The sequence below is a fragment of the Vanessa tameamea genome, chromosome 5 (genome assembly GCF_037043105.1).
Source record: "Vanessa tameamea isolate UH-Manoa-2023 chromosome 5, ilVanTame1 primary haplotype, whole genome shotgun sequence".
NCBI classification, from domain to species: domain Eukaryota; kingdom Metazoa; phylum Arthropoda; class Insecta; order Lepidoptera; family Nymphalidae; genus Vanessa; species Vanessa tameamea.
Genome location: NC_087313.1, coordinates 9,503,780 through 9,608,845, shown reverse-complemented (window position 1 = coordinate 9,608,845; position 105,066 = coordinate 9,503,780). Strand labels below are relative to the sequence as shown.

The 105,066-nt window shown below is 32.2% G+C and overlaps 8 protein-coding genes across 10 annotated transcripts; 5 read left to right on the top strand and 3 right to left on the bottom strand.

The window, feature by feature from the left end:
• The first annotated feature begins 922 nt into the window (after positions 1-922).
• Positions 923-9,019, top strand: LOC113392280 (protein obstructor-E-like). Its single transcript, XM_064220940.1, has 6 exons — positions 923-1,197; positions 2,959-3,359; positions 3,777-3,897; positions 5,100-5,294; positions 6,528-6,603; positions 8,529-9,019. Exons 1-6 carry the CDS (start codon positions 1,158-1,160, stop codon positions 8,860-8,862), a joined length of 1,167 nt encoding a protein of 388 aa, XP_064077010.1. The 5' UTR covers positions 923-1,157; the 3' UTR covers positions 8,863-9,019.
• An 827-nt stretch (positions 9,020-9,846) lies between these two features.
• On the top strand, positions 9,847-11,211 carry LOC113392290 (protein obstructor-E-like). Its single transcript, XM_064220978.1, has 4 exons — positions 9,847-10,122; positions 10,489-10,689; positions 10,763-10,832; positions 11,035-11,211. The coding sequence occupies exons 1-4, from the start codon at positions 10,020-10,022 to the stop codon at positions 11,189-11,191; spliced, it is 531 nt and encodes a 176-aa protein (XP_064077048.1). The 5' UTR covers positions 9,847-10,019; the 3' UTR covers positions 11,192-11,211.
• Positions 11,212-28,743: 17,532 nt separating this feature from the next.
• On the top strand, positions 28,744-31,586 carry LOC113392271 (zinc finger protein 845-like). The gene is made up of 2 exons (XM_026628619.2): positions 28,744-29,381; positions 29,464-31,586. Exons 1-2 carry the CDS (start codon positions 29,229-29,231, stop codon positions 31,039-31,041), a joined length of 1,731 nt encoding a protein of 576 aa, XP_026484404.1. The 5' UTR covers positions 28,744-29,228; the 3' UTR covers positions 31,042-31,586.
• LOC113392293 (peptidyl-prolyl cis-trans isomerase-like 3) lies at positions 31,584-32,850 on the bottom strand. Its single transcript, XM_026628645.2, has 4 exons — positions 32,634-32,850; positions 32,426-32,524; positions 32,191-32,309; positions 31,584-31,736 (listed from the first exon to the last, which is right to left on the bottom strand). The coding sequence occupies exons 1-4, from the start codon at positions 32,772-32,774 to the stop codon at positions 31,610-31,612; spliced, it is 486 nt and encodes a 161-aa protein (XP_026484430.2). The 5' UTR covers positions 32,775-32,850; the 3' UTR covers positions 31,584-31,609.
• An 818-nt stretch (positions 32,851-33,668) lies between these two features.
• Positions 33,669-43,991, bottom strand: LOC113392262 (sarcosine dehydrogenase, mitochondrial). Its single transcript, XM_026628604.2, has 16 exons — positions 43,796-43,991; positions 41,481-41,591; positions 41,112-41,254; positions 40,245-40,457; positions 40,042-40,165; positions 39,658-39,866; positions 39,055-39,238; positions 38,775-38,865; positions 37,370-37,622; positions 37,138-37,257; positions 36,523-36,665; positions 36,137-36,242; positions 35,521-35,669; positions 35,026-35,300; positions 34,456-34,622; positions 33,669-34,028 (listed from the first exon to the last, which is right to left on the bottom strand). The coding sequence occupies exons 1-16, from the start codon at positions 43,920-43,922 to the stop codon at positions 33,702-33,704; spliced, it is 2,742 nt and encodes a 913-aa protein (XP_026484389.2). The 5' UTR covers positions 43,923-43,991; the 3' UTR covers positions 33,669-33,701.
• Positions 43,992-45,957: 1,966 nt separating this feature from the next.
• Positions 45,958-54,643, bottom strand: LOC113392268 (myotubularin-related protein 2). Its single transcript, XM_026628611.2, has 13 exons — positions 54,365-54,643; positions 53,830-54,018; positions 53,041-53,115; positions 52,779-52,964; positions 52,406-52,621; positions 51,353-51,489; positions 50,436-50,561; positions 49,568-49,649; positions 48,570-48,740; positions 47,948-48,155; positions 47,287-47,504; positions 46,695-46,866; positions 45,958-46,231 (listed from the first exon to the last, which is right to left on the bottom strand). The coding sequence occupies exons 1-12, from the start codon at positions 54,488-54,490 to the stop codon at positions 46,720-46,722; spliced, it is 1,881 nt and encodes a 626-aa protein (XP_026484396.1). The 5' UTR covers positions 54,491-54,643; the 3' UTR covers positions 45,958-46,231; positions 46,695-46,719.
• A 2,150-nt stretch (positions 54,644-56,793) lies between these two features.
• LOC113392576 (dynein regulatory complex subunit 5) lies at positions 56,794-59,336 on the top strand. The gene is made up of 7 exons (XM_026629076.2): positions 56,794-56,974; positions 57,094-57,241; positions 57,329-57,506; positions 57,599-57,812; positions 58,765-58,898; positions 58,971-59,060; positions 59,189-59,336. Exons 1-7 carry the CDS (start codon positions 56,803-56,805, stop codon positions 59,309-59,311), a joined length of 1,059 nt encoding a protein of 352 aa, XP_026484861.2. The 5' UTR covers positions 56,794-56,802; the 3' UTR covers positions 59,312-59,336.
• Positions 59,337-59,909: 573 nt separating this feature from the next.
• Positions 59,910-102,378, top strand: LOC113392270 (formin-binding protein 1-like). 3 transcript variants are annotated; one of them, XM_026628617.2, is made up of 15 exons: positions 59,910-60,157; positions 87,358-87,473; positions 88,343-88,393; positions 88,933-89,077; positions 90,253-90,404; positions 92,183-92,339; positions 93,463-93,600; positions 93,976-94,179; positions 95,751-95,777; positions 97,803-97,901; positions 98,606-98,699; positions 99,127-99,280; positions 99,578-99,897; positions 100,270-100,445; positions 101,618-102,378. In XM_026628617.2, exons 1-14 carry the CDS (start codon positions 60,134-60,136, stop codon positions 100,440-100,442), a joined length of 1,854 nt encoding a protein of 617 aa, XP_026484402.2. In that variant the 5' UTR covers positions 59,910-60,133; the 3' UTR covers positions 100,443-100,445; positions 101,618-102,378. The 3 variants fall into 3 exon arrangements, with proteins under 3 accessions (XP_026484402.2, XP_026484401.2, XP_026484403.2); XM_026628616.2 differs by having other exon boundaries at positions 95,748-95,777; XM_026628618.2 differs by lacking the exon at positions 95,751-95,777.
• The last annotated feature ends 2,688 nt before the right edge of the window (positions 102,379-105,066 follow it).

Genomic DNA, 105,066 nt, shown 5'->3' with positions numbered 1-105,066 from the left:
ATTCTGTCGTGACGTCTAATGCCTTACTCCACCTAAGGCATGAGGGTACGTCAATAAAATTTCGTCTTCGATCATGATAGATGAAAAACAAAACGAGCTTACTGCAGCCTATCTAATGAATACATTGTGCAAGGACTAGACGATTGCTGTGAAGCGATAAAATGGAACAGAATTAGATATACAAAACAATCGTTAAGCTATTAAAACATGTAACGATACATATATATGAGAACAGTTAAAGGCATCAAACGTCTGACATTGAAAAACAAAACTACAGTGAGAACACAGCCTTACAGGTCGTGGTGTTTGTAAGTTTATAATATGCAACTCAGTAGAGAACAACAAAACTGCTACGACGTTGCATATTAAATATCTTAGTTTAAATATTGGTATCGCCTTAAAACACTTTATTTTTTTGTTTATGTAAACGACCTCCATGGTCGAGTAGTGTGTACACCGGTTTTCATGGGTACGCCACTCCGAGGTCCCGGGTTCGATTCGCGGCCGAGTCGATGTAGAAAAATTTCACTAGTTTTCTATGTTGTCTTGGGTCTGGGTGTTTGTGGTACCGTCATTACTTCTGATTTTCCATAACACAAGGGATCAGAGTAATGTATGTGATGTTGTTCAATATGTATTTATTTATATTTATTATAACCGAAACATAACCACACGAATAAAATAAAAATGTTTATAGCTATTGTGCAAGTGTATGAGATAAATTCTTTCACAATTTATTAGCGACAACGTACCTGCATCATCCTCACATAAATGATTTATAGAGTATCGGATCGGATAAGCTTAAAATCTAAAACGACATGAAGGATCGTTATAAAAAAACAATTTAAAATTATCAGCACTTTAAAATTATTCTATACAAATAAAAACAAAGTATGCGTAAACTATGTCATTGCTTAGATAATATTTACCACATCTTCAGAACAAAAGAAACGCAGCCACATAAAGCATGTGCAACGGTTGCGACATGTACATGTGCGTTACGACTCCTGACCGGGTCGCTAATATGACGAACTGTTCATCTTTGTCACGTAAGGTGGGGCACGAGACAAAGTTTCTCAACGGACTGTCCCCAAGGTCGGCTCATCTCCGGCCATTCAATAGACGTGTTAAGCTCGTGAAGTCGTGTAGTGTTCAAAATGAGGAATCTAATTGTTCTGGCGTGTATTTGCGCCGTCGGTAAGTTTCATGAAAATTTATTACTTTTTTCATTCAAAATAAAACGTTATAAAACAATTTATATTTAGAAATAAATAAGTTCCTTTTAATATCTTGGGGTATATGCTTCAGATTAATAGTGAATATATATATACATATATATTTTTAAAAGAAAGATTATTTTAATTTTATTTTAGTTATATCTTTTTGAGTGCTAGGCTTTGTGTTTTCGTCGTTTAGGAGGTCTTTTTAGCCGTTTTACGTTAATAACGAGTTCAAACCTATCACCATGATTAGATTTACTTAAGTTCATTCAGTTTCCGCATTATACGTGTATATGTTTATGTACGGAAAGACTTGTAAATAATCCTTTAATTTTAATTTTATTTATTGTAGATTTGTATTTTTAATTTCCTAACGACTTTATCTGTGTAATCATTATTTATTTAGTAATGAAAAAAAAAATCTCAAAATATATTTAAAAAAAGAAACCGAAATTTCGAGAAACCTAATTTTTATTTTACATAATATGAGCGTGTAAAATCAATTCATCCTTATTTAAAGAATTCTCCGAGCTTGTCGAATCAGGTATAAGCAAACAGTATTAACATATTTATAGGCAGGCAAGCTAACAGAATTGTGATTTAATGAATATGATATATTACATCATAGTTGTCTGTTACAAATCCTGCTTTATATAAAACTATTTACTAGTAATTAATTAAGTTTAATTCTCTGATACAACAAGGTTTTATTTTGCTAGTTTTCGCGATCCGCTTCGTCTCATATAAACAATAGATTCAAAGAGTATTTCCTAACAGGATAATTATTTAATTGCTTATTGTATTCTCATAAGAAAATACCATTTAAGTAATAAAAATTGTTTGAAAAGCTAAAAAAACATGAAATCAGTAGTAGTTTTAAGATTCTTCATTAGTTAACGTATATGTGCTTTTTATATATAAATATATATTCGAATTTCAAAAATAAAATGATATATATTTTTAATAATTTTATAGGCAAAGACGTTCAACAGTTGCGCAAAATTAAGAATTGATTAATATAATTTAAATTTGAAAAGCCAAAGGTATCTGAATACTTGGATTGCTAGTTAAGCTTTTTTAAAAAAATGACATTGTAATCATAAACAATGAAAAATAAAAAATCAAAGTCTGTTCTATAACAGTCAATGTCAATTAAATTACTAATATTGACCAAATTGTGAGCGTACTAACGCATGAAAAAATATATGAACGTCACCTGACCTTGAATTTAAAGGATAACCAGCCCAAAATCAGCATAAAGATGTCATCTTCATTTTAGCTCACCTCATCAATATTCAAAGTGACCTATCTATCAGCTTAACATCCGTAAAGTTTAATTTACTATGATTATCATAAAAATATTATTTAAATCTATATTAACGATTTGCCAATACCTTCGTTAATTAATTATTCATAATGAGATGAGGACTCGTTTGATTACCAAGACAAAATAAAGTAGCTTAACTTTTTTTTTATAAAAGTTATTAATTTAATTTTTCAATTTACATTTTATTTTATTTTTAATGTAATTTTTTATCGATCTCCTTTTTGTTTGTTTTCTAAACCATTATAAACGTGACTTAATTATTTGCTTATTAACTTTTAAACTTTTCTAATCATTTTTATTATAATTTATTAAGATAATAAAATTAAACAAATATTTTATTATAGCAATATGTTCTGAATAGCTTAATATTCTTGCATTTGATGCGTTTATAAATCAAAAATTACATTCTAGCGTACGGGCGAGCTCAAACCTATGAGAATTTAGATTCTTTGAGTGAAACTCAAGAATCAGCTATAGAAAATTTAGGAAATGAAAATTCTAATTTCGGTTCAAGACTAAGTCAAGATGAAAAGAATCAAGTTAACGTTGAAAGCGGAAGTAACTTAAACGATAACTATGAACAAATCAGCACACCTAGCTCCATATATTACGAAGCTCAAGGCGCTACCAGCGACGGCGAAAACGATTATGAAGCTACCGAGAGAACCTCGGAACGCAAGGGCAGGTATCAATCTCTACCTGATCAGGAAAACGAGGAATCTGCTCCGAGGGTTGTTGGCAGCACGAAATGTATAGAAAAAAACGAAAGATACTCCATACCTGGTAGCTGTGACAAGTACATCGAATGCTTGGTAAGCTGATTTATATACCAAATAGTAAAAAACAATTAATATTATATTAAAAGTAATTTCGATAACGTAAATTTATCTGTACAAGTAAATGTAACCAATTTGAATAGTTATTGATACAAGTTACGCGTATTTAAAAGATAATTTAATTATTTCTACATATCTTCTAGCTGGTAACAATACCAGTAATTTATGATTTAAATTAACTAAAAATACGTCAGAATAATTATATAGTAATATATTTTTATGTTAATAATAAAATTAATGTCTGTGTTTGAGGAATTAATATTCCTATTTACCCCTTAAATTAAGCGAGCTTATCCTAAGAGTGAAGAGTCCAAAAAACTCCAGATCGTACCTAAGACATTTACATCGCAAGGCGGCGTATAGATCTTTGACGCTTTTATTTATAACCTACAGAATGGCACAGCAGAAGAAAAGCAATGCCCGGACGGGCTACGTTACAACCCAAACGTGAAATTCAACGTTTACCCTTGCCAATACCCTATCGACGTCCCATGCCTTGCACGAGCTGCTTTACGTAAGTACAGATGACTCATACTCAGCCTCTAGTATTCCACTTAAAGATTAACACACAAACGTGACATACTGTTCTTGCAAAAAAAATTATATACTATCCTCTTGGATATGTGGCTTTATAAAATACCCGTACTTTAAGGAATTTTACTCTTATTGGAATTGTATAACAAGATTTTACTTAAGTTCGCCTATTTGTATGTGCGCGTCAAATATTATGGCTGGAAAATTGATATAAAATTTTACTCCCTTCTAGCCCTACATAACAGTTAGTATATATAGAACACAGTTTTCTAAAATGTTTTTTTGTTTTTTTAAATCAACTTACACTCTAACGACCAAGGTCCAACTGCAAACAGCACAAATATATTAATCAGTTCGAAAATAATATTTAAATTGTTTAAAATATAGTAAAATATATACCAATAATTATGTTTACTATAAAAATAAGGATAGTATGCATTAAAAATATGTAATAACAGATTTGAAAGAACTTCGCGAATAAATTAATTAATATTCAAATTTTTAATATTACTCTATTTGATAAAGGTCAAAATTTATATTACTCACCTCAGATGTGTCTCGATGGATTCTAAGCAATGATTTGTATACGAGTAAAATTTCCTTGTTTGTTTGGAATTAGATATCAATTTTTGGAAGCGTAAAAATTAACTTTGGATTTTATTTTTATTATTGAGGTAAAGGATCGAGATATCCTGCGAAAAACACGTGGATCTTAATCGATAATCGGCAGATCAAATCTTCATAAGCAACTTTTCATGTGCTTCAATTCTGTTTATAATTCAGCTCGTGCTTGTCGATGAAGGAACGTGACAAAACTGTATGAATCGAAACGAAATTTATGTATAGCAATAGACACGTATAACCGACAACCTGCCGGCAAGCAAACACATGCTTTAAATGTTCTTGACACAAGAAAAATCTGTTTACCAAGCAAAGGAACTTTTAATAGTTCCTAATTCATATTTTATGGTTTTTCCCCTATTAAAAACATTTATGTACATTTTTTATACACAATACTTAGGCAATACTTGGCTCAATATACATAAACGCTGGATAAGGCCGTCCCGTCTGACTAGGTTCCACCCAGTCATCATATAGTCAACCAAACTTATATAACCATTAATATTACTGACCGGTCTAGCACGCTCGGATACACGGAGCTAATATTTATGTTAATTCCAGAACCAGCACAACCTACCGACGATTGTCCTCACCAATTCGGCTACTTCAAGACTGGTGACGCTCGCAACTGCAGTGGTTTCAGGAACTGCGTGAATGGTGTCGGTTACGATTTTACATGCCCTGAAGGACTCGCCTTTAGCGCTGATAATTATCGCTGCGAGTGGCCTGACGAAGTATCCGACTGCGATGCTGAAGGTAAGAACATGTCGTGGAATCGTCATCGTCGTTAAGTTTTGTAATATATTGTCAAATGGGATACAAAGTCGTTTATGTTAATACTTGTTTATGCATAAGTCTGCCAAAATCACAAGCTATTAAAACTTTGCGACACATACAAACAATAGTTATGACTTCGAAATATACTGAGTAATTATTATTATTTATGCATAGAATATGAAAGACAAAATCCATAGCGAGTTTATGTTCCAACTAATCTCAGCATATAGCGAGATCTTTCTTAATTTTGCAATACTTGACAATATACCTAAAATTACAATACTGCCTACGTAGGTACGCGTGTGCATTTGAACGTCTCGCTACTACAGTTCCGATATTACAAACTTTACGTATAGTATTTGTATGTTTAAAATTACAAACAGTTAATGTTCCTACGATTTGTCAAATGTATACTATATGTATGTTTATATATTGTGCGAGAAATAATTTACATTGACCCTAATAAGCTCCACGGATATAACAATTATATTTTCTAATGATCTCATTCGCTTACAATATTAGCAAGATTGCACAATGTGCTTGGTTTATAAAAATGTGCATAACCAAACACAGATAATACCTGTGCAATTTGCTAGATCGATTGAAGCATGATTACAGCTCCAGTTCAGTTTTTGAGATCGCAGCGTAAAATTATATGTCCCATTTCCTTGTTAATTTAAAATTAATGAATACATACATACATAATGAATAGGTACATACATATATGTATATAATCATTTAGTTACACTAAGGTGCATACATTTGTACATGTATATAATAGTTTAGTTTAGTCTTTATTTTATGGAGATTACTTTTGATGTCTTAACGTCTATTTTAGTGGAAACTAAATTTGTATCTGCATACATGTATATTTACTTAACTCCAAAGTCATCTTCTTACGCTGTGTTGCGTCAGTTTGGGGTCGATACTACTAATTTATAATAGGATACGATAAGTTCCCGATCCAACTTCGATTGAACTGCAACTGTATCGTTATGTTATTTGAATCGGAAAACGGTTGAATATGTTTCGATTCGATAAAATCGTCCCCAGGTCACAAATACACGGGGTACAGAGCTGACACACGTTAACCATAAAAATGTCCTTAAAATTAAACCATAATTCTTTACATAACATAGTAAATATATTAAAAGCTTATTAAAAATTTTGGTTACGTCTTAAAAAGGATATGTAAAAACATTAATATTTCAGCTTTCCTCGGCTTCCGTTGTCCTGAAATACCGATTTCAAAAGAACTTGGACCTCCAGCTGGTTTCAGAACGTACAGGTAAAATAACTTACATTCATAAAATATTTTTTATTTATAGTTAAAAATTCTTGTGATAGTTAATTATAACTTTTAGTAATAACGTGATTATAGAACATTTTGCTATTAAGGTTTGATGCCGACTGTATCGCGATGTCGATTATAAATCTCATTGATTTTAAATTACAAAAATCATTTATCATCAGCACATTCAAAATATATACAAAATATCATAGTATTTTAGATAATATCACGTGCGGTCGAAAAAAAATTCTCAAATGACAATATTTAATAAATAACAGAAATTGAAAATAATTACGATGTTGACGTATTATTCTATTAATTCGGGGGTTACTAAATACGAAATGGTTATTGCATTATTTGAAAATAACATTTTCAACATATTGCAACATATTTACGTTAATAGAAACCGGAGAAGTAGAATTTTCATTTTGTAACATGAATGACTATAATAAATTTTGCAACTTATAATCATTCGTGAAATAACAAATAAGTAACCGTTTATACCTACAATTATAGTATTAGTGCTAAGGAGACAGTCGAAAACAGGTTACCTAATGAACGGTCGTCGGTCAGGTGGCAGGTCGTGGCTAAATGTCATCGATGAGTTGCGACCTTCGGATTATGTAATTTCTTGTACAGAAATACCACAGGTTTTGTTTTACAAGTTTATGTATAATTATTCAACTGTAAACATGTAGGTATGGAACGATTAACGAAGCGTTGAATGTGTAACACTATATGTTTCGTTATATATTTAGATAACATCGATAATACAAATTACGCAACTTGAATCGAAGTTTTTGTTTTTGTTATCAATTACGAACTTTATTATTTTAAGAAATATAATTGATTTTTAAAATCTGTCATATCATAAATCTTCTCCATTTCTCGATCTCTTTTTTTCGTTCTTATACGAATTTTTCAAACCTTTAATTTACGAGTATATATAATAATTGAACAATCTAGATTATTGAAAAGACACACAAAAGGCGGGCAAAGGACGGAGATATGATGACGTATATGAAAAAGAAAAAAATAATCACCTGTAACTTTTATCAATTGTACCAATCCGTAAATCGAACTATTGTCAAAGGTCTCGTCTGTTCCTTCGAAGAAGAAAGAGAAAGTTTAATCATCGCTAGTATTATTTGCATTTGTCAAAAATTACAACACGCATTGTATAATTATTTTCGTAAAAATATTGTATAGGAAATTAACAGAAGCGTATTAAAAGAGCAATGTTTTTTTTCTTTTTTTTTAAATAAATATTTTATAAATAATGTTTTTAACACAACTTTAAAGTTTAAAAATCTCAATGCTATTCATCCGGAATTGAATAAGTATATCTTGTTTCAAAAATATACATTTAATCGTATTAAAAATAATAATATATTTAAAGAAATATAAAAATTCTTTTATATTACATTTATTTAATAAATAAAATATATTTCTGATTTACTTGCAGAATTTAAAATACCTGATCAGAAAAATGCTACTAAGTTTTTTTATAGTAGTACAAAAATTATAATATAGTTATTATTAAGAAAATAATTGAGTCTATGTACTAGAATGAATTAAATTTTAACATACTATTTTATGCAAAAAATTAAGCAATAACGTGAACCAATTTTTATATTTTGTGTCACGATTTGAGTAGTTAAATAAAAGTTTATAGGAAGCACAATAGACTGTCCACTGGAACAATACCCGCGATTGTGAAAATGAAATTATACTACACGAAACATAAGCATTCAAGATATCATTTTTATAATATAAAAATCGAGATCATCTACAATACTTCTCGAAGAATACTAACCAAAATATACAGTTTAATTTGCGTCAGCCTGTAGGATTTATACGAGTAAATTGAGACACGCGACTTATGTCTTCAAGAAACACGACTAAATGACTTTTTTTTTCAGATCCCCCAACGATTGTCAAATATACTTTATCTGTATTAATGGCAAACCTCGCCGGTTGTCCTGCGGTGGATTCTCTGCTTATGACGAGCTCACCGAATCCTGCGTCGCGGCAGATGAAGTATCAGCTTGTCCTGCAGAATTGAGAAACGAGGCGAAACGGTCCAGAGACGCTGAAAAACAACGCCTCACAGCTCGAGTTGCTTTCGAAAAACTTAGATACGCTCCACAAGACGTCACTGAGTATCCAACAACCGTCGAACCGTTCTATCAACCGGGACAATTTGATTTGATAGAAAATGAGACCCAAAGGCCGGATCAAGAATCATTTTATTAATAACATTTTCAATTAAATTTGTTTCCGATAATTGTAATTGTATATAATTATGTTTTAATGTAAGGTGATCAACTCGTTGTTTTATATTTCCATTTTTTGTAATGTATAGTCAATTAATGATAGTGCCATTCGTCGAATAAAAGAATTCTTTCAAAAATATTTATATTTATTTTAACGACTTAAGTGATTCGTTGGTGTAAATTAAACAATTCTACTAATTATTAATTAATATTATATTATCAGCAGAAGTATAAAATCGTTGTACATCGACATTTATATCATTCGAAATCGTAACTACCGTGAAAGGCAGATCCTCAAAAATGCGTTTCTTCGTTTGTTTTGCTGTTTTGTTGATTTCTGAAATATGTAAGTGAATTTCATTATTATTTAAAAATATTTTTTTTTAATATTATTTTCGATTGATAACTTAATTTATATTTTGCAATTCTTAGTAGCTTCGTTAAGGCCACATATTGCCGAGTCCCCGTAAAGAATAGTCGAAATTGATCTGATCTAATTAAATGGTTCTTACTCAATACAAAATATGAATAAAAGAAAAAAAAATTATCAGACTGTAAGTGTCGCACTGCGCTAAGGCCTCCTCTTCCTTTGAGGCTAAATCCATCACGCTGCTCCAATGCGGTTTGGTGGATATTCATGTGGCAGAATTTCATTGAAATTAAACATGTAGTTTTATTCGAGAAGTTTTTCTTCAACGCCTGACACAGAATGAGTAATAAACATAAATTCAGCACATGGAAATTCAGTGGTGCTTGCTAGGGTTTGAACCCGACATGCATCTTATAAAACGAGTCTTTTAAGATGTATGTCGTTAAAACTATATATCATTTTAAAACTATTTTATAGTAGGAAATAGAGCTTTATAATACCAAATTAAACTGTTTGTATTTAGTACAAAGGCACATTAATTCATTATTTTTATTTTACAGGCAACGGTCAATCTACAGTCAATGCTGAGAGAAGCCCTCTTTGCAAAGTGCGGAATACATACATAGAAATAGACGGAAAATGTGATTCCTACATCGAATGCCGGGTTAGTTAGGTTATAATAATATTTAATGCTTAATTTCTTGGTTATGATCTATAATACATAAGCTTTATGTTTTCTACTGTATTAGGATTATCGTTCGGCTGAAATGCTATGCCCAGATGGTCTTCATTTCAACCCTAACGCGCAGTTTCCGGCCTATGCTTGCGGTTACCCTCAGGATGTGCCTTGCCTTGGTCGTGGAGTGAGCCGTAAGTATTTAGAACCTTCAAGACAGGATAACCTACTTTGTGTTTAAAAAAATTTAAACTTTATCTATATTTGAAAATATATTTGGTGCATAATTTGTATACGTTGCCTTTGCCTTGCCTCATCAAACCACCACTCTTCAAACTTGGGCAATTGTGCTCCCCATTTCTAAAAGTAGCTTTAAACATGATCTGAGGGGTAAATAAGAATATTAGTAATTCATTATAGGTGGGCATTGCTATTATTCTTTAAAAAAAAGATAGGCTTCTGTATTGAAACTTTTGTTGCCTATTACATCGAACGTTCTCGAACCTCCATAAGAACCTTCAAATTATTTTGAAAATGTCTTAATTTTATTTGTTCATCAGAACCAGCGAATCCTACAGCTGAATGCGCACATCAATACGGATACTTCACGTCTCCCGCGGCTGACCCAAATGACTGTGGTCATTATCGCATTTGCAACGCCGGCAGAGCCATTGAAATGTTTTGCCCAACAGGCTTAGCATTCAACCCGGTTACTGCCCAATGCGACTGGCCTGAACTTGTGCCTACCTGCAATGTCGAAAGTAATACATTAAATTTTCTTATGCTACAATTATATTTTTAGAGGATCGTGTTAATTTGGTTGATTTGTTTCAGCTTACCTTGGTCAACAGTGCCCTCCAGCTGCACTTGACCAAAGTGGAAATCCAATAGTAACCAACTTTAAGTAAGACAACCACTAATTACTTTTATTTAAATGACATGCTTTCCCATTATTAAAATCATAAAATAAAATGACGTAAAGCGTAATCGTCTTATTGAGGATCAAACATGTCAATCAATCGTGTACTACATGAAATATTTATACAAACAATTATAACTTATGTCATGTGTGCTGTCCTTTTTTAAACGTTAATATTTTTATCCAGGTATGAAGGCGACTGCTACGCTTTCTACTCGTGTATGAACGGACACGCTCGAATTCTGTCCTGTGATCGTGGACTAGCATTCGACCCTGTAACCAGTCGTTGCGAAGATGCTGATCGCGTTCAATGCGATGCAAAGTCCGTAGACAAATATATTTAAGAACGTGCTTATATAATAATTTATGAAGATGTTTTATAATTTTCAATCACAGTAATGAATGAATATTTTTTATTTTATATTTTTATATACCGTTTGAATAAATAAAAATATCTAAACAAAGTCATTTATCTTTTATATGGTCAGTATTATTTAAATCAGGGATTCTCAAATTATTTTGGGCAAGACACCCCTTGTCCGAAATGAACCCATAACCAAATTACTTCAGTCATCAAATCAGTAAAGAAATAATGTATTTATGAAAATGTAATACGGATTACCTGTTTAAAGCTCACTCCACTTTATACCATAGTATATAATGATATCGGTACTTACGTATTAACGCCACCGCAGCAAAATAACTGCAAATACGCCAGTATCGGTTATTTTAGGTTTTTTTTTTTTAATAAAATATAAAGCCTACCCTATGTTGGTGCATTTGCAGATATCGTACTGAACATAATGATTCATATTTATTAAGTGTTTAAGCTTATACATTTAAAAGAACAAATACCTTTCTCCAGAGTCTTGTGTAATGCGTACATTTACGTCTCGTGTTTATACAATGATTGTCGCTGATTCAATCAAAATGTAAATATATTATCTATTGTGTTATATATACCCTCATAATATATTTTTAATCATATCGTGACAAAACTGTTAGTATTCCTACTTAGTATCAGTTATTTATATTAAGTAATTAATTAAACAAAGGCTAAAAAAGATTTATAAATCAGAATATTATCCCATTTTAATTTTTGATAATGAATAAATATGATGAACTGCTGTAATTTTATCGGAAGAATTAATTTTGTCTTTTTTACAATCAAGTCCTACCTAAAAAGAGTAGCAAAAGTTGTATTATGTTTTTTTTTTTTTGCTGATGGTAAGTCTTCAAGAAATCATTGACACTGGTCGAAATCACATGGTGTAAAAATACTCGTAATATATATACGTAGGTTCGCCCCTGAGAAAGCCGATGAGCCGATCCGTTGCAGCTCCAGCAGCACTCTAAATGCAATATTGTTCACGCAAGGCACTACAATATTTTTGTGCATTTAATCCACAAGACGAATAGTGCTCTGAAAGGAAAACTCCACTCGAAAGAAACGCAATATTCCGACGAATTGAAAAACGAGTGCTATTGATTTCCACTATCGGTGCATTTATTTCTTCTTATATATTAATGGCGTAACCCGATTTTTGTCCCTGTGATTATGAGGCGTTAGTTGCACGTAGAAGATCGATTATGGTCTTATTTTGAAAAACTTCAGCCGTAGACTTGCGGGAAAATAAAGAGGAGAATTCTTGATTGCAATTTATTAAATGGTTTTGAATTAATTTTAGAGAGCGGAAAAAAGTGACTGGCCACGTTGAGAACGGCGCTATGGCTGTATAAAAAGAACATATGAAATTCGTGCGACAAACATCGTCAGTTTACAATTAAATCAAATTTAAAAATCTGTAAAATCTGTTAAATATACGAGAAGGCGACCCACTAGTATATATTTATAGCGTTAGCCGATTTCTGTCCCAGCGATTATATTATGACGATAGCTGCACATAAAAAATCGGTTATGGTCTCATTTTGAAGAGCTTCAGCCGCAGATGTGCAGAAAATAAATAATAAAGAGGATTCTTCACTGCAATTTACTAAACTGATACGACTTAACAAAAAAATAATTTTAGAGAACAGAAAAAAGTTACTGGCCGTGAAGAGAGCGTCGCTAGGGCGGTTTTAAAAAAAAAAGGAAACGAAACAAATGTAAACAGACGTACAAACATACGTCGTCTGTTTACAATTAAATTAAATCAAAACGAAAACTGTCATAAATTTCGCGTGCAACCCACTAGTAAAGACTGAATAGCTTAGAAGAGAACAACTTTTGCTTCTTTGCACGCACTCCGACCAATTCGGATTCGAACCAATGTTCCCAACCATTGGACATTGAACGGATTTATATCATCTTGATTTTATAATTTATTACTTCCCCAATTATTTAGGCCCTCGTCATAAATATATACACGTATTTTTTACAATTTAATTTCCTCGTTATAATTGACGTCACAGGTACGTTACGCCAAACGCGTATCCTCCACATGAAGTGAACGTACCTACTAAAAAACCAGCGGTACCCGCGTTTTTTTTCAAAGTTCGTCACGGGATCCCTTGCGTATACTATCACGCACAAATATCGCACGTTTATAGTTAAAGATTTTAGGGAAACAGTATTTTATATAAAAAAGTTAATATATACCTTTCTCGAAGGAATGCATTTTTAATTAATAACGACTTTCGTTCTTTAAAGGGGGTTATAAATATTTTTGTACTTTTATTTAAACATTAGTTATACAAAATTTTAAATTATAGTGTCACTTCACTGTTTTGAAATAAATTCCATATTAATTAACGACCTCTGTGGTCGAGTAGTGTGTACACTGGTTTTTATGGGTAAAACACTCCGAGGTCCCGGGTTCGATTCCCGGCAGAGTCGATTTAGAAAAAGTTCATTAGTTTTCTATGTTATCTTGGGTGTAGGTGTTGATGGTACCGTCGTTACTTCTGATTTTCCATAACATAAGTGCTTTAGTTACTTACGTTGGGATCAGAGTAATGTATGTGATGTTGTCCAACATTTATTATATTTATATTTAATTAATTTGTCATTTTATACAAAAATAATAATTCATATTTTTCATCCCTTTTAGGAACAAAGAAACTGATATTAAAATTCTGATTGAAAACTCTTCTGTGAGTATGTTCTTCGCCTGTTTGAACTCCTTCTTCACATTGCTTTTTGAAGCTTGTACGCAAGTCCGCCAAGCTTTTTCCCATATCGACATATACGACATATCCCTGTCTGTTTTCTTAAATAATTACTTTCTTTCGCGTTATGAATTCAATGTGACTTGTACATTGAATGATATCATCCGAAACCTTTCTTTGTTTTCTATTGTGTTTTCTTCTTCAATAATTACTCTTGCCCGTTGTTCAGCAATAGCTTGCAGTGGTATAAGCTGAGGATAAAAGCTACTCATAGGAAAAGTAACATTTTTATGATTTTCATAACTTCATTTTCTTTGTCATCTAGTGCAAGTTCCATTATTATATTCGTAACATAGTAAATAATAAAATATAACTGTTAGAAAATTATTTTAATCTATACCTAATTACACCTTCAGGAGTACTGACACTAATTACCCAGAACCTGTATTTTGTTTGTAACAAAAGTGACATTCATTTAATAAATACAATACGAAATCAAAGTTAATTAATTTTTTTTTTTAATTTGACATAACCCATAACGTCATTAAACACATTGAAACATTCATGAAGATAATTTTATATCACAAAAAGTTTTTAATATATGGAAAAGCGTCATTCACTGCTATGCGGACGACAGCACCGCGGACACCTCATACACCGGCCGTGCTAATATTTCTCGGGAAAACGTCGAAGAAAACAGGAACAAACTTGTGTCTGAAATCGAGTTTTCGTTAAACAAAATCTCGAACTGGGGTCGGCTAAACTTAGTCCATTTCAACCCCAAAAAGACACAAGTTTGCGCGTTAACTGCTAAAAAAACACCATTTGTCGTATCTCCACGATTCAAGAACATACCGTTAGCCGCCACAGTTAGTATCGGAATACTTGGCGTCGATATTTCGAGTCTCGTTCAGTTCCGCGGTCAATTGAAAGGCAAAGTCAAATTGGCATCAAAAACGCTCGGTGTGCTCAGCAAGGCAAGACAGTATTTCACGTCGGCCCATCGCCTAAGACTATACAAGGCGCAAATTCGGCCTCACATGGAATACTGCTCTCACCTCTGGGCGGGTGCTCCCCAGTACCAGCTCCTTCCATTTGACCGTATCCAACGTAGAGCGGCTCGAATTATCGACGACCAAAGTGTCGATTTGTTACTTAAGTCAATCTTAAGATTACCGAAATAAAAGAGTTGAAAGCTGACAGTAAACTAAAAATGACGGTTTAACACTCAAAATAATTGTATTTTATAAGCAACGACACTTCCGATCCGTTTACTGTCGTAGGAATAGACGAAGGAGAGGGGTTCGTTTAGGGTCGATCCGCAACTATTGCCCTCTTGATCAACGGCTACGAATTAAGACATTGGAATCGAAGCAAAATGTAAATTACGCGCTCAGCAAGTAGATGGTGTTAAAATATATATTTTCTTCTCAATTAATACATTTTTATCACAATGTTTTTTTATTTATTTGGTATTTTACCTTATTAAACGTGTTTTGTATCATTTTATAATCGTTATTAAAATACAATTAAAATACACTTTGTAGACACACTAATAATTATTAAATTAAGAATCTATTTGGTTTGGTAAAAATACAAAAAAATAAAATTTATCCTGTTTGAAAAAAACTGATGTAACTTAAAAAATTACATCAGTTTGCGTTAATTTATTGATAAACTTACATCTAATTTACACCAAATTTACTTAAACTTCATAAAATATTTATAAAATTAAAATAGTTTTAGTTCTGTTATAGTTTTTGCAAGAACTTATCATAAAAGTGTTCGGGTCAGTGGTCCAAGATATCATAATTAAAAAAAAACCATAATACAGTTTATTTTACTTTATTTTTGAGATTTAAATATGACGATTTTTTTTTATAACTATAGTTAGTTATCACTGTCCTAGACATATGCTCCGTAAGAAATTTGGAGCATTTCACACATCGCCAACGCGCCACCAATCATGAGAAGCAGGGCCGGATTTAGGGCAACCGGGGCAACTGCCCTGGGGCCTCCACATGAGAGATTCCGACGAGTTAACATATATGTAGATATAGTCAAATTATAATAACGTTACTAATCACTGCTTTAAAAGTTACCGTTGAAGTAAAAAAATATAGCTTATTGATTGAAAATAAAATATTGTAATTAATTCATAATATAATTATTAGGGTCTCCACGCCTCTATTGGTCTAGGGCCTCTAGACCTTTAAATGCGACTCTAATGGGAAGTAAGATGTTATGTCACTTATATATAATATATAAATATATTATGCCATACTACTTAGTAAATTAATCGATGATCATGAGAATTAAAAATGACTTAAACCACATCGATTTAGCATAAGTACTTTAATTGTGTAATTAATTTACTAATGATTTGTTAAATTAAAGAACATTTGCTGCAAAGAAAAAAAATTGACTGATAAGAGGCTATATAAAACGAATATTTTTTAATCAAATTTCATTATACTAAAGATTTTTTTCAAAAGCGGATGTCTATATTGTTGCAACAATGATTATACAAAAGTTATTGCTGTTAGTAGTGCCATTACTATTATTAGGTAAGTGATAAATTTTTTTGAAGAATCTTAACACTTACTCTAAATTAAAAAGTTTATTGTATACATATTAGAACGATGATTTTTTTGAAATATGTTTATTTCGAATGTAATAATAATAAAAATTAATTAATTAATGTATAATTATTGTGAATGTATAATTATTCTTAATCGGATTTATATGTTATAAGAAAGAAAACACCAAAACTATTAATAATGTTAGTGCCGTTGCCGCCTGTGCTTTAGCCATTACATTACATCTAAGCGAGTTTACGAGATAAATCACTTAAGATAATTAATGATTCTTTATGTACCATTTATTTACAGTGGAAGCACAATACAATCAACAACGTGCCTTAACCGACGTAATAGCTTTTCGAAGACCGGTTCGTCCTGGGTTTATGCCAGTGGAGTACATAAGGCCTATAGTTTCAGAATATCTAAAACCTGGAAGTGAATTTTCAGAGGTTGTCACAGGAGAAAATATTCCGATTAAACCTAAAAGCTATGTTGATGTTACAAAATCAGCGATCTCAGAAACTGAAAATCCTGACATAACAATAAATTCAGAATATTCTGCATCTGGTGTCTCTTCGATACCTTCTGAATTTTTAGGAATTGGAGAACCTACTCGAAAACCACTTTGGTCAAACCGAAGAAGTTCTGCTTATTTTAGTCGTCTTTCAACTGATACACCAACTACAACACGAACCCAAAAAACATTCAGAACCCAGTATGTGACCTCCCAACCAACAGTACCGATTGAGCCTTATACTATTAGTCCAGTTCCAAATGAACCATTAACTTTGGAAATAGTTAAGTCTCAACCTAATAAAAATATATTCAATGTGATAACACCACAGAATAAGCCCGATCATATCTTAAATACAAGCAAAGTGCCAAGATCAGTATGGACTGTAGCAACTACTGAACTTCCTGAATCGACTACGTATACGCAATCAGAACTTGATACATCAGAATCGTCTACTCAAGCTGATGTTGTGTCAAATGAAAAAGTCAAAGTCAAATCATCTTATCCTGAAAATCAGTTACATGGTTATACTTGCAGAAATGTAAATGAATATTATTCAGTAGCAAATCAATGTAACGGATATGTTGAATGCGAGGTAAAACGACTTTATTATCTTGAATTGTTCATTTTGCAGGTAATTTTTTGTCAGTATTCATCATAATTTGAATGGCATTTGGTTACAGAACAATATAGCGTCCTGGCACGTATGTCCTGAAGGGCTTCATTTTGATTCAAATAGGAAATGGCCCGCATTTCCCTGCGCGTACCCTTTTGAAGTTCAATGTCAAAGCCAATACATTACATGTAAGTATTCATTATCTAAATATACTATTTATAGGCCTGACAAAATTAAATAAAAATCCATAGCTATTACTAATGATTAACGATTTAATATAATATCTTACCTAAGATAATCCTATAATCACTAAAAAATCTGGAGAGGTTCTTCTTAAGCAAAATATTTGTTTTTCAGCTATAAGTTATGTTGATGTTTTACCCAAGAGATCGGAAATTATAAACGGAACTGTAGCAAAAACTGCAGAACTAGAAACCGTAAAACCGGAACAAACAATATATGACTATTCCGATTACTCTACTCCAGCCCCAGAACAACCTACTCGGAAATCACTTTGGTCTAGACAGACTATTGAAATTTCATCTGATATACCAACTACGACAGTAACTCAAAAATCATACGAACCCCCATCTTCATCATATATGAGAACAACGTATGCCATTTTTAACCCACAAGAAATGATGGAGTCTTATACAAATAATGTAATATATGAATCAGCAATATCGGAATCGGCAACGTCAGCATCTTATGAAAATCTACCTGTTGGCATATCTACAACTTATATGCAACCGGAAACTGAAACTCCGGAACCATCTACTCTACCTAATGAAAGCAAAGATGATGTGTCGAATGAAACTCCAGCGGTAGTATCAGTTACATACATTCCTCCACAACCTATACCTGATATCTCAATACCGAATATAATATTGCCTTCATATACTTCTCGTCCAGAAATAACTGTCACAAATCAAGAGTCTACTTCCGAACCAAATTTGAATGAGCTACCTACACAAGCAACAACACAAAACAACCAACCAATAAATACAATACCTACTTGGAGCTTTCCTAGTAGGCCTTCATATACTGACCTCGCCACAACCTCTACAACGACGACAACGATAACACCAATAACGCATTCTATTATCGATTTCACAACGAGACCAACAGTTTCACAAAAACCTCTCCATTATTATTCTGTAAATCTGTTAAATGATTATACATGCAGAGACGTAAATGGATATTATTCAGTTGAAAATCAATGTGACGAATATATCGAATGCGAGGTAAAATTATATTTTGAATCTGTTTAAGTTACAGCTAAATTATTTGTTAATATATATCATAATTTATACTACATTTTGTTACAGAACAATAAAGCATACCAGAACTTATGTCCTGACGGGCTTTATTTTAATCCAAAAGCGAAATGGCCAGCCTATCCCTGCGCGTACCCCTCTGAAGTAAAATGTCACAGCCAATCCTTTATACGTATGTATTAAATATTTATGTATAAAAAAAATCTAAACAAGGTTTATAAACTATTTTTTTTTTAATTACATTATGATTTGAAATGGGATATTTAACATGTCTTATTCACGAGTCTCGTGTCTCGTGAACAAGACATGGTAAATATCCCATTTCAAATACTTATAATATTAAAAATAACCATGTTAATTTAAAATCGTATATTTGATTTGGAAAATATATAAATAGAGAAGTTTCTTCTAGGTTATTTTCAATGGATCTATTCCCATCAAGAGATAGCTTTGCGATCATGATTTGATTGCAAAGCTGTCTCTTGTAACCCTGTAAAACTTCTTCCAAGAGCCTTCTTATTTTTAAACCTGACTGAAATAAATAATTTATACCTATTTCTACAGATCCAGCACAACCTACTGACCAATGCTATCATCGTTATGGAATTTTCCCAACATCTAACGGCGACTGTGGACATTTTATTATGTGCCAAGAAGGATTAGCTACGTTAATGTCATGTCCGTCTGGTCTTGCCTTTAATCCGATAACGAGTATTTGCGATTGGCCAGTAAATGTACCAGATTGCAACCTTGACGGTAATTATTATAAATATTAATTAATTGGGTATATTTATTATTTCTTTGATATTTAATTTTTTTATTTTTTATTTTGTCAGTTTTTCAAGATTTTACCTGCCCATCTAATGATTATGCTCTGATATCTCATTTCGTTTCCTATTACAAGTAAGTAATTAATTATAAAGGTCATTCTATAGCTTATGTATTTGTTCTATTACGATAACATTAACCGAGTTTCGCTTACCTAATTTACGTTTAACTAGCAAGTGGACTTTTTAAAGTCACCGAAAAAAATCCATTATTTAAAGAATTCACGTGTAATTATGTAGTGAAAATCTTTATTATATATTTTTTTTATCATTTAGCTGTAATAATTTAACTCTAATTAATTTTATATAATCATTTAACAGTATTCAAGTGTAGTAGCGACTTGTCGTAAATTCCATCAAAATATTTGAATTTAACAATAGACTCGTTTAAACGTTTTCACAAGCGTACTAAGCAGATTATATTTTTTGGATTATTTTAAACATATTCCATATAACGTATGTAATGTTTTTAAACAGGTATGAAAACAGCTGCAAGCAGTACATTATATGCCAAGAAGGACGCCCCCGTCTCCTAAGTTGTGATGCAGGTCTCTCCTTTGATGAAAAAACTAACCAATGCGTGAACTCGGAGCTGGTTAAAAATTGCCAAAATGATATAAATGAATAAGAAGATAGTTTAAATAAATGTGACTAATATTAATAATAAAAATTTGTTTATATTAGAAGTTATTAAAATAATTAAAGTAAGTAAAACTAATTGATATTAGTTTTACTAACGTTGATGCTGATGCATGAAAACGACATTTGTATGAAATAAATCTTGGAAACCTTGCCAAATATATTCAAAAAATCAACAATAGATTGATTCTCCTCGTATAACTAAAATTTTTTATTGCGTATACACATATTACGTCTATAGGAACATTCATTCATTTATCAATTCTGACTTATTATTTTTTATATTATTCTACTAAAAACTTGGGTATAAATGACCTCGTTGATCTAGTGGATATAGGGCTGCAGATGGAAAAATTCTCAGTCACAGCCCAGTCACAGAGTCTGATACTGCCCGGAAGTTGGATGTGTTTACTTGCACTCGCCTGGGAAAGCGCGTAAAGTCGAATCCTACGCCTGAACTTTTCCGGTCTGTCGGTCTGCTGTCACATCAAATTATGAGAATGTATATCACATTCTTCATTAGAGTGAGGAAATAAATAATGCGTCCGTTTTTTCGATCTCACTTATGCACTATAATGAAGTGTGGTCTGACATGTTTGTTAAGATAATAATTGAATTAAAATTATGCATGATAGTGTTGCTTAAATAAATAATTATATATTATTAGCTGTTACCCGCGGCTTTGCCCGCGTAGAACATGAATATATTTACAAATTAACTTAAAATGTTACGTTAATGTAATAGCTCTTAGTATACCACATTGGTGTGTATTTCAGCCCTTAGGGTAGAATATCCAGAAACGCTTAAATGCGAATCAACTCATATTTAATCGGTAGCACAAAAATAAAATTTCGACCTTCTAACTTCAAAATGACAGACTTCCAGACTAACCTGAATACGAAATGTTAACACCTATTTTGTCCTCTAGGCCTAAAATATCAAGAAACGCTTAAATACGTATCTACTTATTTTTAATCAGTAGCTCAAAAATAAAGTTTCATGCTTCTAACTTGAAAAATGACGGTCTTCCAAACTATCCTATACACGAAATGTCAAACTCTATTTTTCCCCTTTGGCGTAAAATATCCAGAAACGCTTAAATACGTATCAAATCATTTTTAATCGGTAGCCCAAAAATAAAATTTCATGCTTCTAACTTCAAAATGACGGACTTCCAGACTAACCTGTATACGAAATGTCAACTCTATTTCTCCCCTTAGGCGTAAAATATCCAGAAACGCTTAAATACGAATCAATTCATTTTTAATCAGTGGCACAAAAATAAAGTTTCATGTTTCTAACTTCAAAAATTACAGATTTCCAGACTAACCTGTATTCGGAATGTTAACCCTATTTCTGGCCTTAGGCGTAAAATATCCAGAAACGCTTAAATACGTATCTACTCATTTTTAATCAGTAGCCCATAAATAAAGTTTCATGCTTCTAACTTAAAAAATGACGGATTTCCAGACTAACCTATATAAAAAATGTCCTACCCCTATTAAACCCCTTAATGGTAGATTATCTAGAAACGCTAAAATACGTATCTACTCATTTTTAATCAGTATTCCAAAAATAAAGTTTCATGTTTCTAATTTAAAAAATTCCATACGAACGTTCAACCCCTATTTCACCCATTTAGGGGTAGAATATCCAAAATTCCCTCCCAAGTGGGTGTCATGATATGTTATTTTATAAGTGTACAGCCTAAAATATAAGTTTTATGCTTCTAGTTCTAAAAATTCTAACCATGACAATACTTTCAACAACTTACAACCTTTCATCCCCCTTTTCAACCCTTTACAGCACTTTTTTCCAATTAAAGAGTCCTTTGTCAGGCTCTAGACTATTTGAGTACCAAATTTCATTTAAATCGGTCCAGTAGTTTTGGCGTGAAAGCGAGACAGACAGACAAAGTTACTTTCGCATTTATAATATTAAGTAAGTAAGTATGGAAGTATGGATTGTTATTTCCCTCGCTAGAGAACTCCGATATTAACCACGTCCGATCGCTGCTAAATTCAAAGTGCTACAGGGAGAACCGCGGCCTCCGACGCGCCTATAGCACGCTCACACTGCCCGACCGGCCGGTACCACCGCAAACGCTACGTTCCGTAATTTTTAAATCTGTAATTTCTTCGAAAATATTCATTTAAATCATATGCTGTAAAGGGCCATATTGATCTATATTGAATGCACAATTTATTTAAGGTACCTAATTGGACAAGGATTAATGCTATATTGCTTAAAATCGCTTCGAAAATTAGCCAATATTTATGGTAAAAATTAAACGATAAAAAAATGTTTATTGTGGGTTATCTTTAAGAGATAGACATATACCATTGCTGACTTTTATGTAGACATTTTTGAGGTGTACAATTCTGTAGTACATTATTTTGATCTATCTAGTAGGGTTCAGCCAGCGTTTACAATGTAAGCGCAAAAAAATGTATAAATTTACGACATCACATTAGAAACTTTTAAAATTATCAGTGTTACTTAACTATATTGTCTATGTATTATATACAAAAACCTTCCTCTCGAATCACGCTATCTATTTAAAAAAACCGCTTCAAATTCCGTTGCGTAGTTTTAGAGATTTAAGCGTACAAAGGGACATAGGGACAGAGAAAGCGACTTTATTTTATACTATGTAAAGATATTGTGTTTCCTACATTTGATTTTACATATTTAGTTAAGTTCACACTTAAGGACAATACCTAATACAATACAAAAACAATAACAAACTCCTTTAATTTTTTTTTAGGTTTTGCAAATATAACAGAAACAAAAATTTCACATTTTTGTAATTGTAGCTATTCAAAATCCGATCTTTTTTATAGTTTAAGCAGCGTAGAATAATAAAAATTCTAGTAATATCATTAAACAAATGATTATGTTGTATTTTTTTATAATTAAATAATCACTTATTGTTTTAAATATATTGCGATAATTATATTTGTTAATTGCAATTCGCAGTTTGTAATTTTACTTCAGTCAACTCTACGATAAATTAATGACATATATAAAGAATATTTACGATATTAATATTTATATTTTATAGGAATTTGTATAATAAAAGGAGAATATTTTACAGATTAAAAAACAATTAATGTTCTGTATAAATGTTAATGATTTAAGCCACTAATTTATATCATGTTTTTGTGATAAAATTAAAATTCAGAAATAATGACACAGACTATTTCAAAACTGTTTTAAAATGTATGCCTCAATGTAAATAGAAAAATAGAATGAGAATACACCGGAGTTTTAATAAACGCTACTTTCGTTATTTTGTATGTACGGAAGAACACAATAAGCTATTCTGGTTTAGAAAAGGGATGCAATTGAAAGGTGAGCGAGTGTTAAAAAGGCTCAAAAATATTGTCATATATATTTTATGCAGACCCTACAGCTGAAAAATATGAGCCGCGGAAGTTTTCGAACTTATAAATTTACAAAATATTTTTTTATGATACAAGTGGCATAAAGCTCACCAGGTGAAAAGTGACTACTATCGCCCATGGACACCTGCAACACCAGGAGTCTTGCAGGTGCGTTGCTGGCCTTTAAGAATCTTTTTCAGGTACTTATAGTTTTTCTTGTAATTTTTTTTTTCGTTATAGCTAAAAAAATCTACGTCGGGTTGGGATAGTTATATAGATACTGGGTCGTATTGGTGACACACCGAAAGACACCAGGATAATAATAATCCGAAATTTTTGAAATCCGTTAAAAGCTCTGTTCTCCAAGTTTACAAAAATCCTACAGATATTCATAGAAATTTTACTAATTTTATAGACGTTATTCGAACTGAACTTCATTTGGAGGCCTTCATTAGATTATTCCTTGTATCCATAATAATTATTTTAATTAACTTTAATATGGTTCTCGTTACCTAATTATGTCTGCGGTATTTTGTAACTAGTTTTTGTTATAATTATTTGAGTAGACTAAACTGCCTCGATGTGGCAATTAAATTGTCGATAAGTATGTCTTCAAGCTATAGTAAAACCATTGATTCATCATAGTAATTTCTAGCCTCGTGTGAACATCCCATAGTCAGCTAGTTATCGGCCAAAAATAAAGCAGAGCGAATCTCACACATTTAACAATTATTCTAGCATAATTTAATAAGCCAATTATGCTTATTTCGATATAACATTTTTTTTTATGGATTCCACTTATTTTTGTTACGTTGTATTTAAGGTAATGTTCATTATTTTTCTTTTTTTCAAAAACATACGGTTTGCTTAAGTTTAACAAGCTTTAATGTAGATACATTGTTTTCATTATTTAACATTTTGGCAAATCAACACAATTTTTTTTTGTAAGTGTCCTTTCGTTTTCGTCTTTCGTGATCGTGACGCAAACAATATTAATTTATTAATTTACTAGTCTGACTCATCGAGAACATTTAATGACATTTGTCTTTCGAAGTTTGATAAGAAGTTAAGTATAAAATGAATACATATTTTCTGTTATATCAGTGTACAAAAGGTTTCTCATCAGTGGATATTTGTATTATTATAATAATGATAATACCTAAGCTATTACTGCTATTGGTGCCGTTTATATTTTTAGGTAAGTCGTTAGCGATTACACTAATTCTCCTCTCATTTTCACGTTGAATGATTTTTATTTATTAACGTGTTATTCTTTAACATTTATTTTCAGTGGCACCACACAATGTACCACAACGTGGCTTGCTGTTGACAAAAGTACCTATTCAAGGATCTGCTATTGATGACAAAATAAGACTCGTCTCAAATGAGAATGCTACAATAACTAGTAGTAATAATGTTTCAAATTCTATCGTACCAGAAAACAAACTAACCTCGTCTGTTAGTTATTTGAAATTTACCGAAAGACCACAAGTTGTTGACGTAACTTTAAGGAAAAAAGCAGAAATTGTAACAAAAAAATATGACATAACTATAGTATATCCCGAAAACTATGTAAAAAGTTCTTCTTCAGTGATATTAGAGCTGCCCGATATTACCACTTCAACTCCAATGGACTTTCACTTAAATAAATTTGATGAATCCACTGAAAGAAGAGAGGCTCTATCGGCGACAAATAATCCCACCACAGATAAAAATTCACCACCTTCTGATTTATCTGCTTCTTCTTTATATGAGCAACCCCAAAATGAATCATTCAGAATCATTCCTCAATCAGAATCACTTACAAGCCAACCTGATAAAATTAAAGTTGGCGTATCAAATAAAACGTTGCCCGAGGACTCAATACCAACGTATCCTGATAATAACTTGAAACCAAGTGTAAAACATCCTTTCGTCTTTCGTCTAAATTTAAAACGTTATTTAATAAGAAATCAAGCATCTGATTACAATCTAAACCAAAATGAGCAAACCAAACCAACAATCCCAATAGAACAGTATGTTACCCAAAGACCTGACGCTGTTCTCACCACAACCTCTTCACCTACGACGGTATATAAACAAATAAAGCGTCCTGACGTGCAAAGAAAACTGAGACAATTTTATAATGTTCATCAGTTACATAATTATACTTGTAAAACAGTTAATGGATATTATTCATATTCAAATGGAGACAACGAGTACGTTGAATGCAAGGTATAATTATGTTTATATAATTCATTTTTTTAACTCTCAAAGTTAAGCTACAAGGAAAACATAGTGCGCTTGTGTCGATGAAACTTTAACATAAGTATCAATATGCAGTATAGAGAAATAAACTTCAATCTTCTAACAGAAAAATAGTTTCCAAAAAAGGAATATTGACGAGCCATAAGTACCACAGTATTCATAAATATTCAAGCAAAATAATAAATATTATATAATTTCGTTACAGAACAATAAAGCGTACCAAAACACATGTCCAGATGGACTTCATTTTGATCTGGCAGTGATATGGCCCGCATTCCCCTGCACTCTCTCACGTATGTACTATGCTTATAAAGAAATCTTAATTCAATCAAATTTAATATATGTATAGGTATATTTAGTTCTACAGAACAAAAACAGTACAGCGATGAGTGCCCTCGTAGTTATGGGTTCTTCCCAGCACCTAAAGACGACTGCGGACATTTCATAATTTGCCAGGAAGGTTCAGCTATTAAGATGTCCTGTCCGCCTGGCCTCGTTTTTAACTCGATAAGAAGCACCTGCGATTGGCCAGTAAATGTACCAGGTTGCAATCCTACTAGTATGTATTCCAATTATTACTGCACGTTATATTTTAAATAATATTGAATGTTTTTATTACTGATTCATTAAAAAATCATTTGCAGTATTCCAAGATTTCATATGCCCTGAGATGCCACTGGATACAATCGAAGATTCTTCCCATCTCATTTACAATTACAGGTAACCTACCTAAGTTTTAAATTTCATTTTAGAATATGGACAAGACTACAATACTAGGGGTTTCTGTCGATTATTTAATGTTGATTCACTTGCAATTATCGAAACAAAAATGTACAATTTAATAAAAAAAACGTATTTTTGGTCGTTATGTTGAATATAAAACATATATTTATATTATTTCGTAGTGTTTGTCACGAGTTAGTCATATGAAATAATTTGCTATAAATAAAATAGTATTACCGAATTATTATACGTATATTAAAATACCTTATATTAAAATTAAATATTTATAAACTGACTTTTAAGCTCGTCTCATTACTCAACTAGGTTTGGTTATCTGCGCCACAATTATAAAACTATTATTACTATTTTATTAAAAAATACTTATTTATTTACTTTCATCATTTCGTTTATCGTTATGTTTTTTGTTCATTCTTTTTTTTAGCTCAGTACGGATACAAACATAATAAAAAATATTTTGTGTATATATTTATGCCCTACCTATTATTTGACACTATTTTTAACATTTACTAAAACCTCGACTAACAACTTTATTTATTTATTCTTTTTTTTATACCACATATTTTTCTTTTCTATTTTTGCTTTTTTTTTCATTTGATTTATATTTTGCGTCTCGTTTAGCACGTCTATATTTTAATATGTTCGTACCAATATTTGAAACGGATACAGAGATTATCATTGCATACTCACCAATAAACAAATTGATTCATGAGGAGGCTTAAGTACTTTTAATATTTGATGCAACGGATTTGCAATATGATAATAATATTAATTGATTATGTATAAAACTCATACTACGAAAACGATAGTTATATGATCACTATCAATGTCCAAAATAATCTGTGGTAAGATTCATTGCTGATTCGTGAAAAAATTGCAAATCGCATGGAATATATAAAACTATAGTTGGTTTATCATTACTCCTTCTGCCATTGGAATCTAGCATATATACTTAGCTCTGCCTCTGCAAAACTGGACTAAAGTTGAATATGTGTAAAAAGTATGCGCATCTATAATAAATACTTACGTTAATTTGAAGAAAGAAACTATTAAGTTTTTTTTTTAACAGATACAAAAATAGCTGTAAGAAGTACATTGCATGCCAAGAAGGAAGTCCTCGTCTTCTCAGTTGTGATGCCGGTCTTTCCTTTGATGAAAATACACAGAAATGTGTAAACTCAAATCTCATTACTAATTGTATCTAATAATTAAAATAAATGGATTAATGTAACTTAGTTAATTTGATTATTTATTAATTTGCTATGTAAAAAATATATAAACAATGTGTGATTATATGATAGTAACCCTGACCATATTATTTATGTTTAATAACGATTGATGAAATCACTTATTGTTTTTATTAGCAACCTGTTGATCTGAGAATATGCATTATCCTGTTCCAGATCGGTATAAAAAACTTAACGTATTAAATTCTCGAGTATTCACTTTGAGTCTTTCACTTATTTTACTTCATTAAAACTTATAAATATTTTTGATATATTATAAATTATCAATATTTATATTAATGAGACATTACCATAACAATTTAATGACACATTGATTTTATTTGCTAAATTGTAATGCATTAATAAATACCAAATAAAAATAACAATTTTTTGTTTAAAAAAAAATGTATTTTATTTCAAAATTATTGTGGACCCATTTTAAATAAATTGCTAACATTTGTAAAATAAAACAACACAACGAGTTTATCTTATCCTTATTTAAAAAAATAATTATGTTACTTTAATTCATACTTTGACTATTAAAATATCAGCTCATTCGTACAGCAGGGAATTAATTGTGTACAATTGAACTAGTTCTGGCAACACATTGAAATGCGTTCTTGCTTTACCGTATGGTAGTTATTACGCCAAGATAGTCTCTGATTGGACAAAATCGTATCGAAATCACATTGACGAATCCATGTGCACTTTTATGAATTTTAGATATTGCTTAAATTTTTTTAACCAATAATACAAAAGTAAACTAAATTTAGTCCTGTAGAAGAGAAATAATCATTTTTTCTGCGAAAGTAGCGCGGTTTTATAATACATAAATTCAAATTTGAAATTTTATATATTCCTAAAGATCAAAGTTGATATAAATTCAAATTTAAGAAACTTATAAATGAGCTAAGAATGAGAAATGTTATCCAAGTCGAATATACTTTAGTGAATATCGAGTCAGGCAGGGTGAGCAGGACGTTCCTCTAGCGCAGCCCTGCCGAACATCGGCTCAGTTGACTCGGATCGAACGATTGCGTAGTCGCTACAAAAGGCCGTAGCCTCCAAGGCTTTTGTTTTGTATTTTGTCACAAAACTGACATAATGTTCCAATTAATATTTTAAAGGAAGTAAACAATAGAATAACTGTTATTTATATAGTCAATAAATGCAATAAGACGTTTCAAAACTTTAATTTAATGTCATATTGTGTTTAAAATGGATGATTCTTTCATTATCACAAATTTTCATGCGCTTTGTCGCTTGTGTTTAAGTAAAAGTGGCCTTACAGTATCAATTTTCGGGACAGCTCCTGATGATGATGCCAATATGTCCCTAACCTCGAAAATCGCTGAATGTTTCGAACTACAGGTCTGTATTTCATACTTATAGTTCTAGTTGTGATATGTTCTTGCAGCAGTATACCTTCATTGATTTCTTAAATCTTTTTCAGATGGAACCTAATGACGGACTTCCTGCCAGGATTTGTTACAAATGTTTATTTAAATTAAATAAATGTTCTAAATTCAGATCACAGTGTATTCAAAGTGAAGCTAGATTGAGACAGATAACAAACCGTGTCAATGAGTTGGACAACTCAAATTCATCTGAACTGAGTAATTTTAATTACAACAATATTCAAGAAAACCAAAAACCTAAGCCTGAAGATTATATTGTAGAGGACAGTGTTGTAATGGTTGTGGATCCGAGCCTTGATTATGATTCATCTGAAGAATCAGAAAATGTTGATCAAGCCGAAATTGAAACAGGTGACAGGGATAATACTCCTGATGGAGAGACAGCTTCCGAATCGTATTATAAGAATGTTTTTATGTGTCAGTACTGTGATCAAGCATTTGTTTCTCAAGAAAAGTGTAAAGAACATGAACAAGGTTTTCACGATCCAAACCTTCCATATAAATGTGTGGAATGCAGCCTAGTATTTGCTGAACGGAGTCAATATGTTGCACACACAAAACAAGTGCACGGTAGTGACAAACCATATCACTGCCCCGAATGTGATAAATGCTTCGGTCGGAGATCAGATTTGAGAAAGCATTCCATTGTTCACACTGGTATAAGACCTTTTCAATGTCAGTACTGTTTGAAAAGTTTTTCTCGAAATACAAATTTAAGTAAACACTTAAGAATTCATGCAGGTCATAAGCCCCATGTTTGTCCCTTATGCCCACGAAGCTTTGTAGCGAAAGGTGATCTGCAAAGACATGTTCTAGTTCATTCAGGAATGAAACCTTATGCATGTCGTAAATGCCCTCTTACATTTGGACGAAGAGATAAGCTACTTAAACATGAAGTAAGACATGGGCCAGTTAGTCCAGAACATAAAGAATTTGATAATGAACAGGACTCTCAAGATATGGTTGTTAATGTTAATCCCTTTAGTAATCTAATGACTTCTCCCACACTTAATTCAAATAATATAAATCCTAATGACTATGATTTACCACGAGTGCCAGACCATATTGCTGGTGAAGGCAGCTTTATAAACCAAATACAAAAGAATCCATCCACTTCTGGAAAACTTCAGACTTCACCAACCAAACCAAAAATGTCCATATCAAATAAAAATAAGCCTAAAAATATAAAATGCCATCAATGTCCTAAGAGATTTTCATCTTTAGATGCCTACAAGACTCATGTTTCCATAGCCCATATTGGCTCAAGGGTTTTCCAATGCAAAATTTGTTTTAAGAAGTTCCCTCGGAAGAGAGAATTAGACCGACATGTTTCAATACACTCTGGTATGAAACCATTTAGTTGTAGTCAATGTGATAAAAAATTTAACAGAAAAGATAAACTTAACAAACATGAAGAGACTCATGAATGCTTGGTTGTGAATATGCCCTGTATAGAATGTGGTGCAACCTTTGAAAGAAAACCAGACTTGGTCGCTCACATTAAATCTCACTTCACAGATAATTTTGATGACAAAATTCCTGAAACAGAAATCAAAAAAGAAAATGAACCAAATTTTTCCTTAGATGATAATTTTTATGATTTAGAAACATGAGATTTAAGACTTTCCACAAGCACTGTCATAGACATCGATATCACATTTTAAATTTCCATTTATTTAAAATACCTTAACACCTTTAATAATATGTTATACTTAAATCAGTATTTTAATAAAAAACATTGTTGAATAGTTATACCTTACTATATCTCTTTAAAATTACGTACTTACTACTTTAAATAATTTAACATTAATATAGAAAATTATGAGTAGTAATTAAATATAGGCTTACAGAAAAGCAATTCTTGATAGACTGTAAATATACTTTAATTGTTACTATTAGAATAATCTGAATTCTTAGATTTATTTATTAATTATAGTCACAGATTCTAAAAAACACTATGCACAATTTACATTCATACAAATTATGGATATACTGTTGCATAAATAGATTAAATTTAACTAATTATGTAGTATTCATTGTTACCAATTGTCTTTATAATAAACTCTAAATAGCTTAATATCTCTGAAACATTGTTCATGAGCAATAATTACAGTCCTGTGATGTAAATTTTCTGAATAATAAAGAAAACCAAAAATGTTGTATATAATTACTTTATTCAAATTAACCAGCTAATGGATTGGCATGTATAGTTACAGAAGTTATTCTAGCCTCTGTCACGAGTCGATATGTTTTTGGATTGACCACCATTTTTTCCAAATCATCGAGAGCTTCAAAACCGTCTATGACCCTGAAATAGAAAATAACCTTTAAATAATATGAATGATTGCAAGTTGATTTTAGAGAATTATTCACCTACTATATAGCAACTATTCAGTTCACAGTCACAAGTTATATTTAAGGTGGTAAGTACAAATGGTTGAATATTTATTTATTAATGTGCCAATAGTGGAGGATAGGAAGGATTGTTGATTTTTTCCCCAGATAATCTCTGATACCATAGGTAATTACTGCTAGCACTTTTGCTGAAATTCTAGTCTTTATTTATGGAGCACCTATTTTAATTCTTATTTATATAAGTCTTCATGTAAAGACAATTTTTTAAATCAAATATTACTTGCAATAACATAAGTTTAAAGTAATAAAATACAATTTTAATATCTACACATCTTTAAATATTAAACCAAGTCATAACTTAGTAGATTTAAATAATTTATTGATAGAATTCTAGTGGTTTTCCATACCTTCCAAATAATGTATATTTGAGATCCAAATGTGGTTGTTCCCCATATGTGAAGAAAAACTGACTACCATTGGTGTTAGGACCATTATTAGCCATGCTGACCATACCTCTGGCATTATGCTGCAACATTAAAATTTAAATAACCATGTGCTATTAGTAAATAAAATTATGTAAATATAAATTAAACAACAATATTTTAACATTGACTTCTAAGTTTGATAAGCATTTGCTTTTACCTTTAATTCTTCTTTGAACTCATCATCAAATTTTTTGCCCCAAATAGACGTGCCTCCTTTTCCAGTTCCAGTTGGATCCCCTGTCTGTACTATAAAACCCTAAAAAGTATGTTTACTATGAAATGTCTATCTGAAAATATATTATACACAATTTGAGTATGTAAACTTCGAATATTTAGTGTTAATTGTTTAGACATTGTTTACGTACCTTAATGTTTCTGTGAAACAAACAACCATTGTAATAATCACTAGCACAGAGTGCTAAGAAATTTTCGCAAGCCTTTGGACATTGTTCGCAGAATAGCTCAATTTTAATGTCTCCTACATCAGTATGCAAAGAAACAGACATTTCTATAAAATAGTATTGTAATCAAACTCTTAAAGAATAGTCTTATTATTTGAGTTTGTTTAATGAACTTAAAAATGATAAAAGTCCAATTGTTTAGAAATGAAACTGATAAGCATATTGTCAATGTCAAATCGTCAATGTCAATTGTTCTTTTTCTTTTAGAAATGGTTAAATACCATACAGCCTTCTGGCAGTTTTATTATTGTTTTGTACCATAATATTTTTACACGATAAATTAATTTGACGATACTCTTTAACTAAAAAAAATAAGATAACACTGTTTATTTAAATTTTATATTTATTCTGAATTGAATATAAAAGTTTCTACAGATTTTTAAACAATCGTCTTAAATCATTTTAAAGCTTTGAATGATTGCTATAGTACACTTATATCTATAAAAAAACATAGTATACTGCCATTACCGAATTATTACCATAATATTACAATTAATTCTGAGAACATCGTTTTTTTAAATATGTTTGAATAGTAATAGTGAAAGTAGTAATCAAATTGCACCATCTAAATAGTGACTATTAACAAAATATTCCTGAATATAATCCATCAGTCTCTCAGTACACAAAAGGAAATCAGTTTTTCAATTTGTTTTTAGGGGTTTTCTTTATAACTGATATACTGATCAAAGTTTTTTTTTGTATTTGTTTTTATTGTGAAGCATTAGTAGTATAATAATTTTAGGAGAGTAAAAATTAGTAAAAAAGTTATAAACGTTTCTAAATCTCATCTGTATGTCTTTGATTGGTTTTATTTTGTAGGTATCTATTATATTTGACAGTACATTAAAAGGCGATATAGGGCGGAAAACTCTGTAATATTTAAACAAGACAATAACTTAACAGGTTTAGTATAATAACAAAACAATAAAACAGAAACAGTTATAAGCTAAATATTTATTTAAACTGAGATCACTATTCACTACCACCTGCTCTCTCATTTTGGCCAGCGTGCGGTTCGTGCGTATTTTCATCCATGCCTAATTCTCCATAATTACCGAGAAGCCTTTGACCGGTTGGATCAAAAGGCGATCTTAAATGAAGATTTGCTTTATACTTCTTCCCCATAACTTCAATTTCGTAATTGCCTTCTTTTAAGTACTCTTTCGTGACCACTGCGCCTTTGTTGGTTATGTAACCAATTCCAATGGATTTATCAATGAAGAACCCATAATCTCCCCTCCGCACGTAACCGACGGATTCACCGTTTCTAAATATAGCTTCTTGACCGAATAATGCCACCTGAAATATGTTTAATATTTGTTCAATAAATATTAATATACTATTAATAAAAATATACCTAAACCAAACAATAAAACTTCATAATATGACTGGTCAGCTTGTTGTGGTTAGAATTACTGTCAAAAATGGTTTAAGGACGACTACGTGGAAATAAAAATATATCTGAATTTGAACACTGAAAACTATTAAAAATAATCTGAGGTAAAGAATTGACAGGGAAAAATTGTCAGTGGATCGCATGTCTGCAGATGAGACGAAATGCTTTTCAAAGTTATTAACTGACGGCACTTAAATAAATCTAAATTATTTATTGCAATGTTTATAACACTTATTAAATATATGGCTATAAGAGTTAATAAAACAAATAAAAATACTTGGAGGACCATAAACAATGGTTTATCATCTTAATTATTAAAACATACTTTACCTTATCATCGAGGGTTAAGAAAGCGTATTTCTTGGTCACTCCATTCTTTTTAGCTTTAGTGACAAATTCGTTGCCAATGTACTCGCCATCTTTACGACAGGTGAACCCCATATTTGATTCTATTGGATTGTCATCAGTTCTCAAATCAACGTTCCATAAATGAAAACCTAAATGAAAAATTAATAAATAATTATGTAAAGATAACAGAAAATGCGCTTACAATGAAGAATATAAGTTTATATTTTGAGAAATATATCCTACACAAAATTGTCAGAGCTTTCGAAGATTTCGAATAATCATACATATATTAATAATATACACGTCAAACATATAACTCAATAATTGTGAAGTTGCTTAAAGATAAAAGTAATATTGATTTTAAGAATATTCGACAATTTTCAAATATCTATTTTAAGTCCTTATTTTGTTTTATTTAATTTCAACTGCTAAGCCGTGTGGCAGGTACAGGATTAGCTTACGTACTTACTTTTCTATCTTTAATATACTTTATATATTATTTACTTATATGCCGTCTGTTTTTTTAAAGACTTCAATATTATTGATCTTTACCTTTTTCCGCGCTAAGAGATGTCAACGCCCTCCACCCAGCGTTCTTCAGACCCTTCGCCTTCCTCAAAGCCTTATAAACTTGCACGGCGTGGGAGGACGGAATGTGAAGTTCCCAGCCTAGCTCACCGGCCCAAGACACACGCAGAGCTCGACAAGTATAAGCCTTATTGTCTGGAGAATTAGGCGCATTCGACACTTTAATACTTCGGTGCGTATGTAAGGGGAAAGCGTCGTTTGAAAGACCAGCGTCAGTGTATCGTTGCAGAATGCGCTGGCTGTAATTTAAATGTTTATTAAAATATGAAGTTTATATTTCATATTTGAATTAATATCACGTTACTATCTGTATATAAACAATAGAACATAGTTCAGTATATTTTTCTCTTTTTTGAGAAAATACAAAGACAAGCCCGTTCAGAAGGATTTGTTCAAAAAAGGCGAAAAAGGTACACAACTGTTTTGTCTTTGTCTATTTATTTATAGACACTCAATTACCTGTCCGGGCCTTGTATACCTAAAATACAAATCTGTTTGCTGACGTCTGTCAAATTTGCTCTAAGTTTGTTTTTATGTATGATTCGGCGAAGAATTGATGCGGTGTGGTTTGCGCTGAAACCACTCGTCACAACGTAGTATCCGCGACCCTGAGAATATATCAACCATATTCAGTATATCTAAGAATATGTACGTACATAAATTCTTGAATAAAATTAAAAGTAAACGTATGCATTTTGAATTTAACTTACAGTTAATGTTGTCTCGTCTCTCTCAAAGGATTAAATTCATAACATAGGACTTTCTTATAAAGTATATAATTATCTACGTATTAAATATTAGCATATATTGTCACAGCCCGTCATAAATACATAGGGTACCATTGAAAATCAGCGTCGGGTTTTTGGAAACCAACTTGGAAGCTGAATGGTACACCTATTTAGGACACAATTACTATCATTGCTTACCCAAATTCGTTTTTTATATCTTCATTCCTATTTTGTTGTGTTTTTTAGTAGATTAAGTTACTACTTAGGTAATGAACAGTTTTTTTTTATATACTTTATAATTGTGCCGTGTCCTAAATAAACATTTCTTTCTTTCCATGTAAACTTACTTTAAATATAGGCTCATGTAATGCACCGCTGCCTCCGTCAAGAATGCTAACTGTTAAGTCCGCCTCTACGCCGCCTTTTTCATTCAGGAGTAGGGTGTAGACTAATCTAAAACATGAAAAAGAATGGATATAGGAATGTTTTCAAACTGCTCGTAGAAGCAATATGAATTAGACATAAACCTTTTTTATGATATGTACGGGAACGAGTTTATGGGCCTGATGTTAAGTGTTCATCAGTGCCCATAGACATGTAAACTGTAAGAAATATTAACCATTCCTTACATCGGCAATGCGCCAACAACCCTAGGATATAAGATGTTATAGCCCTTGTGCATTACTAAATGTAACTTCGTTATGGAGAGAGGAAATCGTTGGATAATAATTACCTTTCGGCTTTTCTTGATAGATCAGCTGTGAAGGCAAGTTCAGCGGTTCTTTGGGCGTCGGGTCCCGTCAAATAAAATTTCCCATAATATGACATGTTGAATAATGCAGCTGCATTTCTACAAGCCAAGGCCTCTGAACCTATCTAAAAAAACAATAGTAAATATTTATATATAATGTTATCCTTCTGCCCGATTTCTATCACGGCGTATATTCTAAATTCTTACAAATGTGCTTTTTAAGTAACTGCTAATAAAATTTCTAAACTTCGGGCTTGATTTGAATTTGTATATAGAAAAACATTTTTTTATTGTACAGCTTGCAACTTGAACCAAGGGCTTAGGGATCTGCAGCCTTATCAACTAGCTAGCTAGACCAACGAGACAAATATAATTAAATTTAGATAAAAAAAATATTGCAATTTCCTTTTTTATGTGATGTCGTTGTTCTTAAAATTTCGCCTTTATTCAACCTGATTACTGTTTCAATTCTAAATATATAATGACATCCACCATCTTATTTTATTTTGCCATGAATATTGGTGTGTATTACACCAATACAATAAACATACAATAAACAGTAGGCACTTTTATAAAATGAACAAAAATCATATTTACTATGTCATGATGTTTCGAAAAGCCAAACGTATAATCTCCTTTAAGAATGTCTTCGTATCGCTGATCCAAATTCCTAGGATATTCGTTGACACCGCCCCAATCGTATTGTTGAACTCGGATCTGAAATAAGTCCAAATAAACCAATACAATGACGCCAAATTTTAAGAAATATTTAATTTATCTAATATAAAATAAGCTTACGTCAGCTTACAAAATTCGTTGAATTTCATACCTTTTCGCCTGGCATAAAGAAACCAGGTCGTTCCCAGCCAGCACGCGCTTGCATCACCGCTCCGTCATCTATCAGTTCTTGGTGCAAAGCATCATGGCTGGCGTCTCGGCCGGCGAGGGGTTCATCGTTAGGGAACACTATACTATAGTTGCGGACATATGACTCATGACTGCTCTCCCGCACCCAATGAGCACGAGATAATTGGCCGGGCGTAAAACGGCATACGTCGAAGGAAAACATGTTGTAGTGTGGCCTGCAGCGTAAACAAATTTATAATTATAAAAAATAAATACATTAACATGCTCTTCGTTTTTATGAAATATAACACAAACTGGAGTATTATTATCTATAATTGCAGTAACAAATTAATTTCAAATAAGCAACAAGGTTTTTATAAGCGGTGTAAAAATATGAAACTTAAGATTTTACTTGAAATTGACGGACAGACCAATTTTCGTGAATTGGACAAAAACCTTATTAATTATTGCTTGGTTTTGTCCATCAAATGCTGAGCACAAAAGATTATTATTTTGACTATTTGTTCTTTTTTATAATTAGCCGTACTATGCGTATATGGGTTATGACGTTATAACCACTTCGAAACCCCGCCTGTTCAGTAGGCAACGATTTATTTTGTTTACGTGCGAAATCAATGATTCGTAAGGACTCATAAGAACAGCTTATAAACATGTATGACTGCAATTTTTGTTAAATACATTGACTATTCAAACATAAGAAAGTTCTTCTAAATAATTTTAACTAAAACATATGGGCTTCTGATTAATTTTTAAGAGCATATTTTGCGATAGTATGCTATCCTCTATTGTTGACATATTGGGTACTATACTTATTTGACTTTCTAATTATTAAGTTCACTGTGCAAAGTTTTGTTTGAAATATCATTATCCGCGTTGTACGCTTATGCATATTATTTTTTTTTTTATGAAAAAATCAGTGGGCTCGAGACCTGAAACATTACGTTTCGTTCTGTTTAAAATTCACTTCCGCACTGACTTTCTACTTATGTTTAATAACAACACGATAATATCATGTTTATAATTAATTTTATTTATCTAAGTATTTACAATATTACAAACAAATTAGCAATCTTAGAACGTCATCAACTAGGCCGTAAACATATGTTATAAAAGAAGAATACTGCGATAACCTTAAGGGTGAACCATACGTCCAAATCTACTAAATTTTCGCAGATAAGACAACACGATATTATTAATAGGTATCTAATTAATAGAATGTTGTAAGTATTCCTGTTATTCATACAAGAAAGTGTCGGTTTATAAGTTCATTAGATTTTTTGCAAGTAAATAATATCTTAAAAATTCTACAGCTGTTCCCATTTTACGGAGATTTTCAATAGAAGTAGAGCTGGACTTTACAAATTTACCTTCCACTGATGATCCATTCTGCTAGCTGTATGGCTGTACCGGCAGAAAACATCATTCCAGCCGAGTTATACCCGCAGTTGTGGTACAGTCCTAATAAATAAGGTATTTTTGTGTAATTAATAAATATTATATTTAGTATAAACTACTGACTTTATTGAAAATTCAACGTTTTATTATTTTCAAGAAAATTTATTAGAGACCAGAAACTACTTGAAAGTTATTTCTTGTTAATACAATTTTGAAAGTTAATAATATATAACACAGCAAAATGAAACTTACCAAAGACATTAGAATCTTCCCCGAGCAATGGTTTATGGTCTGGTGTGAATGATTCCGGGCCACATACTGTACTTTTAATACCAATTTTTCCTAACTTGGGACATAGTGAAGTAGCACTATTCATGTGTACACTAAACACATCCCAATCTAATTCATAAAGATGGAAATGTTGATGTTCTGGAACCTGATACATTTAATATAAGTAAATGGAAAGATGTGTAAAAACAGTACTATAAATAAATAATAATAAATAAATATTGGACAACATCACATACATTACTCTGATCCCAATGTAAGTAGCTAAAGCACTTGTGTTATGGAAAATCAGAAGTAACGACGATACCACAAACACCCAGATCCAAGACAACATAGAAAACGAATGAACTTTTTGTACATCGACTCGGCGGGGAGTCGAACCTCGGAGTGGCGTACCCATAAAAACCGGTGTACCGTAACCAGTATGAAAGCTCAAACGACAGAATATCAGCTATTCAATGTCAAAATGAATGTCTAAATTAATTGTGACGTGGCTATTTTCTAGCGATGTAAATCTGTAAATGCTTATGAAATAAAATGTAAGTATTTTTTAGAAAACAAACTAACCTGATCAAGCAAAATAGGATTTTTTTCGTATCCCCCAATGTTACAACTTTCGCCCTGTATCTTGAAATAAAGGTTAACATCATGGTCTCTAACATTTGGACAGCCACGGATTTCGGGTATGCCATCGGAAACAACGTAAGCATGTTTAAATGGTACTATTGGTAAAGAAGGTACACCAGCAAATCTTGCTATACGCGGGCCCCATACACCTGAAAATAAATGCTTTGAACTAATTACATGAGCCGAGGATGTTTTTAAATATATTATCTTACATAGGTCCTCAGTTAATGATGTCTTTATAATACGCAATAAAGGTATATAGCTACAGGCTAGGGGTATGTTTAACTTTTTTTATTGGAATTATTAAAAATCTCTAATGATCACCTCCGCAATTCACCACACATTTTGTTTTAATAAAACCTTTTTCAGTATGAACGCCAGTCACTTCTTTACTTCCAAGCAAATTATGGGCATAATGGACATCGATAACGGGACAATCTTCGTATATCTGTAAATATATAATTTATGAATAACTTAAAAGCATTAAAAAACAGCAAAAAAACATCGCTTTTTATTCAAACATGTACCTTCCCTCCGTTCTTGGATGCAACTTTAACAAGAGCATTGCAAACCATTGCTGGATCAATGGTTCCGTCTAGGGGTGAGTATAAAGCCATTTTGAAAACAGATGGGTCTAACAGTGGAAACAGTTTCTGGGCCTCATTTGGATCTAATATTTCACTTGGTATGCCCATTGATTTTCCTAAAGTATGTAACCTTAGATATTCTTCCGTACGCACCTAAAACAAAACATATTGATTATATTCTATTTGCAATCATATATGGAAACTTTATTTTTTATAAATATAGATTTATCAGATTATATTGAATCAAAGTTTTTAAAAATATAATTCAAGATCAAACGGTAATCATTTAACACATTTTGATGAAACTTTATCTCTTACTCTTAGGCCCGGCTTAACCTTAGCCGCTGGTCACAGTAGCTACCCAGAGTTACAGACTCTTCCACCGGAAAAAGTTATAAGATCTCATGAAAAACCAACTCAGTTATTTCATTTAGTATCTATGGAACAACTTTATCCTATTTTTTTCCTAATAGTACATATTAGTAGGCGGACTGGCCATTGCCTGTTCCATTTGCCAGTGGACACAAGTGAACAACATTTTCCTTAGACATTGGTACTTTAAAGGGTATATGAATCATTCCTCATAGCATCAATGCGCCACCAACCTGGGGATGTTGTTTCCCTTGGGCTGTAGTTACACTGAATAATTCACCCTTCAAATTGGAACACATCAATAATAAGTGAGTATATCACGAGTGGGTTAGTACCTACTCAAAAGGGCAAGGGCATACACAAATCTCTTAAACCTAGTTCTCTACTGTAAAACCAAGTTGCTTAAAATCAAATAAAGAATAATAATATGTTTACCCGACTCCGAGATATAAACATTCCACCATTGTTTATCCATCCCGCGTAATCTCCGGTCTCTTTTTCTAATGAATTGTATACTTCTCTAGAATCTTGTAGCAACCTAACCTCCAAGTCGCTTGGTCGAAGCGACCATACTAAACCTAAAATATATATAAATTGTAAATGAAATATTTAAACATACATCAAAATATATATATATATGTATATGAGAGGTACAATTACATTTACGATCTCTATATCTTTTGAATGAACATTTGTTTAGCTTTCATTAAGTTTTAGTTTTTTAAATATTTATATAGTTGTTTGTTGTTTTAGCATGTGTTCTGAATAGCGATTAATTAAATATATTACAAAAAAATAACATACCCGCTGTATGCCATGTCGTTCCACTGGTTAACTTATTCCTTTCCAGTAATACCGCATTTACACCTCTCTTTGTTAGTTGGTATAGTGTATTACACCCAGCAATTCCACCCCCTAAAATGTTATCCGGAATTTAGTATAGTGTTCTTGACTCTAGGACCTCGAGATCCGTAGTCGTATAAGCTATATAGCGATTGAGTCAAAAGAGGCCCGGCTTAACCTTAGCCGCTGCTGTAGTAGCTGTCCAGAGTTACAGACCCTTGCCTCGGAAATCACGTAAAGTCGTTGGTTCTACGCCATGTCTAACTCGTGTCATTTCTAATTGATATCCAATTGGATTACGACACTGAGGGTGTAAAGAGTGCATCTGTGTTTGCAAAAAAACTTGTGCTCTCTCTTGCGTAATAAGCTAGTCCTCGAGTCTGTCCTTAAATTTGGTAAGAAGGATTTTACAGTATAATTCCGCGATATTCCTATTTATACCAGACAGCATAAGATTAGACTTATTCAAAATCCTAACAACGACTAAAGTGAATTAAAAAAAAACAATTCAAAAAGACTGAAATGACCGCTAATTCCTCGTCAAATGGAATGATGACGAAGCTATGAAGAATACTCTGTCTATCCTTCTCCCTAAAATGAGTTTTCTTATTTACTTTATTGCATATGCAGTACATGCATTTACACATCATAAAATAAATAATTAAAATATTTAAAAGACACATAACCAAGTAAGTCTCCACATATTATCATAAAAACAAAGAAGCAGACGCGGTTTAAAATTATAAACGAATGCAATTCGAAGAATTTATCTGAACCAAAAAAACTAATTAAAACAAAAGTATTCTGTTAATAACTACCTCGACTTCACTTTTTTCATTTATCGAATATAAAACTCGACATGTTTTGGGAAGACTACACTACCGTAAACCATTTTGTAGCGGGTGCTTCGCTGCAGTCTATGAGAGGTCACTGACCGTAATAGTTAAGGATAGTAATAATATAAATACCTGCTAGAAAATTTCTATATAAAACATCTCGTTTATAATAATAAATATTTTGAATCTATGACGTGAGATGAGATATTCCCATTAATTTGAATAAAGTTCCCATGTCTAACATGTTCTTTGTTCAATTATAATTATTATTGCAAAATAATGATGTATCCCTGAACTTATTTTGATAACAACTGTCAGGTCGACGTTTACTGTTTACTATTTATTAATTAGTGGTTACGCACGTGTAGTAATAACATTTGAGTTGTGACGAAGATTACAACGGTTGTAAGAATCTACATATACCTGGAAAGTATGTTATAGATACCTATTGACAAAAGCAAAGTCCGTTATAGGTAGCGGTCAGAGTTGATTTTATATGACCTCTGGTCTAGATCGCTTGACCGGTTATTAGCATTAAGTGTTATTTATTTATGTTTAAAGTCTACCATCATATTGGGTAGTTTACGTATCTACCAAGTACTTAATCTTTCTGATATCGTTCAGTTGATAGAATAGGTGATGTGTCAAGGAATAGCAAATTAGATGATACGTCATTTCAGTCATTAGCGAAGCTGATTACGCCAAAATTCTGACCAATCACATATTATGTATGTCTTTCTGTGGAAAAGCATGGAGTTGTTATATAGCATACTGTATTACATTGGTTTTATATTTAGCGGGGCTCTATACACAATACATACAAATCCTTTTATTATTATATATATAATGTAATTTCTTCTACGTCATTAAAAATATCGTAAAACGCAATTGATGTTTTATATACATTTATAAGCGAAATACCACTGACAGACAGATCACGAGATCTCCGAAATCTTCGATTTACTTGAAATTTTGCATAGTTCTCTTTTCGCGATGTAGACTCACTGGTGCGTCAATAGTGTGCGAACCAAATAAAACCAAAACAGCTTTACTTATTTTCCGAGGCACAAAAATGTCCATCTTCCAAAAGCTTTTATTTTTTGATTAACCTGACCCGAGATTTGAACTTCTAAGATTAGATGGTTGCCCCAATTAAGCTTTTTTCTTAAACGTATACAGGCAGAGTTGATGGTAAGTAGTCACTACCGTCCATACACATTGGCAATGTTAGAAATATTAAGCATTCCTTACATCACCAATGCAGCGCCAACCATGGGTACTATGATGTTATGTCCCTTGCGCCTAGAGTTACACCGATCTGCGGCGACCTCATCATAATAGGTATTTTTGATGAATCGTTTTTTAAGTTGATAAACTTATTGCCTTTGAATAAACATATTTGTTATCAAGCGTATTTCATCACTTCTAAATTGTACTTACCAATAACGACTACGTCAGCTGAAGTGACCAATTCCTTGCTTGTCGAAAATAATCTTTCATTTTTATGTACTTTTAAATAATTTTTGGCTTTGTATCTGATACATTTATCTCTAATGACTTTGAACATATTTAAATAAAAATATTTGTATCACAGTGATGTAAGCTCTTCTGCAGTAAAGCGGCAAATAACAGCAAGATGAAATAAACAGAGATAAACGTCGTCAAAATATTATCATATACAAGCTAAAGTTCAATCACCATATATTTATTATCAAATAATTTATTACACAGAGAAAAGAATCAGTTGGCAGATTATAGCGACCTTTGAAATTTATATTAATTATTTTGAACATTACGTATTTTTAGAATTGTAAACACAAGTTCACAGTTCAAGCCTTCCAAACACCAAGTTGCTGAGAATTTCAATATAGATTTCAAATAGATAAATAAAAAAAATTCAATGTTTTTTATTGGATAGACCCAATATTAAATCCAGGAGCTTGGAATCTGTAGCCGTATAATATAGCCATTAGTAGGGCCCATGGGGGTTGGGGCGGCTTAAGTGGGATTCCTACCCACTAAAACCATTGCCGTGGCCGTTCTCAGCACGGAGCGAAAAACCCAGACCCCAACTCGCTAGTGCGTACAGCAGCAAGGGGCCATCCCGGCTGCCGTCCTCCTCAGGATCGTCTGAAATAGGAAACGTGAGGCCCCCACCTCACGCGTCCACGGTCCCAGAGTCAAGTCCTATCTTTTAAGCTCCGGAGGTCGGTGCTGTGGGCGAGCCAAGACGCCGAGTTGCTCTCTTCCCTGCGGAGCATCATCGACACGATTGCTCGCTTTGATCTGCCTCTCCGTGTTCCACGCGAGGCACGCCTCCAGCGTGTGACTCTGTGGTCACACCGTCGTCGCTTCATTTTTCACTAACGTAGAGTAACCACGTTCATTTATAAGAAATAAAAACAATTAAGTTATAGTACCAAAATTCATATCGATTTGTCACACAGTATTTATAGATAGATATCCAAAAAATATATATTTCTTTCCTTTGGTGTATCAACATATTAAACATACGATGGTAGGCTAACCTGTGTTAAGAGGCTCACTGCTGTTAAGAGGCCTGTTAAAGATCTATGGATACACATGTGGCTGAATGTTATCCGACAGACTGAGGTTTCTTCACGATATTTTTATTTAAATTATAAATTCACTAAGCACACGAGTACTCAGTGGTGCTTTGTCTGAATCAGGTGTGTTATAAATCACGTGTAACTCGGTCTAGCCTCATACACATTTTTTTATTTATTACGATTTTAAGCGGAAATAATTTTGTACTGATTTTTTTTTATAGTTTATAAGCGTTGAAGATAAAATTATAAACCTAGCTACAAAACGGTCGTGTGGCAATAATAATTTCTTACATTGACCTATTTACCTACAGCAAGAGGCTTAAACATTTTAGATACATATTATGTAAATTTGAACATATTGCGAAGTAGTAAATCAACAGTATTTGTATTGGATATATTATGTAATTCTACTTATTAGTGAAATTAGTGTTTCTATGTCCCTATCGACTTTATACCCATGTATTAATGCTCATACAACAACTAAACAATTACAAACTGAAGTGTCTCGTTACCACAATATGATTAAAATCTACCTATTAGGTAGTTTATTTTTGAATTTATCATTAAATAGTTTTAGGAATTAGTAAAAAGTAATAAAATATTCTATATGCAAATGTCATTGTATTTAAGACTATGTATGAATAGAGTTAAGAGTGTTTATGATGGATTAGCCGTTTTCACGAAACATATTAAAGGGATTGTGAGCCAAATATTTATCAGCTACTTAAAAAAAATACTGTACAAAAGATAACTCTCAATTTAATAGAATCTATTGAAAAAACAAATCATACATAAACATTACGGATATTTGAAAAAAAATAATTAAAAATGCATGTTATCAAAAATTTCTAGTAAAAATTTGGACTACAAGTTTTGACGATAAAATTAATCAAGAAATCGTAAGCACCGTTAATGTTTACGGTGACAATCGATTTTAATATTTAACTCGATATACTATAAAACTTGATTTTTGATATTTTAGCTGTGTGTATATACCATTTACATTTTAATACAAAAATAAAAATTCAACACATTATTAAAAGCTATAATATTTATTTATAATTGAAGAACAATCTTAATCATTTTATGCACTTAGAAACATTAATTTTACATTGATTTCAAAAATAACATATAAAATAAACAAGTCTTTAAAATAATAATATTAATAATTTGTTGTTATTTAATACTAGCTCGGCTATTTAAATGGTCTTATCAGATAAATTTAATACTAATTTAATATGTTTTATTATAAGAATGTATTCTAGAGGCAGCTTTCTGGATTTCAGAAAATGTGAAAAGGTTAAATCTGTAACAAAAATATTTATATATATAAACACAGGATTGTATGTATAATAAATGCATATTATAAGGTAAGATTTTAAACTTTCCTAGCCCAAAAAAGAAAAACAATGACGAAACATTTTTGTGATTTTTTTTCCTAAAGTATGAAGCCGGGATGGATTTATATAAAAAAATATGTTGGTGTAATTGATTGAGGATACTAGGGTTGTCCAACACCATTGGACCGAACATCATGAAAATTAGCTAATCAGTAGATCTCCCATATAAAATATATTAATTTTTACAGCGTTGATAAAAAAGCTATTGGATTTTTCTGACAAGAAATTCTCAGTGGCATTCCAAAGTCTGGTAGCACATAAGCCTTTGGTGATGTACATACCTAAACTTTTCCAGTCGTAATTTGCTGTATATATTATACGCGGGAGAAGAGTACGAGAATAGGAAATGCACACGATGCGCTAACTAACTGTATACTCAGTCGGGAGTCGGGCGCTAGGCGTGGTGCGGGCTGGCGACGCGCGGCGGCGTGAGGCCGCGCCGCAGCTGGCGCGCCGCGTGGTCGCCCGCCGCCGCGCCCGCCGCCGCCTCCAGCTGCGCGCGCAGCGCCACCAGCTCGCGCGTGCGCTGGTAGATGGGGTCCTGGCGATTGCACGGCCACATCGAAACGATTCACAACAACTATATAGGGTTCGTGATTATATTATTTCACCATAAATCTCTTATATCGATATAAATGATTTGGCAATAATTATATCAGCCGTAAATTTTGTCGTGACGACAAATGATAATACCGAATACCATGCACGTGATTAAGTTAAATATTTTTTATTGTATTAAGACAAAATCCGGCCAAATAGGCTACCTCGGTGAAATGGTCACCTATAGTTGACAACGAAAAATAAAATTATGCCTCGCACTGGCAACTTAAAAATATAATATCACTGCATATTACTGTTTTACTGTAGAATATTAGATCATAGTTTGGTACCATCCCACATAAACTTGCACAAAGCCGTACTATGTAGTACACATATATGTCCTACTTATACAAAGATATACCTGTTGCCGCATGGTTGGATTCCATCTACAGTACAGCGCTTTCCAAAGTTTGATGATTCTCAGTGACGCAACCGGAACTAACACCATCTGTGGCCTCGAGTACTGTGACGGAGGTGTATTTGGACTGAACGATGAGGGACCCCAGTACAATGGATTCAGGTATAGATTTTGACGACTGTTGATGTAAGACCATAGTGATACAGTCTTTGTTTTCACTTCTAAAAAGATAAGAAATTTATACATTAGTATGAGTTTATAAATAAATAATATTTATATAGTTTGACGTTAATATTACCATCTGAACAAAAGAATGAAACGTACATGTACACAGCATAAAACTGAACTCAATGAGTCTCGAAAATTATTAATTTGTGAAAATAAGTGCATACACTTAAAATGTTTATCAGGGGAGGAAAATGACAAACCTTACTTGGACTCGCACTAATACGCAATAAATGAAGTAAGAAAACGAATCTATACAAACATTATAAATGCGGAAGTAACTCTGTCTGTCTGTTACTCTCTCACGGCCAAACTACTAAATCAAATTTGATGAAATTTGATATGAAGCAAGGAAGGAGACATCAAATTTGATTGTGCCTTACACCTGACGACCAAAACCTGAAACGACAACTTGTAACATATAAATAAAAACACTCACCTTCCCTATACCTCTCTCGCTCGGTGTTGAAGAGGAAAGTCCCGAAGCGACACGAGTAGAGATGATCGACGATGGTGATGAGCAGGCGCTCGGTGAACTCGAAGGCGGTCGGGAACTGCTGCTGCAGCTGCCACACGCAGTCCACCCACTGCACGAACACGGGCGAGCGGTCCGCGTCCGAGTGCCGCTCGTCGCCGTGCCCGATGCGCTGCAACATCACATCCTCGTCTGATGTATCTCAGGTTAGGGCGGTGTGTGAGTTACATGGGAGTGATCTGACTGGATTGCTGGTGTTGCTGGATTGGGAACTAATCCATTATAGCTAACATATTATAGTAGAGGAGCATTATTTTTGCTCGGTTGCTTTGCTTGACAATAATAATCGACGTCAGTGCTTGAGAGGAGACGGCTCTTCTCTACTCTGATAATATTATAATAATATTTTGTTAAAGTCCAGGCATTTGCGTACAAACACAAATGCATTCTCTAGTCCTTCAATCTTATAACCCAATTTTCGTCGCGACCAGAGCGACAAATCAAGAGCAATGACTTTACCAGCTTTGAAACAAGCATGAATCGAATAACTTATAAGGCACTATTCTTAAATAGAAGTTCTACTCACAAGTTGAAATTTATGGCCAAAAGATAGCCATTCCTTTTCAATGAGCACTTGGAAGCCTCTCAGCGTCCGGTAGTAAGGGTCTAACATGAGCATGGCCAGCGCTGTCAGCTGCGCGGTCCGGTCCCAGCCATCTGAACAGTGCACTAGGACTGACGTTTTGTGGTTCTCCACCTAAAATTTAAAAATATAAATATTTCATTATTTATGTTTACTTTTTATAAAAGAAATATATAAATTACATATTACTTTGAAGGGTGAAGTTATCCAGTATAATTGGATCTCATATGTCTGTACTCCGGGGACAAAACATATTAGAACCTAAAGGTAACATTACTTGCCCATCTGATGTATCGCTGATATGAAAAAGTGAGATCTAACATCTCACGCTTATGACTTATTAAACTTTAATAAACAAGGTTTTTTTATGAATAAATATACATATATTATATATGCAAAGGCTATATTTGAAGAAAAACACGATATAGCATTTTCCCATTTGTACTGAACCAATTTACCTAGAGCTAGATGTTAGCTTTGGATAGATTAGATTCAAAGTCTCTCAATTACTTGTACCATCTCCGAATATAAGTTGAATTATTTATTTTGACAACTTTATATAATATTATTTTGATATCAATGATAATATGTATTTTCATTATTCCGTTTATGTCAATTATTTTTAAATGATAAATATATTCTATAACAAAGTTACCACGTTGTTATAATTTTTTTTTATTAGAAACATCCACAAACAGCCGAGCCATAAACAAACAGCCAAAATTCGCCAAAAAACTTTAATAAAATCAAATATTTTGAGGACATGGAAAAAAAAACGAATTGAAAACTAATTGCATTCATTGAGTTTAGAAGTGCAAGAACCTTGATTATTTTTCCAACTAAAAATACCCTGCAACGATGACTAACGCGCAAAAGGTCAGCGCGTAAACAATTATATCACGACAGAGAATAGCAACTGAACAGAATAATATTTCCATTACCTTATCAACAATGCGGACCGCTCCCGCCAATATGCATTTGATATGTTTCAGCCAGCAACTTGCTTCGATACCGCTGAACCACCTAAACAAAATATTATAGAAAAATATTTATATGATAAGATAAATTTATTCTAATATTATCTATATGCGATATAGCGGAAGTAACTCTGTTTGTCTGTCGCCCTTCAACTGAACTGAATTTGATGAAATTTGATAGGAAGCAACCTAGAACCGTAGCGAAGGGCATAGGCTAATTTTTTATGCCTAATATCTCATACCCCTAAAACTCGAACGAAGCCGCTAAACTAGTCTCAACTAGTTACATATAAATAGTACAATGAACAATTTAATCTTTATCATTGTTATTAAAAATTATCACGTATTTATTTATTTATATTGTATACACAGGATATTCATACCCACAATTTATTATTAATTTATGATTTTCAATCGTTTCAAATATATTTCGCAGTAAATAAGGTTAAATTAACATAACAATACTTAGACAGTTTGAGGTAATATCTGTAACATATATATATATATATATATATATATAAAGTTAATAGTTTGACACTATTTGTTTATAGTGACAATAGACTGATTATACAAATGCAAAAGTCACTCTATTGGTTACCTCTTCACGCTTAAAAGGCTGAACCGATTTAGATGAAATTTAGTATGGAGATAGTTTGAGTCACGGGGCTACTTTTTTAATCCACCCTTCGAGGGGGTAAAGAAGGGGTGGTTTGTGTGCTATGGGTAAAGTTTTACAAATTTTGCACAGATAAAACCACAGATACAGCTAATGGGTACTTAATATTTGTTTTAAAGAGGATATGTTTAACTAGACAACTTATTTTATTCTCACCTTGTCTGATCAATTTGTGGAAAGCAAAGTTCTTTAAGCTTCCTCAAGCTCTCCCTCATCACGTGAATGTTGTGTATGTCGAGAAATACAAGTTCTGCATTCTGATACGCGTCCTCTGATTCATATCTGAAATAAATATATCGCCTACATTAATTCAAATAATAATGATCAACGCATCTTTAACTCTATCTCTCTTCTCGTCTATTCATTATCTTCTACTAAACTGCACATGGTTGGTGATTTTCACCATTATTTAGAAAAAAAAAACAAATAGATTTTTACTTTAAAAGACCTTCGTATTTCATGTGCTAATAGTAGATAAAAATATACTCTATTCCAACCATAACAGGAAAAAAGTCAAATAAACAACATTTGACAGCAAATTGACGCGATATCATTGGTTGAGAGCTTGATTAATCCATGATATTCACTATGGATTTGCGAAAAACTGGCGTTTTGAACGTCGACGAAACTGTTATCGGAAGTAAAATTAAAGTAGATATAATTAGTTAAGTGTAATAGTGTTGTATTAAAATTAAAGGTCATATTAATCATAAACTCTTAGTAGCGCACAATATAATTATTAACAAATCGCATGAATTACGTAAATCTAAGGTTTGTTTATCTTTTTGCCTACTTCCATTGGAATAGGGTATAATTATTTGTTGAAATTATTTATAAAGACATTAATTGATATCTCAGGCATGTTCTATTTCTTGTTTTGTTTTTAAAACACCAAGTGCCAAGCCAAACATCATGAGTATTTCTCATTGAATTCCTAAACACATCCACCAACCCATATTGTTGCAGAATGGTGGATTAATCTCTAAATCACTGTCTTTGACAGGAATGATAGGCGTAGTAATGGGACATTTACAGGCTATTAATTTATATATTAGTAAAGAATATATACAAACCCGCCGCCTTTAGCCTTGTTAGCGATTGCATTCGCACTTGGCCTTGCATCCATAATAAATAATTTATGCGCCTGCGCATTGGCGTCCATAATCAATTGGATGTATCTTTCATCTTCTCTACTACGTTTACCGCTCACCTAAAAAAAATAAAGTAAAAGTAAAAGTAAAGTAAAATAAGCGTAAGAAACGTGGGCGCGATCGAGAAAATACAATGCGATGAGAAAATACAATCAAATTAAAAATAGACTAATAAAAAGAAATTACACATAAAATATCATTAATTTTTATTCTACAAAAACTATTTAAAATATTTAATTTAGAGTCCGAACCACTTTCGGCCGATACCGGCTGAAGTTTTGGATGAAGCCGATAGTTTCGAGTAAGCGCTGAAATTGAACGAACTGTAACTATTGCACTATGACGCAATGGGAGACACAATGCGCGGGGTCTGGAGTAACGCTTAATTGCTATCCGGACGCCATCACCGGTAGAAAATAATAATTAATAATAATTAAAAGTACTTGAGAAGGCTAAGTACAAATATTCTGTAGCAAACTGCACTGCACGATCCTATGATATTATGTTAAATGCTTCTAACTCCTTGTTGCTAAAACACTGATTTATAATTATATGGAATCTTATAATTACTTTATTTTTTATTTGCTTGTTCAGTTTCACACTAGGTAAGACAAACTGACACATATGATCCTTAAATTATATTTATGTTAGTAAACATATTTTTTATAAAATATTTTTTTTGTAAAATATAAAATATATTTACATTATGACAAGTTGCAAGGTAGTTTAACCATCTCGTTAAGTTTTATGTATACAGTCACCATAAACTTACAATAAGACAACCTATTCTTAATTACTATTAGCCAATCTTGAACTTAATTTCATAGTGTTTAACTAAAAATGTTAGTTTCGGCCGAAGATTTTGGCAATAACCACTCGGCTTTGGTATCGGCTTCTATCAGAAATCGAACTACATACATTCTAAAACTTAATTCAAACGCTAAACTTAACAATCGAATAGTTAGTTCACCTTACCCCAACAAGAGGCTGACTACATCTAGTGATAGTGGCTTGTGAGCTCGGATGTATCCAAGCTAACACTGGAATACGCCCCCTGGAACGGAACGCCGCTACCGACCGAAGCAAGTCATCGTTAGCAGCGGTTGGTACTGCCCATACTGCTGGATAACTGTCGCATATCTCATACTTGTCATTTATACGAGTTATGCGCCACATATCATTGTTGACGCCCTGAAAATTATACATAATGTAAATAGGTCTTATATCCAATATTGAATTTCAATAAACATATTCGCTAATAATTATACTAAGTCTGTAGCCTTTATGCTAGCCGAATTAAAGAGTCCCACAGATAAAACATAAATCTATACAATGACAATAATCTTACCATTCTTCTCAATTCGGCAATTGGTTCATACACATTCCATCCATCCTCTGGAAAACTCTCTGAATAACTATATGCGAATATCGGTTGTCTGTGCGATAGAGGAAATGCAAGTTGCTGCAATTTCTCAAATATTCCACGACGAGAGTGGTTCTCTTGTTTGTGCGCAAAACGTAAATTACGCATATCCTGTGGAATAGGACATATTCATTCACTATTCTATTGTAAGATTCGTATGAATTATTTTATTTAATTAGATACATACTTTACAAAATACTTCAATACCATATGAATTTTCACCTTTCGATGACGCTCCACCTACTTTTTCAATACGAGAAACCTGCATTGAAACAAATAAATTGTATGTATAGAAAATGTGGGTAAACTTTTTTAATGGTTTTCTTAATTTTATGCATTATTATCATCATTATTATATTGGTATATATATATATATATATATATATACATAGGTATAATTATAATAAATAATGTAAGTACAAAGTGATCTTATTTTTTATGTATCTATTGTACCAATTTTGTAAAATGAATGTAACAAAGTACTTTGTTTATTCAAATAATCTGATATTGTCAATATAACTACTGAAAAGATGGTGTGATCTTTGGATATTGCATGTCTTCTTCTTGTAAATCTCTTTATTGTACACTAATTCTCATAAAAGCAGTCAGGCTTCAGTTCAAATCGAAGATTCAATCAACTTTTGAAATACTGAGAGGAGAATAAATCAATAAAGTAGACAAAAAGAAAAGTACTTAAGTATAAAAAACAAAAATATAACCAGAGATTGGATTGTGTAACTGTACATTAGCTTTCTAAATTTGTTTTTTCTTTTCCAAGAATGAAAGGAAACAAAAGTGTTATGTCAGAAGAAATTTTTCCATGTATATCAACTAACTAACATACAATAGTGCATCATAGTAAAGAGGGTACTATACTTTATAAAAGAGGTTTTGGGGCCGCTGTGGGATTTATTAAATCTGTAATTTAACTTTAATGTAGTTTGTCATGATAAATCATTAATATAAGATTACTTACAACTCCCAGGGGTACACTAAGTGTGGTCTGCAGCGATGTTGGCTCTGTAGGCCTGAAGTGCAGCTGGTAATTTGTAACTTTTAGGACACCCCGGGATGGACCACTGTATGGACACAGGTACGTCACATCTCTTGCCACACCCATCACTTTTTCTCCATCCAACAACTGTATGTCTCCTAAGACATGAGTCTGAAATATCACAATTTATAAAATTCATTTTGTTCATAAACTTTCATATCAAGACATCATTATTGAAAAACATATATGTACAAGCCTTTAAAAGCTCATTTTGCTCTCTGTGGCTAAGTATGCGATTCACAAATAAACAAATATGAATTGCGCGGTTTTTACTCATCGTTAATCGTATTTAAATAGTTTATAGTATAACTACACAATATTCTGAGTAGTTAGTGAACACTTAACAATTGATGATCGGGCATTAAGCCCTACACATATTATTTTAAAGCTTCTGAAAATAGGTGCGCAACAGTTATAAAATTCAATAAGCATAAATTAATCCTTTTAGGAAACTTACGGAATCTTGTCCGTGTTTAGAATTCAATGAACTTGATTTGGAGTCCGAATCCAATGAATCAGAACTAGCATTTTTAGAAAGAGAAAAATCTGAATTTAACAGTTCTGAACTGTTGTGTTTATCCATGACTTTCTTAAGTATTTAGAATATTCATACAACGTGATCGGATGCTGAGAAAATATGTTTACACTGTCATTAGTAATTTATACAAAAATAGTATCAAATATGATAAATATAACGATGACAGCAGACATTAGAAAATTATATATGATAACTATGACATTTACTACAAATTATGAATTGACAACTTATAAAAAGTGCTGCCACATCAAATAAATACATAATATCGTTATATATAAAGTTAGGCTTAGAGTATATAATAAACAAAGTTTCAGTTCAGCTATATGCTTCTTCACATTCAAATAAATGAATATTTAATGAAATATGATTTTATGTTGGATTATTTATAAAAAATGAATTGCATTAAAACGTTATAGATTAAGAATTTGTTACTAAAATTCAGTTAGATTAAATAATTTTCCAACAAATATGAACATGAAGTATCTAACTTAAATCCACGATTATGTGCCCTGCTTTTTGGTCCCAATCGCTACAGTGTAAGTGAGCAATGTAAGCTGATAGACTTTTGCTATGCGCATAATAAATGAGCACACTAACTTAAATAACAGAAAAGAGTCACAGTCAACTGGAAGTATGCTCTACTACATATTCCCGATTCCAAATAATGATGATATTTATTCTATATTATGTACAGTTTAAGTCAACTGCCTTGCTAACTGGCTGAAACGTTTCTAAAATATATGTAATATATACAAAAAAAATTTTTTAACCCTAACTAGGCTAACCAAATCTAGGCACTAGACCAATGAAGCGCGTAAATACATATTTAGGAAAAATTGTAACTCTAATATAATTAAAACGAATGTAATCTCAATGCCTATGATTAATTTATATCATGACTGTATTATTAACTTAAACATAGTATTTTTTGTGTTAATTATTATATTTAAACTGTATTATGCATCAGAGAAAGTAAGTTATTGATCTGATAAATTTACGATTTAACGATTTAACAGTTCGTACATGCTACCATAGTAACGATGCTGAGTATATTACATGATAAGAAACACCATAACTTAGTTTATAGTTTGGGATCAACATGATTCCAGTAGGTGTAAGTCAAAGTACTTATTTCGCTTATAACAGTACAAAAAGCATAGAAAAAGAAAGAAAGCTAAAGGCGGAAAATTTTGAATGGAATTTAAATCATCCACAAACACTCGCACAAATATGTATTCAAAAATTAAGTGCAAATTGGATAGGTAACTTACAATATTTACTTATTTCGTTTTTGCATTTTTATAAACTAATGTTTGAAATTTCTCAAGGTTCGCCAAAACGGAAAGATTTCATAGCAAAAGACAGAGAATTCTTTTTACAAGTTCTGAAAACTGATATTCCATTACAAATATTAGTAGATAATGTAAAAAACGATACGTTTTGGAGAAGATGTTATTACTCAAAATGGTCGGAATATCCTGTAGATGAAAATAAAAAACCTTGGATAAATATTTACATGGAACGTCATTACGCAGATATTTTAGAAAACATGAATCCAAGACAATATGATCCTGAAAAGGTGTGGTATATTAATTATTTTACATACAAACATTTATATTTATAATAAACTGTGAAGACTATTTATAAAAATAAACCAATAAGCAATCGTAGAAACTTATAAATTAATAAAATAAGAGAAAAAAATTACAAATGTTGTAAACTGTATATTTTTAAGTAAGTTAGTTATTAAGTGATCTGGTAGTGTCGATTTTATTATGTTAATTTGATACTTATAGGATTTTATTTAACAATTTATTTTAGGTGAAAAATCTGGTGAAACTCTGTGGGCCATATATACAATCATTATCTTTAAGAAGTTTAATACCTGCTGATATTCCGGATAAACGAAATTATTCACCAGAAATGGCAGGTTTAATTACTGGCCAAAGAGAAAATGTGAGCAGATTACCAGCTTTAAATAGTGAAAGTACAACACGAGGTAACTTATTTTTCAATTACAGTATTGGAAATATATTTATAATTGTGTTACAAGTAATTTTTCAGATCATGTTTCTCTACATGCTGCATTGGGCAGTTTAATTCATTTAAGTGAATTACATATAACATTTCAATTGCGATTCATTGGCGTTGAATATCGTAGAGACCAATTTCAATTTACGAATAATGATGCAAAAAACTTAGCACGTGGATTGCAGAGCTGCGATCAATTAAAAGTACTTCGGTATGTTTTTAAAATTCTTTAAAAAAAATATATATACCTAGAACAAAATATTACTTCATGCTTTTAATATAACATAATTTCTTTTTGTATTTTTAACAGAATCACCAGAAGTGATATGAATTGCCAAAGAGTTAAATATATTCTTCGTGGATTAATGGATAACAAAAAAATTGAAACCTTAGATTTCAGTCATTGCAAGATTGGCGATGATGGTGCATCATCCATTGCAAAATTCATTTCAAAAAAAGACAAATTACGAAATCTTATATTAGCTGATAACATATTCGGTAAAAATTAATAAATTTTTTTTTTTATTAACTTATAACTACTTTTAAAATAAGCTTAAAATAATAAAAAAGTCGAAATATATAATAATTATACATAATAAAAAATATTTTAAAATTAGGTCCAGTCGGAATTGAAAATATATCACACGTACTTAATCATACAAGTTGCGGTATACGATCGTTAGATTTAAAATTGAACAATAGACTCGGTTCAGAAGGAATTGCCCATGTGGCAGTTGCGTTAGCAAGAGGATGCAACCTGACAACGTATGTATATCTTTTTTAATTAAGATAATTAATGAGCACACGTATATATTTCTTTTTAATGAATAATTGATTTATTTTTATTTTTAGCTTAAATATTTCAGGTTGTGGGATAAAATCAACACCATTACAAAAACCTCCAGCAGGTGTATGGTCAGCAATTAATGCTGAAAATCCACCAACATGTGGAGATCTTTTGGCAAGAGCGATAGGTTTAGTAAAAACTCCCTTAAGAAGCCTAGACATTAGTGTTAATGATATTGGATCGGTAATTATTATTTTTTGTGAACATATAACGGTGGTTATGGCTGTATTATATATACCATTTTTTTAAAAATAAATATACCTATTTTTTTTTAGCCCAGTGATAGTATCTTATCGAATGCAATTTGTCTAAGTTATTTAATAGACATAAACTTAAAAAGATCCGGTATGGGCTCAATGGCTATGGCAATTGCCGAGTCAGCTGCAGCTGCTCAAAGATTAAGAAGGGAATCTGAAAAGGGTATAAGATTTAGAAGAAGCGCAGGTAGATTAGTGCAGGCAAGGCGAGTTGTTAAGGGCATGAATATTGGTGAGAAAAGTTATACACACTACACACACACTTTAAACTTTTGTAATGCATATTTTCCATTTGATTTTATATTATATGCGGATATTAACCGCGATTACATCCATTCAGCAGCAGACTACAATTACAAAGGTAAATATGTCAAAACGTTGGATCAATTATGAAAAATTATGATCGCAGTTAACGCCCAAATAATATAGTAAATCATTACATAGTATAAAACAAAGTCGCTTACCGCTGTCCCTGTGTATGCTCTGATCTTTAAAATTACACAAAGGAATTTGATGCGGTTTTTTTTTAAATAGATATATTATTTCAAGGGGATGGTTTGTATGTATAATAAATGCACAACATAGTAGAAAAACACTGATTATTTTAGAGGTTTCTAAAGTGATGTCGTAAATAAACACTTTTTGCGCTTACATTGCAAACGCTGGCTGAAACCTACGAGATAGATCTAAATAATGTACTATAGTATTGTACATTTGTAAATTTGTATATCTTTCTCTTAGAGATAACCCACATAACCATTTTTTATCCTTTACTTTTTACGAGAAATAATGGCTTATTTTCGAAGCGGTTTTAAGCAATACAGCATTTATCCTTATCTAATTAAGTACCTCAAATACATTGTGCATTTAATATAGATTAATATAGCCCTTTACAGCATGTAATTTAAATTAATATTTTCGAAGATATTACAGATTTAAAACGCAGGGACATAGCCGTTTGTATTGTTTCACGACTGAAAAACTGTGAACGTTGTAAGACATTCTGTAGTATATTTCGTATCAGCATTGCATCCGTGCGAAGCCGCAGTGGGTCGCTAGTAAAAAACAAATGTTAATTTCGGAATAGTGGTTATTATTGGCATATTTTAAAAGAGAGACCTATTCTTAATATATGGCAATATGAGAACTGTTAAGTGACAAGTTTAATTAGTAACATTCAACAGAAGCAGATCCGCTATTGTTAGCCCAACAGTTGTCAGCAAGACCTTCAATCGTATCTGTTGCATCTGAGGAAGGAATTTTTAGTATTCAAACACAGCCTTTACCTATTGAGTTCGGTTTTGTTCCTTCTTTTAAGGTAATTTTATAATACATAAATTATTTAATGAAAAGTTTAAGCAGGTAACTAATAATGTTCGTTTCTTAATAGAGTCCAGTACCATCTTCACATAATTCATCTATTACCGGTCCGCCAACATCCAGGAGATCAAGTCATCATGTCATTTTAGAACCAGTCCAGGTATTATTCTATATTATATATTGTTTAAAAACACGACATTATACGTCATTTTTTTATGATTTTATATTAAAAAAGATTTTAATATCTTCATTATTATGAACAGTATATATGATTGTTTATATTTATAGGAAATCTTACGAGCTGCACTAGTACGTCGCAGATCTGATGGCTCTCTTCTTCAACCACGCGGTGATAATTCAGAACGACATATTAAAATATACGTTTCAAATGATACTTCCAATAATCAATAAATGTTATGGAAGAACAATTTTTTTTTACGGGCAGTAATAATTTTACAACAACATTTGTAAAGAATTATATAATTGATTTTTTTATAAAATAAAATAAAATATTCATATTTAAAAAACAAAGACGAAGAAATATATATTAGTTGCACAATTAAGATTGCCAACATAAGAAAACTAGATAATTTAATATTGAATTAAAAATTAACGCAGGACGAACAGTTGTTTTTTTTTTTTTCATCGACCAATGTATAACTGAACAGAGAGTCGAAAATAAAAATAAAAAAGACAGAAAATGTATAATTGATGCTAACTTAAATGTTATCTTCTTAATATAAAAATATCGACCAATCAAAATTAATTTGATTGAACAGTTAACAAACGGTTGAAATAGCAGAAAATGTATATAAAAATAATTATCGTCCCGGTCAACTTAAGACAGCTGACTAATTTTAATAATACCAAATATTATATTACTACATTTAAAAAAATATGTGATTGTTAATCATTTTCTAATCATTTAGTAAACGTAAATAATGGCAAATTAAATTGTCCTCTTAAATGTATTACTGGCCTAAAAATTGTTACTTCTGTCTATGCTTGCTGTCAGTCTACTTCTTGCTTGTCAAGAAAAAAATATTTGTTTCGGGTCTGTAATCTGTGGTACGATCAGTCAGCCATGTTTAGTGTTTGAAATGGTGGTGCCTCTATTTCTTTCGTGATAAAAATATTAAATTAGTGAAAGATTTTCGTTATTTTATTGTTAAACAAAGTGTTAGTGGGTTTTCAATGTTTTTTGTGAAAAGTGAGTGATAACCCGCCGTGACAATGAACTGGGGTGTTGAGCTTTGGGTAAGTCCGTCTGCTACTGAATTAGCCAAGTTTTGTAATTTACAACATTTTTCAACGGTCGCTGTTAATAAATTGTTAAAACGATTAAAATTTATTCCTATGTGTATATATTTCTGTTTTTTTTTTTTATTAACTTTGTAATAAATAGAAAGTTGACTAACTTTATATCATACTTCTTTACTTAGTCGGTAACTACGTATATTTAGACTAAGCACTTTCATGTACCGTACAAGTGGTTAATATCCTTTACGCAAAAATTAAGTAACCCGTTTTATAAATTTAAAACTTCTAGGCACAGCCATTAGTAAAGTAGGCATTAATTCCTACGTACTTCAAGATCTTAATAAAAAGTGAAAAGTTCACTTTGAATATTCAAATATTTAAATTGCTTGTGTATTTCAGACAGAAATATGTTAATTAATATATTAATAAAGAGGAATCATTTTTAGAATGTATGACATAATTTATTGAAGTAATTTGTAGACAATTTATATCAAATTTTTAAATTAAATATATTATTCAACAGTTGAATTATGCAGTAATACATAACATTTAATTTTAAATCATAAGTAATCTTTCTTTTCTTAGAAATTAGTTAAGACTTATATAATTAAATATAATAACACATTGACTCTTAATTATAATAAACTTAATTAGGTAATTATTTAAATTTGGTTTTAAATTATTTATTGAATTCAATGCTCAGAACACACCCCACTAAGGATATGTTTTTCCTTATGAAGGAACGTACCAGTTTTTACAGAATGGAACTAAAAGTATTTTGTGTTCAAATTGTGATATTATTTTTATATTTTATCTAATAATTGCTTTACATGAGAAACATTTTATTTTTGGTATTCTACCTCACCTGAGCATGTAAATATTCAAATGTTATTTATTATGTAAGTAGATAAGAAATCAATTAATAAACCATTTAAATCATAACATATTCTTGCAGAACATGTAATAATCGGTTAACACTCATATAGGGCATTCAATAATTCATAAAAAATAAAAAAGCATTTTGGATTATTGTATTATAGTCTTAAAATTTAAATCCATACAGTAGTACATAATGATATTGTATAAAACCACTTTAAATGTTACTGAAACTACACAGATCACTGTGTAGTTTCTACCTCGTTAAATGTTACTGCTCCACCCCTGTAGGCCATTATGTGGTGTTAGATACCCTACAACCTCATGCAAATTGATCTTCTAATACTTTTTTTTTTTCAAATTGAACGGTAGACCTTTTATTTTACCAAATTGACACAAAAAGAAAAAAAACCTCTTTAGTTTTGTATATATATGTAGATGTGTGTTGTAATGATATGTAACAATATTTATTTTGTCTGTGCAAGATGGACGTTGGGATCGTAATAATCAATTTCAATTCCATACATAGAAATATTTAGGTCTATCTTCATAACAATTAGAACAGAACTGTTTCATTATTCATTCATTGGTGAATGAAAACAATCAGTAGATAAATAAGTGTTCATTTCAAACAGTCTGCCTATAAATAGTAACTGTAAAAAGTAAAATATTTAACCATTTATAAAGAAATCAATTAAAATCTTAGGATTTTTTTTATCTTAATCTAAAATCTAAACTTAAAATGTTTAAATTTTATTAATGAAACCACGACTCATTGGTGTGTATTCTATAATTGCAAACAATAGATTTTGCAATTTAACCATTCATTAATAAAAACATAAATATTTTATAATTTCTTTAAAGCAATTTTTGGAGAAAATTTATTTCAGTGAAGATAGCTAAGATTCATTTCAGTGAAGTTCAGCAATCTGTTTTTTATTCTTTATTAGGTTTTTCTTCTAAAATATTTTAAAAAAATCCCACTTGTTAAGCTAGGTAAATTTCTTGGAAACTCTTAATATTTTCGAATACATTCATTAGCCTAAATACATTATTTTTTAAAGATGTTAATAGTTAATATTTACATGATTAAGCAAGCAAAAGTTATAGTCAATTATTTAATTGCTTCCAATTTATTTTTGTAGACTTTTTTGAAATACACCAATTAACAACCAATAACAGTATTATAAGTAATCTTTCTTTCTAATTACGTTAACATGATTAGTTTATAATATATATCTCATATATACAACATGCCTGTCTTAAGACAAGCAATCTTAACTTAAGGTGACATTTCTATATCAATTGGATTAGATTTTTTCGCGAATCAGCAAGTAAAGTAACAGAAATCTACTAATGAAACATTATGTGTAGAATAAAAGTAATATTTTATTACTGAGAATTCACCTACTTCAATATATTTGGAAAACATTTCTGGAAATAATAATAATGTCACCGAAATCTTCCCAATGTTTTAGCGATGTTCGGACGCGTAAACATGTTGCTCTACTAATTTATCTCAAATTCTATTTACATCGCTCCAATTAAAAACTCGACTTTTTGACTGTTTCAGGTCAACGCCCTTTTGTATGTAGTTGTTGTGTTTATGAAATATTATAGAATAAGTAATGTTGCATTCATACTAAAACTAGAGTGTGAATGGTCAGTTGGCAAGATGCAAGGCCGATTACTACGGCCAGTCCGCATTCCTCATTCTACTTACTTGTTGTGAAATGAGCCTATCTGTTACCTATATGCCGTTAGATATAAATAACCTATCATTAAATAGTATGAAATGTAATACGGTAAATGCATAAACTTTTATTTACTGCACGCACGCGCAGCTGTGCACTTGTAAAGATTGAGAATACATTAGCGTAGATCGAAATAAAGTATGACGTAATCGCGGTCAGTAAAACACAGTTTTCGAAAACCGGTATAAACATAACATCACGTAAAGTATGACATTTATTATTTATCCTGTAACAATTAATATTATTGCTCTGTTTGTTCGCTAACAATTAAATATTAAAAGCAGGTGTCACACAATTGAATTATCTTGGGCCGTCCGTGAACTAGTTCGCTTAGCGTTTTGTAACCGCGACCTGGAAACCCGCCATAGTTGGATAGGCACCGTGATCCATGATAATAACTATGAGAGGCCAAACGTTTGTCTTAGTTAGTTTGTTTTCTTAGGAATTTTTCTTAGGAGTTAATACGTGGAAGCTGCAATTTTTGATTACGAAGCAACAAAAATATCGGTTAAAACATTTAGCATACTCGATTTTTAAGTATCACCAAAACTAGATGGCGATTTATTCATTAGTTGCCGCGGCAGTATAATGATGTACGTACATTTAATTATTTCTAACAGCTGCTAGATATGGTCAAATACCGTTATTCAGATAACTTTCCCAGTTTGTGCTACGTCGTACTATACTTAAAACCGATGATCAAGCGAATTTAAGAAAAATGAAGTGCTCAAATTGAAAAGTACCTGTTTTTATATGTACATTTTCTATACTGTTACAATAGGAGATACTATTGTTGATATTGTAATTTGTTTTAAGGTGAATACTTCTTAATACGCTACTAAAGCATCACGCATTGGTTCGTATATGTTGGACGTAAAATAGTATTTTTATAGTTCATTGATACCTAGTACTACCACACGCGTCTGTGACATCAGTTATCAAATACTTAAACACTATGCCATTTCATATTAATATTTATAAACCACATGTGTTAGCCCACGTCCTAAAGTCTTGTCTCAGGAATTCTATGCGAATAGAAAAAAGGCTCGATCCGCTATGGGTTCCTTGTAACGCGATGATATCATTGCTAAATTAATATTTTCTGCTTTGTATCTTAATATTTTTTCAAAGAACAATGTCATAACTGTTTAATGAAATACGCAATAGTTTCTCCAACCGCAAAGTGTCAGTATTGATTTCATTTTGTTTTATATATAATTGATATTGATATTTAACTATTCATTTTCATTTTCCGTCTACCGATATTCGTTAATATTGGACGTTTCCTCTTTGTTGGTCAATAATGATAAATAAGTGTCTGCAAAGTGGGAGCGACTGAATGCTTTCATCTAATTAGGTTATACCTAGTCTCAGATTGTATTACCTTAGGCGTGACCTTTGGCCCGTAGCTACAAAACATTTTGATTGTTGCCGCACCTTTATTGTTTGCTTGACAGTATTATGGTACTGTCATACTTCATTTACATTAAAATAACATATATTTTCGTGATGCATAGTAATCGAAAATAAAAAGAAATCCTGCACTTTTACATATACAATGTGGCACGATATTCTTATAAAATGTATAAATATACCTATTTACAGGCATTTATTCCTTCCAGCTTAAGTATTCTTTCTTATAGTTTGGCATCCATCCAGCACGGGTTGCCATTATTTGCAATGCAGGCTTGCGCCTCATTTGGCGAGCGGCAGCAGGTCCATTCGTGGACTTCAGCGCAAAACCGGTTTAACCAGAACACAACAAGCCGTATAAAATAAAATGGCGTCGAATATTTAATTGTACATACAATATTAGACGCTTCAATCATAACTTTAAGGTTGCAAATCACTTTTCATATTTTATAACTTTAAGCGGTAATAAAGCGGTGTCTTGGGCTATTTTTGAGTATCCCTAAACGCTTGTTAAATGTAACTTTGCTTCGCGATCCGCCACCGTCCTACGCCATCCTACGCAGCGTACCAGCATTTGTAAAACTCGATATACACTAGTATGAATATCAAGATCTACTATATTTTCTTATGTTTAACTATTGAGGTAACTCTAAGAAACATTATAGTGCAAGCTAATAAAAAAATTAAACGTAAATAAGCCTTTTAAAATGTTTATATGTACATATGTAAAAAAAAATGACGTGGAACAAAACATTCTTATCCGTATTCGATTTATTTGAAAACACTACCAACCAAAACGTGTTTTTTTTATATAAAGTAGGTACTAGTCAACGGTCGACCACGGTCGTTCATATAAAGGCATGGTATACTGCTAAATAGACCGGTCCATTCATCGCCTACACATCGCCTCGGTAATTTTGTAAATCCTTACGATTTTGTGTTGTTCAATTAAGGTTACGATGATTCCAAATTAAATCTGTATTGTTGCTGGTTCTAATTCGGTAATCTTCCGTCAGACATTATTTTTGTCAAAATAATACCAGCCTTCGTAAAAGAGGTTGATGTAAGGATTCAAATTATTTTTTTTAAATAAGACGAAGGCTAAGAAATGTACTCTTATGAAAGCAATAAAAAATGTGAAGTTCTGAGCTTGAAGAGAAAGTGTAACCAAATGTAACGAGCGTGTTTGATATGTCGAGACTGTTGAGCCATCTGTAGTCGCCGTTCGCAAATGTCATTTACTAAACCAAGTCGACTTATATTGTTTATAGGATGATAAAACTTTCCGCCTGCGGCTTCGTCTGTGTGTGCGTGTGGAGGGGGAGGGGGGGGGCGTTATGTGTGCGCGGTTGATAGGTGTTACTTCTGAAATCAAAATTTTAATATAACAAATATAATTTAATTATAATCGGTTTAGTAGTTAAGAACGTAAAGTGAAAGCGTAATAAACAAACAAATTCATTTTCGCGTTTATATGCTATTTATTTGTATGTACCTGTGTTGATATTCTGAGAAAAGAAACGAGTTAAAACTTGAAAATTTGAACGCCTCGTTAGCGTTGTGGTAAGAAATAAAAAATATCAGATGTTTTAAAAAAGCTTTCAGGTGTATCGCAGGCAGCGTTGCATAAAAACTGAAAAGCGTATGCGTAGTTTTTTTGTCGTCGCCCCGTGGACCTACAGTACGTTTGAATGTTTATATTTTGGGCGTGTTTCCGGTCTGCATATTTTTGATACAAAATAACAGCCAGCCTGGTAGTAACATCGGCGTAATAACATCAAGACTAGCATTTAAAATGTAATTAATTATTGAAAACGAATAATCTATTGAAGACTACGGAATATTTTTATGTGTCCATGTCATGTCAGGTCTTTAATTAGATGAAATACCTACTTTTTTATAATAAGCGTTAACAATTTATAAGTATAGATAATATATTGTGTAATTTGCACAGATTGTCGATTTAAGATTACTTTCACGCTCGGCTGTAATGAAATCTATAACAGAAGGTCAATGCCATATAACAAAAAAAAAACAAAAAGTTGTAATCAATGAGAATAATTTGTTAATATTGCAAAAAATATACATCAATAAATAAATAAAACGAGAATAATACGTATGCACGACTATATTAATGCTATGAACATTTTTAAACGATAATTATTATCTCTATTTAAAATTAGCGATATCTAAAACAATAATTTTATATACATAGATATTAGAATTAAGAAATATGTAAGACAGATCTTCATTTATTAAGACAATGCTTTAAATAATCTCTCGTAAACAGAACAATTATGGACGTTTAGATGAGTTCAAAAAAAATCTTAGGTACCGTTATTAATGCATTTCTTAGTGGTTCATAACAGGAAGTCTTAAATGACATGTGAACCAACTAGATAGGTTAATCATATTTATCGGTCCACGTAGCTATATACCTGAGCTAATATTACAGTCTTGCAACTAGCATATAAGATTATCGAGTTACTTACATACTTGACTATACTTTACTTGTGGTAAAAGTATATTATATTCCGAATTGTTTTTAAATAATGTGATGTCATTTATATTAAAATAATATTTTCGGGCAAACCTAGACCCTATTTATATTTTGTATAAAAATTTCGGCATGTTCGTTTCAGATTGAATAAAAATTATATGTTAAGAAATGACAACAATTAAAATATTCGTAATAATGTCGAAGACGATATATTCCTGTTCTCAAACAACGGACACACTCAATCTTCTGAATTCGGGTCAAGTATAAACAAACCCCAAATGTTTGAGAGGATATGTATCGTTAATATATTTTACGATCTGTTCGTAAATCTGTCGAAAAACATCGATATGATGTTCGTTCGAAGTCCGTTCGTGGTTGTAATTGTTACACGGGATATGTTTTCGAAATGTTAAAATTAAATGTGGTTATTGATTCTGGTTTATGTTACTATTAGTCTAAGTGTTTATGTGTATAGCGGCCGGGTTCCGTTTGGCACGTGTTGGTCGGCCCGAAGGCGGAAGCGAGCTTCGTTAGAAATTTGTTCGTCAGATCGTCTGTTTACATACGTTAGAAGTAAGGCACGTTCAAGTTCGAGGTTATTCACTTGCCAAGAAAGTCGACGACTTTAAAATAGTAACTCATTTTTTTGTAAACGATATGTATACGATATATTATATATGTAATGATATATGTAAACTCTATGTTGTTGTTCAACAGCTAATATATTTCATAAAAAACGACCTTGATGCCGAACTTATTTACCAGCTAAGGAAGTGCAGAGAGAACGATTGTTGGTGAGCAAAAAAAATTACACAATATATTGATGTTTTCAATATTATTAACAATTATTGTGTTTATCCGATTATTCAATTAAGTGTAAACCCGTTTTACTAACATCAAGTTAAATAAAACCATATAAGTAAACTCAAACAGGATAAGTCAATTATATAAATCTGATGAAAATGATTTTCTACTACAAAAAAATATATTAGTTAAAACTACACGACGACGTCTAGACGAATATAGCATATTGGTGTCAAATAATGTTGATAACATAATTTTCCACTTTATTCGTAAACACTTGATGCATAAATTTACTTTTTGTTCAGAGCAATTGAACGTTCACTGCAGAATATTTACGCTGCAATTGGGTTAATTTTTTTGCGCGTTTCATTGTCATTTTTATTTTGGACACTTCGTTTTATTATTATTCCTTTTGAATGAGAAAATTCAACTGTGATGTATCGTGTTGAACACAGACATCGGCGTTGGTATGTTGTGCCAATGTTGAAGCTGATTTAACAGCGAAGGTCGTTTGCATATTTTCAATCAACATAGAATGTCGTTTCGATAGCGTACACGTCGAGTTTCTACTATTATGTTCTCACATAATTGTTATAATTTAATGGAATTGATTAATTTAAATTGCTTAATATCAACATTTGAAATTTATTAAAGAACTAACTTTTACGAGCGCTTTACACTTTGTACTTTGAAAATGAAATATGTCATGTCCGTTTTATTCTTTTGTACTTTTCTCAGAACGTCTTGACGGATGTATGCTCTGCAAATATTCTGCGAAAATAAAAATAATAACTTGAAGGGGTTTATCAATGTCTTATACGGAATATACTTGAACTAATAATTTTATTATTGACTATTTTTTGGCCGGCTTCGCTCGGGTTTTAGGGGCTGTCAGGTATTATTCACACAATAACTTTATAAATTATAGCCTGTATGTTATTCTGATGTATAAGCTATGTAATTGTAAAGTTTCATTAAAATCCATTCAGTAGTTTTTGCGTGAAAGAGTACCGTATGGATTTCACCTTTATAATATTAGTAAGGATGTATATTTTTATATCTTGTGGTATTTTATTTTACGAAACGTATCGATGAAAACGCTTTTAAATTATGTTAAAAGAGTAATGTTTACAGTTTAAACGCTCATGTATAAATGTATCTGAAAGGATCGGTCGTGAGAACGTACGTTACATTTTAGATAAGACACGAGCTTATAAGATAAGACATTGAAGATAAATCTTTCATGTATATCTACAGATATCGGCATCGCTTAATACTTATTTATTAACAAAACCTTATCTAAGCTGATTTTTATCCGTTATGACATTACGCAAATCTCAATGACAAACAATACCATCGACAATCAATACTAACAATATTTATTTTATAAAATATAAACGATGGATTAATTGCTAATATAAATATTTAATCCTATTAAAAGAGTACTAATAATAATATTGGAAGCCTCTAAGTGTCCACAATAGGGAAATTGGCGAGTTTTGTGTTGTCAACACGCGTAGAGTAGTGCGATTCTGCAATAAATCGCTTAGCATCTCACTCGTAAAATATTGACAATCGACTTACAGTGATACGCCATTTTGATACGTGTATCGTATATATTTTATAATTATTATGGTCAATGTCGCATATCACATTTGTGACAAGCTCGTGTTATATGGTGAGATTCGAGTTTCTTTTTACAGAATAGCCTAACTGTATATTAGAATGACCTTAGGTTTTCATTCAAAATTGCTTATTCAAATTCAAAGTTTATGTCTAAAGAATTGTGTATTCAGTAATTACCGAATATTTCAGTGGAAACTCTCTATTAACTTAATTGTTTTTTAATTAAAGTAATAATTTCATCAGATTAACGGTAAGCAGGATTAATTTCCAAGTAGTGAGATCTTCAAACGCATTTAACCGCACGTAATGACTTATGTCAAAATAGTGAGGTTTTCCGCATGTCATCTTAGAATATTCCTCAACATCTCAAGGCCTCGGTAGTAAGAGATCGTTTTGACGGTTGATTACATTTGTATTCACACGAGCAAATGCTATAAAGATTCTTATCTAATTGTGTTTTTTTTCCAACTTAAATATTAATTTTAAACTTTTGAATGTAACCGACGTTATATTTATTCTTGTGCCGAAAGAGTAAAACGTAGCTTCACTATTTTATACTTTGTGTCTTGGCTAAAGATAAAACTGTACATGTTTTTAAAATGCTAGTCATTTTATCGCATACAATTAAGCCCAAACATATGACTTACATAAATCTATGGATAACCAGTAGTTGCCTTCGGCTTCGTTCGGGTTTGAGGTGTTAGGCATGAAAAGTAGTCTATATAATTCCTTGTTTATACCAAAACTTGCTTCGTAACAAATTTCATCAAATTCGGTTTAGTGGTTTGGTCGTGAAAGAGCAACAGACAGACAGAGTTACTTTTGCATTTATATTATTAGTATAGATAAGACCACGAATGGATTTTCTATTGACATTAATGAACAAACAACATTTTGTTTTTATGTGTCAAAATACTAAGGTTTTTTTTTTTATTTTAAAAGTATAATGTCTTAAATTATATGTTTTAAATGTCTACTGCAGATTTTTTTTTGTTCATACATAAACGGAATTCTCTCAATCACTATGTAGTCACGGAGTTCACACCATTCTTTCTCTATGTATATTTTCATGCATATATAAACTGTTACGAGGTTAGTGGCATTTGGCTTTATTCGAGTGTTGAGCAGCGAAAGTGTCAGCGTGAGTTGCACGCTCGGACCGGACCTTTTGCAAGTGGGTGATGTGTCGCGCTTCACTCGCTAAGTCTTCGCCGCTCGCCCGCTTTCGTTCCGTTTATTATAGTCATTTTTATGTGCTCACTTCGATATTAAGTGAGATTACCTACATAATCGTCACGAATGGATAGCGACGGACTGTTTAATAATGTTAACGCTAATAGATACTGCAATGAAATGGTATAATGACTACAGGTCAATTTGTTTGTTTTCGTTCTTCTATCTCCAAAGTAATTAAACGATATTTAAGCAATTCACAATTGCGTATTCGTAAACGAATTACGCTATCTAACTATTGCAAATCAAATTAATAGGTGTATTTTTTCGCGCAGCTGTTTATCGGAATAACAAGTCAAGGCTTCGAGTGTGAAAGGAATTTGAAAAGGCTTCACTAACCTTTTATCACCTACATATACAAGTCTGTGTATCAACTTACGCGTGATTAAAAAATCCGAGTAATACTTTTTTAGCTTGAGTCGACTACATCCGCCATTTTCGGCACTCGTATCCCCCTCAAAATAAACGTGCAAATATAGAATGAGAAGTTTTCCCCCTCATACAAGTTACTATTGAATGCGTCACCTGTTAACAACACAAGTGCATTCGCTTCGTTTTGTGATTCACAGCCGGGATGAATGGTTAGAGCGACGCTTGATGGAGCCACGTTACGTTGAAAGCTTGAATGACTGACTACAGAGCAATTGCATCGATGTTTCTAGATCACTTTACACAGTTATCGTTCATCGATATGTAGGTATCTGATAAAATAAAGAAGGCTATAGTTAGGAGTAAAGAACAAGTGGATCTTAACGAAAATCGTTGCTTGATACAATTACCATTACCATTACTAATGTTTGTATACAATTCTGATTGTCTATACGAGTATCTCATATGTGCAGGAACAGCGTGGAGAAATAATCACGAAACTTTCTTAATAAGTGAAGAGTCCTTCTTCAAACAGTGGAACATAAACTGGCTGTAATTTACATCATTTATATCCAGTAAAATTAACTCATAATTCTTTGTATGTATCCTTTCAAACTTCTATTAATAATGAAATTAACATACATATTTGAACGTGAGTCCATAACCTCATAACAATGTTCACACGTCATACCTTCCAGACGTTCATAGCGTCACGTATATGTGATTGGTTCGTGACTAAATTCGTGATTGAATCAAAATCTTGTCAATACGAAACGTCGCTGTTCGAAGTAATACGCAATTATTGATCATTTCAGTCTGTTACAGAGGTTTTAACAAACATACTGTTTATTATTTGAATAAATTATATTTTATTAAAGATACCAACAAAGGTAACATTTGAATTTTGAATACAAAGAGATAGATAACCAACATTGGTTAAATAAATATTTTGCATTTGTTCAACGTTAAAAACAGAGAGAAATAAATACACTCCGGAAAATGAGGAATATTGTGTGTGTTTTTTATTACAATCTGTAATTGATTGTGATATGTACATATATCTACAAAGTTTAAAATAAAGTCGCTGCTTAGATATTTTAAACTATGCAACGTTTTAATTGGTTTTTCATCAATAAACAGAGTGATTTAAGAGGAAGGATAAAATACATGGATATTATAGTATTATAGTAGCCGAGAATTACAAATTTAATCTTAGCCAATTTATTTTTATATATTCGTTCTTTAATCTAAAACTTGTATAAATATCGTAATTGTACCCGTGTAAAGCCGGGACGGGTAGCTAGTGAATAATAAATGATAAAATAATTTACTCTACTTCAAGGGTTATACTGTGTTCTCATATAAACCAGTATTGCGTGAATTTGTAATTAAATGCAATGCAAGATATTTTGATAGTTATTGTTGTGGTATAAATTGTTTCTCGTATAGCAATATTATGATGGTAATATCATCGTAAGGTTAATACTGTTCATTTTTTCTGCCCGGTGAATAAGCCAAAAAGAACTTTACAAAGTGTTGGCAACGCAAAATGCAACAGTTGATATTTCTTTTGAAACTTATTTCCATCTCGTGCCATTGTTTTTGCCATCCGTTGTAGTTTTTTATTGCGAATTGATTGTAGCGGATAAAACTTACGGCTCCGTAAATAAATTCCGTCTTTTTTCATCGGATTTGTTTACACTCGTATCTGTCAGTGGCTCGGAGTTTGGGAGCCGGTACGCATTTAGTTTCAGGTACCGATGGGTTAATGCACTCGTGCTCATCAATTTCACTGGCCTCTCTTACGCTTTTTTTTTGTTGATTTGGAATTAAAATAAACTTCAACGGTCTCCGATGAACGCTTACCCAGAGGTTGTCTTTAGATTTAAGTTGAACCTTGATCGACGCCAATATATAAAATTACTCGTTGATTTATTTTCAATTGACGCGAGTAAAAGTAAATTTTATTTAAAGAAATGAGTGTTGGATTCATTATCTTTTTTTTTTTAAATAGCTTTTTCGTTGTGTCAATTTGATTCAGCGATTTAGATAGTGTTGACAGTCAGAACGAACTACTTTTGCATTTATTATATTAATATGTACCAAAGAGTTGAAAATTAACTAGCTTAGTCCATCAACAGCTCTTTGTTTAAGATTTCTAGATGTTATGCGCTTTTTATTGTCGATCGTTCTATTCTAAGGCGCCACTTGAAATACCGTACGTTTTTGCTAGTTCAGTCATCATATTAGTGGCCGCTAGAAACCGAAATAACAAAGTGGATTTTCAGCTTCAGCAACGCTGACGTCATGCTTATAATGACTTCATTGTATATATTTGAATTATATACAATTAAGACAATAAATGCTTCGAAGTTTCATTAGCGGTTGATTATATTTCGACAACATTGTCTTGACGTTCTTATTATAAATATTTTCTGTATTTTTAGTTAGCGAGCTGATTAAGTGTTTATGTGTGTCGTTGTCGTGTAGATCAGTCAGGAAATATAGCACTTGTATACCAGTTATTCTAACGCTATGCTGTAATATTTTGTATTGCTTTGTTCCGGTTTTAAGAGTAAGTAAGCCAGCGAAATTACGTACACACGGGGCATAATGTATTCTATTCCATGGTTGGCAAAGCATCGATAATGTAAGAATTTATTTGGATTAGTTTGGCCTATGAACACATTAGTTACCATCATGTAGTTTATTTTTATATTCATAGACGTAAGTTATTTAAAAGATGTGATACACAACAAACGTTTTTTTGTGTTGCTACATACAATCGTTTACTAACATTATATTGAGCTTAATAGTCTTAAAACTACTGTCTGTGAAATATCTCCCTAGTAAAAACCTACGAAATTGTCGATTATTTAAAAAAAAAAGTAACAATTAAATCTATATTCGTGGTTACAATTGGCAGTTTCATTAGTCGTACGCACGTTTATTTATTGTTCCAGAGTACACGGACATATGAGTGTTTTGGGTATTAATTAATAATTATCTTCCGAGTAGTTTAATTACTTAGTCGTCATGTTGAAGTTATGGAATTCTGTGTTCACTATCGGCCCGCAGGTTGTGGTTTTGAGATCCCTGGTGTAATCATTATTACGAGAGACGCTTACACCTGCTGCGGTCGACCCCACTGACCGGTTCCACTACCGCTTCCACTCAACTGTGAAATTATGCACATCTGCTGCTCGCTCCCATTGTTCAAACATATTCCTTGATGGAACATTTCAAATGCATTGCTTATGAGCCCGTATTCCTTCTTTTTTACCTTTCATCGAATTAAATACCAATTCATAATTGGAATGTAAGAATTGAATTGCTCGTTTATAATGTTAAAGTAATGCAATGCTAAATTAGTCTTGCGTTTGAATAAGTGTCTTTAAATTGTCTTAGTTGTTTGTTAAATGTATTTATTTACTAGTAGGTCACTAACTACTATATTCATTTATAACTTATACATATACGTTCCTATACCTATTTAGATTCTTGTAATTATTTTATTCAGATCAACATTCTGATCAAAATTTTATAGTGTCAACATTTATTTTATTGTTTACTTTAAAGTAAAACGTGTAAATACCATCTTTACCTTAATACGATTCCTCTTATCAACTAAAGTTTATAAAAAATCTTACCTAGGTTTTCATATAATTAAATTAAATATCATATAGTTAATGCCTCAATACTCTTTACATTTTTCGTACCTAATTATATTTCTCTTAAATTAAAAATGTGTGTATTTACTTATAAGCCCAGCTAATTAAACGAGCGTAACGTTTATAATAAACATTTTATAAATTTGTGATAGCGTTAGGTATGCGGCCTGAAAATTGTTTCTGGATTTATTTATGCGTGTGAATTATTTGATATATATAAATTCTGAGATAGATTGAAACAAACTTTATAATAACAAAAAGTTCGTATCGCAGAATGATAATTGAAGTACACATATGAATCATAATGGAAATACCGATCCTTAATTTTTAAACTCAGTTTTATAAAATAAATACGAAGGATAATATGATTCAATATTTTGTATTATACACAATAGTACCAACACACATAAAATTTAATTAGAATTGTCAGAGTATTTTTTTGACGGTGATAATTACCGTAGCACTGCAACGTAGTAGGAAATTCACGTTTAATACGAAAACTGAATGACGCATTTGAGTGGAGGTCGTGGTTGATCGACCGAAGGGTAAATGTAGTCACACACAGTTCACATTGAGAAGTATAGAACAGTAGCCTCTTGTAATCGTACGGCGCCCGTCTGCCGCCTCGGCCAATGCTGCCAAATGTCCAAACCTATTTCTGTAGCTATAGATGAGCATAAAAAACACTCCTATTGTATCCATTATATTCGTTTCAACTATCAATAAAAATCTTTCAATGTCCGTAACATACGAGTACGACCTAGTGAGCAAGTTATTGCTTATTGCTATTACGTAGCAGAGCTAAATTGATCTCACACCGAAAACAACAGACAGTACCACAATTGTGTAACTACGTATAAAATTGTTAATTCTTATATGTCTTCCTAACTTTCGAATGATCGCTGTAACACAATAATGACCAACAGCTATTCAAAACGTGTTGCCTTGAGATCGTGATTGAATTGTGATCGTGATACGTATTGCTACTGCATTACCAAGCAGGTACGATATTATACCACTGTTTTGATGACAAACAAGTTTTGACGTCCTACTGTTTAATTTCGTTTTCAGTAATGGTAACGAGTGTGTGAATACGATTTCCAATTAGAGGATTCATCTTTTTCTCGGAATATTCTAGAAACTTGTTCGATGAAAATGTTTAATAAGTCGGTAGAACTGAATAACTAGTCACTTGCAATGATTCACATTAACTAAGTAGGCAATTATGATGTGTTATTCTCGAAATTGTTTTATACGTTTACTTTCCAACATCGCGCTTGCATTTTTCCACGAGAAAGCGGAAACGCGCGCGTCTCAACAATGGCTCGAGGCTCGCGCTGAGCCACATTCTATACTCCTATTGTATATTATTCTCGGAACAACCGATAAGTACCACCGTATGGGGCAAACTGCTGCAAATTCACGTTTATTTCAACTTTGCAGCGTTCAGTCGTCGTGCGGGTATAGCTTCATTTATTTGAATGTCAAGATAATACTCAATTTACTATCAAGTCACCTGTCCCCCTTCGACTGACGTCTCTAGGGGAATATGGGGGCTGCTAATCCAATCATAGATCCCTTTAGGAGTGCAATTTCTTAAAGAATGAGTAAATGAAGATGAATGAAAAATATAGCGAGAAACTAATTGGTATTGACTCATTCAATGGTCGTGTCGTAATTTTGCATGTATTTGATATTTTTACTTTTGTTCAGCGTACGAACAGAATTGATGACAGGATACGAGCCCTTTGTAAACACAATGAGCAGTAGAATGACAAAAAGTTTTTATATACATTATCCAGACTCGACACAATACGCCCGCGCCTTGCATTTCTTCCCACATAATAGGTTCCCGGCATTAAAAGGGAGATCCGACGAGAATCGTTACCTGTTGTAATGAAGGAGTCGTCATAAAGTGTGCAGTCATTTTTTAAACAAAACGTATCTCTGTTAACCAAGTTTCTATGGTTTTCAGATACTATGTACAAATTATGTTTTTTATTTTAATTTCGTACGAAACACGTTCCTTAACTATAAATGCGGTGTACCAATGAACGTCTTATAGTAATTCTAGGTCACACAGTACAGTTGTACGTTCGTTACAATTTCTCAGCGAGATTATGGTTGGGAGACTTGGCAACATCTCGTTAGTGTAAGAGTTCTTTCCTGTGTAGCACTCGAGGGGCACGTAAGGAAAAATACAAATATATTTTTATTGTTCACTAGAATCGGTCGATAATTTTTTCTCGTATATGTTTGTAAAGAAAACAATGTCAGAAATATTTGAATTATTTTAGTTTCTTGTTTTTAATTTTAAGTATTTTTTGTTTGTTTCATCGCACATGATATTCCTATATGGGATATGAACGGACTGAGCAATGCCTGGTTGAATCTCGTTAGCGAATTCCAGCCGTTTTTGCCACTTACCAGACTCATACAGAGTTACTTTCACAAATTTTGCTATGTGTTAAATTAAAATATAAATAACCAGCTACGTAACATGAGCACTCAGGAAACTGGAAAACGTTCTGTCTTTTCAGTTTTATTTAATTTAGCCTATTTAAATTGTTACTGCTTTTAGTTTTATTAATAAACAAAATTAAGTCTGTCTAGTTGTGGAAACCTTACGGGTTACCTCTTTTGAAGGTAAAATCAAAAGGTTTCGGTCTGACTTTTTTTGTACTCTATTCCCAACTTTTTCCTTAGACAATATAAATCTAGGTTATTTTATTAAATATAATGACCTCGCTAAATTAATGTAAACATAATCAGGTGTTCATGTTGACCAAACAAAACTTCCTTTAAATGAATTTACATATATTCATAAAAAGTTTTAACGTCAAAATAATAAAACCTCATTCAGTCATTTTTATTGTTTTTTAAGCTCGAAAAATATTGCATTGTATCGCTCCCTTGTTTGTACTTTCACTTTCGTAACATCACATACGTTGTAGTATTTTTTACAATTTCTCCATAACGTCCAACTAAAAGACGAGGAAATCATTTAGTATTCTAGTATTTGTATTAAAGAGCTGAGATGCGTCAGCGGATAGATGATAATGTAGATTTTTACTGGGGATTAGAGTCTGAACAAACAAGTCTTCTTTCAAGTGCGTAGCTTGTGTTTGTACTTCATTCGATACCCTTTTATAAAATTAACCTAAAGTTGCTGTGAGCAATATTTATTATTTAAATTAAAAGACGTCAATTAACAGTTTACATCCTACTGTTGAAATAAATTCTTTCCTATTTGAGGAGCATTTGAAGCTCAGCACGCGCTCTTAAATGCGTTTTGTTACACTGTGGCAGATTTCATCGGACACGATGTTTTCCTTCCAAGAGATGAAATACAAACACAAATGAAACACTACCATTTAGTGATGCTTGCCTGTATTTTAATCAAAAATCCTCGGTAAATTCAGTAATGGTCAATTCCAAGGTGTTCTACAGAGTATAGAGCGGGCAGTATTTAGTATTCAGTTTAGGATGAAGGCAATCGCTAATGTATAATGTACACAATAACATTATGTACTGTTAGTAAACAATAGCTGTTTTCGAACATCATAAGTAAACAATAGACTCGCTCAAAGGTAAATGCATTTATTATTCGTATTAAATAATACCAAAGCCTCTTATGGATTGGTAGTTTGTTGGACTATTCTGGCGTTATCGTGTAGTATTGTTAAGTAGCTTTTGTAATTTTATAACAATTCATAAGCGGCGAAAGCGCGACGGTCTTAATTAGTTAAAGACCACATATACCGTATATTAAGGCACAGCTAAAGGTTGGCTTTATAAGAAATGTTTGAAATAAAAATCAAAATATATTTCAACGAAGCACCTTTGCATCCTACCATCCTTTCTCAGGAGTAATTATATCCAACATACATGAATATAATACACAATTATTTTGTATATCTTACATGGAAATCGACGAATACTGGAATAGCCCGTTTTTCTTTTGTATATTTCTATCGAATATTTTGTCATGTTACTTAGTTTGAATTTAGTAAGTAGCAAATGTATATTCTTAGAATCTCATTTCTACTATCACACAGTGTAATAAACAATGCTATTTCATTGCACAAGTGTACCTAGATGTTATCAACTTCGTCACGTTCAAGGATCATGCTCAGCTATGAGACGCGCCACTCGTGTAAATATTTAGCCCCAGACTGCTCTTTCGACGGGCGTGAGTCACGAACTGTGACGTCACAGGGTGTCCGTTGTGAGGGTGAAATACACCCTAGCGCCCGCCGTGACTCAACCGACCACTCGTAGAAACGAAACCGAGACATAATACGGATATTGGTTTTACATTCGGTTATCGATAAAATGTCCATACGGTTTCGATTCGATTCTATTGATTTATTATATGCTACTAATTAAGTTAGATATTCCTTTCGAAAGATGTTTTTCTTTATGTGTTTCAACCATGGATTTACATAGTTATTAAAAGCCGCGTATAATTATTTCGCATATAAAATTATAATGAGTTCGGATCGTCTCTATTCTTAGGGACTTATTATAAATAAGTAAAAGTATTGGAAAGCTGAGAAAGTGAGGTTACGATACGACTTTTAATGAGCAATAATGTATACAAGTCACCGCTATTATATTTTAATAGCGGTCAGCGCTGTTTAAACGAACGAATAATGAAAATGTATTGAGTTTTCCATTTTTATTATTTTACAAACAATATTTTGCATATCGCATGGGTTCGAGGCATTAAAAATTCTTTACAGGTAGTTGTGAAAGTCTCCAACGAGATCACCATACGAAAACTATGTCAGTGAGTCGTTACGCATGAATTTAATTAATACTTTAACTATTGACACATGAATTGCGAGCTTTATTCGTCAGCGTTACTAAATTCATCAATGAAATAGAGTTTTTATTAATTATTTTGTTCATGTACACACTACCGTGGACGATCTTAGACACTATTAAGCGTCAGGACAGCGGAGGGCATTGCAATGGACCTCCATTTTTCTATCTAATATGCATTTATTACAATCTGCATAATCTGATACTTTGTAACATTTAATTTTCATTTAAAATGTTTATTGTTAACTTCCCCGTAGATCTAATAACTATCCTCTAAGGTAGGAGAGGCTTTAAAACCTAGTAATGAATATACGTATAAAGCAACCTACTAAATAAATTGAACGTACACAAATACCGAAAACACTTATGTCTCTATTGATGGGAAGGAATACTGTAATCAGATATTTTTCCATATCATCGTTTTATGTAAGCGGAGAATATTTATAATGTTATTGGTATCCGGACTCAATGTACGTACAACCATATGTGTTCACATTCTCGTAAATATTATCTAGGACTCGGCATAGATGGAATGTGGTACAACTGCATTACGGACAAAATGATTTTTCCTATTACAAAACACATTTATGCTATTTGATTAAATACACATTAAGTTAGTTTCAGTTCGTAAAATTCAACTGATGGGTATAATATTGCGTCCTCACGCTTTACGGATTCGAAATTCGAATACAAGTAATAGAATAGAATTAATATTTAGGTGGTATGGTTTTTAGGAACGCGCCTGGGTAGGTACAACCGTTGGTCACTATCGCTCATCTGTTATTCTAACGCAAAACAGTATTACTTTGTATTGCAAAGTTATTAGTAGGCAACCTTATTTTTATATATAATATACATACTTTTCTACTGTCGATGACCAGATATATAAATTACAGATTTTTTACGTAGTGTATTCATTCGTCTTCAAACATATTTTTTAAAGAAATTTATTGTTGTTTGCGAGGAATTTAACTCTTGACCTTAGTAGAATAACGTATCCAACGGATCGTACCTTCTCCAAACAAATTGTTCCATACTAAATAAGTCAATGAGCGCTAAGATAACAAAATGTTATTTCAAAATAGTTTAACCTAATGAGGTATTAAAAATAACACTTCATATTAATGCAGCAAGGTTCTTTAACCTTAAAACGATAACATGCAAGAATGTAATACTTATATTTACTAGTAAAAGTGTAGCAATCTTTATTTACACTGGCCGACATCTGGTTTAGTAATGAAATTATGTCACCTGTTAGCATTTCGTAACGAATTATATAAACTCAGTACTAATTCAACACCTCTCGATCGAGGCAATCATTCATACAGGTACTTACATATACTCTCAGGCGTATGCGGGTCTTGTTTATGTATATTAGTAACCAATAAACAGATTTATTTAAAACGTAATTTAGATGACATAATACACGACTATTATATATAAAAGTTGTTTTGAAACATATTTAGCTAGCCTGAATTCGTATCGAACACCCACTTAACAGTTTTTTTTTTTATTTTGATGAAATGTGTCCCAGTGGTTGCTTGACAGTTTGATTTAAACCGATGATAACCTGTTCAATCCGAGGGGGACCGCACTTTTTTATTATTCCTCGGGTGTATGGTGGTGAAGGAAAGCATACTGAGGAGACGTTTATTTATCGGATGAAATACTGCTATATGAGTAGCCATCCATTTATACTATAGTGGAATAACCTCTTTCTAGCCTCTTCAAGACCCTATACAAAGCTGTAAAACACTTTCGAGCTGTTTTTTTTACTGTGTACCAATTTGTATGGTGAGCAAGAGATACCATATTGACGGCGTATTTGTGGCATAAGAAATGGTTAATTTCATACAGTTCCAATGCGTATAAGCTGAAGTGATCGGTTTTGCACATTAAAATTTAAAGTATTTGACTTATATAACGGCGTTTACGTGTTAAAGAACTTTGTATCCAAAGTATAGTATATATCAAGATTTATCTCCGGTCAAAATGACCCAAATGCATTTTAGATCACGATTGCTATTGTCTCGACTATCCTATTATTTGTTGGTACAGAGCGATGGACCAGAACAATAAAATAATGCACTGCTATGAATATTGTTTATGTTGTTTTTTAATTTGAGTTCAAATAATTAGCAATGTATATTAATATTATGCTAAAATGGTAAAAAAATGTGAACACGTTTGTTCGAAGCGATTGTTACTATATATATTTTTTCATGAGTTCAACTTGAATCCCACGTTTTTATTATATTTAAGTTATATCTTTAACTTATTATCGAAGTTTACTTTGCTTTTGTGTGAAATAGACACTGGATAAGTTCATATGTTATTACGTAAGGTTATTGTTTGATTATATTGATTCATCGGCCGTATAGTAATCTTATCACGGAGGACAACATCATTGTTGTTTGATAAAGAGGGGATGAGTAATAAGTGCTAATTAGGCACGGCCAGCGTTCCTCTGACATGAGTCATAGTCGATCAAAACGATTGCCAGCGACCCTGTTCCGGTGTGACTTCGACGTCGACGTATTCAAGACGAAACGGAAGCAAATATAATGTATGAACACCGTGTGAAAGGTTACCGCAGTGTAAACAAAGCCGTCATTAATTCAGCGCACTTTTTTGTTTCATAATCAATAGGTTGTGTGAAGCGTTCACATACGCATTCGGATTCTTCTATGGGGCTGTTTAGAACTGCGGGGAAAATAGCCTCCTACTGCGACGGACGTGTCTAACGCCGTTCTCGTTTAATGACTAAACAATTGCATTAAATGGGGAAGTACATGAACAGTATAAGCCGCCGTTGTGATGAGCGAAACTGTGATTTTATGTACGTATATTGAAATAAGTAATTAAATATCTAGGCACGTATATACGAAACGTAAAAGTAACGTGTTAAGTTATTAAATTGCCTTTTAGATTTAAATTAAATTATTCATAATATATAAGTTTGAAACTAGAACGACAAGTTTGATGTTGTAATGCGGCGCAATTGAAATGACTAATGTTTATAAAAAGTGACCTGTTGATATTACTTAAGAAAAACTACGAGTTAGTATGAACATAGCATATATATCTTACACAAAACATATTAGTTATGTTACGTATAAACAGAACCGTATAATTGTTACTGTCGAGGTGTGACATTGGCATTCAACTGAGACGCTAGATACCAATACCTAGATCGCAAGGTCATGATTCGTAATCACTAAACAACATCGATGTCGATATTATCCTCTGTGAACAGGTTAAACAAAACGGCCTGGCTATTGGCACGCTTCAATCCAAAGAATAATCATATTTTAAAATACCATGAAATATTCTTAAATAATAAAGCTGAAGTGAATTGAAATGTTTTGTTTTATTACGATTTTATAGATATTTAACTAGGCATAAAGAACAGCTGTTTTGTGTTTGTTTATTGGCAAGTTCAATGCCAATGTTTATTTCGAAGGTGGAAATAATAATTAAACGCTCAATGACTACGTAATTAGTACTCCTGTTTTTACCTGACACATAATATCCATACTCGGTTCCGTACATATTATGCAGGTTGAAGGTTAAAATTGGATTATTTTTTTTAATCTCCATAGGTATTTTAATTGACATGTGCTTGTTTTTTTTTAAGTTAATTAAATATGTATTTGTTATTCTTGTCGCGTTTTCCTTTTAGTATTACGAAATAAAACGTAATAAAACATCAATGCCGCCTAGTTTTCCCCTTTTTCCGGACATGGTGTAGGTAAGTTGCACCTGAATAGAAAGCAAGTTAGCTGGAAGTGGCAATACATCAGGTTGATACTCAATATCATATTAATGTTCTAGTATAATTAGCCAAGGTAAATGGTGGCATTACACATGTAGGTAACCGCTTTGGTTGTGCTCAGCATACTGATGATGCTTCAGACGTTCTGTGAGCGCATTCCAAAGGTAGCGCCGGACGCTTAGACATTTCGTACTCGACCTTAGAGTAATGCTAACTATTGTTCAAGCCACATTAGACCCTAGGAACACACGTTAAAGTCTACATTCAAATTGATCTTATAAATTTTGTTACTTTTATTTATAAATATTTTGAAAGTATTTTTATTAATATCATTATTATGTTTACGACGACTATTCATTTTAAAATAAACCTCGTTTAAAATTTTATTTCATAATGTTGTAACCATGTTCCATATTGATGATAATGTGTAATTATAATGTAGTTATAGTTTACTTCTTAATGAATTTTAAATGGAAATCTTGTAACGTCTAGGCGTTTAGAGCAAATGACATGTTCAACGTAATGAAGCCCCCTCCGGACGGTTGAGGGGAAGGCGGTAACTTAATGGCCCTAGGAATAGCTACTGCATTAATATTCAGCCAAGTTAATGCACTTTTAGTCATACAGAACTCTTTTAGCGTCGTGGAAAATGCAGGCAGTTGTCACCAATCCAGTTCTCCCACGTCCAGTCGAGGCGCTCCCACAAAGTTGAAGTTGCCCTAACAGCGGGCCAACGAACTGAACAGCTTAATAACCCTTTGACGAATATACCGAATATATTCTTAAATATCAGATAATATTCACAATTTAAAGTATACCTGAATTTGAATTTCGTTTGATAGTGAAATTTGTACAAGTAATGGATGGCCATGACCGCGAGCCTTAAATAAGTAGAATACATTGAGAAACCTTTCAATTTTTATCGATTCGAGTTGATGATCCGTGAACGTTAACGTGTAATTATGACAAAGCGAGGCCTCATTAGGACGGGACTAAAAACAACGGTAAATCCGATGTAATTAAATCGAACTTGTCGTTAACCGGTATCTACGTTCGGAGGAAGAAAGTATCACGATTCGCAGACGTAAAGGATATTCATAACAATTGTAAGGATGGATGATTGCAAAGTCTATTTCCTCGTAGAAGTCACTCGAGAGACGGTCACTCAGGCTTAATCAAAAACGACAATGCAATATATGCATGTCGTGTAGTGCTCCGTAATAGAATGACAATACTCGGACGGATATTACTTGATGTCAACCGTATTTTAGTATCGACTGTCGCAGCACGCAAAGCGTTAGTAGCAGGAATATAGCATACATTGTTCGTTTTAAATCCCAATAGATCGATTGAAATGTTATTATGAATTTACTATGATGTTATATATTCTTTCACTCGTGTTAATATTGTAAATTGTAAATAATATTGTAAATTATATTAACAATATTATAAGCTGAGTACCTAATGACTTCGTTAAGATAATCACCAAAATATTGTTGTATAAATTAAGAACTTATTCCAAAAAAGTGTGTGATGTTATGTATTTATGTTATGCCAAAATGTAAAGACTTGGGGTGTATAGAGCATCTAGGATTACAAGGCTCTTAAATTTTCAAATATCTAAACAGTATCAACTAAACAGGTCAACTTATAATTTAATTTTGATAGTCGTTAGTCACTCGGGAGATTCTAGACATATAAATAATAACGACACCACAGGGGTTATAAATAGTAATATTAGGCATTTAATCGTTTTTATTTATAACTTTTACTTTTAAATAATTCTTTTTTAATATGAAATTGTTAATTATGACAATTAAATAATTTTAAATGGTAATTATCCATACTAATATTATAAATTTGGTACACAAATAGTCTAGAGCCTGAGAAAGGACATAGGCTTTTTATTGGGCAAAAGTGCTGTAAGGGGTTGTAAAGGGGGGTTGAAAGGTTGTAAGTTGTTGAAAGTATTGTCATTTTTCGAACTAGAAGCATAAAACTTATATTATAGGCTGTTCACTTACAAACTAACATATCATGACACCCACGAAATTCTACCCCTAAAGGGGTGAAATAGGGGTTGAATGTTTGTATGGTAATTTTTTTTTCCGTCCGTAATTTTTTTTGTTAAAAACATAAAATTTTATTTTTGGGCTACCGATTATAAATGAGTTGATTCGCATTTAAGCGTTTCTGGATTTTCTACCCTAAGGGCTGAAATACACACCAATGTGGTATACAAAGAGGTATTACATTAACGTAATATTTTAAGTTAATTTGTAAATACACTCATATTCTACGCGGGCAAAGCCGCAGGTAACAGCTAGTGATAATATATATTATACAGAAAGTAAAATGAATAAGTTAATTTATTTTAGGAGTAATATTTCATGCTTGCTTAACGCGTCTTATTTCAGAAGCTCTTATTCACTGATGTTCTGGTTTAACGAGATTATTTTAGGATTCACAATGAAGGGATAATGCACGACGGCAAAATTTCAACCATGATTCATGCGTATCGGATGTCATGTATTTCTCATGTTAAAGTAAACGTATTTTATGTAGCTCATGTTGATTTATATATTATAATACATAATCATGTGAAATATTAATCGAATTAAAAATAGTTAGTATTTTTGCAAACATTTAATAAGTTAAGTACTTGTTTTTATTAATGATTTTAATTAATTTTACTTATTTAAAAATATAACCCTCTTTACGACAACAATTTTTATATACTTTTTTTTTTTAAAGCATTAGTTAAAATTTTAGAACATCAGTAATCAAATGATTCATTTTTATTTATAAATTTAATAGTTTATAGTTTAGAGTAATGCTTTGCGGATATCGGCACTTTAATCAGGATGTGATACTTCGGTAAGCTAGGAGAAACGGAGGTGGACATTTAAGTGTCGTTGTCCTCGGCAAACCTCTAGGCGAGTCAAGGGCGGTGTCTTATTGATGTAGACGTCGCGTGCGCATCTTAGCACGCTATCTCCGTACACCCGATTACCCATGAAGCATGACATGAACTTTGTAAATTATATTAACAATTATATATTTTCAATATCTCATAATTGAAAAATATCTTAATCGATAGTCTAGTCTACACACAACTCGACCAAATACTATATTATTTTTTTACATTACATTAACGGCCTGTAAATTTCCCACTGCTGGGCTAAGGCCTCTTCTCTCTTTGAGGAGAAGGTTTTGGAGTTTGGATATTCCACCACGCTGCTCCAATGCGGTTTGGTGGAATACACATGTGGCAGAATTTCGTTGAAATTAAACACATGCAGGTTTCCTCACGATTTTTCCTTCACCGCTGAGCACGAGATTAATTATTATAAACACAAATTAAGCACATGAAAATTCATTGGTTTTTCGCCTGGGTTTGAATCCGAAATCATCGGTTAAGATGCACGCGTTCTAACCACGGGGCCATCTCGGCTCATATATTTTTAAAAAGGCAAAGACAAATCTATTCAGAACAATTTTCACTTCTGTGAGTAGTTATACCATAAATTTAAGCAATATATTTCTCGTCGTTATTGACGGGCTTCACAATCGATGTACACACGATGATTTTGTTTTTTCTTTGTGCGTCAATCACGTGAAAACTACAGAACGTGTCAACATGACACGATGACCACTGGACTCGGAATCGTTCGTAGATGGTTATATATATATATAGGCTATTCATTTTTTGATTCAGTTGATATAAAAATAGACTTAGGAGTAAAAAAATATTCGAAACTGGCAAACTCATGTATATTTTCCTCTAATGATTATTATAGTCGAATTTCAACCACTGAGTGAACACTAGTATGAACAGTAATGCGTGTTAATTAGTGTAGACTTGGTATTTGTTGATTTATTCAGGATATAAACTTAATTGTGTATAATTGAAACGCGTTATTTATTAAATAAAAACATTTTCTCGTCGGTTTAATGCAACAAAATATTTATTCTAAACCCATACTGACTTTGGCATTAGTTATTCTTGAAAGTAAAATTACGATTAACAAAATTTTTTATGAGAGACTCAGTTTATTAAAAATGTCATAATTTACACGTTTGATATAATTATTGTGTTATTAAATTATGAAAACAATGACTACATATTAGTGATATATAATTCTAAAAAAAAACCTATTCACTTCATTGTTTGATATGTATGTTATTAAAATTACTCATCGGTAGTTCATGTGTATGTGGACATATTAATGTACTGGGACGAGTTATCAGTTTGTCGTCAGTTCCTGATGACCGGGTATCGCGATCTGCATCCTCCAGTTTAATGATGACAACGCATGTACTAAAGAGTTTTTTTTATTTGTTCACAGGATCAATATGATAACTTAGCCGCCCACACGCATAAAGGAATTGAATTCTTAGACAAATATGGAAATTTCGTCAAGGAGAGGTGTGCGATAGAATTAGAATATGCAGGGAAACTCAGGTAATTTAAAACATTATTTATCCTCGCTCACATTATATCCAGTACTACTTATCCATTACCGAGCTTACTAATTAACGCTTTGGAGCGGATGCATATTTAAACATTGTTTTATCTCTATCTGTCATCAGTAATTTGACATTCGAAGGAAGAAGACAAAGTGTCGTGTTAATACAACCGCTATAAAATGTTTATTATTAAGGGGGTTAAGTATTTATAGTTTTGAAATTGATAAAATAAACTTACGACTCGATAATACTATTAAATTCGTTTCTACACGCTTCGTTAAGAGGAAAATGTTTATGTTATGTTTTGATTCTGTTTTGAAAGTTATATTAGATGGGATGTTACGTACGCAAGAATATATTATAATAAGCTTACGCAAGGACAAGACATCATATGATGGTTATTAGCAGGATGTCATCCGTACCCGTCTAGCGAGTTTTGTATGTAAATTGGTAGAATGTTCACTTTCACTACATCATTTTAAAATATTTACCGCATAAATATCATCGAACTGATATATAATCGAAAAATTATACATTTCACCACGCCACAGATAATGTATGCGTTTTTATTTATTTTAAATATTTTATTCATTGAGGTCTTTTTGATTTTTTAATCGCCTTTAATAAGTCATCCGTCACGTTATTACTGGCCTCGTGTAACTAAATAAAATAAAAGTGGAAATTAATAGGAGATTTTATTTAATTAAATGCATGGTTGGTTTGTTCCTGTGGCTGGATTTTAAAGCTAGATTTTTTAAAACACTGGGCCATCTTATAATAGCCGTGGCCTAAACCGGTCAGTAGGACATCATATTTAACAACATCACTAAAGAGGTTTTACTATTTGTGATCTTTTTATTACAGGAGGCTAGTCAAGAATTATCAACCCAAAAGAAAAGAAGAGGATGAATACCAGTTAGTACACCTGTTTATTTTATTTGCCATCTCCGTTAATATGTATTTTATTAGCATTTAATATGAACTTGTTATAATCATTTATATTCTCGATCATTCTTTACGACTGTATACGTATTTTATAGACCGTCTTCCTTATTACATATCGTAAGGATACTGATATCTTATTGTATATGTGTATATCTGTCGTTTTACCGCTTGATCACAATTCTGAATATATTATACGCCGTGTATGAATTCTTAATTGGAAATAACTTATTTAAATATTAATAAATATGTGTTTGTGTGAAATATAAGTTTGTTAATTATTGAAATCTGTTTCCGTTTAATGATTTGAAAGTTAATAGTATTATTTATAAGGCTGTCTTTGACATACACGCGATAAATAAAAAATAAATGTCAATCTTTTTGTCAAATCTAAAATGCAAAACATGCAGCTTAATATTCAGGGACAACAACAAATGAACTTAATAATATCTAACTATTTGGAAACAAGACGTATAACTTTTTATTTTATTCAAATATGTCTTATTTCACAGGTACACAGCCTGCAAAGCGTTCAGACAGCTCCTTCAGGAGTTGGGGGACTTTGCGGGTCAACGAGAGGTTGTGGCGGAAAATTTACAGTCCAATGTCGTTCGTGAATTGCATTTGCTTGCCAAGGAGCTTCGTGAGGAGAGAAAGGTAATATTTTCTTTTTATAACGATCCGGTAAAATCTATAAAGAATTTCAATACGTGCGTAAATTAAGTAATTATCGTAATTGATGTCGAGTTCAACCGTTGCAGAAAATGGTTTCGAATTTATTCATACAGAACTCCACGGAACCTTAGAAATGTTATTGAAGCGATTGATGTGAGCAAATCACAGTCAGGCGAGTTATAGGCGACATCCTATCACATCTTAGTCATATCCTCTTTTCGTAGTACAATAGAACTGTCCTTTTAAAAGAATATTCTTGTTTTATACTTTATGATAGACATCCATTATTTAAAAAAACTACTTTGGTATGAACGCTGAATTCAGACGCAGACTCGTCGAGTTTAATTAGTTATTCTTATTTCGACACCAGCAATAAACATTAACATAATTTTCGTAGAAATTTGAATACTATCCGTATAATTGTGTATATTTTTAAAATTTTCTTGTTTTTCTTCCAACAATTCGGCTCAGATTTTGTATTTAAATAAGGTTTTGCTTTTGAGTTTATAGATAAACTATAACCGAGCGAGGTTCGGTCGCTCAGATACTTCGTACACAAAGGCAGGATTGCTATGATGTCACAATTCGACTAAGGATCTTTTAAAATACGTGCAATTAGTTTCGTTGAAATATTAGCGTATTCGATTTTCAAATGTCATTCTTGGTTGTCTTCACTGTTCCTCCTTATTGTGTGACGAAATTTATGCACGTTTTCAATAATACATCATATTACTTGTAGTTGTTTTGTTGTATTGGGTTTTGTTTGCGGTTTAGTTATGTTTACCGAGAAACAGTATACAAGTGTTGAGTTGGAAGCGTTTATTTCTTTTAAACTATAATTTTCTGAGTAGTCGCTGGCCATCTTTTATAACTAATCCTTTATTTGCTGTTTGGTCATGTTAAATAATTGGCTTCTTGCATTAGATATATTTCCGAGAAAAAACTAATTCAATTCATCCGATATTCTATTGAAAAGAAACTAATTATTTAACTATTGAAGTATAACTTGAATGCAATTAAAAAACATATTCGTGACTGAAAACTAAACAATTAAAATTTAAAATAGTTTTAAATTTGTCGTTGTATTTGATTTAATAGTATAGAAACTCTGTTGACTTAATTTATAGATGGATACAATTGTTTTTTATAATTTTCAGCAACATTTAAACGAAGGCGCGAAACAAATGGCAGTATTGAGTACGGCGGTGGGCGCGCTGGAGCGGGCGCGGAGGTCGTACGAGCGCGCCGCGCGGGAGTCGGAACGGGCGCTCGACGCCTTCCAGAAAGCAGATGCAGATTTCAATCTAAGGTAATAAATTTACAGTACAATTACCGCATAAGCGCTAATACCGTCTAAAGGTCTCCTATCCCAATAAAGAAGTTTTCGAGTTCACGCAGTACTGTATTTTGGTACAGTTTGTGTACACAGTATATCATTCGACTCGTACAGGCTTCCTCACGGTTTTCGAAAAATAAACTACACTAAAATTGTACGTATTCCTTAATCATGATTTCTGCATAATTAATCTCGACAGTACAAAATAGAAAAAAAAGGTTGGATTCGATTACAATGAATTCTATTTATTTAATTTTTTATATGAATATAGTATAATATGTGTTCTACCAATATAAAGGTGTGTTCCATTGTATGTTTGGTGTATGTGTTTTAACTATGTTAAAGATATGTCTTATATCAGTAATACAATTGTTCCACGAAGTGACTCATTAGCTCGTTTGCCTCCTTTCGTCTATGTATAAAAAAACGCTGCGACGCTGCAAAATTAATATTCTTTAAATAAAACGCGCCGCTAGGGAGTTGTCGAGTGCACTCAAGCCTTTCCGGAGGGTAGATGCCTATTTTTAATCTCAATCAAGTTTCTTTGCATAGTTTGTATTTTAATGAACATATATGTCCCGCGTACGTCCCGCGAGGATCACGTTAATATCTTATGACACTGGACAATACCTCACTGTCCTGCTTACTGCGTCCTTCGCTCGCGTCCTGAGTAGCTGGGTAGTCGGCTTTTGTCTTTAGTGCGACTTTGTTTGTAATGTAAAATATTTTGATGTCATTAGTACCAGGATTGGTGAGGACCAGGACGTTTGAATATATTTGATCATTACATGAATATATTTGATAAACTGAGTTTCAAAACGGTTTTTCCTAGAGAAACTATTTTTTCGAATCGCTGATAGCTTTCTATCTAATGTAATCTTCATACTCTACAATGACGATTCAAAAGTGATTCTCTACCTTCATGGATGAAGAATATCTATTATTTTGATTTTTAATTATTTTTGAATTATTTTTACATTAAAAATTCATATTTATTTACATATATTTATATTATTGTTACGACCTTTCCTTTTGCCTTAATTTACATAATAATCTGCCTTTTTCGAAAAAAAAAACCATGTCAAATCTTAAGTGAAAGTTGAATATATGATCGCTACAACATATTGGAATTAATGATAAAAATCAATACATAAACCAGTTATTTCATTGTATATCCATATATATATGGATATACAATGAAATATATATACATATTTCATATTAAAGTAAGAAATATAATGTTGAAATAATATTATCAATTCAATTACTTCGTACAAAGGCCAATTTAATTTTATACTGTTATTTATTTCATTAAAAGAAACGAACTATTAAAGTGATTTAAAGATAAAGTTACAAAAAGATGGATAAAAGAACATGACGTCACAGTTCAAGAGCGCAATAAATTGTGCAAAATATGAGCAAATACTTTCCCATTGCGAATAAATACATTAAAGTCAGCCATGCGATGTGTTTTTTTGTTTTTGATATTCTTATTTCGAATTTTGATTTCAATTGGATATAAGAAAATATTGTACAGACAGATACATAGATTTGATAGTTTTTTTTTAATAACTATAGCTAGAATAAAGATCCACATAAAACATTTAGATATATTGAAATATCTGTTTTTTTTTTTACCAGCAACCTTCGTACGCAGAACGCGTAGAAGATAAACATTTATTTTATATATTAAAAAGGTATATAACTATCCCTGTAAACATAACGTATAATTCATTCTGTAACCGTTGCAGTCGAGCGGAGGTAGAGAAACAAAAGACGAACATGAAGCTACGAAGCCAAGCGTGCGAAGACGCGAAGCAGGAATACATGGATCAGCTCCGAAAGACGAACGAGGCGCAGAGACAGCACTATGAACAGAGATTACCACACGTTTTCAAACAGTTACAGGTATGTTACTGAAGAAATGCGCAATTCTTAAGTAATAACTTGATGTCAATTATTTATTAACTTATATCTGTTATTTTATCTGACTTTGTTATATTTAAGTTGTACAGAGTTCTTATATAAATACATATTTCACTTATGAGAGATTAACTCCACGGGAAAAAATACGATTGGTAAAAGTGTAGCTCGGTAAACATTCACATGCAACATTTACGCTAAAAATCTCCCCGTTTAATTTTTTATAATTCCCAAGAGACATAAGTATTTGTCGCCAGACACCTTCAAATTAAAATGGCACCCCATGTTTAAAAACCAGCCAAGCGATTAGTTGAGAGTTTGAGCTTCAACGTTATATCAAATCTAGGTTTCTATATGTATGTGTTAAGAAATTCGTGAATAAGAGACTAATTTTGTATAAAATATTTGTGTTTCCATTCGAACGGCCCATTTGGCTCGAACCATAAGCTTACATAACAATGTTTAATAATAGGAAGTAATTTAAACTTTGACACGATTCCGTGAAATGTCTCTGAGGCGCCTACAGCTTGCACTCTGGCGTTCGGCCAACTGGGTCACTTGTAGGGTTACCATAGAAATATAAAAATAAAATCTTGACGGAAACACTTAAGCCCATGATATTCACGCGCCAAAATTTGCGACAAATAACCTAATTCAAAGTTGAATACAGTAAATATTTTATTTAACAAGCACTTTGGAAATTTGTATTCGACGATATTGCACATATTTAATGGACGTTCTAAGTAAAATTATTAATGAGTCGGAATGTAGGCTATACCAAGTCTTTAAATAAATAACTTTGTTAGCTTGCCAGCAACAGAGATCAGCTCTAAGGATTCGATAGTATTTTTGAACATATGCAGTTACTATTGTACGAATACTCAAAACTAATTTGAAATGTCAAAAAACCTCACAAGTATAATATTTTGATTTGTACAATTAATTTCATTTACCGCGGTATTTGGTTAAATAAAATATGTCAAATTTGAATCCCCTAACCCTTGCACCGAATCAGTGGTAGAATAATCTTCATCCCTTCTCTTTAAGACATTTGCTCAGACTTATGTACAATAATAATTAAAAAAAAAAACTAAATGTTTAATTCCAGGATTTAGATGAAAAAAGAATAAAGAATATAAAAAACTTCATGTTGAGTTCTGTTGACGTCGAAAGGAAGGTCTTCCCAATTATAATGCAGTGCCTTGATGGAATGGAGCAAGCGGCCAAGAGTATTAATGAGAAAGAGGTGCGTAATAATTAATTTTATCTACTCTTTTGTTAAACGATCTTTTTCCATTTGTCAAGAACAAAGTCTTTTGTTTCAATGGTAGCTTATTCGAGTATATCAATTAAACTTTTATTAATATTAGAATTATAATTTAAAAAAGTTTGTATATGTTTAAACACAATTGTAAATTACTAACTTTTTTTTTGTTGTTTTAATAAAGCAATGCAAATATCTATTCTGGAATTCAGCATCGTAATACAGAATATTTCATCCAGTATTGATACAGTTGTTTTGTTTGCAATAAAATCTCGGCCTCTCATATTTTCTCGGCCGATTCCAATTTCAAAAAGTCAAAGATGAAACTTATGTAGCAATAATTCGTATCGATTTCAGGATACACAACTCGTCATAGAAAGGTATAAATCCGGTTTCGTCCCGCCCGACGACTTCCGGTTCGAGCCGGCGACGGGCGCGGACGCGACGGACTCGGCCGCCACCACGCACACACACAACCACCTCACCGCGGCGCGCGGCACTGTCTCCGGCAACCGGATCAAGAAGAGAGGCGGCCTCCTGTCCATATTCAGCTCCAATAAGGTGAGACTTTTTTATTTATCGGATTATATATAATAATCTGATCATTTTAATAAGTACACCTTTCGTTGACAGTCGAATTCATTATTTATTTCTTGTTCTATTTATTTTGAATGAAGTAGTAGTAAGAATGTTATAAGTAGTATTTTTTATGTATGACAATTAGAATTGTGTGTTTGAATGACAATTAAACGTTTTTTTAAAACCATAAAATTATTAAAATGTATTGAAATACGCGTGATGACTAAACGCGTCGTATATGTTTGTGGCTTCAGAACGTTGATGTGATTATTATGCTTATAAGTGAAATATCACGAATAAGCTGTCTGTCATAATTTATGACGTCACAACACATTGTGTTATCCTCGAAAACAGCTAGTGTGTCATCGTAGTCGATTTAACAAAAAACAAATAAAATATTACATTACACTTTTAATATTTAATATTTACGTTATATTTTTAATATTTCATACGGAGAAATCATTCAAATACCCAATTGTAGATTTGTATGATATAAGTCGACGTTTTATATTGAAAGCTGGCCGGCTGAGCGTTGCGAGCTTAAGTGCTTCGAGGATATATATGTTTACTTGCATGTGTTGGGAATATGTTCGGTATATTTAGTCAATATAGTATCGTTTATTTATCTTTAATTATTATTATTATTATGTTTAATTTTTATTATGTTTTGGAGGTACTAATATATTTTTATCTGTTATCCCTCGATCCCCTACCTAACTCGGGTTCATAACATCCATTCATATTATGGCTGGCGGCGGCCGTCTCTAACATGGAAAAAGTAAGTCGACCCGCGGTGGTGGGGACGTAAGTTTTGCATGATACCAGGCTTTATTTGATTTTTTTTTTAAATTAAAAATTAAATAATTTTGTTAACAACACGAATTTTAACACAATAATTTTATTTTTATTTTCTATTTATCTTTGTTTCCGTCGTGTGATGCGCTCGTTTGTAACTCGTGTGTTTCCAATTTATTCTGAATTTTAAAAATGTTTTTTTACTGTTTATTAAACATAATTTTACTAATATATATGTGAATATATATATTCTAAATTGAACTTTTAGTGTTATTTGCTTATTAGAAAGTCAGATGAGTGGTGTTAGTTGTCTGTGCAGAATCTAACCATTCTTAAGATTAGAGCGTGGTGCAGAACACTATATTTTCATACTCCGGTTTCAAGAGTCCCGTATCTCTTAATGAGGCACGTGAGTCATAATATCTTTAATCATCCTCGCAGTTGATGGAGCAATAACGATGCACGGATCACTACACTACCACGTCGGGCATTCTACTATAACTTAAGTAAATAAGTAATGCAATTAATAATCATAAGTATATCTTTTTTAATTTAAGCGAAGGTATAAATCGAGCGTATCTACGTGACACAAACAAAATCAAACTTCCAGCACATTTTTATAAACTTATGATTTAAATTAATTTGTAACTTTCCCCTGGAGCGGTTAAAGTCACTCGTTCATCCTCTATTCTTTATTTAATGTAATTTGTTTTGCTTCCTCGTTTCGTGCTTGCCGCCTAATGCTTTGGCCACAGAAGATTATTGAGGCGTGCAACTCCTTGAAGGTCAGTTACGTGTGTCGGTTTTGTTCATTGGCGTTTGGCAATTGGTTCCCTTGTCACGATTGAACGTAATGTGTGGTTTACACGTATCATCTAATTATGTAGTTTAAACTAAATTATACGTCCAATTTAGAATTTAGTGAGTTGCGAGTTTTGTTTAGTTTGTGACTAAAATATAATTTAGTTAGTTTTTAATTTAGTATTTTCGATTTGCACATTTAGGCGTAACCATAACCCAGAGGGTTGGGTTTGTTTGAACATTTATAATTTAATTAAGTGTTCAAATTATGATTTATGTGATACATTGGAGTGTTAAATTCTTAAATAATTAACATATATTAAATATATCGAATCGTAATTGCTTCAAATATTATTATGAATAATCGAAGTAATGTGTCATACTTTGCCTATAACGAGTATTTATTACAAAAAAAAAAAATAAAAAATGGAGTTGTTCTCTTAGTTGTTTACTTCAACATATACAATATATAGTATGAATAACTGTATGTATGTATGTATGTATGTATAATTAATTAAATTTCTGTTAGTAATGAGCTAGTCTGTGGTAATACTCTAATATTCATTTTTTACATTCTCATATTCACAAGAATACACGCGTGACGCACTAATTGTTATTTCAAAAAGGAAAACATGAGTGAATTCATTTCTTGTGGTTATGGTATGTTTGAGATTTAATTGTTCCATTGTTATAATTATTCTAAGAACTGTTTAACTTTTAACAATATTGTTTTACTGTGTAATAAATTTGTATCGTAATGGTTCATGCGGATAAGGTCGGTATGGTCGTCCGAAAATGATAATCATCTTGTCATCATTCGTCGTCAGTCAGTCAATAATTAAATTTGAAATTGTTTTATTACTAATGGTTTGATAATGTTTAAATTTAAGTATGTAACACAATTTCATATACGATATTTAAAAGATGAAATTATTTGTATCAAGGTATAGCAAAGCGATACACTGATTTTTTAGATAAAAGTTTCAACCATGATTAAAAATGGTGTGACGTATGGAAGATCTCAGTCTTAACTCAGAAATAGAACGAAATGATTATAAGATATTCTTATATAATGTGATCAAATTTTAAATAATGTTTTAATCGATACGCAGATAAAAATACATATCGAGAATCAATTTTCCCGCCATGACGAGTATCTGTCAATTTTCATGTTCCCAGATTAAAAATATAATATAATGTTTAATAGACAAAGTGACAGATACTCATCTATAATATACAGATAATAATAAATCATACACTATTTAATATAAAGTAATACATTCTAATTGAGTCTTACACGTATTACGCAGTCACAAATAGACACCGAGAGACGAATAATAAAACTACGGGTTATTTTTTATAAGAACGTGTGATACTAATCCTGTACTGTCCCTAAAGAGATACTCAACAGAAGGATCTTTTTTTTACTTCAAAAGTGGAACTGATCACAAGGATTGAAAAAGATTGGAATGCTTAGGACAAGGGTTAAAATTATACCTGATAGGACATTGGAATCCTGTTAGGAATTATAAATACAAATTTTTTTTTTAAGTCAAACCAATGTAATAACGTATTTTTTTTAAAAGCCTTAGATAATTAAAATAATATATCTTCAAACAAAACGATTCATTGTGTCCATTTTTTAATAAAATTAAAACAATTAAAATATTGTAACCCTAACAATGTAGAATTCACCATTTCGCTTAGCTGGCTTCATTAACACAACACTATTGTACTTTGTCGTTTATTATTTTACGCATTTATGCACAAGTCTGTCTTTCAAAGAGGTTGTCAATATCCAAATACAAAATACTTAATGTGCTTAAATTAGAATTAGCATTATTTTTAAAATTAAAATTTAATTATTAGAAATTATGACTAAAGTTAAGCAAGGTGTTGGTTTTTTTTACTGTGATCTGGTTCTGGTTTATGGTTTTTCCTTTTTCATCGATTGAAATGTGTTATGTAAGTAAAGTATCAAACAATGAAGGATTTGTATATTTTCACAGAACAACATGTCGGTGGACGGAAAGGAGGATTATTCAGACTTGCCACCAAATCAACGGAAAAAGAAACTTCAAGGAAAAGTTCAGGAATTGACGAAACAGGTAACGTTTTTTAATACAATACATCACGTGCTTTTGTTTTATTGGATACAATAACACAGTGTATGTTAAAAAATAATTGCTAAGTCAATCTTTCTTAATCGTGGAATTAAACTATGGAAGAAATCAAGTACCCTTTGAGGCTCAAATTTAAACTTTAGACTTACTTTTAAACGAGTTGTCAAAGTGAAAAATCGTATATGTATGTAATACCTGTTGTAGAGATCGTTCAATTTCCTACAAGAATATGTTTTTTAAATTTCTACAACACATCAATTCGTTAGAAAGCAATACAATTACAAAAAAGCCTTAGAAATTTGAATTGAATTTATGACTTTTCTCCGTCAATCTCCCTCGCACTCATATCCTTAGTAGGGCCGGTACGATTAAAGAGTTCAGGTGCAGGACTAACAGCTTAACGTGCTTTCCCAGAAACGCGCGTGTAAACGATGCCAATTCCAAACTGTTTTTTACAATTAGAAAATATATATTATTACCCAAATTTTATAACCTCTCTTTTGATAAATTTTGAAACTAAACTCAAGGATAGATTTAAATAAGTATTCAAATGTTATGGTCGTAAAAGTCCTGTGTAGATTTTATAGTTGTGGAAAATGTTTTTTCTTTTGGTAAACAATGAGTACGTGCTTTTTATACATCGACATTTTTTAATCTTCACAAATATATACGTGGAAATATTTTTGCAGGTTGGACAGGTACAGGCTTCGATGGAAGGTCTAATGAAAATGAAAGGCGTATACGAAACAAATCCTACTCTAGGAGATCCAATGACTGTAGAAGGTTTGATTGTGTCTATAACTTATTGTTCACCGTTGCCCAGCAGAGGGATATTAACAGACTGTTACTGTACTGTACTTTATAGCCTATTTCAATCGAAAAGGAGTTGAGATAAACAAATCTTGGATTTACATATTCTCTGCGATTTGCTAATAGACATGCTACTATTATACTCTACAAATATTTATTGATTAATATATATTTATTAATAATGCAACGCTATTAACGTAACTTGCTATATCAATTTTATATATATAGCTATAAAAAAGTAACTAGTTTTTTATTATTATTACCTGTACTTTTACTTTCAGGCGATTTATAGAATACCATTTTTGAATATATTTATATATCAGTAAAGATTATACACAAAGAAACAATAATAGTGAAATACATAATTAAATTATTTATTTTTGTTCTTTGGTCACCTCAGGTCAACTAAACGAATGTTGTGATAAAGTCAAGAAATTGCGAGCGCAATTACGCAAGTACGAAGAGTTGCTAGTGGAAGCGAATAATCAAGTATGTGCACCGCCCTTACACCCCACTGCCAGAACTAACGGATCTGCACCAACGCAAGCAACAAGGTAAATTCTTATTGTTATAAAGCGAAAAATAAATTGGCCAGACGGAAGTCTAATCTCTGAGACTTGCGGTCAATTGTATGTCAGTGGAGTGTCATGAAAAAAGAGGTGTACCATTTATATTCACTCTAGAGGTTACTTAGATAAACAGTCTGTATTATCAACATCGATCAAAAATGGCAAAAAAAAATATCTTTTATCAGGTCTGTGCCAAGCGTAAGTAATGTAATATACATTGCTCAGAGTTTGTTTTTAACTATTTATAATGTATTTTTTTTAAACTCATAATCTGTCCGCCAGTATCGGGTCGAACAGCGAGTCCCTGTCCCGCTCGGCCTCGGAGTCGTCGGTGAGCACGGGCGCGGGTGCGGGCGCGGGCGGCGGCGGGCGCGCCGCGGGGGGCTCGCCCGAGTCCGGCCTCGGCGGGGAGCTTGCCGCCGCGCACGCCGACCACACCAACGGCGACCACGATGACCACAACCACGACCACGACCACGACCACGACCATGACCATGACCACGATCAGGACCACGACCAGGACCACGAGTCGGACTTCGACTACTACTACGAGCCGGACTTACAGCCGCTGGGCTACTGCAAGGCGCTTTACGCGTTCGAAGGTCAGTGTTTATTCTCGATAGTTGGTCGCCGCCTAACATCTCGATACGAGAGGAAAATTATAAAATTATTAATAATTCTTGTTTATAGTTCTGTGGACGTTGAGGCTAGAAAGACAGTTATTTGACCTACGATATACGTAACGTGTTTGTTATCATACTGAGCCACAAAAAATATTATCTAAAAGATTACATTTGATACCGCCAACAAATAATAATATAAATAAAAGATATCCGACTATTTTTTAATTTAAGTCGACACTGTTATGCATCCACATGGGTAAATAAATTATAAAAATGAAGGGAAAAACCGTTCTAGAGATGTTCGTTTGCGGAAAGTACAGTAAAAGCTAAGCAAACGTTGTGATCCCGCAGCGAACGGCACGGGCTCGACGATGCGCATGGAGTGCGGCGAGCGCCTGCTGGTGCTGGAGACGGACGCGGGCGACGGCTGGACGCGAGTGCGCCGCCACCACACGCGCGAGGAGGGCTTCGTGCCCACCACATACATCGCCACCACGCTCTACGCAGACGCGCATGCGCACTAGCCGGTAACCGCACCGCCACACCGCCTCCACATCACCACCATTACTTCACTAGCACCACTATATCAGCACCACTACACCATTACCACTGCACCAACATCCCCACAACTACATACCTAGTTACAACTTACGGAATTAAAAAGTTTATTAAAAGTCTTCTTTAGTAGTGTTATTTTGTAATATAAATATTGATGCCTCTGATCGTAGTTTAAGTGCCATATAAATAAATATTAGGCAAGTCATCATTAAGAAAAAAATTATAAGTACCGGTTTATTGCCGAATGTCTACAATTAGGTCAATGCACGTAGTATTATGTATAACATTTATTGTAAGCATAAAAATAAAATTTATCATAATTTTTCGTAATTTAAATTACATTAAACATTATAATAAATTCGTTCCACTTTAAGAGCCCTCTGTTTATATACGAACACTAATTATTTCAAATAAACGAATATAGCCCGACCTCATAACTATTCCACTCGACGCGTTAATTTTGCAATTTACATCACGCATGCTCTATTATAATGATAATGCCGTAACACAACAACTCTGTAATCATTGCTCAAACAAATAAGATTTTGTTTTGATCGACATTACGTAAACATATTCCGCTAATTTTAACGCGTTTTACATAATTATATCCTCAACTCTTAGAACTCTTTTTTTTTAACGATTCTTGAATGCATATAATACGAACAATAATAAACGAATCTTAATGAATACAATAATCTCCATGATAATTAATATTTTTGTTTTTTTTTTGTATTTTGATAAAAGTTAGAAAATATTTTTAAACTAAAACGAATTAAATTTATGCATTGATCTACTGTAAAATCACATTAAGAGCATAATTTTTATAATTGCATACATCACGTCGGTTTTTTTTTATATAATGAGATTGCTATTTGTTGTGAGAGGCTACAGAGCCAGAGATTGTGAAATATACACTTTAACCGAAGGTCGCCGGTACGAATTCGGGCAGACTTTTTAATTTTTGATATATGTATGAAATACATACTTTATAATCGTCCTTGGCGGTGAAAGGATACTTTTGAAAGACCTGCAACATCTCCGACGAGAGAAGTGGCACGTTGTTGTTCATATTCAACTCAAAACAGAAGTCTTACTTAGCTGTTACATATAATGTACTAATAAAATTTTTTCATCTTTTCAGATGTACTCAGGAAAAAGTGGCGTTTTAGTGATAGCGCTAATCGTTCAGTGTGAATATGTTAGTGTTCGCGGACTATAGCCACTTCGGACTCTGTGCAATCAGTCTTTCAGTTATCTGTGGCCTATATATTTACAAGTATTTTTGCTATAATTTATCATTATTGAAATTAGATTTATTTTTTTTATCGTGTATCTGATTGATTGTCCTGCGGCCGTGGTCAGAGTTGAAAATGAGGTAATCATAATAACATTCCATGATCTTATTTATTGTGTATATTGTATGTTATGTGGCGTACATATTTTCATGTATAGTCGTGTAACAGTAGATTTATAATTTTATTTTTAATATTATAACACATTCAGATCTTCGTTGTGCCAGCTCTTTACGTGTTAAGATTATTTTTCGTACTTATGATAGTCGTTACTGCTTTATGTGATCGATTATTCGAAATTATAGCAAAAATAAATTATCAATTGTAATATATGTAAACATTGGAGATTCGAGATTAAATTAAACAACAATTTGACGTATAGTTTAGAAGTAATGGAGTGAAGTAACCGTATCACATGATGTATTATAAAATGCTTATGTTAAATGAATCTTATGTAATATTAAGCGCTAGCTAAATGTGGTTATTAGCCAATGCTATTTTCTGAATATTTGCTGTATGCAAGAAATCTATTGTATTTATATATAGTGAGACGAGGGATGGATGAGTGCATTTGATTTTTTTATATAAAATAAAACTATATGAGGACTTAGGAATTGATTTATTTCACCCAAACTACAATCCCATTTCCACACTGCCTAATCCAATCATAGAAAGATAAAACACAAATAAATAAGTATGACATTGAAATGACGTGATGTCATTGGTCGAAATCATGAGTAGTCTATGGTATTCAAAATGAATTCGTTATTACGCCAATTTGAATATTGTTAAGTTAGTCGAAACTTTGGAAATCAAATTAAAGTGGATATAAATAGTTAAGTGGAACAGTGTTGTATTATAAATAAAGTTTAATTAATCAAGAACTGTTTCTAGTACATAATATAGCAGGGCTATTAGTAAAACATATCGAATGTGCCAAAACTGTTTCTAATCTTTCGATTGGATTAGGATATTCAATGTAACTATCTTGAAACGAAAGTCGGATGAACGACGACAGAAATTCAACTAAAATAAAATGTATAGTAAAAAAAACAATATAACGGACATGAGATCCAAAGAAATGATCGCTGAATTGAAGCTCTATAGTCTATTAAAACCGAACTAGTCGTGTAACATTTAAGCCGCTATTATGTTGCTTTAACACCGAAAGGACTTGTTTGCACGATCATTAGGGTCAAGTACGTTGAGACGAGCCTTGGCTGTTAGCCCACTTCTAAAGGGGATTGCACAAACTGACACCCGCCTTTCAAATAAGTTCATTTGCTCGGAAAAATAATGAGGTAGGACGAACAGCTGCGACCTACTCTATTATAAATAAAATAAAGGCTCGCGTCAATTGTCCTTAGTAAATGAACCCGTGCCATACTAATGATGTAGAGTCGCGTTTATTCAGGAACTTGTATCGTTCCCTATTTTTTTTTAATTAAAAAAATAACAGCAATAAACTTTAATTTCGGTGAATGTGTAGAAATCATAAAATAATTAATTTAAATGATTATATGTTTTTTCATTATTTATGTTGGTAAGTTTGTACGAGACGTGCTTATGTTGCGCAGTGCTCCATTGGCCGAGTGCAGCGCCTTCCGCGTCGCGCCACGCAACGGTTGCACAACAAACCGCAACCACCACGAACCCAGCAATCGTCTTTTATATACATTACTGCTGAACTTAGATTTTAACAAACTCAACAACTAGGCGTGAATCAATGGAAAGCGTAAATGCTATTACAAGTTATGTCGGCCGTACAAAGTGGTGGCGGGTCGAACTCTAAAGATAAAACGAGTTTTGCGGGAACTAACGCCATCCCGAGGTCTGTTCTTGCGCAAATATAAATGGCTTTCCGGCTTTCGTTGATATTTGTAACTTTTGGTATTGACGATTGCATAATTTATAAATTTGTTTCGGAACGAAAAAGGCTTATTCAACTTAAATGCAGTAATTATAACACAATGCTCTTCGCTTGATATTTTTTGTCTTAAAATGACCTGATGCTTAAAATAAAGTTTTGGGTACGTCAAATTATTTTGCCGTAGTTAATTAGAAAAGTTTTTACTATTTAAGTTGTCAGGACGTCCGACGGACTTAAAATTACGAGTACCTATGTTGTTAATTAATCTTACTAGTTAATTAATTAGTGTTCGTGATGGTTTAGTGGATGAAAACATTAATATTATAATATACATCATCGTCATACAATTGCGGACTTAAAACTGTTGAAGCACCATTAAATGAAAGCATCTTTAAATGATTAATTTTGCAAATGATAACATCGTAAAACTGAAATGAATCTTGCATATTCCAAAGAGTATCTCAGGTATTTTGAGTCATGTTCCTACATTATTCACATTCAGTGGACAATGGAGTACTTTGGTAACATGAACGTCTTTTATTCAATGAAGCAAATTGGATTTTTTTAACTTTTTTCCTTAGCGAGGGTCGCGTAGATGCGTACTTTTATTAACGCGGCTGGTCGTTTGACCTTTATGACACCTAATAATTTTTTTATTTTTTTATTTTACCGTGATATTAAAATATTTATCTATTTACGGTAGAAACTTACAAAACCACCACCGTATTAGAAACCTTTATTTTTTAAAAAGAAGGTTCCTAATAAAAAAACCTGCAAAAAAACTGACTTCGAAAACAATACAATATCTATAACTTTTACATGAGAACTTAATAAAATAAACCTTTAAATATAAGCAAAATAATAAATCATAAATAAACTTTTACTGCCAGTCTATATAGTATATATAAAAAAAAAAATACAAATATGACTGGCATTTTAAACAGTGCCGGCACTTCTACTGATTTGAGCTCTTTACTAGAGACAATAATAACCTTAATACTAAAAATAATAAGTATCTATTTCATAAAATGTCTGAGTGGCATATAAAGTATAGGTCTGACAAGACGAAATTTTTCTTCAGAAAGTATGTTTCGAAATTCATCACCTGAGAGAAGTTCGTCAGTTTTAATGTTAGAATTATGGAAATCGTTATTTGGGATTCTGCTTATGAAAGACAGTTCTTACAGTGTTTCTGGAATTCGCCACTTAAGAGGGTGTTAATAATTTAGTGGATAGGTACCACCCACTCATTAGACATTCTGCCGCCAAATAGTAATACTCAGTATTGTTGTGTTCCGGTTTGAAGGGTGAGTGAGTCTGTGTAACTACAGGCACAAAGGACATACATAACATATCAGTTCCGAAGATTGGTGACGCATTGGTTTCGCATTCGGCGCTGTTGTCTATAGGCCGTGGTGATCATTTACC

Bases quoted from the DNA above. Each gene is read 5' to 3' on its own strand.
- LOC113392280 (XM_064220940.1), top strand. From the start codon at position 1,158: ATGAGGAATCTAATTGTTCTGGCGTGTATTTGCGCCGTCG. The intron at 1,198-2,958 runs GTAAGTTTCATG...ATTACATTCTAG, and splicing joins GGCGTGTATTTGCGCCGTCG to CGTACGGGCGAGCTCAAACC. The intron at 3,898-5,099 runs GTAAGTACAGAT...TGTTAATTCCAG, and splicing joins CCTTGCACGAGCTGCTTTAC to AACCAGCACAACCTACCGAC.
- LOC113392270 (XM_026628616.2), top strand. From the start codon at position 60,134: ATGAACTGGGGTGTTGAGCTTTGG. The intron at 97,902-98,605 runs GTAACGTTTTTT...ATATTTTTGCAG, and splicing joins TTCAGGAATTGACGAAACAG to GTTGGACAGGTACAGGCTTC. The intron at 99,898-100,269 runs GTCAGTGTTTAT...GTGATCCCGCAG, and splicing joins GGCGCTTTACGCGTTCGAAG to CGAACGGCACGGGCTCGACG.
- LOC113392262 (XM_026628604.2), bottom strand. From the start codon at position 43,922: ATGTTCAAAGTCATTAGAGATAAATGTATCAGATACAAAGCCAAAAAT. The intron at 41,592-43,795 runs GTAAGTACAATT...ATAACATTTTAG, and splicing joins AGCTGACGTAGTCGTTATTG to GGGGTGGAATTGCTGGGTGT. The intron at 34,623-35,025 runs GTAAAGATCAAT...TTTTTCATTTAG, and splicing joins ATCTCTTAGCGCGGAAAAAG to GTTTTCATTTATGGAACGTT.
- LOC113392576 (XM_026629076.2), top strand. From the start codon at position 56,803: ATGAATTGCCAAAGAGTTAAATATATTCTTCGTGGATTAATGGATAAC. The intron at 57,507-57,598 runs GTAATTATTATT...ATTTTTTTTTAG, and splicing joins GTGTTAATGATATTGGATCG to CCCAGTGATAGTATCTTATC. The intron at 59,061-59,188 runs GTATTATTCTAT...TTATATTTATAG, and splicing joins TCATTTTAGAACCAGTCCAG to GAAATCTTACGAGCTGCACT.
- LOC113392268 (XM_026628611.2), bottom strand. From the start codon at position 54,490: ATGGATAAACACAACAGTTCAGAACTGTTAAATTCAGATTTTTCTCTT. The intron at 51,490-52,405 runs GTAAGGTGAACT...TATTTTTTTTAG, and splicing joins GTAGTCAGCCTCTTGTTGGG to GTGAGCGGTAAACGTAGTAG. The intron at 46,867-47,286 runs GTATATCTTTGT...TGCAATCGCCAG, and splicing joins ATCCAACCATGCGGCAACAG to GACCCCATCTACCAGCGCAC.
- LOC113392271 (XM_026628619.2), top strand. From the start codon at position 29,229: ATGGATGATTCTTTCATTATCACAAATTTTCATGCGCTTTGTCGCTTG. The intron at 29,382-29,463 runs GTCTGTATTTCA...AATCTTTTTCAG, and splicing joins CTGAATGTTTCGAACTACAG to ATGGAACCTAATGACGGACT.
- LOC113392290 (XM_064220978.1), top strand. From the start codon at position 10,020: ATGCTATGCCCAGATGGTCTTCATTTCAACCCTAACGCGCAGTTTCCG. The intron at 10,123-10,488 runs GTAAGTATTTAG...TTTGTTCATCAG, and splicing joins CCTTGGTCGTGGAGTGAGCC to AACCAGCGAATCCTACAGCT. The intron at 10,833-11,034 runs GTAAGACAACCA...ATTTTTATCCAG, and splicing joins CCAATAGTAACCAACTTTAA to GTATGAAGGCGACTGCTACG.
- LOC113392293 (XM_026628645.2), bottom strand. From the start codon at position 32,774: ATGTCTGTTTCTTTGCATACTGATGTAGGAGACATTAAAATTGAGCTA. The intron at 32,525-32,633 runs GTACGTAAACAA...CATACTTTTTAG, and splicing joins TGTTTCACAGAAACATTAAG to GGTTTTATAGTACAGACAGG. The intron at 31,737-32,190 runs GTATGGAAAACC...TTTCTATTTCAG, and splicing joins AAATATACATTATTTGGAAG to GGTCATAGACGGTTTTGAAG.